General features: G+C 37.2%; 4 protein-coding genes across 4 annotated transcripts; 1 reads left to right on the top strand and 3 right to left on the bottom strand.

Annotated features, from left to right (window-relative positions):
• Positions 1–46044: 46044 nt before the first annotated feature.
• On the bottom strand, positions 46045–57998 carry ube2v2 (ubiquitin-conjugating enzyme E2 variant 2). Its single transcript, XM_084399128.1, has 4 exons — positions 57893–57998; positions 55358–55506; positions 50387–50512; positions 46045–47788 (listed from the first exon to the last, which is right to left on the bottom strand). Exons 1-4 carry the CDS (start codon positions 57906–57908, stop codon positions 47642–47644), a joined length of 438 nt encoding a protein of 145 aa, XP_084255254.1. The 5' UTR covers positions 57909–57998; the 3' UTR covers positions 46045–47641.
• Positions 57999–58434: 436 nt separating this feature from the next.
• mcm4 (minichromosome maintenance complex component 4) lies at positions 58435–68408 on the bottom strand. The gene is made up of 18 exons (XM_084398698.1): positions 68133–68408; positions 67457–67555; positions 66497–66554; positions 66252–66386; positions 65992–66155; positions 64905–65015; positions 64701–64796; positions 64473–64568; positions 63532–63670; positions 63228–63448; positions 62804–62924; positions 61415–61674; positions 60963–61328; positions 60756–60883; positions 60116–60323; positions 59794–60022; positions 58845–58978; positions 58435–58750 (listed from the first exon to the last, which is right to left on the bottom strand). The coding sequence occupies exons 3-18, from the start codon at positions 66540–66542 to the stop codon at positions 58658–58660; spliced, it is 2547 nt and encodes an 848-aa protein (XP_084254824.1). The 5' UTR covers positions 66543–66554; positions 67457–67555; positions 68133–68408; the 3' UTR covers positions 58435–58657.
• A 106-nt stretch (positions 68409–68514) lies between these two features.
• cebpd (CCAAT enhancer binding protein delta) lies at positions 68515–69904 on the top strand. The gene has a single exon (XM_084399583.1). It carries the CDS (start codon positions 68736–68738, stop codon positions 69612–69614), a length of 879 nt encoding a protein of 292 aa, XP_084255709.1. The 5' UTR covers positions 68515–68735; the 3' UTR covers positions 69615–69904.
• Positions 69905–70626: 722 nt separating this feature from the next.
• On the bottom strand, positions 70627–102406 carry LOC311284006 (DNA repair-scaffolding protein-like; the record flags this gene model as incomplete). The annotated part of the gene is made up of 14 exons (XM_084398807.1): positions 70627–71148; positions 71242–71292; positions 72171–72285; positions 73532–73622; positions 76562–76693; positions 77441–77642; positions 78525–78584; positions 80605–80736; positions 81526–81613; positions 86689–86847; positions 94776–94984; positions 96166–96376; positions 101040–101253; positions 102283–102406. 14 exons carry the CDS (start codon positions 102404–102406, stop codon positions 71026–71028), a joined length of 1911 nt encoding a protein of 636 aa, XP_084254933.1. The 3' UTR covers positions 70627–71025.
• Positions 102407–102779: the final 373 nt, after the last annotated feature.

Below are 102779 nucleotides of genomic sequence, written 5' to 3'. Positions count from 1 at the left end.
CGTCTGTTTTGCAATACACCATCATGCATCTGATTATAGTTTATTTGGAGTTTGACTTCTTTGGTTACATTACAGCAGAGGCAGCATATGGAGATATGAGTGAATGTACAACTATAATTAACACAGTCACAGATGCTAGTTATGTATGTGTCATGGGGAATCATACAGAATGAAAGAAAAGTCCTAATTCAGTCTACACTGAAAGGTTTGAATCCAAATGACATCCAACATTTCTCAACTTGTTTCTCTATTAAAGGGATAGTTCACCCAAAAAGGACATTCTGTCATCATTTACTCACCCTCATGTCTTTCCAAACCAAGACTTTCGTTCATCTTCGGAACACAAATGAAGATTTTTGATGAAATCTGAGAGCTTTCTGTCCCTCCATTGACAGCTACGCAACTACCCACTTTGACGCTTCAAAAAGTTCATAAAGAGATGGTAAAACTAATCCATGTGAACTGAGCGGTTTAGTCCAAATTTTCTGAAGAGACTCGATCGGTTTATATGATGAACAGATTTAATTTAGGCTTTTATTCACATATAAACATTTATCAACGCACACATCAGTCGTGGTAAGCGAAAGCTCAAGCATGTTCGCTTAACATGCGAGAACCAATGAGGTTCATTCTCGTGTTACGCATCATGTTTGAGCTTCAGCAAGAAGAACCAATGAGGTTAGTTCTTCATGTCAAGCAGGTTCGGTTGAGCTTCTGTTTATGATCAATGTTTCTATGTGAATAAAAAGCCTAAATTCAATCTGTTCATCTTATAAAGCGATCGTGTCTCTTCAGAACATTACGACTAAAACATTAATTTCATATGGATTAGTTTTACCATCTCTTTATTAACTTTTTGAAGCGTCAAAGTGGTAGTTGCGTAGCTGTCAATGGAGGGACAGAAAGCTCTCAGATTTCCTCAAAAAGATCTTCATAATGATATGAGGGTGAGTAATTAATGAAATGATTTACATTTTTGGGTGAACTATCCCTTAAATTTCTAGTAAAATGCATGACAAAAACATATACACACATATACACACACACACACACACGTATTTTTACTCTGTTTGAGAGGCACAATAATCATTTACAGTATTTAAACAATTACTATATGAAAAGGAGCATAAAGTTCAGAAAAGATTTTTTCAGAAATTTAGGTAACACTTTATTTTACAGTGACTTACAGATGTTACATGTACTTACCATAGTAATAACAGTAAATTATGCATAATTACATGCAACTAACCCTCACCCATATCCTAATCCTAACACAACCCTATAGTACATGTTGTTAATTAATATTACTCAGTACTTGTATAATAAATGTATAATTACACTGTAACAATGACACTTTAAAATAAAGTGTAACCGATCTTTATTTTACTGTCCTGCTATAGTAATTACAATACATGGGTAATAACTAGCTACTAACCCCACCCCTAAACCTAACCCGAACCCATGTAGTCAGCTCATATTAATCAGCACTGTCTTAGGTAAGTACACTGTAAGTACGCATAAGTGCATGTACCATAAAATAAAGTGCAACCAAAAATTGTGCCTCTTCTTCACCTCATACACCCTTTCACCAGAAAAGGGTGGAGTGAAGGAGGTAAGAAGCGAAGAAGAGAAAGAAAGCGTGAGGGCAGGATTTTCATCCCCTCAGGCTACAGTTATCAACCTCCACCCAGTTACACTCTGACTCAAGCACCACGCTCAGTCCAAAGCAATGCTTTGTTTTCTTCTAAAAATCTCTTCTTTTAACTCCATTATGAAGCAACATCCTACAACCCTCCCTCGCTCATGACAACCCATTTGTCAGTGTTTGTTTCAGATCATTCTCAAGAAAGTTTGCCAATCGACAGCCATTTTGCGTATGATTGCAGAGGAGCAGGTTATCTGTTGTTAGCATGCTGCCACGCGCCCTGCTGCACCTGATAGTCTTACACAGCATTCCTCACCTGAGAGACGGAAAGAACGGGCAGGTTTTAACACGAACGCCCAGACACTCATACACTTGTTCTGTGGCTGCAGGTGTAGCTCACATCGCATGTAATACTGCAGCTCCGGGCTTGTAGGTGAGCTGCATAAACTATGCGCCGGGGTTTTAAGGAGGAGGTGAGGGTAATTTGATGTTTGGAGCCACACAACGTGGGACGAGGAGTCCAAACGACTGTTTATTTGGAAGAATTAAGCTTTTCGCTCCGTGTGAAGTTGATCGCTTTGTGGATTTTCCCTCAAGTGTGGTTCAGGGCAGAGAGAGGGCACGTGAATGCATTGAAGTCCATCGCATATGTAACAGCACACCGACTTCCAGTCTCCCCAAAAATGAAAATATACAATCTGAAGTACTTCTCTGTCTGTTGCATATTTAAAATGGAGGCCTCACGGTATAACTGTCGAATTCAAAGACAAGGACCGTGTGGAGATCTCGGATAATAGTGCAGTGTTTTGCTGAACGGAGTGATTATGTTAAAGTGATCTGTGCTTGACTGTGATTATTACCTCTAACTGCCAAACACCATTTTAGAAAGTTTCCAGACTCGAATTAAACTAGGATTATTAATGGGGAATCACCATGGGAAGGATGTAGCAATAGCTTGTATTTAAATTGTGTCTAGGGATAAATCTCACAAAAACGTTCAGGAACACGTCCAAGTCAAATTTTACCATCAAAATGTGTTAGAAAAAAACGTACAAGAAATGATATGGATTACAAATAAGAAGCATAGATAATATTCTTTGCATTATGACATTACTTTCATGATAATTACGCAATTTTACACCCAAATTCTCATTAGAGTATATGCATCTGCACATTTTACTTTTAACTTTTTGTGTAATTCTCATTATTCTCGATTATATTAGATTTTTGTTACTGTAGAACAGTGATTTTGGACACAGTTCCAGATTTTTTTTTTTTTTTTTTCATTTATTTAATTCTGTATTTATATAAATCAGTGTTGTTTTGTTAACTAAAAACTAAAACTTAAAAAAAAAAGAGAGGTAATTGAAATAAAAATAAAATATAGCCTAAATATTAGGTGAAAAACTTAAACTAATAAAAATGTAAATGAAAGTCAGAGAAGTTGCCTTGGCACCTAACTGAAATAAGTTTCAGGTGAAGTACTAAAATGACTAAAACTAAAAGTGAAAAAAAAAAATATATATATGAAAGCTAAATATTACATATACAAACACATGACAAAAATTACATACAGAAATTACTAAAACTTTAACTAAAATAAAATGAAAGCTAATAAAAGTAAAAAAAATGTATATGTTAAAATATTGTAACATTCAAAATTTGTATAAAAAATAACTCTTATCTAAATATTTTATATATAAATTACATCTATATTTTAAATATAACAAATATTATTTATTTTAAACAATTATTTAAGTAATTATTATTTATTTATTTATTTATTTATTTTTGCATTATAATAATGACAGTTTGAGAGAAATGTGCAAAATTGTCATGGAAATAATGTCATCATGCACAAAAAAAAAAAAAAAAAAAAAAAATCTTAATGGTCATAAAATGACTCTTTATTTCTTTCCTGAAATGTGAGCTGGTCCTGTTCGTGAGATTCAGCTCTATGACAGCGGTTGTACGGCAGTCCGGGTGTCCAGAGGTTCTTGTTTGCACATGTGGACAGTGAGACACTTTTAGCATGGAATTCTTCTGAGCTCCACCTCCGGTTCCTTCATGCACCTCAATCATACAATTCACATTCACATCCAAGAATGTATAATTCCATGTGTGCGACAAGCTCCTTTTATTTCCTGCCTGTAAAACATTTTTGAGAGCACAAAGAGCATTTTACAAAAATCACAGAATCAGTTGTCAAAAAGGTTAACATGTAGGTTAAGGAAATCTGGTTTTGACGAGAAGAGATTGCTGAATGTGGCACGTTGAAGCTTGTTTGTGTGTGTGTGTGTGTGTGTGTGTGTGTGGGTGTGTGTGCGGCCTGTGGCAGGTGCACAGAAGAGGCAGATAAAGGGATTTCAGACCTGCTGAAATCTGTGAGGGCAAGTCAGAGCTGTGCTCCACACACACACACACACACACACACACACACACACACACACACACACACACACACACACACACACACACACACACACACACACACACACCCTCTTAAATGTTTTATCTCAAGTTAAATAGGAAAAAAGTCATTAGGACTTCATGAATAGAGTTCATGTTGTTATTTCTGGAAAACATGATTCTGATAGGGCAATCGCAGCATTCAGCAGAATAGCAGCCATCTATCTATCTATCTATCTATCTATCTATCTAGCTTTCTATCTATCTATCTATCTATCTATCTATCTATCTATCTATCTATCTATCTGTCTATCTGTCTATCTATCTATCTATCTATCTATCTGTCTGTCTGTCTGTCTGTCTATCTAATTGTCTGTCTGTCTGTCTAATCAAAAAAGACTTTTTTATGCTGGGAAAAGTTTTTTTTTTAAATCCCATCAAAGCAAAGTTTAATGACAAACTATGTTTAATGGAATGAAGGCTGTGTGTGAGCGCTGACACAAATCCCTAAACCTCACAGCTATGTAAATACGCATGTCTTGTCGTGTCCGGACAGACCCCTGTAATTATACCATCATCAGAATCACCTGTGTGAAGGTCTATCGCTGCATCACAAGAGGGCTGCGTTCGAAAGAAAAACACGCTGGGAGAATGATGCTGACACACACCAGTCGCCAGCTCAAATTCACAGACACATTTATAGACACTACAGCTGATATAGACGACAGAAGTCAAACTCTTTGCACAGGCTATATGTGAAAGCTCATTCAAAGCATAACACATCAGCTGGAGTCTTTGAAGTTGTTTAATCTGTTGATATTTGGCAGTGAATTTCAGATTTCCCAGCATCCTCTTGGTGTCAGGACAAATGAGACATGGTCTACCGCCCGCTCTTTTAAAAACAGAGCCACGCTGAAAGAAAGGGACGCCAGTGAATCCCGAGGACATGTACCTGCACGGGAGAGCTACTTGTGCAAACAAAAGACGGTAAAACACAAAAATGCACTTTTCTGATTGAGTTGAATGACATTTTCTCACCAATATTTGATCACCCCCCCAAAAGTTAAAAAATAAGGTAAACCTTCACATTACATCAAGGATTAAACTAAATATTCAATTTTAGGGAGGAGCGATCGAAGGTAAAATCTGAGGATTAGTTACTGAAACCACCAAATCACCAGTCGCCCCCTTCGATGTCCATAGTGGTTACAGCCCTGTTTAATAAAAAATAGCAATGCATAATTGTAAACTAATCCACAAAACAATGCTAAAAGGGACTAATCAATCAATCAAGGAATATTTTTCAAGCTAATTTTAAAATGGAATTTTGGAGCTGACACTGGAAGTCTTAACGCACTAGAGGAGACAACCGTTCTTATCTCTCCAGCATCAGCAGATCACCTGGAGCTATCCGAGAAAATGTCACTCGCAGCCGGGAGTGAAAAGAGGTGGCTTGTTTTGTCCGGAATCACTTAAGTCTCTCAACCTGAAAACAAGGGATCACGGGGATAATCCAACTCCACTCCAAACTGGGATACGAACGGCAGACACAGCTCTCCCAAACCATTCCCGCTGCTCTTACAGTGCAACATACATCATCAAAATATCTTTATGAGTGCAATGCATAATGCAAAAACATTTCAACTATGCATGTTCACATTCTTGTAATTTGATAGTAGACTGACCTAAGTGCACTAAGTTGTATATCTTACACACTGTAGTGACGGCAGCAGAAAACACATCCTGTGCTCTGACCTCACCATCCCCCAACACCCACACCCACACACACACACACACACACACTGAATGTGAGTCTAATGCATGCTGACATGACTGTGCACTTCCCACTGCCCCTGCCAAAAGACAACGAAAGAAAGTTTTTCCTGAAGTATTAGTAAGTTCTCTAAGCCTCACAGTGTTCCTGTAGCTCAAGCTGGCTCTTTCCCACACAGTGACAGTTCATTAATGGTGACCACATCAGTAGAGCTCAAAAAACATACACCATAAAAATAGTTCACGCAACTCCTTTGCAAGTAGTGCAACTAGTTCATGTGCTATATTTTAAATATTCTCAAGTCATAAAATAGCTTTGTCTGAGGAAATAACTAAAATGGGTCATTATTCGCTGAAACTCTTCCCTCAAAATTCATTATTAAAGCGATAGTTCACCCAAAAATGAAAATTCTGTCATCATTTACTCACCCTCATGTCGTTCCACAGCCATAAGACTTTGGTTATTCTTTGAAACACAAATGAAATAATCTTAAACATGGAAGCTCGCACGTGTGTGCGTGATGCATGAGTGTGTGTTGATCATTGTTTAGATGTAAATAAAAGCCTAAATTGAATCTGTTTATCATATAAATCTCTTTACAAGACTTGGATTAAAAAACTTGATTCATATGGACTTGTTTTAGGACATCTTTGTGACCTTTTTAGATCTTTTAGGCTTTGGTTACCTGGACCTCTCAGGTTTCATAAAAAAAATCTCTTACAGTTTTTCTCAGTCGCTTTGGTGCATTTCTCACATCACTATTTACATTTGCACAACAGTCAGTTCAACCTCCACAACATTTAGTCATTTGTGCACATCATATTAGCAGTTTCTCATTCCTTCCAACAAATTGCAAATGCTTTTGGACATGCATCAACTGCTTTCATACAACTCTCTGCTGTTTTATAACATTATCATTTGCTTATGTCATGTCAGTCAAAACTAACTATACTTGTGAATGCTGAATAGTCATTCCATATAAAACTAATAGTCCTCATTTCATTGCTTGAGTCATTACATACAAAAATGTTGAACTAGTTGTCAAAATCTGTCAAGCAAATTTTACAAATTTTTTTAAATCTTTTTTTTTTTTTTTTTTAATGTCTCCTAAATTTCTCTCAGGTGAAACTAGATGATGTAGGTGAATGTAGATGAAATGATGTGGCCAGACAGAGAGGAACGTCTGGATGTGCATGAATGATTACAGTACTATGTATGTTGTATGTTCAGTTCCAACATGTACTGCAATATTGTGTACAGTTGTGCACAGCTCTACCCAAAGGGAGTTTATGTTTGTTGTAAATAAGGGTATATTTTTTCTTTTGCACAATGCTGTGAACAAATTAGAATTGCAAAGAGCATATGCGGTAAAAATGTGAAACATACATATTCAGTGTCTTGTACTCAGTTACCTCATAAATACAGTAATGTGTAACTTTACTGTATTTTTCAAATGGCTGTGCAAATAGTATATAGTGCTGTCTCGAGCATGTTCAGGTGGTGTCACCAAGATCTGACTTTTATCATTGGAAAACATTTACAGAGTAAACTGTCATAATGAAAACATGACAAATCCATTTGACTATCTTGTTCATAAGCAATGGTGTCAGGACTTTTCATCTTGATGACACTGACACTTTCATTGACATGAATACTTGCTTTTGAGGAATGAGCTATCCATTTTGAGCAAGTGACACGCTTTTGCAGGTTATCAACTAGGTTTTGCAGTTTGTACTAATTGTTTTGAGAACTGCATTAACTGTTGTGCAAATGTAAATAGGGATATGAGAAATGCACCAAAGCGACTGAGAAAAACTGTAATTTGTGTTTCAAAGATTACCAAAATCTTATGGGTTTGGGACGATATGATGGTGTCATTGTAAATGACAAAAAAAAAAAAAAAAAAAAAAAAATTGTGTGAACTATCCCTTTAAATCTGCATATTCAAACTGGCGTCGCATGTTTGATTATAACACATGCGAGAATTTGTAAAACCTTTCGCAACTGCCATTTTTTTAAATCTTCAGAAAACTTGAACAATAGCCCAGAAGTCACACTGTATTTGTGCTTTTATGGGGATTTTGTCCATTTTATTAGACATGGACACTATAGCTGTGGCCAGAGGCTGCATATACGATGGCTGTCCCAGTTCGACGGCTCCTTTGAATGCAGCCTACAAATACATATTTTGTTTCCCAGGCCATGAAGGATAGAATGAGTGGATCCTTTGCAGCCTATAGCCTATCCCAAGATTCATTGCTGGTGACGACTCACGATTTTTTTTTGAGAGAACATGCCGGATTACACTAGTATTGTGTTTCAACGTACTCAAATACCTAACGATACCAATGCACACAAAAAAGCGGTTCCAAATGACATATATCTTACTAAGATGCAATTTTATAGATAGTTTATACTCTTTATTATGTACATAAATGGACCAAGGTGAACATTTAGACGGCGTTTTGTTTTCACACAGTTTAATACAACTTTCAAAAACATTACTGTCACTCATCAATGACACTCCGAAGGCTAGACCGTCCCATTTAACAACATTCGGGTCGACCTTTGCGAACTTCGAAGGCGTGTCCTTTAAAGTCCGGGTCCTTTGAAGGACGCAGCCTCTGAATTGGGACACAGCTTATGTTAAAATGTAGTTTCAAGATTCTGTCTTCCACAAAAAAAATAACAGCATGCATGTTTGAAAACGCCTTGAGTGCACTGTACCTTTAATGTAAACCTAAACCCCAGTGCCACATGGGAACAGAAGCGTCTTATATCCCCCTAAAACCTGTCTTAAGTCTCTCTCCTACGCAGTAATAATAAGATCAGGTGAATTGTTGAGTAAGCGCGTGAATAACTTGTGCCAGTGGAATTTCCCATTGTAAGAGAGCATGATGCCACAAGCGTGCAATGAATCACCACTATACAGTAATGCTCCGGCGTCTCTTCTGAGGGATCTGAGCACAGGGTGTGTATCAAACGCTCTTTAACGGGAGTCATAACATGTATGGCCAACATTGAAAGCACAAAAGCTTTGTTTATCCGATTCATCCTCCATATGGGAGACACAGGAATTATGGCTTAAGGTTTAACTTGCGGTGACAGGAAATGCATGTTTACTCTTTTTCCAGTATTTTAAATCTGCTAAATATATGCCGACATTAGCTCTGTTTCAAAGTGAGCTGCCTTGCTGTCTATCGTAATGCAGCATCCTAACAGAACCGAACTGTACTTTTACTCACAATCGATTCCAATAGTATAGCATGCACGACCATACATATGAGTATATTTACTTACGCCATCTTGGATACATTTTTTTTATCAAACTCATTGCGACGAATTCTGGGATTGCCTTATCTGTGGAAAATATTGTAACACTTTATAATAATGGTCCGTCATTAATAGGTACTAATAGGTACAACTAGGGTTGCAAAGGGGCGGAAAGTTTCCGGTAAATTTCCATGAGAAGTTAAGCTGGGGAATTTTGGAAATATTCCATATTAGAAACTTTCCATGGGAATAATGGGAATTATGGGAATTAATGGGAATTTAGGGGAACTAACTGGGAATTAATTGTAATGTAATCGATCATTGTATCATATCCAAGCATAAATATAAACAGAAGTCATAAGAAAAGATCCATGCAAAATGTTTTCAACAGATGTTTCAACAGATTTATTTGTAAGTAGAACAGAACAAGTTTTAATTATTTTGAAAAACAGCCACATGAGGTAGCTAGCATCTGCCTTATGTGGTAAATAAAGTTATGCTAGCTTATTTAATATTTAGCATCTAACTTATCAGCTTGCTATCTACTAGATGAATACATTTGTGTGTGATATTTGCAATTTAAACATTTAATAAATATATTTCCCCATAATATCATCTCAACTTACTTCATTTTGTTTAGTCCACAGGCTCAAATGTGTGCCTTCAATATAGTCTTGTGCTTTGGGCTTCTGTACATGTGATGGAGGCATGCACAGTGCCAGTAGGGGGTGTGGTCTCAATAGCCATCCAGTAAGCCCTCAACTTTGAAAATTCCCAGTTTATTCCCGTTTATTCCCATAAATTCCTGTTAATTCCCTTAAATTCCCATTAATTCCCATGGAAAATTTCCATCTTTGAAAATACCCAGAATTTTGCAACCCTAGGTACAACTAATGCAGGACAAATGAGTAGCTCTACATTATCACTTCAGCTACAAACTAATATGGAAACAAGATTAACTAATCAGAAAGCAATATCAAATTTAGGACTGAGATAGTTCCTGATTAGGTAATCAATAATTGCTGAATGAGATTAGCCTCATTAATAACTATCACCTACTAATTATACAGAATTACTAATTAATTACTAAACCACAACATTAATAATTAATTACTAAATCACAACATTAAAGTTTCTGAGATGTGAGCAATTGTCTTTGTTTTAAACTCTCAACATAGTCCATATTAGTTCTTAATGATGCCAATCTCATTCAATAGGTGGAGCTATCTCAGATTATGAAAAATAGTTAATTTGGCTTTTACATTTGACTGTAAAGTAATTCATACTTCAGAATTTTACATGAAAATGTGCTTGTTTTACAGATAGTAATTGTAAATAGTCTGGTTTGCACGGATATTAAAGTATCAGTTTAGCAGAAAATGACATTTAAAATACAGATGCATTTGTTTTTCAGATGACAAACAAACACACTGTTGATTATAGACGTGTCTAACACACACGTGTAAATCAATACAGACCTTTACGAGTTTAAAGGGCATTCATTCTCCTGCGAACACCTGACTTTAAGGTACAGATAAACACAAGACACAATCAGATCAAATAAATAGCATTTTTCAAGCAAATGTGAAAGAATACATGACATTGTATCTGTTGTGTTTTGCCTGAGCTAGACATTTTTGTCAATAGGTCAAACTAAACACACCGAAGGCTTTTCCTGACCATTGTTCCCACAAACGAGGCATTTTACCTTGAGGGACTGTCCTTGTCAGTAACAATTAACTTGAGGAACCTTTACCTTTCAGCTATTCAAACTCTCACAGAGCCTTGGGTGTGAAGCGCCGCTGACTAAGACACAACTCTATTAATCTGTGTGAACGAGCCATCATGAGTGACAGATAAACATCACTCATTGAGGTGACCAAGACTAGACTCAAAGATGTGCTATTTTAAATTGTGCAAGAAAGGGTGTAGCAATTGTTATACCTGTAGGGGGACGTTTTAACATTTAAGCCGCCCATTTACAGGAAGATAATCATCACTTTCTAAGACCCCCTTACTCTTCAAATCATTCAAAAGACCCTGCATGAAAGGACTTGGTAAACCTAGATTTTTTATAAACACAGGACTATTCTCAATATATATATATATATATATATATATATATATATATAAATTATTGAACTTAAATATACGAGCTTGATAAAAATGATCATTCTAGAAGAAAATTTCAGATGGCACTTAGAGGCTTTTGCATCTGAACTCTTCATATATATAAAGAGAGAGAGAGAGAGAGAGAGAGAGAGAGTCATAATTTAAAGTCAAATAATAATGTCAAAATTTAAAATACAGTAAGTGCAAATGCATAATACTTGACTGTAAAGAAGAACATAGTAAAGAAAGTCATATCAAAAAGGGACATTCTTATTAAACTCTTAAAGTGTAAAATCAATGCCAGACTTAACCATTTCTCTCATTTTTTATCATAAACATTATGACATTGTAATCTCAAGGAAAGACAGTATGTTAAGCATTTTCTCTCCTGAGATAGATAGATAGATAGATAGATAGATAGATAGATAGATAGATAGATAGATAGATAGATAGATAGATAGATAGATAGATTTTTAACAATGCATGGATGCATTTTGGTAAGTCGCAGGTTCACACAGGTGTAGTTTATCACATTATCTATATACATGTTCCACTAGTTTTTCACAACCAATCAGTCTCAATGTACTCATTGTTTCATTTTAAGTACTACATCTATTGCTTCATAATTGAAAGCACTTTCTGTGTGCCAAATAAATGCCATTTGGTTAGATATTTTGTTATCTGATACAATGACAAGATGTTTCATGTGTTTTTTAAATGACTCATCACTTTATGGATGCACCGAATGGAATGCAAATGTGATATATACAAAGGAGTAATAATTAGAAACAGTTATAAATGCTACAGCTACATATTAAAACCACACCCTTGCAGCAAATCTGGGGCGTTAAAAGCGACTGGCTGCAGCTCAAGAGTCTCTTCAAACTATCTGCCATGTGTTTCTCTCACACCTCAGCGCTAGAGCTCGTCTCTAATGACAGAGCAAGGCGAGGCCAGGATAACACACACACACACACACACACACACACACACACACACAAGCCCCTGCATTCCTCAGCACAGTGCACCATGCCCACCGCAAGTTAAAACACGCTGATGAGAGTCATATCTTTCTCTCCTGGCCAAAAAAACACTCCCACAAGCCACTGGGGCAGTGCCATCGCTTCAAGGCCGGGACACAGCGATCGGGCTGTTCAGGCCTGCAGGCTACAAAACACTTCTCTGTTCCAGGCAGAGATTCACGACACATGAAGACATGCACCTGTTAGATAGCTGAGAGAGAGAGAGAGAGAGAGAGAGAGAGAGAGAGAGAGAGAGAGAGAGAGAGAGAGAGAGAGAGAGAGAGAGAGAGAGAGAGAGAGAGAGAGAGAGAGAGAGAGAGAGAGAGAGAGAGAGAGAGAGAGAGAGAGAGAGAGAGAGAGAGAGAGAGAGAGAGAGAGAGAGAGAGTGTGTGTTTGAGAGAAGGAGGGAATGAATGAGAGGGTGATGGGAAGGAGAATGTCAAACACTAAGTGCGTGCATGTCAAGGTTGTCGTCTAACACTGATAAAAGTCTGTTCATTTACTTTATAGAAAATGATTATTGTTCGTGTGACCAACATTTTTTTTGTTTATTATCTATAGAAAGATATTAAAGAAACAATGTCCAACCCTAATCGGGCCGTAATCAAGATATGAATATATATCCGTGTTGTTATTGTTAAGTAAACTAATCGTTAATTGAAATAAGGCGGAAATAAAATATAAATATTAGATGAAAAACTTAAACATAAAAAAAAACCCACATAAATGATAATTAGTAATGTTGCCATGCCAACTTACTCAAATAAAAATAAGTACTAAAATGACTAAAAACGAAATAAAAAATTAAAGAACTATTAAAATAACAAATGAAAATGACAAAAGCACACAATAAAATTACAACAAAAAAAGCTGAAAAATTATATATATAACAAAATAACAAAAATAAAGAATAAATAAATAATGTTCATATTTAATTATATTAATAAATATTTTTCATAAATTATTCATTTATTATATTAATATAAAATATCAATTAGTGTATAAGTGCATTTTAAAAGTATAATATACATTAAAATATGGCAATATATAAATATAAATAAATATTATAAATGTATTATATGTATTATAAATTATATAAAATGTATCAATATATATAACTATATTTTAATATAAAAGTATATACTATTCAAATGTTATTAAATTATAAATAAGGATGAACAAAAAAGGGTGGCTGACCGCACACTGATCCACTCAAGACTGAAAAAGTCTACAATTTTTTTTTTTTTTTTTTATAAATTGCATCGTGCAAAAAGTGCAAAGTGCATGTGAGTTAAAAACAAATAGACACCAGCAAGCAAACGTTTCAGCACATCTTCAGTGCTCCTTAAATTATAAATATAAATTGTACATATATTTAAATATCTATAAAATTCATTATAATATTGAATAACATTTGTTTACATATACATATTTTGAGGGAATCAACACAGTTGTTACTGCATGGGACATTTTATTAAACAGATATAGATTTTTTTTTACTATGGTCATTCACTTTATAGAACAAATGTGCCTACGCTCTCTGTACCGCAGCTATAGGCTGACTGTTGACCAGCTGTGGTCCAAACGCCTCAGATAACTCAGCCGTCCCGGCACACACTCAGGAGATAACACCTGTCCAGACAATCCAAACCACCTGCTCTTTCAAACTCTCCATAAACACTCCCTTACACAACACATGACGTGAGAAAGATGAAAAAGAGACAGAGCGCTTGCGAGCGCGAACACACCCTAGGTAGTCACCTTACACTTGAATGTAAGAAGCTGTGTGCATTCCTCAGGTTCTAGAGATGTTCCTTACCGCCCCGGGGCTGAGATTCTGAGCATCTACTGAGAAATAACTGAGTCAATTCCAGCCACGTGAAATCATTGTGGTTTGCTTATCTTTACAAAAACATTCCTGTCCTTAACATCTAAGCGACACCTGAAACCAACCATCTTCATAGACTTTGGCCGCTGCCTGTTTTGTTTACATAGTTCCTGCTGATGGATGAAGATGTTAATTCAGATTCTAATTGCTTTAGTATAAGATTTATGATATGTTATAGCCATATATAAAACTTAACATGAATGCAAATTTCTATCTTTACATCAATATGGCAATTGTTTTTGAAGTTAGACCACATTAAATAATTTTATCTTATGCCTATAGCTTTATGTTATGTTGTGGTCACTTTACTTGACATGTGAAGAAAAGTTTGCAATCAGGTTGTAAGCATTTAAAGGGATAGTTCACCCGGAAATTAAAAATCTGTCATTAATTACTCACCCTCATGTTGTTCCAAACCCGTAAGACTTTCGTTCATCTTCGGAACACAAATTAAGATCTTTTTTATGAAATCTGAGAGCTTTCTGATTGACAGTTACGCAACTACCACTTTGACGCTTTAAAAAGTTAATAAAGAGATCGTAAAACTAATCCATATGAACTGAGCGGTTTAGTCCAAATTTTCTGAAGAGACACAATCGCATTATATGATGAACAGATTTAATTTAGGCTTTTATTCACATATAAACATTCATCAACGCACACATCAGTTGTGGTAAACGAAAGCTCAAGCATGTTCGCTTGACGTGCGAGAACCAATGAGGTTCATTCTCGTGTTACGCATCACGTTTGAGCTTCAGCAAGAACCAATGTGGTTCATTCTCGTGTTACGCATCACGTTTGAGCTTCAGCATGAACCAATGAGGTTCATTCTCGTGTTTCGCATCACGTTTGAGCTTCAGCAAGAACCAATGAGGTTCATTCTTGTGTTAAGCATCACGTTTGAGCTTCAGCGAGAACCAATGAGGTTCATTCTCGTGTTACGCATCACGTTTGAGCTTCAGCGAGAACCAATGAGGTTCATTCTCGTGTTACGCATCACGTTTGAGCTTCAGCGAGAACCAATGAGGTTCATTCTCGTGTTACGCATCACGTTTGAGCTTCAGCATGAACCAATGAGGTTCATTCTCGTGTTACGCATCACGTTTGAGCTTCAGCAAGAACCAATGAGGTTTGTTCTCACAAGCCAAGCAGGTTCGGTTGAGCTTCTGTTTATGTTCGCTTAAAAGCCTAAATTAAATCTGTTCATCATATAAAACGATCGAGTCTCTTCAGAAAACTTGGACTAAACCACTCAGTTCACATGGATTAGTTTTACGATCTCTTTATGAACTTTTTGAAAAGTCAAAGTGGTAGTTGCGTAGATGTCAATGGAGGGACAGAAAGCTCTCAGATTTCATCAAAAAGATCTTCATTTGTGTTCCGAAGATGAAAGAAAGTCTTGCGGGTTTGGAACGACATGAAGCTGAGTAATTAATGACAGATTTTTCATTTTCGGGTGAACCCCCCTCTCTGTGACAGCCAATACGAAGTGCAAACTGGTCACAAAGATAAATGCAGATGCCATTAAGTGAAAGCAAGCTGCTTATTAAACACAGATCTCTAGTTATGAAACAAGAATATAGTGCTTATATTTCCTAACATGATTATAATGTTATGCTTACAGTGTCAAACACTTAAAATAAGATTTGCACCAGAGTAGTGTGTAGTGTGTGTCTGTGTTTCTGTGTACTAAAGAAATAGTGTGCTAAATTGTGTGATCTGCATAGGTGTGTGAGATATTGTGTCTTGTTGCCACCACCTGGTGTAGAGATGTGGTGCACCTGTAAGGGAATATACCTGCCGAATGCAAGAAACTGGAAATATTATACAGTAAAAATGGTCTCTAGATATGGCTCAGATCCCTCCTTAAGTCTATGAACTTTTTCACCTGTTTTTTTTTTTTTTTCTTTGTGTTTCTTTTAATGGCTGTGTCTAAAACATTGCAGGGTTTAATACTCAAGTCTGTTCATATCACTAACCCTAAATATAAGCAATAATAATAGTGATGCTCCCTTAGCAAAAACCACAAATATGAAGCAAATCATCTAGGGATAAGTGGGACAGGACTGACAAATGGAGCCACTTGGAGAGGACACAGATAAAGGCCAGCGGAAGAGAGAAATCCACGATCAATAGCTCTCCAGACAACAGTATGAGCTGGCAGCATTTGAGCTTTAGTGGAAGACTCCAGATCACATTCCATCAGGGCTTCTGGGAGGAAGCAGGAACGACACGGCCGACACACACTTCCTCTGCCGATTCACACACACGTTAACCTCCGGCGCCCTGGATAGACGGGCCGGACTCTGCCTGCCACCACGCCAAACACACACACACACACACACACACACACACACACACACACACACACACACACACTGGTCTCTTTAAACACACCTCGTCATTTCACATGACAAAGATGATTAAACTATATCATCAGAATTTGTTTGTCCCATGTGTTTCTGATCTGGAGTCTGATGACAGTCACTGTGACCTTTAGAGTAACAGTATTGTCAAGACAAAGTATTTCCTTTTACTTATTTATCTTTGGGTTCTGCAGTCAGACTCAGAATCAGATCACAGCGATTTTGGCAATGGGTGTTTCTTCAGTGTGTAATCTTTTCTTGACCGTTTTGTTGTTTCTAACAATTTCTGGAAAACTAAACAGAAAGATGATGAACTAAACCATAACCTAAACCTTGCATGCAAAATGCCCGCAGCCAGTCACAACAAACCCCTGCGGTTAAGAAACCTCTGGTGATAATTCATTCATATCTAATCATAAGTGATGTCTTAGCCTAAGGGGTTTTATTGCAACCAGGTCTGATTTAGGCCTTGGTGATTTAGCCTGCAGTGCATATATATATATAGCAGCACAACTGTTTCGGGCATTGATAATAGTCAGAAATGTTTCTTGAGCAGCAAATCATCATATTAGAATGATTTCTGAAGGATCATGTGACACTGAAGACTGGAGTAATGATGCTTTGATCACAGGAATACTTTATATATATATATATATATATATATATATATATATATATATATATATATGCAGCCCTGGTGAGCAGAAGAGACAAAAACAAAAAAATATATTTGATAGCCAGCCCTAGTCTGGTCCATAAAACTACTCTCATCAGCTAAACCCTATTTTTAAAACATTATATTTCATTGCCCTATTTTGGACCAAACCCTTATTTACAACCAATAACGAGACGCTAGATTCCCTCACAAGAGAAAGACGCGGCCCGCGGGAGCAGTCTCCGGGAAGACTGATGGGGTTTTCTGAATGGTGTGTCTGTGCACTTCCTGTTTGGCATGATATCAGAAAGTGGGAAGTTACTGAGTCTGCAATCGGCCCTGCCAATACTGGAACAATCCAGCCGTGAGAGCGTACGAGACAGAGAGAGATTCACAGCGGAGGATATACAGACGCCTTAGAAAGCATTTGGACAGTTAAGTCACACTTAAAAATGCCATTAAAGGGACAGTAAACACGTTGTCATCATTTACTCACCCTCAAGTTGTCCCAAACCTGTATGAGTTTCTTTCTTCTGTTGAACACAAAAGAAGTCTTACTACTTTACTTTTACTAAGTTCTAGAAGAACACAAGTAGGCCTATTTTAAAGAATGTTTACAATCTAACAGATGACGGTAGCCATTGATTTCAATACCATACAGTCAAACCCAAATGTATTCAGACACCTTCAACATTTCTCACATTATCACAGTTTATTCGCTATAGCTCAGAAAATGGTAATAAAATATGTCAAGAACTCAAATCAGTTGAAATTTCAGTAGTTTTGTCTGTTAGACTGTCTCATAAATAAATTAGGTTGAAAAGCTGTCAGCTGTTACATTTAAGTGCACTATTAGATAATACCAATTTAGGTCAACCAGTTACCAAGCAATGCTTAATTTTGTCCAGTCTGTGGTGTAAAAAGGTCACATTAGCAATTAAAGAAAAAACATTAAGCAAAACATGGTCAGGTCAAAGTGTCTGAATCATTTTTGGTCCCAAATTTTTATAAATTTGACTGTATGAAGAATTTTTGGGTATAATATGTCACAGTTTACTTTATTTTGCTATCTTTACTTACATGAATGACCTATAGTGTCACTAGTAAAAAAGAATTTTTTGTTTGATTGTATATACACACACACACACACACACACACACACAAGGAGGAGTATAACTAAATGAGATTGCATTTGTTTACATGCACATTTATGGCTATATGTGTAAGTCTGTGATTTCTTTAACAAGGCACTAATGTCCCCGCCGCAGTCAGCGAGATGTATTCTCGGCTCCATTCGCAGCAATCGGTCGGTCTGTCTTGCTCTAATTGTTTCCAGATTTGTGTGGGAGGTCAAGCCCCACAGTGCGCGGCCCTGCCAAGTTTATAAACACAGCAACGTTTCCAGATGGCCAGCGGCTCCAGCCTGGCTAGCAGGTTGATTGGGTGCAGAATAATAGCAGGTGGAGAACAGACAATGAATTCCTTGACACTTTAGACCTCTCGCTCGCTCACACACTCAACGGCAGTTTTTAGAAATAACCATTAGAAGCCTCCGGCGCTTCTCACCATGGCATTTGGCGCATGGAGATTTCAGGATTTCCTTTAAGCTTCCTTTTATGACTTTTAAAGTTACTTCATAAATTGTGAATTGCATCAATACATGCTATAGATTTTATAGCATTCTTCAAATCCAAATTCAGCAAAGAATTATATTAGTTCTCAAGAAAGTTCTCCATGCTTCTCGTTAGATTAGCGTATTGGATTTCAGGTCCTTAAAAGGTGGATAATAGGATAAAAAGTTGTTTATGCAACTTTAAAAAAAAAATCTCCTAGTGAAACAGGCTGTAAAAACTTTGTTTTATAACTGAAAACTTTATTTTTAAAAGTATAAAATCAAACCTTCATTACCAGATTTTAAAAAGTCTCTAACTAATTTAAGCCTGCAGGAAATTAAAGTAGCCAATTTCTCCACCACTATTTTTTTTCCATATCTGCTGTTTGAGTGACTATAAATGCTTTAAATTAAAAACATCTAGTGTACAATTACGCAACTTTAGGTCAAGCTGAGTCATCTTTATTTGTATAGTGTTTTTAACAATCCATGTTGATTCGAAAATTCTAATTGTACTTTAATGTCTTGAAGCCCCAGTGAGCAATTCAAAGGAGAATTTAAAAAGAGACTTGAATAAAGTGTCACGTTTAATTCATGCTGTCATTTCTGGGCGTTTACTCAGAAGCACCTGGCAGCTTTAGTGACCGATGGGCAAAACCCCTTATTATCTCAGACTTTACATAGGTTTCTATAGGAAATTCTATATAGAGATACATGCCCACTGGTCATTGAAGTTCTTTATTTAAACCATCTTTACATGAAGAATATACTTAACAAATTGCACAGTATGTTCATATGAAAGACTGCGCAAATAATTCTGCATAAAATGGGATTGGGATTGGGGATTGGGGATGGGGATGGGGATGGGGATGGGGGGGTCTTTGCACATTAATGTATTAAAGAAATGCAGCTTTAAAAAATATATATATTTGGATGGACGGATGGATGGATAGATAGATTGATAGATGTTTAGTCTATCTGAAAGTGTGATATAACATCTTTCTTAAGTAGTGATTCATTGCTCAGCTCATATTTTCCATACGGTATCGCATGACAATCACATCATAACATTGTGCTTTCTGCTTTTATGTCATGCATGTCTGGACGCCTGACTCGTTTGCTACGCCGGCTGAACTAATGCGCTTTGGACTTTAAAAGGTGAGATTTTTATCAAGGGAAGCAGATTGTAGACGAGCAGTATCCTTCCACACGGCCCCGTTTCCACAAACTCCTCAGAAGAGCCGTCAGGAACGAGGGAACAGAGAGGAATGGAAATGGAAAGAGAGGTTTGGGGAGCTCCTTTCATCGACTGTGGTGTGCTACACTTGTTTTAGCCAAAGTGCCCCCCCTTCCCCCTCCACTTCCACCTTAAATCTCCTTCTCTCGCTCTAGTAGACTCCAGATGTGCCGTGGCTCCAGTGTGGCTGACATATACAGTAAATCGGCATCTGAGGGCTCGTCAATCTGCGGGACACTGAGCGAGCGTTGCAGGCCCGCCCCCCTCCTCACCACTGATGCCGCGGCCGCTGGGGATTGGGGAAACTTTGGATGATGGAGATCCCCAGAGAGAGGGTTTGTGGAGGCGGAATCAAAAACCAGGAGCCAAGGAACATTTTCAGAAGGAGTCTGAGGGAGAATTGTGTATCACAAAGCAGCAGAAATCACTCAAGCAACACAAAAGTGTCATAGTATTACAGTTGTATTTGAACAAAATAGTGCATGGATTTACAAAGTGTGCTGATTATAGGTCCTTACAATGGTAGGCTACTGTATACTATGTTACTAAACAATTACAGTATTCATGTACTATGTTGATAACATGAGCAAAAACATATTATAGGACTAACTAACAAAAACTTATTGAAATGTACCATGAAATTTGGACATTTCACTTGCAAAAAAGTACTGGAAAGTAGTTTACTATGTGAATTTTGATATATATTTGGATAAAAAATGATCGTAATTTTAACAGTAAAAGACTGTAAAAATGCTACAGTGAAAAACTGTTAATTGGTTAACAGAAAGTTTCCTTACTATATACGGTAAATAACTGTGATAGATCTAACGGTATATTTAATGTAATTTTACTGTAAAATACCGTTACATTTACAGTTTTTGGAAGTAAAAACGAACAAGTGATTGTATAATTTACAGTGAAAAAACGTAAGTTGACATTCCCACAATTCCCTGCGTGACACTTCACATTTGATGTATTTTTGTTGAAATAACTATGTTTCTTCATAGTTTTCTTAGTTTTTTATAATCAGTTATGCACATTAGGGTTTTATGTTACATTTAATGTTGTTAAATTAATGTTTATTGTATTTTTAAAATTTCATGTGTGTTACCATGATGGTGTTTAATGTTTGTGTGAATGACACTGTGCACCTTCTACATATTAATATTAACTTTCTTGTGGAAGAACTACTTGAGATTAGCTTTGATTAATCATGTGACTCTCATTATTGCTGTGATTGTTGGTTTGTCAGTGTAATACTATGGAACAAAACAGTTATTAATACTTCAACAGAATGTTGAATTCACATGTTTAAAATGTTAAATTTACATGTTACTCCGTAAGTATGTTTACGGTTTGATGTGATTTTTACAGTATTGTTTTGGTAACCACAGCTGCCAGTTTTTTTCCGTAAAAACAACGGGATTTTTTTAATTTTTTATTGTAGCCTATATTAATATTTTATTCATTCATTCATTCATTCATTCAGTACCATGATATATCAAAGCACCATGGTATTACCATTTACCACCACAGTATATTTGTAAGGGCTTATGAAGTATTAATTATTTCACATGCAATACTGTAATCAGCACATTTTATGAATGTTTGCACTAAAAAAAGTCCTATAAGTACCATGATTCACAAACAACACCAATTTAAATGAACATGGTAATTCAATACCACACCATCTAATGTTTACACTGCACTGTGACAGCCTCACAATAGAGTGTCTGTAAGGCATGCTTTAGTGCTGTGCATCATCAATATGTATATTCCTGATTTATTTCATACAAAATTTACTATGTAGCCTATGGAAAAATATTTGTACACCCTAAAAGTGTTACCAGTCAAATTGTCTAAAATCTTAGGACTTTCATCAACACAAACTCATAGACGTAAATCGGTCCTCAGCGCATGAACATTTAGAGTCTGCATCGTTCGTTCGGTAACCTCGGATCCAAATTCTGTTAACTCCTCCGCTCCAGACGAAACAAGACGAACCTCAGGGGCAGATCAGGGTGAAAGAGCGAGAGACAGAGAAAAAACAAAAACAAATGTTCTCTTTCAAACAAATGAGAGCGCTCGGATATTTCAACACATCTATAAACACACTAGAGACTTCGAATTGACCAAGAATTGGGCAATGCGTCAATGGCGGGGAGACCTGGAAAGATTGAGAAAGAATTGTGCTGATGTTAGATGAACTTTTCGAGGAGAAGGTTAAGCTAAACCTTACTCACTCGGCCGATGACGTCTGCAGAGCAGTGGACACTCAGAACATGTCCAATTCAAAGGAACGTCAGATACATTAATTGGGAGTTGAGTCAGAGTTGCAGAATTAGGATTCGGAGTGTGTGCAATGGTGTAAGTGTGTGAGAGAGTTTGTGTTCGTCTGGCTCTGCGATAAGAGCACTTACTCAGATTGACTCAAAGCCTGGGAAAATGAGTGGGCTGGAATGTATGAAGAAACAGCATCTGTGCGCATATACACACACACACACACACAGTTGGCCATACATACAGTCTACTTAGTCTACTGTATACATGCAAAGTCTCTCTGAATATTCATGCATGGAAATGTATTTTTTTATACCAGGAATGAGCTATAAATGAATCTAGCAATGGTGCGTGTGGACTGCCGCAGCTCAGAACTTGGTTGGAGAACTGTGTCGCCAATTTCCTGTGGGATCCCTGTTCTCCATCGTACATATTTGGGGCTGTGTGAGTATGTGAGTAACCGACCCAGGCGTCAGCAAGCTGATTATTTTCACTGACCCGAGTCTGTCTCCTGTGGGGCCTCTGACGGCGCGTGTGAGAGAGAGAGAGAGAGAGAGAGACAGATGGTGTGAGCAATGAGACATAAAGGGGTGAAAAGATGAAGATCAAGGAAATGCAGAGGTGAAAGGATAGAAAAGAAGAGAAAACAGAATGAATATGAAAAGGAAATAAAAAGGAAGAGGATGAAGATCCAGAAAGTGTTGAGGTGAAAAGAAAAGAAAGAGAAATGAAAAGAAAATTAATAGGCAAAGGACATGAAAACAAAAATAAGATAGAAAAGGATGAAGATCCAATGCAGAGGTGGTGAAGAAAATGAAAGGAAATGGATAGGGAAAGGAAAGGAAATAAAAGAAAATAAATATGAAATGCAAATAAAAAGTGAAAATGATGATATGGTGAAAGAAAAAGAAAACAAATGAAAAGAAAAAGAATGGAGGATATAAGAGAATGAAAACACAGAAAGTGTAGTGGTGAAATAAAATCTAAAATAAAATAATTAATAAAACAATAAAATAAAATTATAATTAATTTAAAGCCAAAAATGGAAGAAAACACAAAAAGTGTTGATGTCAAAGAAGAGTAAAGAAAAAAAAAGAAAAAAAGGAATGGAAATTATTAGGAATAGAAATGGAAGAAAAAGTCAAGGAAGATAAAAAAGGATGAAAAAGATACAGGAAAAAGGGGCATGAAAGAAAAAGGAAATTAAATGAAATTGGAATGGAAAAGACGGGACTTTGAAAGTCAAAGAAAAGTAAAGATAGTGAAAAAGGAAAAGGAAGAAAAAAAAGAAAGTATAACCACAATACATTCCTTTTCCTTGTCCTTTTCCCGGAAAGAAAGGAAATGAAAATAAGAGACTTTGAAAATGTAGCTGTAAAAGTGAGTGAAAGAGTAGAGATGTGTGTGTGTGTGTGTGTGTGTGAAAGAGCGAGCCGATGTGGCTCCAGTGCGGCGGGACACTCGGGCAGGTTTGATGAATGTCTCGAGCTCAAGCATCGCTGCCACCCAGAGCTCATGAGGGCCGGCCACAATGACTTACAGTCTCCTGGACCAAACCACCAGCCTTCCCTCTGCTCCCAAACTATCCCATACACACACCCCTCTCCCTCCAATCCACAAACACCGTGTGTCTATCCTGAGACTCTCAGGAGCGTATCTCAACACCCCGGCCCTCGTAACTCACACAAACACACTGATTCTTCCTGTTCTTCCCCTCTATATATAACACACCACAAATCTCACACACTGCTTGGAGAGGAATGTTCTTGTGTGTGGTTGCAACATGTGACTGAGTGTTTGGTAAATACTGGAAAAGTGTGTCTCAGGCAGCAGTGATGCTTGAAGCGGTTACATTTGATGATTTTCATTAATAAATCAGTTCTGCTATACGCCAATGGTGAATGAAGCAGGTGTACCACACAAAGAATGTGGAAGAAGCTGATCGCCAACCAATGAACGAGCTCTTGATGCTGGCAACCCAATCAAAGCACTCTTACATTGCCAGATCTACTTCCTATAGGCAAAACCTGCACTCTTAAAAATAAAGGTTCTTCATTGGCATAGAACCTTTAACATCCATAGAAAGACTTTGAAAACTTTGGGAAAAGTTCATTGAAAGGTTCTTTGGGAAACCCAAAATGGTTCTTCTATGGCATTTGCTCCTTAAAACCCACTTTTGGAACTTTTATTTTTAAGAGTGTAGATATAATAAATCATATCACATGTCAGAGCGGTCATTGACAATTTGGCCTGGATCTGGCTGTGATCCAGACTGGACCATGTGATGCATATTAGTAAGTGCAATAGATGATAGCAGCCATTTAAAGGGGTCATCGGATGCACTTTTATATGGTGTTTGCATATAAATGTGTCTTTGCAGTGTGTGGACAACCACCATACAACGAAGAAAATCCATTCACTCCTTTTTTTTTATCCTCAAAAAGCCGAAACACTCTCAATAATCAAGCATTTTGGATTTTCTGAGCAATACGATGTCTTATTGCTCATGCTCCACCCACGACCACTGACGGACTGTCCCGTATTAGCATATTTCTGCCTCAGCCATTTGTATACTGTCCACCAAGGCAGAACTTTACATGTCTTGTGTCGACTCCCCCCACAGAAGAGAGGGGTGTGGTGAGCAGGTGCTCATTATCATTTAAAGAGACATGCACCGAAACGGATCGCTGTGAACAAAGCTGTTTTTGAGGAGGTAAAAACGGTGTTGTTTTGCACAACCATTGAGAAATTTAACCAAAGTATGTTACAAACTTTACATGAAGACCCTAAAGAATCATACCAACTTGTGGGAAATGGGCATCCGATGACCCCTTTAAAGAAACTCAAACTGTATGCATGTATGCAGTTTGAGTTTCTAGATGACTGCTAAGGCAATTTCCAGGATTCAAGGAAGCACAGGTTTGAAAATCGCTGGATTTGCTTGCAGTTTGCAAGGTTTTTGGCATCACATCTGTGAAAGATAAGTTTGAAACAGAAGTATCAAGATATGTCCAACCATACGTTTGAACAGTCGTCCTTAGTGTGTTTTAGATGAAATGATCGCAAAGTCTACACACATTTTCCCTACCGATAATTTCTATACGCTTAATGCTAATGTTGTCTGAACCATAGATATCCATATAAAGGCTAGATGTCTTAAGGCGGAGTCACTTCCGGCATCACCGGCGGCCATCTTACCACAGGGAAGCTATGAATTTAGGTGAGTGATCAGCACGCACACAAATCCTCTTATCTCGCTGAAATCTTGACGGATTTACAAACGGTTTGGTTTCTTACAAACGTTATTAAAGTGGCTATAATTCTTTCATATGGAAGTCCATTGTTATAATTATTCATATGTATGCAGTTTCATAACTACATCTCTGATGTTTATAACAAACCAAACCGTTTGAAAATCGGTAGGAAATTGAGCAAGTTATGGTTATTTAAAAGTACATGCACCATGTTACGAGTGAGCGAGCACCCTGTGGTAAGATGGCCGCCGTGTGCGGACGTCGACCTCCATTGGCCAGCAGCGCGGACGAGACATCTAGCCTTTATTATATGATATCTATGGTCTGAACAACCTTTTGCCCCTGAAAAATACAAGAACTGAAAAAGACAGGAAAAGGATGATAGCAAAAGTGAAGATCTAGAAAGAAGCTAAATAAAAACAGAAATGGAAGGAAAATAATAATAAAGCAAAGTTAAAGTCACAAAAGAACAGAAGTAGCAACAGATCTTTTCTTCCATATATTGTGATGTACATCCGGAGTGATGTATCGAAAAAGACAAAATGTAGGGTGTGACTTGGTTCAATCCATCGGTTGTGGATTGGATGGAGGCAGATCTCAATGCGAGTTTACAAAGAAAGGACGGAAGAGGCAATGAAAAGGCAGATAAAAGAAAAAAATGAAAGGGGCATTAAAGAAAAAGGAAGGTGCATTACTTGATTGCACTACCAATTGCATGTCAGTCTGTTATTGTGGATGCTTGACTTTCATAATAAGTCACAGCTGTTAAAAAGGCTGGTCACTTTAGATGTCCGTCGGACAGTCCTTAAAGGGTAACTCTCGCCAAAATTTAACCTAGGCTCTTTTTGTTAATCTACCCGAGTCAAACTTTCGTGTAAAAGCATAATTAGAATGGAAACGCCACTTTTAAGATTGACCGGATTTTCGTTTTAGGTCAAATTGCCTTTTGAATGGGAGTGCATGGAGTCATACAAAACCTTTCTTTTTAGTAAACTTTGTGTACACAAACAATGTAGTCAATGCTCAAGTTCATGTGTAGATCCCCTGGTGATACTTGGAGCACAGTTTTATGTTGTGTCGAGCCTTCTTAGTGTTTTAAAAATAGCGATTTTGATGCTATCATAGTAGTGATACTATGTCATAGTCATAGTATCATAGCCCCATGCACTCCCATTCAAAAGGCATTTTGACCTAAAACGAAAATACGGTCAATCTTAAAAGTGGCGTTTCCATTCTAATTATGCTTTTACACTAAAGTTTGACTCGGCTAGATTAACAAAAAGAGCCTAAGTTCAATTTTGGCGAGAGTTACCCTTTAAGGCAGCTTTAAGAGACATGCTGATATTCAAAAGTCTCAAAAATCAGCTCTTTGCCTTTAGAAATTTTCTTGAATTTAGACATAAAAAAAAAAAAAAACAGTATTGAAGAATTGCCTCTACAGGCTCAAGTTATTAATGTGATGGAAACAAACACCGCAATGTTATCTTGATCTAATCTCTTTACCCATCCAGTAGATGCATCGCCTCACAATGACACTTTGTTACCACCATCCTGATCAACAGTCCCTAACAATAAACCATTCAGCATGAATAATAGCAATTACCTCCAGCTAAGGATCCAGTTATGCTCCATTAAGACGCTTATAAAACCAGACTGTAATAGCTCGAGGAAAGCAGCACTGTCATAAACCCGACTCCCTGTTGCTCGTACAAATTGTACACCTATACCGGTTATTATCCCTTGGCCATGACAATCCCGAGAATTTTTACTTCCATACGTGATCCTTAGTGCTGTGGTAATAAAACGAGCCATGCATACAGCCACTGATGAACAGGAATTCGTGCTGGACTATTTTTGGTGCCACTGTGGTGATACAGTCATGGATTCAGATCAGTACATTGATACTATGCAACTAGATGATTACCATATTCATATACCATTGTACTCCAAATATTTGAGGCCACTAACCTGAAACTTAATCTTTGGGAAATCTAGCTATTAGACTGCTTGTTGAATCAGCCCTGCATGTTGTAAAAACTATTTTCCACAACATAATCCTAAAATCCACGTAGCACCAGCCATTTACATTTATGCATTTGGCAGACACTTTTATCCAAAACAACTTGCATTGCATTTCAAGGTATACATTTACATTCTTAGAATCGAACCTGGGAATCGAACCCATGACCTTGGCGTTGCAAGCGCCAACGCTCTACTGTTTGAGCTAGAGGAAGGCTATGATATGATGGCTACAAAAGCCATTGTATGAGCAAAAAAAAAAAAAAAAAAAATGTCCAAAAATCAAGATTCTGAGTCTCTCACAAATAAGGATCCATGACACATGACTATTCGTATACAGACCAATTTCCAGATGGACTGTGGGGGGTAAATGTCTTTACACTGGGCTGATAGTGACTCATCTGACAGAACAGCGCATAAAGCTGCACTCTCTCTTGGTCTTCCCCCCTCGAAGCACATCTCCTCTGCCCTTTCTGTGACTTCTCCTCACCCCTTCACCCCCAGCACACACACATTCCACACTGCATGCTGTGAAAAGCAGGCCTGTTGTGTGGCACAGTCCTGGCGGCAGACTCTGTCACGTTTACAAGCCGTTCCGCCGGCCCCCACTGTGAGCCCGTCTCCAAGCCCCTGCTCCCAAATGACCTATAAAACACTTGCCTCTCACACCAACCTGACCTTAACAGCTCACCATGAGCTCTCTAATTGTGCCATTGAGAGCTAAATGTGCTCTTTTGTGATGGCCGGCCATTAGATCATGAGGACTAATTGGCTGAATATATCTCTTTCCACTGCGCTGGATGCAAAAATGGAAAATGCTAAATTTACTGCGCCAGTGTTTTGTATGTGGATGTCAGTGTAATTACGCAGTTTTTAATGGATTGCGTATATGTAACCGTGACGTATGTAGTGATCTACAGAGTGCTTGTGCTGTGGGCTGAGTATACTTTACAAAACAAATAGTAAGAGATTACACTGTTAGGTAACACTTCAATTTAAGGTGACGTATGTTATACATTACTACATGTATTTACTATAGTAATAACAGTAAATTATTCATAATTAAGTAACTAACCCCAAACCAAACCCTAACCGTAACTCTATAGTAAGTACATTTAGTTCATTAATATTACTCAGTACTTATTTGAGTAAGTACAATGTTACTACGTCACCTTATAATAAAGTGTAACCCATTGTTAAAACACACCTATCAAATAGTTAAAGTTAGCTTTTAAACATGATAATTGAAGATACCATTACAATGATTATTAGCATAATATGAGTAAAAAATAACCTGAGATCAAACTGATTCGTAATTCTTTGCACATTAATAAATATAGAAACATGTTTAAAAAAAGCTTTTAAAGCAGCATTCTTAGAGGTCAAAGGTTAAATGCCAAGAGCTCACTGAGATGGCAATAGGTGATCTGATCTTAACCCATGATTTGCAGCAAGTCATGACACTTTACACATTCACTCGATAATAAATAACAACTGTGGAGAGCAGTCACCAAAATAAGATCATCTTCCACTAACAGGAACAGCGTATCCATATCGAATAATGAAACAACAGTCCACAAAAAATGTGCTTCTTTACAAAAACCTTTGACGACACATCATTGAAGTTAAGGGTAACCACATAATCACATCTCGTACATTTCTAAATCGTGTACTTTAGTTGTTGGGAAACTAAAATACTAAAAATGGAATCACAAAACTTCCAAGAAAAGGTCAGTTCAACACTGCTGAGAGTGAAAACATTGAAATAGTAACTGAGTTCAAGTAGGAAAAAGGTTACATGACTCGGGATTAAAATCTCTGGCTGTGTGCATTTGCTTCTTTAGATAAGAGCTGCAAGAATATCATTCCCAGAGTGGGGAATAAAAAAATAAAACAAGTAATTGTAACAAGTTTTGGCTTGGGTATGTGTACATGACAACAATGTACTAAAAACGTTTTTCGCACACAGACAAAACGTTATCAAAACAATCCCCGTTCACACAGATCCGCGAAAACGGTTAAAAACGCTGTTATGCTGCCAGGCCAGTAGATGGCGATGTCACTGCGCGTGAACACGCATGCCGCATCACCGTTTTTACAATCTTTTTTGTAATATATACGGAGATGATAATGGTATTGGTTTCAAAAACTTGCACTTTGAAACCTGTTTTCAAAAGTTTGAGTTTTTAGACCCCCAAAACGCCGCTGTCGTGTAAATAAACAGCCAAACGCATTAAAAGTTTTCCATTTTTAGTTGAAAACGGTGTTGTCTAACACCAGTTGTGTAAATATATAGCTTTAAATTGCATGTTTGTAAGCAAACAAGCATAAATGTCAGAAAAAAAATGGATGAAAGTCATATTATTAAACTAAAACTAAAGGCAGGTCGGCTACATATAAATCAGAAAGATGAAAATTTGTTCAAGTAATTTAATAAGCCTGTTCGACCTTTTACATAAATGCTCTGAAGTAAAAGTTATTATAATGTGACTCAGCCAGAGAGAGAGAGAGAGCAAAGGGGCCACAACGTGACATAAAAATGAAGAGTAAAAGAATAAGTAATGACCACGCAAGCAGGGCTGAAATCGACTGATTCCTTTTATAGCCATCCAGCTCAGTGTCAGGTCCTCAGTCATAATAACAGGCTATTTAGATTTTTAGGTGCAACTTCAGCAAGAATTTGTGCCAAAGCTTTGTTTTGATCTGACTGAGATTGGCAGAGACAAATTTTATTTCTGTTCTGTATTCATAATTGTTCTGCTTCAGCTCCAGAAGTTCAAAACTGAAATGTGTCTTTTTCACTTACAAACCCAAATGCATATAAATTGTAACTTTGGAGATTTCTACTAATTTTCTGTTAGAAAATGCACTGTCAGTATATTGCAAGTCATATCTCAGCAAGTTCATCTAAGGGATTCAAATATTTGGTGCTAGTTTTAGATGGCAATGTCAGCATCTCTGAATTATAACATCAGTAGAGAGGTTAGTTCTCTACATCTGTGGTTTTCAATTGGTGGGTCACAGGTCTGTTAGAAAAACAACACTAAATACAAATAATAATCATAATTGAATGCAGCTAAACATATAATTGTAAAAGCTAACACTTACATATCTTGTTGTTGATGTCATGCATCTAAACAAACTCCACAGGAATCTGGTGCAAATTCATCGGTAACTTAGTTAAAGTAAGAAACATACATGGACAATGACGTGTGACACTCTCATATCCAAAGTACATGATTAAAACTACTAAACAGAACCGAAATTTTGACCCAGACTACATGCAGGTTCACTTGCAACATGAACAAACATGATTTGTGCGACCACAATATGTATGGTAAATTATTGAATGCCATGAATAAAATATATATAAAACGTTTTTTTTTTTTACAATTAAAAATAATAATAATTTATTAAAGAGAAATTTTTTATTATTTAAAAAGATATGAAAATTATTAACAAAATCCATTTCAGAAGACTATATATATATATATATATATATATATATATAAATATATATATATAAATGAGTACTATTAAATTGTTAATTTAAATGAAAATAAATACATTTATTATACTAAAATAATTAGGATGGATGGACAGACAGACAGGCAGACAGATAGATAGATAGATAGATAGATAGATAGATAGATAGATAGATAGATAGATAGATAGATAGATAGATAGATAGATAGATAGATAGATAGATAGATAGATAGATAGTACACTGTAAAAAGTGAACAGTTGGATCAACTTAAAAAAATTACTTCAATTGGTAACACCTAAAGAAATTAAGTTTTCTCAACTTAAATTATCACGTTTTATCGTGAAAAACGTGATAATTTAAGTTGAGAAAACGGAAATTCTTTAGGTGTTACCAATTGAAGTAAAGTTGATCCAACTGTTCACTTTTTACAGTGTATACCAGTCAAAAGTTTGTAATCATTAAGATTTTTCTGTTTTTGCAAAAAAGAAAGCAATAAATAATTGTGGCACTGTGTCAAGTCCCACATGACATCCAATGTATAATCAATGTCCTGAAACAAAACCTGTTGAAAAGCAACGTCATTACAGTAAATCCTATGAAGTCATAACAGGAGAGAAGTTGCTATCTCAGATTCCTGGATCTGGTTTAAAAACTTTCACAGATGGAAACCATTGGCTTTCTAAAGTGTGTCAATAGTTTTAGAATGCATCCCAAGATTCTCATACAACACCTGTAGTATTCCTTCACATCTGCCAGTACTGGCACAAGTATTCTCCTCATCGCTCCTAAAATAGATATCACATTAAAATAGAAATATCACAGTGTTAGCACAGCCATGCTAACACTCAAATGTTACGTGACTTGTAACTGGTTATTGGGCAATGTTAGCAGCTGATGGTTATAATAGAGAGACTTTCAAACATTACTAGATGTCCACTTGTCTTAGTAAGCAGCGTTTAGACTGGATGAGAACTATTGTATGAGGATTAATGGGAACCAGATGTTGCGCTTGTGTCCTCAGAATGAATGGCTCTATTGGGAAAGCAGGCAGAGTCTCATGGGACATTCCATACAGCGGCTCAACCGATTGGTTCGCATTAAAACAACAAGGCCAAGGTAAACGCTGATTTGAAGGAAGGTAGTGTGTGTGTGTATTTTGGGGGAGAATTTAGTCTTGGACGGCGGAGCCTAAAATAAATCGTTAGGGCTAAAGGAGGAGCTTAGCTCATCCTCTAAGGAAAACAGAAACTTTCGCAAATGACTGACATGCATGATGACTGTGGCGCCAGGCAAGTGCAGACTGCTGCCCACTTTCTGAGGCTTCATGGGAAACGGGGAGTATTGGGGGAGCCAAACTGTTTTTGCACTGATGTCACAGAGCGCTGCAGCATAATTTGCCTTTTTCAGCACATTGTTCTAAAACTCAGTTTCAACATCAGTGTGCCTGAATTCACTGTTACCGCACTGCGGTAAAAGACCTGCTTTTACTGGCCAGAGCTGCTGTGAGAGAACACGATATCTGAGGATACAAGCGCCACACATCCTGCAGAAACGAATGCAAGAATGATGCTGTTATTGTTCATTGAAATAAAACAAAATATAAACATTGCATTAAAAACTTTACAACATGTTGCCAGGGCAACTAACTGAATTGTGAAAGTTATATATAATTTAAAAAAAATTATTAAATATAATACAATAAAATGGATGGATGGATGGATGGATAGATAGATAGATCAAAGGCATTCTACGTGTCTGTTTAGATTTGAATTTTTGACAGTTGGAGTTTAAATAGTCAAATTTGAACATTCCGTCAATGGAAGTCAATGGGAGATTTGAGCATTTTAAACAGTTTGTCTATTTCCACCATAATTGAAATGGAACTCACTAAAGTTCTTTGTAGAATGTCTACAATTACCTATTTATTTAAATAAAAAAATTCTTAGTTATATATATATATATATATATATATATATATATATAAAAAACTCTTAGATTGCACAAATGAAGGTTTCATATAAAACTAAAATGTTTTAGGTTGAAACAGCAAAATTCCTCAGAAAGCATTCCAATAAATACAAACTACATGGAATAATAAAACACCAGACTAATAGGTCTACATAGGTCAATACCATTAATATATATCAGACCAGAGAAAGACTGTAACATCACAGCCTAAATGGGTTTGGAGCCACTCGGAATAATCTCTTTATAAATGAGGTGTGGGGCCGTCCAGACCCAGACCCGAAATGTGCCCTCAGACTGAAGACTGATGCACACGCTCCTTCTAATCTGACCTCTTGCAAGCTTCTTTCAGTCTAAATATATGCACAAAAACATTGTGTCCACAAAGAAGAGATTCTAGTCTGGCCATAATTTATATAGCACACATAAAACATGACATTATTAGAGCAGCTTGTGGGCAATTTTGCCCAGAGATTAAATAGGGTGGCCGCAAACAGTATATTTGGACATTTAAGTCACAGTTAAAAATGTATGAATGTGATTACGATACAGAACAAAATGTCAAACTATGTGGCATTATTTGGTAATACTTTACAATAAAGTAAGTAACATCAACTAACAATGAGAAATAAATTTGTTACAGTAGCCTATTTATAAATCCTTGTTAACAATCGTTAATAAAAATGCAACTGTTTACACAAATATACTTTATGTACTTAATCTTACTTTATTAAACAATGTCTTTGTTGCTGACATTCGATGATCGAATTCAACCATACTAATAAGCAAAAACGACTTTAGATAAACATGAAACATTTGTTTCATTTCTTTTTGTTTTCATTGCTGAAGAGTGTTGAACTGACTACATGCCTTCACTAAAAATCACCAAAACAGCATCTGGTTACAAGACAGAGCGAAAATTATGAAGAAAAGTGAAGAGAAAAGCTCTTTGCAAATGTGATTCATACATTTTTAAGTGGTTTAAGTGTCAAAACACTTTTTCGGGGCCTTTGTATAAGAGAAACAAAAAAACCCACATCTAGCATTCAGAGAGGAATTATTCATTTTTATTTTCAGCTGATCCTGTTGCGTAATCATCCTACATTCTGACAGTTGGCTTTCTGACTGCGCATTCACGCTAATCTGTTATTCAGAAGAGTCACAATTAGGCCCCATTGATTAGAAAGATCCGACGCTCGGAGCGCCTCTTCCGAACTCCACGTCCTGTGCCTGTCCGAGCCCCGTGAGCACAAAAGCCACGGTCTAAATCCAGCCGTGGCTCCCGGAGCAACAATAGCTGGAAAGAAGGAGTGTGACGGAGCTTTTCCTCTGACAGAGGTGCAGACGGCCCTGCTTTGTAAGCACTTCCATCCTGTGAAAGTCCCTCAGAACAGAGAAAGACCTCCACCTGCCATGAAAGTCAAAGGCGCTCGGGGCCGACCACCTTTCCAGGAAGGGACACTGATATCATTCGGCGAAAGACAAAGTACAGATCTGATCTGGGATCAGTCGCTGAGGGGAACGGACGCACACAACGCCCTCGCTTTAGGTACAGTCTCGGAGCCCGGGGCCCCTCCTCCTGTTCGACTGGCGCCAGTACTCAATGGGCCCTGCACTTTGATTATTTGTGTTAACAGTTAATTTAGCACCACAGACACATGTGCCAAAGCTGCCTTCACTTCCTCATGCATCACTAACAAATGTGACTTTTATGAGTTCTTTTGCACAAAACCAGACACCCCCACAACTTCCCCCAAGCCAGCACACACACACACACACACACACACACACGCACACCTCCTGCTTGTTGGCGTCGCTCATAACCCTCTGCCGACCGACAACTGCCTTTAACGCACATACACAAACACACAGCTAATCGCTTCCACATCTTGCGTGAGGAGTTATTTCTGGCTCCTCTGTTCCCAGTGTTTGCATTATCAGAGATACATTTCATGTCAGAGCGGAGCTGGGTTAAGCAGACGCGAAAACTTTATGATATCTTTAATCCATGTTTGCTTTCATGCAAGAATAAAATGAATAAAAACACTCCAAACATTTGCTCTGCATCAGTGCAGGGGGTAACGCATTAAAAGTAACATGAGTTTAGTAATCAGATTACTTTTTTCAAGTAACTAGTAAAGTAACGCATTGCTTTAAAATTTACTGTTACTTTTTCCAAATAAGTAACGCAAGTTACTTTGTTTTTCCATTTATTGACTGACACCTGCACTGATGTGCGGAGACGTCGTGTGCGCTGTGTAAACGTGATGTGAGCAGGCATTTACTCCTCTCACTTGCACAAAAACACATTCAGTACTCCTCAAAATGAATCAAAACAGTGAAACGCAAACGCTGAATATTACACAAACCTGCAATGATTAAAAATGTTAAATTACACAAATATACTTTATGTATTTAATCTCACTTTATTGCTGCTGACCTTCGATGATCCAATTCAACCATATTAATAAGCAAAAATGACTTTAGACTATAATAATAGTATATAAACAATACTAAAATAACACTGGCCTCAAGTCTCTGTAATATCCTGGTCCCTATACATGAATGTTTTTCCATGGCTTATTATATGATCAACAAATTTACCGAAAGGTAATACGCACTAAAGTTTAAAGCCTAACAACACCCTTTAGCCATTTTCATAATATAGCATAATATTGTACATAAGTACATAAATATAATAATAATAAATAATAGTACCTGCAATAATTAACATTTAGAATAAACTGAATGTAAAAAAAAACTATAAACTATAATTCTAATATATATATTTTTTAATAATATGGAAAAATATTAAATATAATTACAATAATATATATTAGTTAATAACATGAATACAATTAATATTATTAATAGTAAAAATTACATGATAAAATATTTAAAACTACATCTCAAGACTGCTGACTTCTTAAATATTAAATCTAAAAACAGTAGAGAGCTGTGCTAACAACAGTAAGGTCACAGGTTTGATAATCAGGCAATGCATGAACTGATTAAGTATCATATTTAATTCATTTAGCATGCAGGCACATGTATCTAAATGTTTAGCATCTTCTAAACACATACAATTGAATGAAAAAAAAGACTCTTTGCTGCATAATCTAAATAAATGTACAGCTCTCATTCATAAAACAGCTGATTATAATCATGCATATGAAATATTCTTGATAGGGTGGTATATGGGTCACCCATCATTATTCCAGTTGAAATCACTGCCCAAACAATATGTTTGACAAATATTTATCTACTAGACTAAATAAGTCAGCAAAGTGAGAGACGCAGTGAGCATGATCTGCAGGGATGACGCTGTAGTTGGACATGGACAGTGCTGAGAAAGACCTACAGTAACTGACCACACACACATGAGCTCATGCCAGAGCAATGCTGCGTCTCAAGGCCACAGGAGCCTCTGCAACATCCTGACTCCACTCACACTCCGTCTCTCGTCTGGCGGTGGAGAGGAACGTCATCCAAAACCTCAGAGGAAACACCACTGCGGCCATTTCTTCTGCTTTTCAAAACAGAGAAAACTGACATGCTTTAATTAGTCTTTCAAAAGTCAACAGAGAGATGAATGATGAATGAAATCTAATATAGTTAATGATACACACAGCCAAGATGTACCAATAAAAAACACAAATTTGATCAATCTCCATCATTTGAAGGCCCCGTTAGAAAGATTCACCTGTTGTGGATGTTTATGAGGCAAAGTGTTCAACTCAGGCCTGAACAACAGAGCGCTGCAGTCATGACTTATTTGTAGGCCAACCCGGAAGTTAGCATCACCCTGGCTGGTTCCCTTTACAATTATGGATTATTGCAAAAAATATGCTCTGTGGTCAACAAAAGTTTACGATTCTTAAACGTTTTGTTCATCATGATAATCTTCACAAATAAGAATTTCGAAGCCTAAACACAATCACCAAAAATAAAGGCTAAATGTAGGCTTCCAATGAACTACATCCCAGTCACACCAAGCGTCTGACAACTCAGTTTTTATTTAATAAACATTTGCCCTGAAAGTTTGAGTTACCAGTTTGCAAGAGCGCGACTCTAAACACAACAAGTGACTAGAAGAGTTTACCTGTTCGGCTGATTAAGTTTAATGTCCCTGACAACCTCTTAGTCTCATTAGCCACTTGCTAACAACCGCCTTTTTCGAGACACAAAACCAGTAAGGTACTTCTCTAGCCTGGGAAAACCCAGACAACTTCCGGCAAATTCAGATTTGCTCTGCAAGTAGTCTGGCAAAGAGCTCATTCAAGCCCATTTTTAATCCATCGAAATCGCGGCACCAATCAGAAACGTTGGGGCGAGCTTTACACGATGACGATCGCTCTGATTGGTTTTAGGTCTATCCAATTGCGCCAGAGGCATTTGAGCGACGTCCGTTGGTGAAGCGCACCAACTTTTAAATGCATTATTATATTGCAAACACATGAGGACAGTCTTCATGAAAGACCCACTGGCACTGGCAGATGAACGTGCTACTACATTTCTCTCCGAAACGGTAGGAAATTAAATTAGATTTAATAGAGGATTTTAACTGTGACAAGATGATTGACAGGGCAGTTTACGTGACAGGACGAACGCGACAGATCCGTCCGATAAAGATGACGAAGTAGTATGTCCCAAAGCTTGCCTACTTTTTTGCTACACATTCAAAAGTAAATACCTTTTCTTCACAAAAAGAGTACATACTTTTATGGCGTAGTGTAACTTAGGCGAATTGGGACGCAGCATATGGTTTTACACGATGACGATCGCTCTGACTGGTTTTAGGTCTATCCAATTGCGCCCAGAGGCGGCCGTTGGTGACGCCCGTTTGGAAATGAGTTATTAATAAAGCTTTGCCAGACCATAACTCAGTTACTACTGAGAATGGTCTGGTTTTAACCAGGCTAGTACTTCTCAGCAGTTCAGCAAGAACTTCTACTGATGTATTTTATGTTGCAGAATAAAACGTGAAAAAAAACTTGAGCTTGTGTTAACCACAGACCTTATTTCAGGCATTTAACCAAAAACTCATTCAAAAAACCCACTGACTGCTAGAATGCTAATGCGTTTCTGGGTTTTGACCTACAAAAATCACTGCAGTACTCTGTACTTCCTGCAAACAAACTTGCGAATACTCGACTTGTACGTAATTTGTGCTCTTGCATCGTAATAAACCCCAGTAGACAAGGGCTAACTCAAACAGTAGTAGGGTTGTGAAATTAACTAATCAATTTATGGACCAAGGTGGAATGCCAATATCTGTTAAATTAGTTTGAATTGTAATTCAGTAAATTCCACTGTAGAGCGTGGCACCAGCAACCACCAAGGACACCGTTTTGATTCCCAGGGAATGCATGAACTAATAAAATACCTTGAATGCAAGCTTTGGATATAAACATCTGCCAAATGCATAAATGTATAAAATGTTATTAAACTCGATATCTCTTCAGGTAGCTATAAAAATGCCAACTTTAACCTACTTAGCAAGAACTTCTAAACTGTTGTTTCACAATAATGGCTGTGGAAGGAGATGGTAATGCTACTTTCTACTATAGCGACTTAAAATATATTGCGTACTTGTTGGTCAGACACATTTCGGAACGCAAACATTTTGACTTTTGCCACTTTACAGGCAAACAATACAAGGACACTAAAGTTAAGAAGGTGTTTGCTTCTTAAAGGAAGCGGAATGCATTCAGTGAAGCTCTAATGCTCAAGTCATCCAAAGGGAAACTGTCCATATCGGAGCTTCACAGGTTGGCAGGTTCACGTCCCGTATTCTCCCTGCCTCCTCTTTCCTTCCCAGTATTGTCCTGCATCCTGTGGACTAGTTCTGCAGCCTGTGCCACAACAGCACCAACAGGGACCAACTGTCTTTACAGCCACTCTGTCACCACAACATTTGTCCGCTAGTCCGACCTGCAGGTTTACGGCTGGGTTCTGTTGTTGTTGAGGCACAGGAAATCCCATTCTGGACTCCAATGTGGTTGATTCAACAACATTTGGGTATAGGCATACTATTAAACCTTAATTAGAAACTACAACCAGGAAAATTTATGCTTCAGGCATCAAGTGTGCTAAAATGTTTATCTTCCACAAGGGGCACTAACTCTCTTCTTCTATGATCAGTTTTCTCTTTCAGGTCATGATTACTGTCATGATGCAGGGTTTGAAGAGAATCTTACTGTGCAATTAAGTTAAGGCCACCCCAAAAATAACAATTCCGGGTTACACTTTATTTTAAGGTGTCATTGTTACAGTGTAATTATATATTTAAGTACTGAGTAATATTAAGCAACTACATGTACTTACTATAGGGTTAAGGTAGGATTTGGTTGAGGGTTATTTGCATGTAATTATGCATTATTTACTGTTATTGCTATGGGAAGTACATGTAACATATGTAACAAGGACACTGTAAAATAAAGTGTTACCCAATTCTGTCATCATTAAGTCACCTTCATGTCGTTACAAAAAAAGATATTCTGAAAAATGTGTTAGTGTTTTTTTCATCCATATAAAAGTCAATGGGGTCCAATGTTGTTTGGGTCGCCAATGTTCCTCAAAATATCTTCTATTGTGTTTCACCACATGAGGGTGATTAAATGACGACAGATATTTAATTTTTGGGTGAACTATCTCTTTAAAGTTCGTTAAAATATTAAGTAAAAAAACCTTTAATTTAAGGGCACAATCATTCTTAAAGGGACAGTTCACCAAAAATGAAAATTCTGTCATTATTTAGCCTACTCACCCTCATGCCATCCCTGATATATATGACTTTCTTTCCTAAGATAAACAAACTAAATTTTAAGGAAAATAATCCATCTCTGTGAGATAATGCAAGAGTGCCAGTTGTTTGGTAGCCTACTTAAAAAACCACACGACCACTTGATGAACTATCCTTTAACTCCATCGTACTCTTGAGATATTTGTTACCATCACTGTAATGCAAGAGTATACGTTTAGTGTACAAATATGTTTCTGTTCATGCACACTACATAGTGAGCCTAGTGACTTTCACGACTCGCGACAGCAAATTTCTGCAATCTTACTTTTGCCAAAAGCACAGGACAACATCATTTGATGGCTCAGTATAGCCTTGAGTTTCATCAAAAGCATTTGAACTGGCTTGACGTGCTGGTCCATTTGTCTGTCACGCCTCACAAAAGACAAACTGCTGATATCGACACCAAAAATGTTTCATATCCTAATAGCGAACAATGTGAAAAATGTGTCAGTGTTTTTTTCATCCATATAAAAGTCAATGGGGTCCAATGTTTTTTGGGTCGCCAATGTTCTTCAAAATATCTTCTATTGTGTTTTACCACATGAGGGTGATAAAATGACGACAGATATTTAATTTTTGGGTGACCTAAAATATTAAGTAAAAAAAAAACACATTTAATTTAAGGGCACAATCATTCTTAAAGGGACAGTTCACCAAAAATGAAAATTCTGTCATTATTTAGCCTACTCACCCTCACGCAATCCCCGATGAATATGACTTTCTTTCCTCACATAAACACAAACTAAATTTTAAGGAAAATAATCCATCTCTGTGAAATAATGCAAGAACGGGTGCCGGTTGTTTGGTAGCCTACTTAAAAAACCACACGACCACTTTTTCATTTTTTGATGAACTATCCTTTAACTCCATCATACTCTTGAGATATTTGTTACCATCACTGTAATGCAAGAGTACACGTTAAGTATGTACAAGTATGTTTCTGTTCATGCACACTACATAGTGAGCCTAGTGACTTTCACGACTCGCGACAGCAAATTTCTGCAATCTTACTTTTGCCAAAAGCACAGGACATCATTTGATGGCTCAGTATAGCCTTGAGTTTCATCAAAAGCATTTGAACTGGCTTGACGTGCTGGTCCATTTGTCTGTCACGCCTCACAAAAGACAAACTGCTGATATCGACACCAAAAATGTTTCATATCCTAATAGCGAACAAGCGATTTACTGACTCTCTTTGCTTTAAAGGGCCCTGTGTGTAAAATAAGGTCAAACAAACTTTAAGTAGCCGGGTTTGCTCTGTTTGATTCGACATACACCGCTCCAGAAAATATATGGCACCAGATTTGAGGTTTTAAAAGAGACATTAACAGCAATTCTACTGGCGACAAGTGCTATTACTGATGGCACCGGCGCAGGAGACGGATTACAGCCTGCAGGGCCAGTGAGAGGGACGCTTTGCGGCCGTACATCTGGGATTGCGTTTAAGTCTCCTTAAACAGTATGCAAGAAGCCAAAACTCTTTTAATTTAAGAGCAATTAAGTGGATCAGAGCCCCGTTCCCACCCCGTCCCGTTTTCCTTGCTTCCCTTTCTCTCCCTCACTCCGTTTTCACCCTTGTTTTATTAGCTATTTCCTCCCTTCCACCAGCGGCGTGAACGCTCACTTTTCCCTAAAAAAGAGCACACTTTCTAACGCTTACATTACATAAACACACATACACAAACACACACACAGGAAGACCACCGGGACGAGGAGGGACCAGGCCGCCCCGCAGAACTGAAGACAGGGGCTGAAGCGTTTCGAGTGCGCCGTGTTGCTCCATTTATGGGCGGTAATTAAAAACATCCAGCGGTAATTTAATAGCGCTCACAAGCCAGAGACACAAAGTCTGCTGGCTTTGCCCTCTGAATAAATAACTTGGAATGGGATCCGTATACAGCTTATTTGTTCTTCTCCTTTCTCTTCAACATGAACATATATATTCTTTGCCTTGTTGCCTTTCCTGACAAAGACAAACTTTAGTATTAAGACATCATGCATGGCTTAACAGACCAATTCATTAAAAAAAATAAGTCAATTATACATATAAAATGCAATTTTTTTTACACCTTAGGTTTGTAAGTTTGACAAATTATATATATACATATAAAACTAAGAGTTTTTTTTATTTAAATAAATAGGTAAATGTGAACTTGTAGACATTCTACAAAGAACTTTAGTGAGTTCCATTTCAATTATGGTGGAACTAGACAAACTGTTTAAAATGCTCAAATCTCCCATTGACTTCCATTGACGGAATGTTCAAATTTGACTATTTAAACTCCAACTGTCAAAAATTCAAATCTAAACAGACACGTAGAATGCCTTTGATCCATCCATCCATCCATCCATCCATCCATCCATCTTGTTTTAAAAAATATATTCCAAGGCACTCACGTAGTTAAGCGTAAAAAGCCTTTAATGAACTGGGCTAAGTCATTAAGATCTGGTTTCACAGACAGGGCTTAGATTAAGCCAGGATTAGTTCAATTCAGAGCATTTAAGAAGATTTTATAAACGCGCCATAGGAAAGAACATTACTGATGTGCATCTTGAGATAAAACAATGGCACTGACATATTTTAAGATATGTCAGCGTAAGTTGCTTTCAGTTAAAACAGATCAAACATGCATGTTAGTCTGAGACTACTTAAACCTGGTCTGTGAAACCTGGGGTAAAAGTGTTTCGGTTTAACACAGCCGTCTTCAGGATTGATTATTTGTTAATCAATCAATCTTCTAATGCTACTAACTTTACGGCGTGGTGCTTTATTGTTCTTCTATAAGCATTACGCCTGCAGCATCATATGGATTACAGCGTGACGTCACAGATTTGATGTCATAGTTTACTTTGCAGCTCGGCAGAGCATTGAGTAAACACACCATCAGACTGTCTCCAGCAGATATTTACAACTGCATCTCATCAGTGGAGAGTGAGAACAGACGACAGGGGGAGATTACAACAGCCACACATGATTTCAATCTAACAGAGGTTCTCACACTCAGGAAAGACCTCATGCATATTAAGTGCAAACTTTTGATACTGTGCAAGTTTTCCTGCTGTCGGCTTGGCGCTGAACAACGACTTTCATTAAGCTATTAAAAACATTATAATGCAATCATGCGGTACATGCTCAAAACTCGTGGTAGTACCAATGAAGACTATTTGTATTGTTCTAAAAATGATTAGCCTATAATCTTTGAAGTATTTACAATGTAAATACCATTTTTATACATTTAAGAGTCTTTCACACTGGCTGACAAAATTGCTCGCACCAATATAAATGAATTACACTGACACATGACTTGTTGGTCACACTTGCCTTGCAAGCTTAATGACAGAGCAATTCAGTTAACATCCGACACACATAAGGTTCTTTCTTTAATAAGGGACTTTTCCTCTCTCAGAAGTGGTTAATTCAGGATGAAAGGTCCCCTTGGACAGAGACAAACCGCTTACAAGTGTCGAGGATAATGCTCCAATTATACACAGCCTGAGACACAAAGACACCATAACATGGCCAAGAGACGACTGCTCTGGTTCCCGCTCTGTCAATGGCTTTCCCTTTGGCAAGGTCAATAAAGCATGTCGCTTTTGGAAACATAAAAATAATGCATTGCTGCACCACTGGGTTACGGATGCAGAGTCAATGCAGTGCGCTCTAGTGATTACAGTCGATATTGCACGCCGAGGATCTTCTGAGAAGAATTTGCAAGGGATGAATGAACCTCATGGCTGAGCATATAGCGCCTCCTAGTGACATACTTAAAATGACAAGTAAAAGCTCAGGTTTGATCATTATAATTCCTGCAGGGGTTTAGCATTGAGCAAGGGTATGATGATGTGACAGTATGTCAACCTCGGTTAATGCAGGAACAGATCAAAGAACACAAACATATTTCTCTTGAAAGACAGATCAATACAACTCTTCAAGATTAAAATGCACTAGCAGCATTCCTGCAGCATGATACTTCACTAAAGTCATCATTCAGATCAGGCTGCTTTTGCTCTGGCATTACTTTACACTCTCTCTCTAGATGTCATTCTGTCCTCAGGTCACACTCACATATCTATAATAGCCTTCATCAGACATTCCTTATCAACCACAGCGACCCCAAAAAGCATTTGGATGCTTAAATCACATTTAAAAGTAGGCTATCTAGGGAGAAAAATGTAACTGGAATGGATAGCAAACATATCAAACCAAGTGGCATTTGTCTTCAAACGCAGCAGGAGCTTTTCACAGATATAAATCCCCTTTTCTGGGACATTTTGCTTTTGCAATACTAGTAGTCACTTTTGACAAACAGAAAGTGTCTAAGCACTTTAAATGTCTGGTAACTGGTACTTTTTATGATTTCAAACCTAGCAAACTTTTTTTTTTTGTGAAATGGTTTCCTTGAAATGTGTGCTTGTGCTGTTTGTCTATAATATGAAATATAAAACCAATCTGAATTTATCTAATGCAATGACATTTGTAATGTGGCTTAAAGGTATAGTGGAGGATTTTCTTTTTCCGGGTGGATCATCAAGACTATTGGTCCTCCTAGTTGTCAATCATTCTGGTGATATGTTTACGTAAGGCCGTCGTACGTGCTCGTCCCTAGGTAGTTTTCGCTTTCTGCGCATGCGCACTTTCAGGTGTATATGTGTGGTGAGCTACGGTTTCAGCCATTCATTGAAGCTCGCCCGTTCTCACCGGGTTTTTTCAAAATGTCTGAGGGTCGCAAGAGAAAAAGTGTCTACGAATTGTATGACAAGAAGAGAAAGGCCTCTGAAGAAAGAAACAAGACCAGAGTGTTTTTGGGATAATATTTCACACGCTGGCGTGCGCTAAAAGCACAGGTTAGGCTTCCCACTGATGCCTCAGTCGCGAAGTTTCTACTCGACAGGTGAAGTTTGGCATGCTATTTGGAGAAATCCATTTAAAATCACTGCTAGTAAAAGTTAATGTAAGCTATGATTAGCGATGCTAGCTCTGGCACAAGTCACGCACTAGGCTCGTGCATGCTCTCTCGTGCACACGTTTAATAGGCGTTACCTCTCGGGAGCAGGTAGAGTGTTGCGCATGTGCATTTTTTCAAGTGGAGAGGGCAGATCTTTTCTAAAATTTGGGAAAATCCTCCACTATACCTTTAAGTTCCTAAATACTTTGTGATTTGATGTTGTGAGGCATGTGCTTATATCTCAATGCACAATAACTTGTATGAAATGTATTTAAAACCACTTGGATTCAAACATTATCCAGCTAAATCTGAAGAACGGAGTATCTTGGATCCAGTGGAAAGAGACTCAGTTTAAGCTCTCTTCTGTCACGTCTAATGATGGACCACCTAAGGCCTAAAACCAAAAGGACAAAACTTATTTCGACAGCAGGACAATGATTGAGAAACATTGCTATGGCATGTAACCATTTATACAAATGTTGTTTCATACAATGACTGAAATATTGCCCCAGCCAAGACATTCAAGCCATTTTACTTACGTAATGTGATGCACTTCTCAGTGAAACACTGAGCAATATTCAACTAGAAAACGTATGTAGGCCAGGACTTGAATTTATCCATATTGATTAGATCATAAAAAGTGTCTCTATATGAAAGGTGGATGAATATGAGAGGGCTTGCTGACATAAGATAAAAAGGAATTTCAGACCGCTAAAAAAAATATAATTTTTGGAATAAAATGCACTAATGAATTGTTCACAAAAACATGCATTGAGAAAGAGAAAGGGTTAAATTTTGTTGTCTTTCTTAATGTTGACTTCAAACAACAAGACATTTTCATTATAATCTCAATCTATCACAACTAAGTGTAGTCAACTACATCTAACAAGCAAACAAAAGTACATTTACTGAAACTGAAAGATAAATATACACTTCCAAGATACACCTTTGTACTTTATCTTCCTCTAAAGGGTGTATATTTGTACTTAAAGTCCTGGTTTCACAAAAAGTTTTAGATTTTTAGATTCTATTTTTAGATTTTAGATCTTTAGATTTTTTTAAATGTTCTTCAGAAACTGGTTCTTTTAAGAACTTTTTACTGAAAGTTTTTTTGGGGGGAAATCCAGAAGTTCTTCTATGGCATCGTTGTGAAAACCCCCCTCTGGAACCAGTGAATGCACAAGCTAAATGTGGTGTGGTAAATAAAACAATTATTTCAACGCATCTTTTTAATATTACTTCCACAAATACTTCAACAAGACATCCTGCAAAAAATGACCAGAGTAAGAACCAAGTGTGTTCCACAATGTTTGTTTTATTATTCTGAACATATCCCCGGTGTCACATATTCAACTTAATTTGATTATACGTCTTTAAAAAAAAGAAAAAAAAGAAAGAAAAACATGAAGAGGGAGAAAAAAAAAAAAAAAATTCCTTAGATGCATTACAGGGTGATTTCATTTGTGGCTCTGAAAATGTAGAGACCGTAAGAAAATTGCCACTACATATATTAATTAGCACGATAACTGCCTATTAGTTTTTGCTAATGAAGACTTCAATAAAAAGGTCGTAGCCAACTGAAGCATAAATGAACAACAGCACAACAAACCCCCACCATTCACTGGAATTACAATTTAATTCAATGATTAACTCTGTTAGAGTACCTAAGGATTACAGCAGTGCTTCTAACGTTATAATTACTGAAGTGCTAGTTGGTGTCGTAATGAAAGCTACAGAACAGCATGCCGTTTGCAGTTACAGGTGTGGAGTCGTAAAGCACTGTGGTTAAGCGAGGGCAAGCGTACAGCAAATCTTATCATTAACACACAAATCAGTGATTCCTAATGAAGACACCCTACCTTCAAACTCACTTGTAAATGATTTTCACAGTACGTCACCTTACGAAGTGTGTAAAACGTTCAAACGCATCCGATAAACTTGTGATGAGCAATTCAAATGTTACGTATCACAACACACACTTACGTTTAGTTACCTTGCAGTGATATGAGGTCAATGGGAGCTAGGTTTGCTGTATAAAATTAATCTATCACTGTAAAAATAAGGCTGCGTCATTCAAAACGATGCAAAACAGCGAGTCGGACACTCTCCGTATCCCGTCCCTGAATGGCAAGGGTTTGCTGCTTTATTCGTACAGTAACATCTCAGCGTATATTTCCGCAGCGTGTGATGGACTCGTGTACAAACAGAGTCTGACAGCGGGTTGGAGAGTCACACTTTAATGCACCCGACAGATCCCTGCGCACGGCTTGATTTCAGAACAAGAACAGAGCATCCGTTTACAACACGCTGAAACAAACTGCGATTGTGTCAAATACAGACATTAAAAATAAAAACCGAACAGAAGAGAAAGTCTACTAGAAGACTACAGGCACACTTTTAGGACCCTTAACGTTTTTGTCAGTGAGGGGTTCAGATTCACACACAAAAAAGTTCTTTAAACGTTAACTTACAACTTACTCAGTTTCTTTTTTTTTTTTTTAAATAAGCATGCCATCGTTTATGCATCCTAATTTTGGTGTCCCATTACTTTAACTTAAAAATGAACAGATCTGTATAAACCTCACCTAGCATGCCTTCTTTCTGCGTCTATGCTGACAGGATTCGGTTCATCAACATAAAGCTTGTGGTCGATGTAAATGTAACTGGAAGAGAGAGATTTGTGCACTCTTGATTTCAAAACAGAACTGAACATGGTGCCACACAATATAAGCATTTTCTTTTCCTTTGCTTCTCAAGCTAAACTATTCGAAATGTCCAATTGTGCTCCTGCAGCGGAGACTGTTTTGAGTGTGGAGTGAGCAATAGATTTGTTTTTTTTCTTTTTCTAAGAGAGTAAGGTTTAAGACAGAGGGTCATAACAATCATTTACAATTAATTGCTGTACGTCTGTCCTTCCGGCGGTTGAGGAAGCTTCATATTCTCTTTGGACATCATAAGACGCCTTAGCTCTTGAAGAACGACTTTAATGCTATATGAGTTTTGCCATTTTGCTAGAATTGGTATGCTACGTGCATCCACCTGAAACAAAAAGAGACAGAAAGAAAGGGAGGGGGACATGCAGAAATGAGTTAGATGATTTAAGATTCAAGAGTCAATTTGCATTGCACAAATCATGTCACAAAATTAAATAAAAAATAAACAGGATGTATTAAAGAAATGTTTTTTGGGGGGGTTTAATACAAGTTCAAATCTGTCAACAGCATTTGTGACAATTTCAATTTGTTCCTCAGTTATAAAAAAGAAAGAACGGTGGTTATAGTAACCCACAATAAAAATACTCGAGTCGGACGGTAAACATTGAATAAAATACGCAGTTTTAAAAGCCGTAAGATTTAAACATTGTACTTGTTGGTAGGAAACTCATTATTATATTGGTAGCACAATCAAAAGTTCATTTGGCGAGAAAAAAAGTCCCATCTGAACTAAAAAAGACCAGTTTCACATTTCTGTTTTCAGACTAACCTGGTTAACTTATATATAGGGTTACTGTAAGTGTGATATTTGCATAAAAAAAACTGAAGGATGAGACAAAACTATTGTGAGTGCTAATCAAAATATGCCACAAATGCAATCGATACAGCTCAACTCCAACTATGGTCTTAGAAGAGATTTTCTTGAAAAGAAAATTTACCAACAAGCTAAAAAGGAAAAAATAGTAACAGTTTAAAGGGATACTCCACTTTTTTTGGAAATAGGCTCATTTTACAACTCCCCCAGAGTTAAACAGTTGAGTTTTACCGTTTTCGAATCCATTCAGCCGATCTCCGGGTCTGGCGGTACCACTTTTAGCGTAGCTTAGCATAGATCATTGAATCGGACAGGACCATTAGCATTTCTCTCAAAAAAATGACCAAAGAGTTTCGATATTTTTCCTATTTAAAACTTGACTCTTCTGTAGTTACATCGTGTACTAAGACCGACGGAAAATGTAAAGTTGCGATTTTCTAGGCTGATATGACTAGGAACTATACTCTCATTCCCGCGTAATAATCAAGAAACTTTTCCGTCGGTCTTAATACACGATGTAACTACAGAAGAGTCAAGTTTTAAATAGGAAAAATATCGAAACTCTTCGGTCATTTTTTTGAGAGAGATGCTAATGGTCTTGTCCGATTCAATGATCTATGCTAAGCTACGCTAAAAGTGGTACCGTCAGACCCGGAGATCGGCTGAATGGATTCGAAAACGGTAAAGCTCAACTGTTTAACTCTGGGGGAGTTGTAAAATGAGCCTATTTCCAAAAAAAGTGGAGTATCCCTTTAAACTAGAAAAGTAAAGTGGTTGAAGTCATTGTAATGACATGCAAAAAAAATCTAACTCTTCCTATATCCAGGGATCTTACACATTTTCCATTTCAAAAGGCTCAAATTTCCAAACCTCTCTGTAGATTTTTCAGACCATATTTAACATAAATGGTTCTTACAGCATTATATTTGGTATATAGTACAGTGATCTGTAAATATTTTTTATTGGTTGTCTCAAAGTGATACCATGCTCTTATATCTAAAACGTTTTGATCTGACACATCGGTTTGATGCTGTAAATGTGGTTTGATGTGGCATGATCACCAAACAGCCTGAGTGAAGTTCAAAAGAGACTCACGAAAAAGACAGTTTTGGGAAATGAAAATGTGCGCCTTGAATTCAGTCATGTTCGACAATCCCTAAATGATCACTAAACTTTTGCCATTTAAACACGGAGCTTGAATGATAAACGTATTTTTAGAAATACATAATTTCTAAAAATTCTTAATTGTAGAAGCCTTTATTTTTTTCCATACTTATCCAGACCTGGAAATTACTCATCAAGTTGCATACTTTTCCAAACTGCGTAGGAACCCTGCGTAACACTTCTCCACTTAAGGGATCGGAGTGACGCTAATCAAAATGACCAATAAAAAAAATGATCAAACAGGCCTAAATCTCCTGATGTGCCAGATGATTACGTTTGATCATGACTATAAAGTTTAGGGTAGCTTGGGGTAAGATGTGTCACTCGATGAAACTATTTCCAATGCTTCCTTCTCATTTCAGTTGAAAACAGGCATCCTTATATAATTAGCTGTATGTGTTTGTTTTACTTTTATTTAATTTTTTACTTGCCTAGAGGTATATTTATGTGACAGAGCTGTTTGTTTCAACCAATTAGCTTGCAAAATGACAGCATTTTGGTCTGGGATTTAGTTCATCTTACACCAATATACCCTCCACTTGGGCAAACAGCACAAAGATCTTAATTCTACATCCAACAGACTATCGCATATTTGGACCGATCATTAAGAAAAACACACAGAAGAGAATTAAAAAAAATATATCAATCCTCTGTGGTGCAATAAACCGTTTAATTTTCTGTGGCTCCTTTTGTAGTCGGTCTCCAGCTGAATCTCATTAGACATGTTTGAGATACATTATTGGTTCTGCTTAGGCAGGCACAGTGAGAAACGTCCCTCCTCTGCAGTACTGATGTGACTCGAGTGACTCTTTTCTGCATCCGTGTGAAAATAACTGCAGCGTCACATTTCTCTAGTTTGCAGTAAAATGATCTCAAACGTAACAGACAACACGCAGGGTACAATAACACTCAAAACAGTCAGTTATAAAAAATGATTCAACTTACCATCCCATTGGAATTATTTATTCCATTCATGCTAATTTTTGTAACAAATCTAACATTCGGTGGTAATTCGGGATATTTAGGTCCGCACTCCACTTTCAGGCTGTATATCCTGTTTTCGTAATTAGTCTGAGAAATAAGGAAAAAGTCAAAGGTTAAAGCCGAAATGGCAAACGGAACATGAAAGTGAGAGGATAACAAACACATCGACTCATCAAAGAGAATAGACCTACACAACTCGAAGAAAAAAAATACCACACTTCACATGCTGACGTAATGTTTTTCAGTATTCTACACGATGATGGACTACAGACGGAAACACATCTCACTTAACTTTCAGTTTTAAATGATGGTCTATCAAGCAGAAAGGAATTTACCAATTTTATCCACTCAAAATTACCTTGTATTTTCATGCTAGCTGAATAGTTTTGATGCAAAAGAAATCTGAACCAATTCTGTTTAGCAAAATACAAGGCTATATGTCTTTATCTAAAAAATTGTCTGTTTGATAACACTATTATTATGGAGAATCTTAATGAGTAGTTCATATTCCACCTCAAAATCAACACCGATTAAATTTAATTATATGAATAAAGATTATTTGCACAGTGACATTATTTTCATAACAATTCCGCTTAAAGGGATACTCCACTTTTTTCGGAAATAAGCTCATTTTACATCTCCCCCAGAGTTAAACAGTTGAGTTTTACCGTTTTAGAATCCATTCAGCCGAACTCCGGTTCTGACGGTACCACTTTTAGCATAGCTTAGCACAGATCATTGATTCTGATTAGTCCAGTAGCATTTCTTTCAAAATGACCAAAAAGTTTCAATATTTTTCCTATTTAAAACTTGACTCTTCTGTAGTTAAAACGTGTACTAAGATCGACGGAAAATGAAAAGTTGCGATTTTCTAGGCTGATATGGCTAGGAACTACTCTCATTCCAGCGTAATAATCAAGGAACTGTGTGTCTGTACCATGGGTGCAGCAGGCGTAATGATATGACGCAGCGCCTGAAAATAGTCCCCAGCTCGGTAACTTCTTCCAACGTGACCGGGACTAAGTTTGTCTAACCTATTAGACCTATTTTCAGGCGCTGCGTCATATCACTACGCCTGCTGCACTCATGGTACAGCCGCACAGTTCCTTGATTATTACGCTGGAATGAGAGTAGTTCCTAGTCATATAGGCTTAGAAAATCGCAACTTTTCATTTTCCGTCGATCTTAGTACACGGTTTAACTACAGAAGAGTCAAGTTTTAAATAGGAAAAATATTTAAACTCTTTGGTCATTTTGAAAGAAATGCTACTGGACTAATCAGAATCAATGATCTGTGCTAAGCTATGCTAAAAGTGGTACCGTCAGACCCGGAGTTCGGCTGAATGGATTCTAAAACGGTAAAACTCAACTGTTTAACTCTGGGGGAGATGTAAAATGAGCTTATTTCCGAAAAAAGTGGAGTATCCCTTTAAAGGTATAGTGGAGGATTTTTTTACTTCCGGGTGGATCACCTATACTATTGGTCCTCCTATTTGTCAATCATTCTGGTGAATCAATCAAACTTTTCAAAAAGTGGAGAGGGCGGGTCTTATCTAAAATTTGGAAAGATCCTCCACTATACCTTTAATTCTCATTACTGTAGAGTAGGGCTGGGCGATACAGGGCAAAAAAAATTATCACGATAATTTTTTTATATCATTCGATATCGATAATTATCACGCTAAATGTCAAATCTTTATTTATTTCAAGTTTAAAGGCAGATTTGTGCTCCTAAGCGAAAGCTGTAGAAACCAGAGCGTTAATTGTGGTTTTAAACGACTCTTTATGGTCAGAACATATCATGACAAACACTTGCCAAACAGGTGAACATTTCACAAATCTGAGGTAGAACATTCAAACATTTGTCATTTTTTCTTAAAAAAATAAATAGCTTGACAGAAAAATGTATTTCTTAGTTTCTGCATGTGCTAATTTTTACTTGAAAAATGTAATATTCTGACTGTTTGAGTTTTATTAAAATGAACCACAAACAGTCATCCAGTATCATGCATTTAGATCATGATAACCACAGATAAAACCAGGCATAGCCTGTAGCACCTCACTATCATGGCAAAATGTAACTTTATGGTTTCTATGCTATTTGTATAAAAAAAACAGTAGCCTAAATACATTATTAAATACTGTAATTATATCCCATTAGTCCTTTAATACAATTTCTACATTAATAATATAATACTATTCAATATGTATATCCCACATTTCATGGTTCAGTTAATATTACTAGGCTAACGTTACAGTAACGTTAAATCCATGGTAAATGATGGCAATTTGTAGACGGAAAAGCCTTCTGCGCACAGTGTTTCTCCTGTTTGTCAGCGCTGTTTCATCTGCCTTTAAACTGGTTTAAATCACGGAGACATTTGTGTACTTCACTGAATTCAAGCGCTTCTCACTGGATCTCGTGACCGAGACCGATCAGAGTAAACGCATCTGCTGTAGCAGAGAACGTCTAATGAGGGGAGAAGTGCCACTCAATAAACTTCCGGTTGCAGTTCCACTCTTGTTCCATATGAGGGCGCTCACATGACGAGTGCAGAATGAATGGAGGTCTATGGAGCTATACCGCTCAAAATCCACTTTTCTTAGGATATAATTTTTTGTCTAGTAATTTGAATGTTGTTTTCGAAAGGGGATGCAAAGAAATTACACATTGCTGGGTGTTAGATTTTTTAGAGTCACTTATTTGCTTTAAAAAGTCTTTCAAAATGTCATTAGCAGAATGCTAGCGTGTTATGGGCAACAACAACTCAACCTGTAAGAAATCGAAAAGAAATAAGTAGTCGTTCATTCAACTTTCGACCTAAAACCCATGTTGAACTTGCAAAACCTACAATCAAATCTGAGATTTCTCAACGGCAATCGGGTGAGGGAGACAAATTTAGCCGTCTAGCCCCATTGACTCCCAGTCATTTTGCACTCATGGCGAGCGCCCCCCAGTGGAACTCTGATTGGAACTACAACCAATAGGACTTAATAGGGCGTTGGAGTGAACAGGCTTTCCGTGGACGGGCTTTGGGCTGTAGTGAGCTCGCGCTGCCGTTTGGACTTTGAGCCGAGCGGATAAATGGTCCGTGTGGCACGCGGTTCAAATGAGTTTAGTTTAGGGCTGCACGATTTGGGGAAAATGTCATATTGCGATAATAGAGGTCAATATTGCGATTGCGATATGCGATATAATAAACAAATGGTTTCATGAGTCAACTTGCTTGGTTCTCAAGGAAAATAAATGCACACAAAGATTAGTGATAATCTGCCTAAAGAAAAAAGTTCTTTAGTCTTTATTTTGTATTATTTATTTAATATTGATTAAATATGGAAAAAGCAATAACATTGGACGAACCAGGTGCATTGTTTAAAGTGTTATAGCACATGTGCTAATTTTCAACACCTGTCCATAGGGGGCTTTTAAAAGTCAATTTCAAAATACTAAAATTTTCAAAAGTAAAAAGCTTGTGCTTTTGTATGATATCACAATGATGCCATCTCGGTTTCTTGTCAAATATCTTAATTGCCTGTTTATATAGAGAAGTGACTGGTTTCAGAGTGTACGCTGATGTTTGTGACAAGAGCAGTGAGTGTTTTTCTCTGTTCCTTGTTTTTCCTTGATTAACTGTAGCGACAGATATAATTAGTAGCTACTGTGTACTGTCCCTTTAAGACCAGCTGCTGTCAGAGACGCGGATCTCATACGCTCCTCATTCTCTCGCGAGTCAGAACTCTTAACGTTCATCATAAGACTAATCTTATGTTATGAAGATACTCGACAAAAAGACATTTTGGCATAATTGTGTGTGTTATTGTTCGTTCAAGCTCGAAAGAGAACTGTATTCTGGCATGCTGTTTTGTGCGCACGCACAATATTATTGCGAGTCTTTCTGTGTGTCACAGGCAGCGCGTTCATTTTGGCATAGGCTACATGTGTGTTGTTCGTTCTACCGCGAAAGAGAACTTGATACTGGCGCGCGTCTATCAGTGGGTCGTGTGTGTGTGTGTGTGTGTGTGTCAGGAGGACATTCACTGACTGACAGCGCATTCTTTTTTGTCTTATCGCGCATGAATGGTTTAAAAGCATTTGCATGAATAAGAGCGGGACCAAAGGATGCCAAAAATTAACAGATGCTGCATTTATAGGCTTATTTGTTTATTTAATATAAAATCGCAGCATTTTGCGTCATATAATCGCGTAGGCTTGACATTGCGATTGCGATACGATTAATCGTGCAGCACTAGTTTAGTTACGCTTTGGCGCATAAACATTATCGAACATTTATCGAACTCTTGATATCGTTTTATCGAGAAAAAATATATTGCGATAATTATCGTTATCGTTTTATCGCCCAGCCCTACTGAAGAGTGAAAACAATTATTTTATTAAAATCAGCATAAATTTAATTTATAACAAAAGTGCTTCATTGTCATGAAAGTAATGTCATTGCAAATGGTGCTAAAATATGAATTATTATCTTTATCCAAAATGTATATTCTCTATAATTTTCAGGTGAAATGTGACCTAGACAGGTTTCATTAAGCAAATTAAACAAAAGCACAGTATACCACGTAGCCAGAAGCAGGCCATATTTCCAGCCCAATAAATAATGCTGCCAGTTTGAACAAATATATAAACCACTAAAGAAGGTTTCTGCTGCTTTTCATGGCATGCATCTTTATCTTTAATCTACACCGTCAGCTGTCATGCGTCAGGCTGGATAGTATGAAGGCGTGCTGTTTACTACTGTCCAAGATTTCAGTCACGCTATAAAATAGTTTGACAGCGGAAACGCAAAAAAAAAAAAAGAGAAGCAGCCTGATTTCTCAACACGACATTTGAAGAATGTAATAATTTTGTCAGACGAGTCATCCGTATCATTGTCATTTAACTGCTACATAAACATGGTTAAACAGCGGACATACTCGTGCAGGTCCGATGATCATGCCCGTCCACCGTGTGAGAGTCATATCCTCATCATCCTCCAGACCCCAGCTCACTGTCCCATCACCGACACCCTTCTGTCCTTCCTCAAGCTCTTCCAACAAACGAAAATTGCGAGGGACTTTAACTCCTGCAAGAACACAAAGACAATTCATTAAAGGCAGTGCCTCTCGGACTAGTCGGTGAAACTCTGTGTCTGCAGCTGGGTGGAGATTTTTTGACATGTTTAAAATATTTTCGATGAAGAATACAAGAGTTGGAAAAATGTATTATAATTACACATGCAGTTTTTAAGAGCTCGTATTAAAGGTGCTCTAAGCGATGTTGGGTGACGTCACTTCTTGTTGACGTTCGAAGTATCGTCAGACAAAACGGAGGCTAGCTCGACCCTCCCTCCCTCCTCCTCCTCATCCCGTCCGTGCTTTTCCGATGTAAATTCGGGATTTCCCGCGTTCCTTCCCCTTTTTCCCTCTTCTTTGCTATTTGTTCATCGGATCGTCGTCTCATTGGTCGTGTGTCGGCCATATCAAAATTCAAGAGAATATAATTCTAACGTTAGTCGTTGTTAGGACATCTCTCCTCTAGCTAACTTCCCTCTTCTCCACTCCCCACACCCCCCTTCATGTGCACGCGCACTAACCCCCCAACCCCCACCCCCAAATCATTCTTGTCGGTTATTGGCTGAAACACTGTTTGTTATGTTTCGTGGTCCAGGCTGGGCCAGTTTGTTTTTGTTGCCGTTTGTGGAGCCTGTGGTGTCTACAGAGACTGCGTTTTTTTACAGTGTGTTCAGGGGATAGACAGCTAGCGGATAGTGAGGAGATGTTTGCTGTATGTGACAAAAAATGTTTCGGCCTCAAAAACACGTGACATCGCTTATAGCACCTTTAATTATAAAATTCCCTAACATTTTTAAAAGTAAAAACAGAATTGAACGAGGCAGGATAGTAAGGTGAATCTTTACTTTAATTTCACAGTTTTTTGTATATTTTTACAAACATTTCAGACAGTTGCGTTTTCATTTAATATGAAACCAACATATGTTTTCCTTTATTCGTGGATGAGCAAAACCTCTTATTTGAGGTACATCTGATGTGTATTTGATGCACTGGCTGGGAAAACAATTTGATTAAATTCTTTTTCAAACAAAACAATGACTGTATGAGGGATCTCACTGTCTTCTTCAATCCTCATAAACAGAATAAAACAGAACCGGCTGATCAGCCAGAGACAAAAAAACTAATTATGTAACTAAGCACATTTAAGTGCATGTCACACAAAATCTGTGCAGTTTCAAATATAACATGTTAATAAACTGCATTTCAACACTGATTAGCGTACTTCATAGATACTCCAGCGTTGACAAAGTGGATGTAGGAGATTTGCAAGTTCAGGTGAGAGTCTAAAGGAAAGACTAAATCACTCATCCGTGAATGATTCAGGAAATGACACCCATTCTCTCTCATGGTTTCTCACTTCCTCAAAATCTCAAGGCCAAGACGAATAACTCAATATATTTCTGACAAAAGATCGCCTGATGCATCTGACCTTAAAATAATGTGAACATACACATTTTAAACTTCATTTACATGCATCTTATTCTGTGTCAAGATGTGCAACTGTGTGCAAATGCGTGCAAATGCAATGCAATCTTCTCGAAAGATCCAAGTTAACATTTTAAATACATGTTTAAGATGTGCTGTGCTTTCCATATAAACTCTAAAAATGTAATTTGAAATTAATAAATGAGATCTGCTCTAATTTGCAGCTACATTCAATAGTAAACAATTGAATTTCTCAAATTATCTGAGATTTAATGCGTTTAAAGGTCTCCTTGAGTTTATATGTATAAATCAGCCCCTCATAAACTCTAAACGTCATGTATATTATTATGAAATGGCTTTACACGAGAGTGTAAATGAGTGTGTTTATATATATATATATATATATATATATATATATATATTACACAATCATTACGCACTTTTCCATATACTTATTATCTTTAAAAGGTTTAAATGACTATGTGAAGCTGGTTTAACCTGCTCAGGTTCTGGTTTGACACATAATTAAACATCAGTTAAAGGCCCGTTTTGTCACGGCACTGGACGGAACCAGCAGCAGCACGCGCGTCAATGCTCCGCCTCGCCTCACATTTGCACCGATACACCCGCCCAACTGCAACATACAGCATTTTATCAATGCCTCGGTACCCTATAAATACACAGTTATTCTCGATGTGTGCCTATATTATTCATTAGCTGAGAACATAAAATAAATCTGATGTTATTTTTAAACTACAAGTCTGTTTGTGGGCCGTTAGCTCGATGCTAACACACACACACACACACAGTTCAAACTGCACACAGGTCTGTTAAGTGAAGTAAATAAAGGCATTTGAGCACGGGAAACCTCTCGGATAATGCATATGGGATTGTGAAGCATGTGCTTGGCGCTTCAGGTTTTAAAAAACGGCCGCGGAGGACCGCGAGGGTTGAGGAGATTGTGAGACTAACCTGAGGAGGCCGCCATCTTCTTCTGCCCGAATCCAAAAGCATACGCAAGCGTGACGTCGACGGGTCATGTGACTAATGCGCGCAGTGCTGTAGTAAGATGAGGGGTGTGGCTCCACTGCGAAGATTTTTTTAAATATATAATTTATATGACAGAATTATATCACCGTGTAACATTTAAAGCCATTTAAGTTAAGTTTAAGTAATTTAACTATTATGTCTTTAACATGTTGTCATGTTTTAGGTGGAGAAAATGCTTTAATTGGTAACGTGGTAATTTGTTAATCTCAGTCTCAAATACTTAATGTACACATTATATACATTTCATAAGATGGTTAAGTTGACACCATTTATTTTCATCCTGCTATGTATCCGGTCAATTTTACTGCCATTGTATAAATAATCCAGCTATATTTGATACCTATTCAATGCTTGACTTCCTGTGTGTCTATTTGTCTCACTATACATTGTAAGCTGTTTAGGTTTTGCAGCTTGTTTAAACCATTCTTTGAGGGTTTTAACTTTATAAACACCAGTGGAAAGTCAATGCGACTGATTTAGGTCAGTGAATTGATGCTTTGCATGTTTATGTAAATAACAGCTATAAACCACACTATTTACAAAATCTTCTCTTGAACAACAAAACTCATTTATTGCATCCAGAAAGGCTCCATACACATGACTATTAACAATAATTGCTCTATAGAAAAAGAAAACAGGACAAAGCAAGTAACAAAAGAGGAAGCAGCAGCCAAACATAGTAAGCGTTCACAGAAGCCGAACAGTCTTTCCTGTGACGGTCAGATAATCTTCATCAGCGAGTGCTCGGAGGGCCTCATCAAACATGTCCTTAGTAATGGCCTGAAATTGGAGGAAAACATTTTAAGATGAGATTTATAGTTGGATTATCTTATACGTTATTAGCATTATTAAAATAATAATAAGAAAAGCATACCGCTTCTGACTGGCCACGAAGATCATCAAACAACTGTTGGTACTTCATAGCTGGTGTTTTGCCCTTTGATTGGATGAGCTTCTTCAGGGCCTGAGCCACTTCCTCCTTGCGCTTGCGTGCTGTAGCACTCATACCTGTACAGAAACAACCAAATCAAAACCATCAGACTCTCTAATTTGCATGACATTCACAGGTACTAGTTAAGAGATGATTGGTCAAACTGAGGAACAGCGCTGATTATCTTAGTTTTTTTTACAGAATGTTGCAGAGTTTATTATAAATTATTTATCCATGCACATCATTATTATATGCTGTGTTCTTTTCATGACGTGTCTCGGAGGAAAGTGGGACTAAACATCATCCACAACTGACTGCAAACTTGCACTTTACTTTTTTTTCTCCTCATTCCAGAAGCCGTTTTACTCGGATATACATCACAATAGAAAAGACTATTGCAACTTCCATTTCATGCAGATTTTAAAAGGGTAATAATTATTATTATTATTAGGGCTGTTAATTTAATGGGTTAAATAACTTACGAAAAAAATTACGTTAAAATTACTTATGCATTTACTGCCCCAGACCTACGTACGCATCTAAGTTTGTGTGTAATAAATGTTGAATCAAATAAAACTTTTTTTTCTCTAAAGCTACTTTTTGTAATGTCTTTTTGATGCTTTTCTCATTTAACACAATAATGACTTTGATTTATCTTTTGGTCAGCCAAAATTAAAACATTTTAAAGTGGTGGTATAATGCCCTTTTCACAAGATGTAAAATAAATCTCTGATGTCCCCAGAGTGTGTATGTGAAGTTTTAGCTCAAAATACCCCACAGATATTTTTATGTAGCATGTTTTGTGTGTCTGTCCCTTTAAATGCAAATGAGCTGCTGCTCCCGGCATGTGACTCAACAACCTGACCAGTCCAGACAGTTGTCTAACTCGTACCTGTGGTGAGGATGGAGATATCCACGAATCCTGTCCTGGGATCAGTGGCGGACTGTTTCAGGGCCTCTCTGTGTAGTCTCTTGGCTTCCTCCACGTCGATGGTTTCGACTTTGCTTGAGAAACGTACTTTAGCGTGCGCTTCAGACAGTCTGATGAGAGACTCCAGCTGACGGGGGTACGCGGACACCATACCTCTACCGCTGCCGATCTTGCGCATGTCTACATAGGCCTGCAAGGGTCAAAATTCAAAATTGCAAACATTAAATATTACATGTAATACTACACTACTGCAGGTGCCTTGACCTATATTGTGTTTATATACCTCAATAAGGGCCTGACTAGCTTCCTCGTTGAGTCGGGGATGCACAGATGTACGAGCAAAGGCGATGTAGTCTTTCAGCACGGCCATGTCCAGATGCTCCTCTTCAATCTGCTCTTCACTCTGATAATACAGAGACACGAGATGGTGGGCGAGACGTCGGTCATACGCCTCGTCCTGAGGGTCCAGCATTAGGAAGATCAAATCAAACCTAAGAACAAGAGATTTTTCAGAGAAATACTTGGATGAGGTTTCAACATTGATAATATTAAGAAATGTTCCTTGAGCAGCAAATCATCATATTAAGAATGATTTCTGAAGGATCATGTGACACTGAAGACTCGAGTAATGATGCTGAAAATTCAGCTTTGATCACAGGAATAAATCACATTTCAAAAATAAGTAACTTTTAATTGCAAAAATATCAGAATATTAGTGTTTTTACTGTATTTTTGATTAAATAAATGCAGCCTTGGTGAGCAGAAGAGACTTATTTTGAATGTAGCTCACAATCAAATCTAATCTTGATGGATAAAACATTTCTCTCCCTATCTTACATCCCACTCAATTGTCGGAAATTTATGGAAAAACATAACATTATGGACATTACCTGTTGTAAATACTGTTATGTTTTATTATTTACCTGGACAGAAGTGTGTGAGGCAGCTGGATGTTTTCTATAGTCGTCTTTTTGGGGTTCCACTGAGACTCCACCGGATTGGCTGCGGCGAGGACGGAGGTCCGAGCATTAAGCTGGCAAATGATCCCAGCCTATGACACACAAAAACTTTATTATCCGTCCTAACAAAATCATTCACTCAAATCACAAGTTATTGTTTAAGCATCTCACCTTGGCAATAGAGAGCGTTTGCTGCTCCATGACTTCATGCAGCACAGATCTCGTGCTGTCGCTCATCTTATCAAACTCGTCGATGCAGCAGATGCCGTTGTCACTGAGCACGAGCGCTCCGGTCTGCAGACCCAGCTGCCGGGTTTCCGGGTCCTTCATCACATAGGCTGTGAGGCCGACGGCGCTGGATCCTTTCCCGGACGTGTACTGCCCGCGAGGAACGAGGTTAAACACGTACTGGAGCAGCTGGGATTTACTGGTACCCGGATCGCCACAAAGCAGGATGTTGATCTCTGCGCGGAAGTTCCCGCGGCCCGTCTGACTGAAGTCCTTACGGGTCCCACCAAATAACTGCAACAGGATGCCCTGAAAAAGAAATGCATACCATCAACTCACATCCTGAGAAACGTTTAATTGTTAAACAGGCTTAACCAGTAACAATTAAAACGCACTTTCTTGATGTCCTCGTGTTCGTAGATGCTGGGTGCCAGGGCAGAGGACAGGCGCTCGTAGACGTCCGGTTTTGCGGCTAGTTCTTTGAGCATGGCGACTCTGTCTTTAGTGAAGAGTTTCTGGTCACCGTCCTCGTCCACTCCATGAAGACGCTTCTCATCTGTCTTGCGGAAGTGAATGGCGTCGATGTGGGTTTTGTACACAGACTTCACCTGGCTCTGTCGTGGGTTCAGACGCATAGGGGCGGCTCTGTAAATGCCTGAGGAGAACATGATGACAGACATGATGGTTAGTCTTTACAAAATACCAGTTCTCTCATAATACAAAAGGACTGGTTGAACTTTTTTTTTTTAACATTTAAGAAAAATAAACTTTAAGCCTAAAAAAAAAAACAAGCTCGCTCTCTCTCTTTATATATATAGTGCATGGAGCATATTAGAATGATCTCTGAATGATCATGTGACACTGAAGACTGGAGTAATGGCTGATGAAAATTCAGCTTTGCATCACAGAAATAAAATGAAGTATATTAAAATCGAAAAACATTATTTTAAATAGTAATAATATTTCATAAAATGAGTGTTTTTTCTGTATTTTTGTTCTGATAAATGCAGTCTTGGTGAGCAGAAGAGACTTCTTTCAAAAACATCATTTACTCATCTGCTAACAACATTAAAGGAATAGTTCACCCAAAAATGAAAATGCTGTCATTTACTCACCCTCGCGTTGTTCCAAACCTGTATGAGTTTCAGTCTTCTGTTGAACACAAATCATATTTTAAAGAATGTTGGTAACCAGACATTTGACGGCACCAGTTGTCTTCCATAGACACTTTTTCCTAGCCTGGCAAGCCAGACCTACATCAAGATGTTAGGTCTGGCAACTCACCATTGGCACGGCTCAATCCGAGGGGCGGGATAAACGGTTGTCTCTCAAAATCCCTCTGCACGCAATAGGATAGCGCTACAACCAATCAGAGCAACGAAGAAGGCTAGTTGGTATATTCAACTTTTGCTGTATCCAGTCGGCAAAACTCCGAACACATCTTCCTTTTTTATAAATGACTTAAGCGCCGTTCTTTGCTCTTTTCTCAATGAAAAGCTTTACTCCAAGTCCTCCAGAGTCGCCAAATTTTGCTGCCGCTAGGGTGCGTCTAGATTTCTAGGTTAACTTTTTCCTACTATGGAAGTCAATGGCTACCATCAACTGTATGGTTACCAACATTCTTTAAAATATCATTGTTTGTGTTCAACAGAAGAAAGAAACTCATACAGGTTTAGAACAACTTGAAGGAAAGTGATGACAACATTTAAATTTTTGGGAGAACGATATTTTATCACTACTGTTATACAAGACCACATAAAGCTTAAATGGCAACAGGACGGTACCAGTTATGTTTATTCTGTCTCCAGGTTGTACTTTGTCCACCAGGTCATTGTGAGCATAGACGACTGTGGTGTGGGGCGTCTGACCGGCTGGCATGTCCTCTGGAGATTCCTGCAGTTTTATCTATCAGACACAAAAAAACAAAGTCCCCATTAATGCTTGCCTTCATAATTGGTCTCAATTTTTGTTTTGGTCAACTAGTAAACAAATGCCATTACAGAAGAAACCCTTTCTTAACCAGCATGATATGTGCAAAAAACACACAACCTCAACAGCACTATTAAGTTAAGTTGATAAATGAAAACAGAACAGGACTGCCAGTACTGGTCAGGTTGAGTCACATGGTCTCATTTATAATGTAATACTTGTGGAGACCACTAGTATGAAAAAATACAATAAACACCAACAACAACAACAACTACTCACCATTTGTTTGTCGGAAAAGGCCGAGCGGTTGTGCACCAGAGCCATGCTGTGTGTGGTGTTGCAGTTGCGGCAGACGGCAGGTTCAGCGATGCGTCCGCGGTCCACCTCCACACGCGTGTTAAACGCACACACCTGACAGCGGAAAAACGCCTCCTGCATCTCAGGGATCAGCTGAGAGGTGCGGATCACCATCCCACTGATAGTGATGAGCTGGTCAATGTCTGAACGGAAACCAGAGACGATGATGATGTGACGGGCGCTCTCATTTATCAGTAAACATCGTCCGGCTAGCTGGGTTTCTTACCTTCAGGGTTGAGCGCGCGCATGTTTCTGGTTTTCACGGCGCTGTAGGGACGCACCTGGATCTGATGCTCCAACACAGAGTCTGGGAAACGCTCAAAGAAGAGCTCATTGACGGCCATATCGAAAGTGGGGATGACTTCCTGTGAGGATAAGAGTGAAAGACTTTCAATAGTCAAAGAGACAATATAATAAACTAGAGGTTTATGTTTTTAAAGAAATCTCTTCTGCTCGCCAAGGCTGTATTCATTTCATAAAAAATTCAGTAAAAACTGTAATATTGTGAAATGTTATGTTTTTTATTTTAATATTTTAGAATATACTTATTCCTGTGATGCAAAGCTCCAGTCTACAGTGTCACATGATCCTTCAGAAATCATTCTAATATGCTGATTTGCTGCTCAAGAAACATTTGTGCTGCTTCATATTTTTGTGGAAACCATATTTTTTCAGGATTCTTTGATAAACAGAAAGTCCAAATCTTTTGTAACATTATATAAATGTCTTTACTGTCACTTTTGATCAATTTAATGAATCCTTGTGGAATAGAACTACTAATTTCTTTAAAAAATATATATATATATATATATTAGTGCGTGTTCAGACCTGCAGAATATGTGCTTTATTCAGAAACAGGGATTTAAATTGTCACAATGTTGGAATTTCTTCTTGGTTCGGTTCACTTACACAAGGCAACAGACCGACAGCCTGGTTCGTGGGTCAGATTGTGTTCTCTCCACCTGGTTCAGGTGATCTTGGACCAATTGTTTTGGTGTGAATCTGAGCGTGATTTTAGCGTGTTCATATATGCCTAAATGAACTGAACTAATGCAGAAATGTGGGAACGCTCCAAATGAGTCAGGTGTGAAATCACACTTACTTTGAACGGTAGTGTTAATTAGTGTATATTGGGCTGATTTCACCTGACGCTGCGGTTGGTCTTACCTGCGGATAACAGATCAGCTGGCGGTAGAGATCAGCGTCAAAAGTCTGAATGTGACTGCAGTTCACATTCAACACCGGCTCTCCAACAACACTGATCTGAGAACACAAACAAATCTTCAATATTATTACACAACAACTGGATATTAAGGATTTTGCATGACCAAACATGAACTACTTCATATCCAAGCGACCCTTTTGAGCCTTTCTAATGAGCACTGCACTTCTCACCTCATCCAGTTTCTGCATATAGAGAGGCTCATTCAGATCCAGACCAGCATTCTCATCCTCTTTGGAGTTGGGGTCTGTGAAATGCTGAAGGAAGCGCTGAAAAAAACAATACAGATTCTCAACAAAAGGTAATTTAGCCATGGACAAGACAAGCTCTTGTCAGCCATCTGTGGATGGGTGTAGTTACTCAGACTTCAGCCACACCTGAAACTTCTCCTTGCAGGTTCCCACATTGACATCAGTCCCCCAGATCACCAGCCTCTGTCCCGCGGCTCCTGTCCCCTGTTCACTGCCGGCCGCTGCGTCTCCAGACGGCTGAAAATCACCAGATACACACACACACGCAAATTATACATATTGATTTTTATGGATATGATTGTTCTGTATTTATATGGATTAGTGTTATTTTAGCATAATATATGCTATTGCAGTTAATTTCTGTATACTATCTATACACTATTATATTTATTCATATTGTAAATTAGCTTTATATTTTCAGTGTTTAAGTAATTTTGTTATGACGTAATTTTTTTATTCAGTTTTTATTTCCAGTTTCATTTATATTTTACTTGAGCTTTTTTTTTCCAATGAACAAAAATGTTTTAGGTTAAAGATAAGCCAAATATGGATTTCTGCATTTTTCAACCTTAAATATGACCCAGTACAATAGTATTTTTTGCAATGATATATTTCTTTAATAATCTGTTTAATTTTTGTTTTTTAATTTGTTTAATTTTTAGAATTTAAATAATAAAATTATCATTTTGAATAATACCAACCACCGTTATTTTTATGCTCGTATAGTCATATTGAATGGGAAAAAGAGTGGTCTTTGATCACACCCTGATTGAAGCTCATGAACAAACCACAAAAATAAGTCCATACACTTAAAACACAGTAAAATATTAACACTTATAAGAAAAAGAAATAGGAAAAAAGATATATATATATACACCAAAAAAATTATATATAATTAACCCAAAAATATATTTTGAAAAATGTTAATAATAATTCAATAATAATTCATTACATTTATATAGCGCTTTTCATGGAAGGGGTGAATCTTTTCAACTATTTGAGAAAAAAAAACGTTTCCAACCATTTCCTACAACAGAAGACTAAAACTCACACAGGTTTGGAACAATTTGAGGGCGAGTAAAAGACAAAATTTTCATTTTTGGGTGAACTATCCCTTTAACAAATGACATTTATTAAAAACTCACCCAGGGAGTGAAAAATGAAAAGATTCAACTCTAAAACTAAATGACAAATAATCAGGACTTTCCCTCACCGGCTCCGAGTGCATGTCGACCTGCGGAGCTTTCCGCACAGATCCCAGGTCGGGCCGCTGCCGGGCCGGTGTCCCGCGGATGCCGCTGCGGGGCGTTCCTTCCACCCTGGAGCTGGGAGTGCCGTACATCAGCGGAGAACTGGCGTCGATCTCACTCTGCAGGACTGGAGGAAACAAATCCTGATGTTTAGAGACCTTCCCCCAAATTCAAATACATGAGCAATTCATTTCAATGCAAATATGATGTTGAGTTTGAGTACCAGAGCGTGGAGCCATAGGGCTGGAGAACAGCGAGGCGTCCATGGCTGGAGATGTGGGCATGGGCTGAAGCTCTGTGGACGTGTCATGGGCTCTGGAGCGCTGAGACGGCGGGGAGAGGGGGTCCTCGCTCGCGGCTGCAAACACACAAACCTGGTTAGCAACTGTCAGAGACAAACCTCATGAGAAAACACTAAGAATTAAAAACCACATGCATGCCGGCATATAGTGAACGGCGTGGACTCACGGGTCGGAGGGTCTCTCTTACGGCTCTGAGATGATGGTGAAGACATCTTGACTCAAAACTGAAAAGTTAAAACTCAAAATTAGTGAACTGGAACCAAAATCCATTTAATTACATTATATAAACAATTTAATTTAAACTTAATTTCAGTTCATAAAAATTCTCATAGTTACATGTTTAAGTAACACTTTATTTTACAGTGTCCTTGTTGCATGTACTTACCATGGTAATAACAGTAAATTATGCATAATTACATGCAACTAACCCTCAACCAAACCTAATTCTAAACCCATAGTACATACATGTTAATTAATATTACTCAGTACTTAAATATATAATTGCACAGTGACACCTTAAAATACAGTTTAGCATATAAAAGATATATGACTTATGACTTTTATGGTTATTATAAACTGTCAATATTTTTGTATTGACAACAGGCCTATGATTTTTTTTCCCCAAAAATTAAACAAATTAGATCATTATCACATCACTGTGATACCTTTAAGAAAAATGTTAATGCATCACAAAAAAAAAATTTGATAAAAACCAAATGATCAAAAACTCATTTTGCCAACAGACTCTAAAATAATTCTAATGTTTGCATGAGATTCACAGGGAATAAACCAGACACAGACTTCATATTTAAACTACGTGTAAATCAATACAAAAGAACATAACTAAGATTAATTATGTAAACATCTGGGAAAGTAATATGTGGGTTTTAATAAGAAGGTAAGAAGGATGAATAGTAACTTTGTAACAGTGAATGCCAACAGCAGCAGCACGCTGCACCTCATACAATGACATTACCGAGTCTTCAAACTAGAAAACAAAATAAACATTATTTTAACCCATAACACACGATATTAACGCCCGGTTGATCAAGATCTTTATCAGGTCCTCGTGATTACATTTACTTTTTAAAAATACGGTTAGTTTATAACACAACAGAGCACTTACCGTTCGCACTGTTTCCCTTCCGATGTGAACGGTGGCGCGAAACTGTCCGTGACGTAAATTTCGCGGGGAAATTTTGACCAACCAAGAACAGGCTCCTCACTATCAGTCGAGAGGGGGAGAGAAGTGCGAGACGTGGGTACATAAGTCATATAAAAATCGTTATTTCTTAAATTACGCAATAAAATTGCAATTATGTAGGTTTAAAATGAAAGTAAACTCTTTTTCAAACGTTCTTAATTGCAGACCGACAATTATAGAACGGGTGACATAAACGAATCCCATCACCTGTTTGGTATAGTCCGACGTTTTCGCGGGAAAGAACATCAACACAGAGTAAATAGAGGCAATTCCTCTGACATCCACTAGATGTCTATGTGGTTGACAAGATAAAGTGCCTCAAAATGTACTAGAATGTGATTGTAGCATGTGACAATGTTGTATGTAGAACTGTTCGTCCCTTAGAAAACGATTTTCTTTTGATTCCCTTTGCTTTAATCTGACTCTTGTTCCTCTGTTGTATTTTGTAATATTATTTTTATTGTGAATTTGTACGTTCAATGTGCTACTAAAATAAAAAAACACCCAGATGAAAAGAACAGATGTAGTGTAACAGCTCACATCAGACACTACTACAGTTAATAATAACAATAATAATAAACCAAAAATCAATTTTTACTTATTTAGGTAACGTTATGCTGGTAATGGCGCATTAAATTAGTTTTCTCTCACCGATCCTTCCTTGTACACACACATACGCAATTCAAACATGTCCTGCAACAAAAAGTTTGTAAAGTTCGTTTTTCAATGCTTTCATTCGTATTTATTTATATATGTTGGTTTAGTGGCGCATTAAATGACTTTCTCTTTCACACATTCACACGCATTCAAACATGTCCTGCAACAACACCAAGTTCTGACAGTTCTTGAAGTGTCTCTTCTCGTGTGCTGGTAGGCGTTCATGCACACCCGACTCTCCTCAAATAGGAGCCCGGGCGGAACACGTGACTGCCTCTGGACATTCACTGGCTTCTGGAAGGGGGCGTTGATGCTGTGACGCGAGCCGCGCGCTAGTACTTATTCACGAGGACGGCAGAGTTTCGATAGAGAGCTACGAGGACTTTAACACCTGTGCGAGAGACAGCCAGACTTTTGGAGATACGCGCTGGTTGCGCGAAACAGGGTGCGATTGCTCGAGACACTTTTGGGTTTTTTAAACTGCCAGGGGACTCGGAAGGGATCTGTTGATTTTGGTACCATCTGAGTGAGTTTCGCTACGTCCATGTCTGACATATACAACCTGGACTCGCAGTGCGTAACGCCACCATGCAACATGAGCTGGGCCATGGAGCCTGCCAATTTCTATGATAATAAAGTGATGCCAGGGGATGCAAAACCCGGGGGCGAGCATGGCATGCCCCAGGACAATAATAACAACAACAACAACAGCAGCAGCAGCAGCAGCAACAGCATGATGGAGCTCAGTAATGCTCCTGCCATCTACGACGACGAGAGCGCGATCGACTTCAGCACCTACATCGAGTCCATGTCCACGGTCCCGCTGGAGATCTGCAACGACGAGCTCTTTGCAGACTTGTTCAACAGCACCATGAAGCAAGAAAAGCCTGACTTTTACGCGGAGGGCATCGCTGGCTTTGCGCAAAAGAGCTCGGAGAGGCTCCAGCACCAGGACGGGGGGTTTGGCAAGGGCGCGTTTTGCGCACCGATCAAGAGGGAGTCGGACTGGAGCGACAGCGACCAATCCTCATTCTTACCATCTCAGATCGAGACGTGCGCGCAGACGTCCGTGAGCCTCATGCACACGGGACAACCCACCCCTCCCACCACACCTGAGCCAGAACCCCTTAGCCACAGGAGGCCGGGGAAGGAAAAGGGCAAAAAGTCTGTCGACAGGCACAGCAATGAGTATCGGCAGCGGCGCGAGAGGAACAACATCGCCGTGCGTAAAAGCAGGGACAAGGCGAAGCAGCGCAACATGGAGATGCAGCATAAGATGATCGAGCTGAACGCGGAGAACGAACGCCTGCACAAAACGATAGATCAGCTGTCGCGAGAACTAGGCAGCCTCAGAAACTTCTTCAAACAGAGACCCGAACTTTCGTTTGGGACGGCGGCACGCGCGGCTGTTGACAGTCGGTGATGCGCGTCAGAAAACCTGCCAAAACATACCTCAGTGAACTTGAATTACTATGTTCTTCTGTAGCAGACGTGCATTAAGTTACGCATTGGATGATGGACTTTGGCACCGCACGGTGTCGTGATTATTTTTGTGAATGTTTTTGTATTCTAAATTATTACAGAAAAAAGCTTCATATATGTTTTTATGGTACTTGTTTTATAATTCCCCAAAACTTCGTATTAATGCGAGAGCATGTTTGAAATTGTACAGTGTGTACAGATGTATAATAAAACGACGTCAAATTTCAAAAAGATCCATGTGAACGCGCATGTGTGCAAGGGGGTGGGTCTGAGGGGGCGTGGTCCTTTGAAAGGTCCAGCTGTCAATCAGTTCAACGATTGTCATATGGCGATTATGGATTTATGGGTCAAGCAATGATTGCTGTAAACATAAGAGAGACACATTCATGTTGTGTTCTATGCTGTCAGACATCAAAGGCACATTTCGAAGCTGTTGTTTATGCTTTTAAAAAGAAGTTGGTAAAAAAAAGAAAAAAAAAGGTTACAACTACCACAAATGTGGAGTTTAAGTGCTTGATGAATTGAACAGCAATTTACATAAAACAAAAACAAAAAAAACAATGATATTCACAGGTGAAACTTAATGTATTTATTGCTGACAATATCTATAAATGTTCTTTTACTTTAAAATCATTTGTTGTCGAGTGGAAAAGGTGTAGCATTTTATACTAGTTTACAGTCAGACATGGCCCTAGATTCATTAATGTGACCACTTAAGAATCAATTCACTGGCATAAATAATGATAATCATTAACCATAGTACAAATGTCCATAGAGCATATGTGATATACAAATGCCCATAGATCATTGTTGTAGTGTAATGACTATCAATGAGTCAAGAAGAATAAAATTATCAGTCAAAATAATCAGTTATTAGTCATTTAAAAATTATCTATTGAAATGGTTGTGAAAAAAAAAACCCATTTTGGTTGATCTTTAATGAAAATGACCAGTTATTTGGAGGCATACCACTTTTTATTTATAGTGAATGTAGGTATTCAACTGTCATAGAGAGCAATACATCAATAAGGCAGATCAGAGCTTGTTTAAACTTTCTATTTGTTCAAATAATTTAACTTAAACCATCATAATGTGGCTAGAAGCAACTTTTGCCAATTGATTGACAACAACAAATACATTTTATCAGCTTATACCGGGCATCACATGAGCATCTTTCATACGAATATTAACGAGATTGTGGTTTCAAAACCACAGGGTCCAGAATGATCGTTCACAAAGTAATTTGGTTCAGGTGGTAGAGTTATTCTGGCACTATGCCCATTTCTCCTTTTGTTTATTTACATATATTTGGAAGTAAGGCAGGGCACAATATTAACAGGTGAGTGTGCTAGTCAGCGCAGGTCAAAGGATAACTCCTCCAAGCCCATCCAAACTGTGTGACTTCTGTTCACCACATGGACCAAGGCGCTGAGAGGACCGATCTCCGACCCAAGAACATTTTCCACACTGTAACCCTGTCAAACAAACAGATCACACAAAACAAACAAACAATTAACTCTCAATCAAAACCAGAAACAGAGTGACTTCTGTCTGGGCCAGAATCTTACCTCAAGACACCTTGTCGAGTTCAAGAGAGAATGAATGGTCTTTTGCTGCAACTGAAACATGCACATGAATGCATTAATATCATAATTTGATTCACACAATGTGACAGGAATACTATATGAAACATTAATATTTTCTGTTAACCTACATACACAGACTGAAATCAACCCTGTCTGACCTCGTCTAATCAAGCATTTTGAGAAATTTGCACTTGACAGCCCTTAGCGTTAGACAAGATCATCCAAAGGCTTTATTTATGTGAATGCACTGCTTCTTTTACACGAGGATAGTTGTATCAATCAAATGCATAAAAAAAAAAATAGCTTAGTCGGTATTAATTTAGACTTTATAAGACAATCAGTCTTGGTGCTTCTTGAAGAAACAAGTGAAAAAAACATAAAAAAAAAAACAATCTGACATTTAAGAGCAGAATATATAAACTTTCCCTTTCATGCATCAGTTACTCAGTGGTCCAAAATAGTAGTGTGCTTCATAAGTTTATTCGAGTTCTGTGGGTGTGAAACACATTTCTGATAACATACGAGAGGTATCTTGTTAAATCTGTTCCCTCCGCTATCGCTGAAATTTCCAGGAAACAAAACAGAGAGAAGATAAACTCTCGATGACTAGTTTCTGCACGAGTGATTAAATCATGCTAGCTTCACTTTCTTGAGTGCTTATGTTCATCCTTCTAACGTAATTTGAGATGCAGATACAGATGTCTTAGAGTTTGTTTTCAAGGAGAGAAACTCACGATCTTGAAGAGGTCGGCGGCAAAAAGAGAAGAAAAATAATTTGACATAAAATGCACTACTGATTTTTTGACCCAATTAAAACACCCCATTCCCATTACTAACACATAACGTGAAAATATCTCAGAGTTATGCGAATACAATAAGTTTCCTACATAACGCAGGTGAAAGCATCTCACCTTGACTTTGACGGTACAGTGGCTCAGTGAGGAGCAGCTCAGAAACACCTCCAGCTGCATCTTTATGGTCGCTTCATCCATCACTTCTCCACATACTAAACAGAGGAATCCTTTTCTAGAAACCAGCAAACCAACACAGATGCAACTTTTATTGCTGTTATTCAAATGTTTGAGTCTTTTTTAGTTCGAGGGCTCAAAGGCGCCATGATTTATCACTTCGGCTTTACTATTACACTGGAATGTGAAAACAGTTTAGTCCGTGCAGTGGGTTGTGATTAAACTCACACTAATGGAGGCATCTAACACATTAACTCTGAACAGACACGGGTCAACAGCCTTATGGGCCGTATAAGACGAACACATGCATCCGGCATTCCATGAAGTCCACATGCAACAGTGTTCACGTCCTGTTTTACTTCCATAATCCGACATGTTTCTGAGTGAAACAAGACATTTCATGTGTGGGATTTGAAGAGTTATTTCACATGCACATAAATTAGCCAATTACAACCAATCATAATAGTTGAATACACTTAAATACAGAAGTTGTAAAAGCACACTATAAGAAATGTGTTTAAAATTCCATTATTCTTATGGAATATTGCAGTATTTATCATAAATGATTTATCCATGCACATAATTTTTTGTTTAATTCATGTGCCTTATAATCTTTAATCAAAGTAACTTCCTCTCCCTCTTGCAGCGACATTGCTTTTCTCCAATGACGCGTTTACTGACGCGAGGGCGGGGCTACCTGTCACTCACATGAGATCCACCAATAGCAAACCACAACCATTCCTACCAGCCAATCAAAATCCACATGGGCAAATTTTCTTGGTTGAGAAGCCAATTCACTACGATATATGGAAGAAAAGACTCGCAACTTCCGTTTCATAACGACTTTAATCTTAAGGCTAAAAGAGAGGGGAGAAAAATGGTCATGTCAAACTAAATCATAAGTGTTTTTTGTGGCTTCAGGAACAAAACAAAATGCCACAAACATGTCCCCTAAAATGCACTTTGGGAAAATTAAATTTCCTAACTTAGCAAAGAAAGCATTTGGGACTCAATAAACACTTCATTTTATAAGATGGCACAAGAAGAAATTTGCAGCTGTAATAATGTCTGCACAACATTGGTATTATTTACAGTGCTTAACACTTTAAGAGAACACTTTTTATTTCTTATTGTGAACAACATTTCACGAATCTAAAGAACCTTTTGTGTAATGGAAAGGTTCTATGGATGTTACATGTTCTTTATGGAACTGTAGATACCAATAAAGAACCTTTATTTCTAAATCTGTCCGCATATCACTGGTTTGGACTTAGAACCGGTCTAGCACAGAACTTTGGACTTACTGTTGTTCTCGAGTCTCTAAACGGCAGCTCTCGCACCGGCTGCAGGTGGGCCAGGAGAACGCTGTGCTTTCGTCCACTGCGACAATCACACCTGCACATTAACATATGCAAATCACACATTCATTACAATTATTTCATTGATATGATTGACTGATAATCACTTTGCTGGAAGATTGCAGGATAAACCGTGCATTGTGTTAGTATCTAACAAAGTTATATGTAATAATAAATAGTTTACTAGTTTCCATTTGCTTCTTATGAATAAGCCCATTCTGTTATTTTTACTACTTACTGAGTAAATTAGCAAATTACTGCTATTTTTACACTTCTGATTGAACCTCAAAGCCAATACTACTGTGAAATTATGAAATGCTATACCCAAAGGAATCTTGGCACATCAACATAAATAGTTTGTTTCTTCAAACTTCTGAGAACGTTCAAATTTAGGACATTTTCTGGCAAATAACATCATACAAGCAGTAACACGCGGCACACAAGGACACATCTATGTTAGATAATACACAACAGGCAGAGTGATAAGACCCCTGCATGAACCTCTGCTCTCCGGAGAATCCTCCGGCACGCGGCCAGGAGCTGAAGTTGCTGACCACTGCAGAAGATTATTTGTGCTTGTTACACTTTCGAGTCAGATGATTTGTCTTATCTACAGGGTGAAAGAGATTCAAAGTCTAACATGGAGTGTCAAATATCGCATTTCTGTTCTTCAACAGAACATGGAACAACCTGAACATAATGCCTGCATGAAACCTGTGAGAGCGTCAGTGTGGAGGACCATAACAACATGACATAACATAACATGATATAACATAACATAACATATAACATAACATGACATAACATAACATGTGGGGTGGTGTGGCGCAATGGATAAGACACATGCCTTTGGTGTGAGAGACCTGGGTTCGAATCCACTGTGAGACACCAATGTGTCCCTGAGCAAGACACTTAACCCCTAGTTGCTCCAGAGGCGTGCGACCTCTGACATATATAGCAAATGTAAGTCGCTTTGGATAAAAGCGTCAGCTAAATGAATAAATGTAAATGTAAATGTAAAAACATAACATGACATAACATAACATATAACATAACAACACATAAAACAACATATAACACAACACAACACAACACATAACACAACATATAACACAACACAACACAAAACATAACATATAACATAACACAACACAACACAACATATAACATAACATAACATACAACACAAAACATAACACAACACAACACAACATAACACATAACACAACACATAACACAACACAACATATAACATAACACAACACAACATAACATATAACATAACACAACACAAAACATAACATGGAACATAACATAACAACATAACATAACACATAACATAACATACAACACAACATAACACATAACATAACACATAACATAACACATAAAATAACACAACACAACACAACACAACATAACACATAACATAACATACAACACAACATAACACATAACATAACACATAACATAACACAACACAACACAACACATAACACAACACAACACAACACAACACAACACAACACATAACATATAACACAACACAACACATAACACAACATATAACACAACACAACACAACACAACACAAAACATAACATATAACACAACACAACACATAACACAACATATAACACAACACAACACAACACAAAACATAACATATAACATAACACAACACAACACAACATATAACATAACATAACATACAACACAAAACATAACACAACACAACACAACATAACACAACACATAACACAACACAACATATAACATAACACAACACAACATAACATATAACATAACACAACACAACACATAACACAACATGGAACATAACATAACAACATAACATAACACATAACATAACATACAACACAACATAACACATAACATAACACATAACATAACACATAAAATAACACAACACAACACAACACAACACAACATAACACACAACATAACACATAACATAACACATAACATAACACAACACAACACAACACAACACATAACACAACACAACATAACACAACACAACACAACACAACACAACACAACACAACACATAACACAACATATAACACAACACAACACAACACAACACAAAACATAACATATAACACAACACAACACATAACACAACATATAACATAACATAACAACATAACATAACACATAACATAACATACAACACAACATAACATAACACATAACATAACATACAACACAACATAACATAACACAACACAACACAACACATAACATAACATAACACACAACACAACACAAAACATAACATAAAATAACATAACATATAACATCACATAACACAACATATAACATAACATAACACTTAACATAACATAACACACAACACAACACAGCACAACATATAACATAACATAACACTTAACATAACATAACACAACACAGCACAACATAACATAACATAACATAACATAACACAACACAACACAACACAGCACAGCACAACATAACATAACATAACATAACATAACATAACATAACATAACAGATTGGTTTTAGTGATTATGCTTATTCTGATTTCGGAAAGGCGGTGAAACTAATTATTGGCAAAAATTATCCATAATTGGGGATCATTTACAGAATGAAAAACAATACAGTGAGATTGCATCACTTTGCATGAGTTAAAATAATATAAGAGAATGAACAGAGCACTTTGTAACAAAATGAGACTTTTATATCTCAAAACTGGGCAAAAAGACAACTTTCCTTCAATGTGGGGGAGAAAGATCTTTAAAAAGGAAAAGCACATGACAAACCACAAGAAGGTCCCTAACAAAGCATCAAGAACAAAGCCTGAGCCAACAAACAACTGGTTTCGTTTAAATGGACAAACATGTTGTATCCCCCGGAGATCTGGTTCTGTCAGGCTGGACCGCACCAACTCCTCAAAAACAGGGGAGGCTATGGGGGGAATATACCAACCTGTGACAGAGCAGAGAGAGTATGGGAGGGTTTCTGGACCCAGGTGATCCAGTATTATGGGCTGTGGCATGGAGAAAGACGGGTCCTCTGGTTCCAGTTGGATTACTGTCTGATCCCAGCAGAATATCTGACCTGGTTTAGTGAAAGGAGCATAATGTCACAGAATGTTCTATGTGTGGTTTTAAGGAAAGACAACATGAAGATTTATGTAGGACACCTCTAAAATCTCAAAATAGTTCAGATATGAAGAAGCAGAACCAGAGAGATGGATTCCATTCAGAAATGCTGAACTTTCCTTAAAAAAACAACAAACTGAACTTTTCATGCATTAAAATCTCATGAAAACATGTCCAGGTCATATTTCAACCCCCCCCCCCAAAAAAAATCAAAAGGGGAAACAACATTGCATAAACCAAATGAAGCCTATTTTTTGGACCATTAAGATTTTGTGACATTATTTAAAATTAAGCACATTTTGCATTTATTTTAAATAATTAAATGACTTACCTAAATAAATACTACAATGACGCATAAATATATGTATTATAATTTATAAACTTGATAAAGTTTTTCATGAAAATGTCAATGCAAAGAAATCTTAACGGTCCAAAAGTTCTAATAATAATAATAATGCATTTTATTTAATGGCGCCTTCTCATAACACCCAAGGTCACCTCACAAGCAATATACAGGTCACTGCATAAGACAATACACACAACAAACAAGCCGCATATACAAATAAAGTGCATTAAAAAGACTCAATACAATATATATAATACTATCATTGTGATTGAATGAACCAGCAATTAGCAAGTCACAATAAAAAAAGCTGTGCACGAGACACGTGATGCATTCCTGTATGTCTGTGTGATGAAATACCGTGCTCCTTCACTGCATCTCTGAACTTCAGAACGGGCTGTTGCTGCAGGGCGTCCAGGGCTTGTGTTACTGAGCCCCGGATCAGGCAGGACGGGCTCAGACACACGGCTACGGTTCTCCCGTTTCCCTCTGTGTTTGGCTCCGCTTGGAGACTGGGATCTGTCACAAACAGCAGCATCTCCATTTCGCCTGCATTTGAGCTCTGCAAGACCGAGATGCATGCGGCAATCAGTGCATTTTATTGAATAAATGAATATGAACCGACTGGAGGGTTTGAGCTTAGCACTGGAATATACAGTAAGACTTTTAATGCGTAATGGACATTTTCTCTTCTCAAATATTTGGAGATAATTGATGCACATAAATACTGCAAAATTGTGTAAAAGTTTGAGTATAGACATTCAAGGATAAAACAATCATATTTCAATATGAAAAAATTATTTCTATATTAGATTATACTATAATATTTATTATAGTATTTTTCTTTAATAAATTACATGGATATTGGCCCTTAACTACGTTATTTTAACATTCATATGTAAATAAAACTGTTGTTTGCATCACATAAATCTGTCATTATTACAGGAATAATGCGTTTCCCTGGGAATTTTCCCCAGACAGACTGTTCATTCATACACCTACGCAGATGTGCAATGCAGAGCAAATAAAAACAAAACACATTAATCTACTGTTTATCTACGGTCCACATTAGTATGCAAGCATGACCCTTAACCTCAAATCAAATAAATCCCAGGTTATCAAAGTCCAAAGTCAAAGGATTTGCAAGATCAATCACGTAGATTGTCACAGGATGATGTCACTTACGGTAAGCTAACGTTAAACAGTGCGTACAGTTTTCCAAAAGCTTTTCCAAAGGTGTACAGTTTGGAAGCTTCCCTGAAGGGATTTGGCAAATGTGCTGGGAAAACAGCTATGGCGGGTTCTTAAGAAAAGACAATCCAAAGGCAAAGCTAAGGCATTAACCAAGGTGGCATGCCAAGGTGCTCCATAAAGATATGGCTATGATGAGAATGATTATCTGATTTATGCCTTTATTGCTAAAAATAGTTTAAGAAAGCATTACCAATATATGTTTATGGACCACAGTGGCCCGAAAGCTGCAACGAAATCTCAAAGATTCATCCTAAAAAACAAAGACAGAACAAGTCATTAGTAAATCAACTTAGATTAAAAGAACATCATTTCATGGTTTGCACAAAAGTCTTCTTGTTGTTAACTAAAAACAAAACTAAATCTATTAAAAAAATGTAAAGCTGATATAGAATTTAAATACTAGATGAAAAATGAAAATTAGAAAAGTTGAAGTGCTAAAATTATTAAAACTGAAATAAAAATAAAGCTATATAGTAAAATAGCTAAAAAAAAATTACTAAACACCTAAACTAAAATGAAAGTGAAAAGTAAAAATATAAAAATAAAAGCTCATTCAAAATATTAATAAAAACTATAATTTTTGACCAATTCCAGTTAAAAAAAAATGATTTAACATTACTGGATAAAGATTTGTTTTATTATCATTCATTTATAAAGACTGCACTCACAAAGACTAATTTCCAGCCAATTCAATATTTTAGTGCTGAGCATTATAAAAAAAAATATATATATATTTACTGTAAAAATCTTTAAAGAAAATCTCATGTCTGGAAATGGAAATTCTTTGAAGAGGCCATTTTATGCCCTTTTTTGGGCTCTATCCCACTCAGTAATAGTAATAGTCAGTAATGCTCTGTTTAGTTCCTGTCTCTATGAAGCCCCTCCCTCTGAAAAGAAATCATTTTAATTTATACAAATTATACGTTTTAACCACTTGGTGGAATTGGCAGACGTTCCCTTAGGGATCATGTGCCGTGGTAGCGCGTCAAAGCATTCTAGACTAGAATATAAATATGCAGCTATAATACACGTCGGTGATTTTGAATTAATAAATGTCGATATACAATGGTTAGCTATATACTATTGCCTCGGGACTACAGGTGAAAATTAGCATTTATGCTATAATCTGGCTCATTTACAGTCTGCGCAGAAGTGTGAGATTGTTCATTAATGTGAACTGTCCCGAATAAATAAATAAATTAAAACTAATTGTGGTATTGATATATTAAAGGCAGGGTAGGCAGGTTTTTTCTAAAAAAAACTTTTCCCAAAATTTGTTTAAACTGTCTTTATATACCAATACATAATTAAAATGTAAGTACTCTGAAAAGGAGAGTATAAAAATCGAGTGTCTGTAGTCCTCTCAGGGCTGCAATAAACACAGCTACTTATTCCATTCGGAACGAATGAAATGATTGGTGGGCGACTGTCACTCTCCCTCGCTGCTACAGGAGCTGCCCACATTCAGTCAGACGAGTCAATATAGTGTAGTCCTCATCAGAGCCAACAGTGCTTTCATCGTGGAAGCTCTTACATGCAAAACACCGTATATGTTATGAATCTTACACGAAATTCACCTCCATCACAGTGTAACTGATGGTAATGGGAAAACGTGTATCAATGCAACCTGTTTTTAGCTTTGCCTTATGTTACTAGCTCGTTACCGAATCAAACTCAATATATTTTAAACTTTACCAGTATCGATATGCTAGCTTGATAGTGAGTACTAACAGCCATGTTAGTTGTTTATATTCATAATGATAAAGTTAGGTATTTTACGCGTCCTGGCAAACTCCTCCAGCTGAGCGGTCGGCATTCATGTGTTTTGGGGGCGTGGCTTTGGAAGGAGCCCAGAAGGGAGGGGGTGGGAGTGAATGGAATAAGTAGCTGTGTTTATTGCAGCCCTGAGAGGACTACAGACACTCGATTTTTATACTCTCTTTTTCAGAGTACTTACATTTTAATTATGTACTGGTATATAAAGACAATTTAAACAAATTTGGGAAAAAGTTTTTTAGAAAAAACCTGCCTACCCTGCCTTTAAGACTGCTGACTCTATAGAACAATGACAAGGAAAACTAACTCTGTCATTTCCGTTGTGTTGCGGCTTTATTTCGTTGTGTTGTACATTTTCCGTTGTGTTGTGGATTCATTTTGTTGTGTTGTGAACTTATGTTTGCTTTTTAAATTTCGTTGTGTTGTGCACACCATAGATAAAAGACGTTTCTGCCAATCCGTTAGTAAGGATGACATAATTCTGAGTGCTGTACCTGAAGGATCTCTCTTAGCGTCTGAAGCACAGGTGGTCGGTACAGTGGAGATTCAGCCTGTCTTGATACCGGAACCATGTGACCCTGCTGGATGCTCAGCCTATAGCAGAAACTGGGTGGCGGGACTCGGTCCTGGAATGCACAGAATGCCCTGATTATTTAAAAATCTAAGTAGATAGTGCAGAGGGGTCATTTAATGGAAATAAATATCATTTACTTGTTTCACTCAACGTAGTTACCTTCAACTCAGATTTTATTTAAAGAAAATAAACAGAAAAAGGCGCTCATGAAGAAACCTCTATAAGCTCATTAACATATGCCTGCCCACATTTGCATAATCCCGCTCTGGAATAAAAGCAGTGCAACCAAGCATCACTAACAGTGAAAGTTCAAAAGAAGTGTCTTTCAAGATATAAAATACTACGAATAGTATAAAACAGTCCATTTAAATATGCTTAAAAGTGCTGCTTTTTTTAAACCCAAGGTAGAAAAGAAACAGTTTTAGGCCTAATAAAAGATTAAACTTCTACTTATCTGTCACTAGCAACACAATATGTACAAAACAACCAGATCTTCTAGGGGAAATTTGAAGATGCAGTTAACATTTATGATATTCTGATCTCTAGGTCAGTGTAAAAGTCTATGGGATTTGTTGCCCATGTTATCACCAGCTAGGTGAATTACTAACTGTTAGTAAGAGAAACTGCAGTAATGTTTGTCTAAGCAACCACCCTTAATAAGTAATTTTGTATCTTTGAGCTATGAAGGTTTATTTATATGTACTTTGGTTAAGTATTTAGCGTGGTGGTTGTTTTGACATGATGAGCCACTGCCCAAGTGGAATCTTCCAGAAGCAGGAGGTATGTGCGATAAATATGAAGTAAACACGGCTGTGATTTATGATGTGATCTGAAGACCTACGCTGGGAGACTGTGGCAGATCGTCATGAGATTTTGGACCAATCGGAGGAGGCCACAAACTGTCAATCATACTGAAGAGCAAAGAACATCTGCAAAGAGAACAGAGGGGTGGGGGACAAAGTTTCAATCTCTGAACGTTCATATTCACGGATCCTTCCAGAAACAGGGGAGCTAAAGGTGGAGTGTTTACAATGTCAGTCTCATTAGCTTCGGTTAGACTGACGTGCTGCCAAGTTGAGCTTCTATTGCAGATGAACAGTGTCTGCTGACAGGAACGAGATCAGTTACACTAGCAGGCTGAGGCTTGTTCACACACACACACACACACACACACACACACACACACACACACACACACACACACACACACACACACACACACACGCACGTGCACGCACACACACACCACAGAGGTAAACAGTCTGTCATTAAAACATTCCAGAATTAAATTACTTCTATTGAAAATGGTGATCATTTAATGTTTGGTAGGCTAGCTGTTATGTTAACACTCAATTACGAGTTTATGTGTCTAAAATAACATTTCAGACGGACTGACATACAGATAAAAGGACAGAGATCAGCTTCGTCTGTGTTCGATTTAAAAGATTGGCAGATAAACATTCCCACAATCCCACAATTATAACGGATATGGCATAAGTAGATAACAGGGTTATTATCATTAACTAAATTATAAAAAAAAAAAAAAATTTCATTGGAATGAAGCTGAAATAAAATAAAGTATTAACATTAGATGGAAAAACTAAACGAAAATTTGAAATATTGCCTTGGCAAATCACTGAAATTAGTTTGATTTATTCTAAAGCAAAAATTTTAAGTTAAAGTTAAATCACTAACTGCAAATAAAAACAGACTAACACTGAAATAAAAATTAATTCAACCGAAATAGTAATATAATCCTAATATAAATGACAAAAGCACAACTAAACTGAAAACATACAAATAAATAAAAATAAAACCTAATTCAAAATATGAATAAAAACTATAAACAGTACTAAAATAACACTGGTAGGTACAAAGCTCATTTAGCTATGCTTTAGCTCATGTGGGCTTCAAAGGTTCTAGAAATTTAGTTAAGAATAAAAATGGGTAACACTATTTCAATGGTCCACTTTAGACATTCTACTAACTATTAGTAACTTTGCAACTACACGTCAACTTATTCTACTAACCCGAACCCTAAACTAACAATCTTCTGCAGTCTACTAATACTCTAATGAGACTTAGTTAACATGTAGTTGACAATTTACTGTATAAAATGTGGCTAAAATGTGTTCAAATGAAGGGTCAGGTTCATTTTAGCAATAAGATCCTCCTTGCTGTAGGGTTCTCGAGTCGCTATATCAGAAGTTCTTGATGTTTCATAACAGGTTCTTCAGTTCAGCATAACGATTCTTGATTCTTAAAAGCTCCCATACTGTACATAGTGGAGCTTAAAAACCGTTTTTGAACCCGGTGTGTGCGCCTCAGTGCTGTATGATCTGATCATTCACAACCAGTTCCACAGCTGTCTTAATCACAGTCTAGCTCTCCTCTTCCTGTGACCCGCTCAACCGCCCTATCCAGTCCAGCGGGGCGAGAAACACGGCCGCATACGCTCAACAGAGAAGCAGACTGAAATTAAGCTAGACATTTGAATGCTAGACAATCGTACTGTTCCTTTCTGGAGAAAGTCCTGAGCATTAACTCTAAAAACACTCACCTTTTCAACCCGAGAACATAGATTTTCTTGAAACAACATTCAGAAGTAAACAGACAAGATGAAACAAAGAGAAAATGAGCAAGATGACTGTCAGAATGTGTTACGCAGAGACATGTTAAACAGATCCAAACATGTACAAAATGATTTATTTGTTGTTCACCACAAATAAAATAAATAAATACAATTCTGCCATCATTTACTCACTGTCATGTCTCTCCAAACAGGGTTATTACCGTTAACACAAACCAAAACTATTTAAAAAAAAAATTGTTAACTGAAATTATGCTGAAATAAAATATAAATATTAAAAGAAATATTAATAAGAAATATATTAAGAAAAAACGTAAACAATACAAAAGTATTAGAAATAAGTTGAAGCACTAAAATTACTGATTGGAAATAAATGAAAACTAAAACTAAAACTGTAATAGAAAATAAATTAAGCCTAAATAATGACGTATTATATATACAGTACCAGTCAAAAGTTTGGAAACATTACTATTTTTAATGTTTTTAAAAGAAGTCTCTTATGCTCATCAAGCCTGCAGTTAAAAACAAAACAAAACAAAAAAACAGTAATATTATGAAATATTATTACAATTTAAAATAATGGTTCTCTTTTTTAATATACTTTAAAATGTAATTTATTTTTGTGATGCAAAGCTGAATTTTCATCAGCAAGTACTCCAGTCTTTGGTGTCTTATGATCCTTCAGAAATCATTCTAATATGATGATTTATGATCAATGTTGGAAACAGTTGTGCTGCTTAATATTTTTTTTATAACCTGAGATACTTTTTCCAGGATTATTTGATGAATAAAAAGTTAAAAAGAACTGTATTTATTTAGAATAGAAATCTTTTGTAACAATATACACTACCGTTCAAAAGTTTGGGAACAATAACTAAATTTTTTTTAAGAAATTAGTACTTTAATTCAACAAGGATGCGTTAAATTGATAAAAGGTGATGGTAACGATTTATATTGTTAGAAATGTTTTTATTTTGAATAAATGCTGTTTTTATGAATAAATGCTGTTAACGTTTTACTCATCAATGAATCCTGAAAAAAGTATTCCAAAAAAATATATTAAACAGCACAACTGTTTCCATCATTGATAATAACTGAGTATCAAATCATCATATTAGAATGATTTCTGAAGGATCATAAGACACCAAAGACTGGAGTACTTGCTGATGAAAATTCAGCTTTGCATCACAAAAATAAATTACATTTTAAAGCATATTAAAAAAGAGAACCATTATTTTAAATTGTAATAATATTTCATAATATTACTGTTTTTTTTTTTTAACTGCAGGCTTGATGAGCATAAGAGACTTCTTTCAAAAACATTAAAAATAGTAATGTTTCCAAACTTTTGACTGGTACTGTATATATATAAAAAAACTAATAAATATGACAAAAGTACAAAACAAAATTACTAAAAATGTATTATAATAGTATATAAATAATACTAACACTGGTTTCAAAGATGTTTCTTCTATGGAAGACAACAGGAGATCTTTTCCATATAATGAAAGTGGATAGGGACTCAAAAAAAATTATAAGATTAGCAAGAAAGTAGTTTATATGTGACATATGTACTAAATTCCAAAGGTTCTAGAGCTGTTCGCTAGCTTTATGTGAGGAAAAGACCAGAAGTTAAGATGTTATCCACTGAAAATCTTCTGGATTTGATTGTTTTAAACAGAATATGACAGGTACAGGGGCGGAGGGGAATATTATTAGTAAATAATGACTTAAAAAGCATACTTTTCGTCACAAAATGCTATCATATGGCTTTAGAAGCCGTATTTAATGTGTTTAGTGTCTTTTTGGAGCTTGGCAGTCCCAGTACCCATTCACATTCGTTTTATGGAAAAAAGCAGCATGAATTTTCTATTCAAGCTATGTTTCTCTTTTTGGGTTCCATGGGAAAAAAAGCACATCGTTTTGGAGTTTTGAAATGCATAAGGGCAAGTAAATGATTATAGAATTTCCATAAATGTTTAAAATCTCCATTCACCATATAGCCATATATAAACCATGTTGATCCCACATAAGCTGTGCATGTAGAAAAGCATCTTGAGCATTCGTGTACACGGCTCATGTTCAGATCCGTGGAAACACGTCACCAGAATTCCCATCACATGCCATCTTTAACTTAAACAACATGGATGTTAAAGGAGCGACCACGCAGACAATCTTGAGTTAGCGGACACATGTAGCCAGATGCCAGAAATGCTTCTTGTGCTGCAGACACTCTGACACTGTGAGCTGCTAATCTGAGCCAGCGAGGGTGGAAACAGTAGCTCATATTAACTTTCAGTTCAATGGAGTGCAGTAAAGCTCACTAATGATTTACAAATAGTCCAGAAAACAGGGTGTTAGGTGAGACAAAATACGAAGAAGGTAGAAACTGTTAGAAATACTAAAGAAATAGACAAAATATTTTTTATTTCTGACCTTATTTGCTTTTTAATAGTTTTATTTATATTCTAAAAATACATATTACTATTCTATAAATAAATATTGCTTCATTCATAAACTTGATTTATACAATTCAATATTTATTTATATATATATGTTTTTAACTTTTTAATAGTTTTATTAATATTCTAAAAATACATATTATTATTCTATAAATGAATATTCCTTTATTCATAAACTTGTATTATACAATTCAATATTTATTTATATAAATAATATTTATATAATTAATGATACATACATATGAAATATTTATGTGCAAAATCTGTATTAATTATGTCAAAATATATATTAATAAATTATATATATATATATATGCATAATTAATTTGTATTTCTGTCAATATTTGCTTTTTAATTTTATTACTCTAATTTTTTAATTACTATTATATGAAATGAATTGAATACTGTGAAAATATATATTATACATATAATAAATAATATAGTGATTTTATATATTATATTGTGTGTGTATGTATATAAATAATTTATGCATTATATACATATATAGACAATATATGACAAAATTATCTCTATATGTATTTGTTTTTATGTTTTTATATATATGTAAATAAATATATGTAAATATATATATATATATATATATAGCTATATAATTCATTTATATAAATAAATATTGCTTTATATAATATAAAGTTATGAATAAAAAATATTGTCAGAAATAACAATTATTTATTTATTTATTGCTGTTTTTTCCACCTAAATCCAACTATTTCTTTAGTAGTCTATCCATTCCCTAATATCTAGATGCATACTAACTGCTAAGCTGTGGCTCCAAGAAAAGAAGAAAAGAAAAAGGGTGGCTTTAAGGAAGAGGAAATTAACTTGGGTGCGTTCTTCTGGACAGACTTCAATTAATACTCATTAAATGAAAATGATGTTTTTCAGATCAGCAGGATGTTTTTAGTGTCATGTGACTTCATCACGGACTCACTTGTCACGTGTGAGACGCTGGACGACCCTCAGGGCCTGGAGGAGGCACACACAACCCTCCAGATGCTCAGAGTTCAGCTGGATCGCTGACTCAGTGGACACACACTGCAGAAGAACCTCACCGAACATCCCGTAACTGTCCTGAACGAGAGCACACAACCTGACACACAAAAAGAGAAGGACAACAATCATTTAACAGCCAGTAGTAAATTATTCCTGACTCATTTGCTTTGCTTTGCTGCTATTCTGTTTACTTTATATTACTTGTTTACTCTATTTGCACCGCTGTTATTTGACTTCTTTTGAACAATTTCTCCTTGATTTTGCAATGCAAATGTTTAGTCTTTTTGTTATGCCAATAATAAAGCATGCTAAACTTAAATTAAAATGGCAAGAAAGACAGTGGTTGAAGAAAGACTGAAGTTTCCAGCAGGCATTTGAGTATATTTGGACAAACTCTTAATGACAAACTGTACTCATAAGTAGACCTGCAAATGAGAGTCTCTGAAGCTTCATCCCAACAACAAACACTCACATAGATACAGATATCGTCTACAGATTAAATGTTGACTTTGGCACCAGACAGGGACTAACTAATAACTTGATCTACGGCCTGACTCGTAGCGGTCACATGGCGGTGTTTCTATACTCAAAATGATATTTTTGCAGGTATTAATAGTCTCTACAGATAGTCACTTCACAGAGACTGGCGACTTTTTTGGAGCCAGTAAACCACGGGACTAAACAAACAGGCTGGGATTTAAATATATTTTCACATGCTAGACAGTGATTTGATTGCACAGTAGAGATAACTATAGTGGAATACAAAAATAAACACCGTTGATTCGTACATTCTTCACACTGATTTAGGTGAAGACGTGTTTAGTTGAAAAACTGCTTGCAAGGCAACTCCTCAAAATAATCTACATTTACTATTTTTCTTCTTCACATTTTCTGCAACTAATTCAGCTGAAACCACTTAATGTGCAGCAGACCGTTAACAAACATTGTTCAGTTTAGAACAAGGGTTCACAAACTTTTTGTCAGCGGAAACCATGACCTAAAATATTTACTTCAAGTACTCTCTGAGATTTTAGGTTCATATTTCAATAATTTTCAATAAACTTTTGGCCCCTAGTGGTTAAAAACAAGACTGCGTGTATTTTGCGTAAGAACATTGTTTTGGTTGTGCTTCGGCTCTGCGTAACTGTGCGGATGAATATGACGAGTATGACGAGACACGCACGGGTGAGTTGACGCGTGTATGCAATATCCCGCCACATCTAAAATATAAACATGTACTAAGTAATAGTACACGTTACCATAGTGAATCAGGGTAAGACAAGAAAAAAAAATCTTTTGGAAGTATTCATGTATTTGGGAAACCAAAAGATCGCACAACCAACACTAAAGGCCCTTTTACACCAAGGATGATAACGATAACGATATTGTTCTAAAAATCGTTCTAAATATTAAAGAAAAGCAAAGTCAGTCCACAGCACAACTATAACAATAATGGAACAGAGAAACAATATCGTTGGAATCACTTTCAGAATGAATTTTTTTTTCAGCTGATAAACGATAAAAACATTGACAGCCAATCAGAATCCAGCATTTAAAGCGGCAGACGACAAAACCGCAGCGTTACTGTCTGCTGGTGTGGACACTAATAGTTATCGGTTTTGGTGTGAACAGACTTAACTCGATCTAGTTTATATAAAATGTGAAATAAAAATGAATAATGATATTTTCTCATCTATTTTTTTCAAGCTTTGCTGTATAACATTACAAAAGGCAACACTGAAGTTGAGTTAGCCTATGTGTCGATTCACACGCAGAACCGACAGAAAACTTCTTTTTATTTGAATTCAGTCGGGTTCGAATTTCTTCTCGGATTGGGTCAGTTTCACTTTTATGACAGTCATTTAATACTCATACTGTCCAAGAAAAACTCTCAAAAAAGCGCTTTGTCCTTTACAAGACATTGTGTCCAACTCGGGCCAGATCGGGATAAAACTATGTTGTTTCATGTTTCACTAATAAATGTCCAAAAGCAAATCTGCTTTCAGAATAGATTAAAAGCCTGTATAACGCAAATAATTTGACTATGTTAAAGCTAATGATGTTGGTGCGATGTGAGATGACCTTTGATGAACCATGACTGGCATATCGGGATTCGGGAATCATCCTGAACTGTGGTTACCCTGTTGTAGCACTGCTAAAGAACACGGGGTTAAGTAAGTGTGGTTGTGAACACTGAGGCTTGTTTAGACCCGTGTGTCTATGAAACCAAAGAACAGGAGGGGTGACTGGGCAGTAGCACTTTGTGGTATATGGCCAGGTTGATATGAACAACCCCCTTCTTTATTCGCTTTCCATTTGAGGCGCTTCCTCTAACGGAGCAGGACAGAGGGCCGATGTCCCCACCGGGTTTCTGTCATTGGTCAGAGGCAGTCACTAGCTACTTTCAGGAATCTGTTATTGTGAGTGTTCGCAGGAATTCGCAGCAACTTGGAGGCGCTTCCAGGAACTGGGATCCATTGAGCTTGTCCAAACACTCACACAAGCGGCGCACAAACACATACACATACACACACACACACAAGCCTACTCGATGTAGGTACCCCACTACCCCTCCATTTCCTTCACACATGCACACAGACTTCTCTGGCAGCTGATTGGTTAAGGCACAGTGGGCGGGATTCCTTCCGACACGGTGCCGGCCAATGGGAGCAGAGCTTTTGATAAACAGGTCTGTAATTTGACACGTAAAGCACATTGTGTTCCACTTCTTCTTGAAAACATCCAACCCCTCCTGTCTGAGCAAAGAGAACTTCTTCAGCCTGTTTATACTGCTCTGAGTTTTTACTGGAACAACATATCTTCTTGGACCAAAAGTTAAATGCTAATTATTGTCTGGAAACTGGCCACAAAAACGAGGAGGAGGAGGAGGAGGGGAAAGAAAATGTATACAAAAAAAAAAGTTTAAAGAGAGGGAGAGCAAGAGAGAGAGAGAGAGAGAGAGAGAGAGAGAGAGAGAGAGAGAGAGAGAGAGAGAGAGAGAGAGAGAGAGAGAGAGAGAGAGAGAGAGAGAGAGAGAGAAAGAAACTGCAACGTAACTGCAAACTAACAGTTGTAATGAAATGGGTGGCCTTGTTGAAGCACACCACACGTGAAAAAAACAGATATTGTCAACATCTACGCTGCATGCTGGAGGCTATAAACAGGGAAAATGAGTTTCAAACATATGCTTATAATCTTATTTTAAACCTGTGTTAGTGAAATTATAAACAGAGCCAGGACAGCTTGGAAATAAGGAACAATACGTCCATTTTGCTAGTGCTGTTACTGTTAACTAAAACTAAAAACAGTGTTTGTTAATTGAAATAAAGCTGAAATAAAATGAAATCTAAATGTTAAATAAAATTATTTAAAAAAAAACAAACGAAAATTTGAAAAGTTGCCTTGGCAACTAACTGAAATAAATTGAAGGTTGAACTAAAACTGAAATAAAAATAAATTAAAAGCTAAAAAGAAATATAATTAAAATAACCTAATAAAAATGATAAAAGCAAATAGTACAATTACTAAAACTTAAATGAAATTAAAATGAAGTGAGTGAGTGTGCGCGCGTTGTGAACCCACCTATAGGCGCACATTACTAACGCGCTCGTTAAATATCACACAAAAAATATTGCAGTCTATTTCTGTTGCCTCAAAATAGCAACGCGACAACACTGCGCCAGAACACAGCTCGTTTTCAGACCAGCACGCCCATGGGCGCACAAATGCATTTGCTATTTAAACAATGTGGCGCAGGACGTGAAAATGATAACTGCGTCGGGCTGAAACTAGCAAAAAACACTTGTGTCGCGCCGGGTGTAAGATAGGGCCCTTAATGTCTCATCTGAAGGAAGGTGCTTGTTACAGTATAGTGTCCCCATCACTATACTGGGGTGTTAGGACCCACACAGACCACGGGGTAAGCACCCCCTACTGGCCTCACTAACACCTCTTCCAGCAGCAACCAGGTTTTCCCAGGAGTCTCCCATCCAGGTACTGACCAGGCTCAGTCCTGCTTAGCTTGAGTGGGCACCAGACTTGGGCTACAGGGTGATATGGCTGCTGGTTATGGATGGCATAATCAACTGATGCTGTAAAGAGTGACATGCATAACACTGTATATTCACAATAGTGTTGAAAGTAACTTACTTTATGTAAGGGATAATGTAGAGCGAGGCGGTTGTTATAGCGAATACAACCCCGACAGGCTGATCAGGACCCTGACGCGAAGCGGAGCCTGAAGGGGTTGTATTCGCTATAACAACCGCCTTGCTCTACATTATCCCGCTTATTACATGGCTACCCACCAAATAAATCAATAATTTGACACAAAATATTTATTTAAAAAGGAGTTTATTGATTTAAAAACAATTGTATTGCTTCCGCTAAAGAAAATAGTCCGTTCCGTCTCTACGGTTAGAATCCTGCGTCCATAGCAACGCTCTGTTTTTCATGGCAACGGTGTGTTATCAAGAAATAACAGACCGCATTCTACATTGGAATTCAACCAAGCCATGTAATAAAAATAATTAATACATAATACACAATAAATGACAAACAATAATATTTTTACTATTAAACAATTTAGGAAAAGCAGTATTTTCCTAAATTCCAGTGAAAAGGAAACAATATCTTCATTTTTATAATTATTATAAATAATTAATAATAATAAATAATGTAAACATTAATTATATGAATATTAATAATATTTATAGAAAATATTTATTTTTAGCAACAACAACAATAAATGTATGTTTTTTCTGTTTAATGATTATTCATTATACTTATTAAAAAACTGGTTCTGAGACATTTGCACATAAAAAAAAAAATACAATATTGGTCTAACTGTATTAAAAGGAATGTAAACATCCCCCTTTTATTCTCTGAGATCATGAGGCCTGTCCAAAGGAAGAGAATTTAGGAGCATGTGAGGTTGCGAATGGCAGCTATCATGTGCTGGGGTCTGCTTAAAATTCTGTGCATTAAGTGTGTGTGTATGTGTTTGCTTCATCTTTGTCAGTGGCCTCACTCACACCAGGTTTGGTCCAGTCAGGATTTCCCGGTCAACACACACTCCAGACCACAGTGTCTCGTCTTCCTGTGTTTCAGTGTTTACGGCATGCAGCAGCAGCGTCTGATGGGGATCCAGTTACCGACAGTCAAATGACTCTTTTTTTCCAATCACCCTTCATCAACACAGCACCACGTGCATTTCTGACAACAAATCAATGTGTCTCGGGAGCGGGGCAGAGATCAGAGCGTGAGGGAGGCGCATGCTCTTTACAAATGTATGACAACATGCTACAAAAAACTCAGAACTCCATAGCAACATGCAAAAAATTCATACAACCTAAGCAACTGAACATCAATGTGCTAAAACCCCTCTGAACACCTTAGCAACTACATAGCAACATACTTAAAAACAGCTTATCAACTAAGGGAACATGCAAAAAGCCACTCAGAAAACCTCAGCAACTGCTAGAGCTGCAGGATTCTGGATACACTGAGAAATCAAATTTTTTTCCTTATGAATAAAAAAAAGAAAAAAAAGATTGAATGAATGATTCAATGACTCACTCATGAATACTTCACTTGTTTCATTACGGGATGAATCAGTGTTTTTGAAAGAATCTCTTGAATGAATGATTCAATGACAAATAAATGTTTTACTTGTCACTTGTCGCCACCTACTGGTGTAACAATGTAATGATACAATATTTATTTGAAGTAGACTGTAGACTATCCAAACTATAAACTCATATCCCAGAACTTTCTGTGATAATTTGAATTATTGTACCACAGAAATAATGATACTGTGTGGTTGAAAAGAGGGCATTTCATACATGACAACTGCTCTCTCTGGCTCAGCGGCAGCGAAGACGCAGATGTGATTGTTCCGCTGTGATCGTACTCGTAAAGGTTTAATAGACATGAAGCTTTAGCAAATTTACAGCAACGTTCTACAAAACACCTCAGAAGACTATAGAGTGCAAAAACTCCATTGATTTTCTCCATAAGGACAATGATTTTGAACGATAACTTGTAAACCTTTAAAGACAGACCTACTGTGAGCAAGGTTGTTAATCCATGGTATTCGCTTTTGCTGAAGCCGTTAGCCCACATTATTTCATCTTATTTTTTAAAATAATTGTGTTTAACAGTGCAATTCCTGGTGGAAAAACTACATTACCCATGATGCTGTACAGTCAAAACAGCACTTTAGCTCCGCACACTCCCATGAAGCACTGTGAATGATGTAAACAAGTCGATCTCTCCACACTCTTAAAATACTTAAATGTTTGTATATATTATACTTCATGGGATTGTAGTTCTTTTCCTTGCTAAAGCCGTTAAGTACACCATCTCGTACCTTTGTCTTTTTGTCCGATTTTCAAAAACTTTTTTGCTTCAAAAGTTTGTAATGCTGTGATTCACCTCGTAGCTCATTTGCTTGGTTCATGGCTTATAACTCTTTAACGAAGAATTTGTAAAAATCACTATGGGAAAAATTTCGGAACCAGTGCCGCTGAAAAAGTGGGCGTGCACTGTTGCACTCTATAGCAACTACATAGCAACACCCTGGCAACCACTCATGGCGATGAGTTTGCACAGGCAAACAGGTTTTCTTCAGCTGTAGTTTTTTTCCTTGCAAGGCAAATTCTCACTTTCTGTCCTTTATTTTCCTTTTTTTCTAGATCTGGTTATGGATCACTGACATTGCTGGGCTTAATTAGAGATGTTTGTAGAGCTTTACCATGTGGTGCAAATAACTGTGTGAGACTAGAGAGAGAGGGAGAGAGAGAGAGAGAGCGAGAGCGAGAGTACTCTATGTACTGGGAGGGGTTGTTTGGTTAGTCATTGACAGAATATGGAGCAAAGTTGTGCTCTCTCACCATTTATCACTCCATGAGGAGATTGACCTCTTGGAGCTTCAGCATTGGAGTTTAGAACAGACAATGGCCTAATTATACCACACTGGAACACTGAGTGCACGTCCACACAGAACAAACACACAATCTGACGACGTATTGCATTCAAGAGATATCTCGTAAAACTACTATACACGCACAGATCACCTGATAAACGCATACTAGATCTACTGATATTCATGCTGTGTGATTTGAAACAGTAATAATCAATGAATGTATTTTATCATGTCCCCAAGCACATTCCCAATCAATTCAAATACATTTTATTAGAAGCAAATGTTTTGAGATGTAACTGGTTTGCTAAACTGGTTTGGCTGGTTACTGGGGAAGGAGAGTTGCTGATAAACTGCACGTCGTATTAACTTACATAGATCTCAAGCCTCTGTGATGCTAACAGCTCTAAACTGTGCTTAAATCCCAATCATTTGTTATTGCTTTTAACAATAGCAAAGCAGAAGTGTAAAAGAAAAAAAAAGGAAGAGAATGAAAAAATATTTATGTCAATTCTCTTTTTGCTGTTTGAATAAATCTTTAACAGTAAAATGTCATGCACATTATTTATCTGTATTCATATATAGACCATCATTCAAAAATTTGGGGTCAGTAAGATGTAAAAAAATTTTTTTTAACACTTTTTTTCAGCAAGAATGCATAAAATGCATCAACATTGTTGTTTCCACAAAAATATTGAGCAGCACAACTGTTTTCAACATTGATAATAATCAGAAATGTTTCTTGAGCAGCAAGTTAGAATGATTTCTGAAGGATCATGTGACACTGAAGACTGGAGTAACGATGCTGAACATTCAGCTTTGATCAAAATATACAATTGATCAAATAAATGCAGCCTTGGTGAACATGAGAGACTTCTTTCAGAAACATTAAAAAATCTTACCAACCCCAAACTGAACAGTACTACATTTTTTAAGTATTTTTATTAAACAACACCCATTTCTTCAATCATTTTAGAAGGTCTTTGACCAAAATGAGAGTTTTATTTATAAGATGAAACAGTGTGCAGGACTTTTTACATTTTCCCCTCAAAGTAACAGTGCTATCCAAAACCGAGAGCAACTGAAACCCAGAGGTCCCGTACCTGCCGATGTGCTGCGGTGCCACTGGTTCTGCTGGTTTGCTCAGTGCTCTGTGCTGGAGAGAAGCTCTGTGAAGGGATTGGGTGATGGGGATGCAGTACACCCTCTGAACGACCACCTCAACAGGACCGCTCTGAGAGCCCGACGACCCACAATCCTCCACTGCGTCCAGTAGAGACATCCGAATGTCACGTCTGTTCAACTCGCCGACCTGAGGATGGAAAATTGGAAAAGTTTAAAAATCAGTTCAAACGTTTTTCAAACCACACAAGTCAAAATTTCACGACTTTCACGTAATATGGACAAATGACACCCATGTCACCCCAAACCAGCATCTCTCACTGAAAATAAAAGACTTCCGGTCTCTTTGTCACTGCAAATCACTGCAAACATGAACGCTCTGGGGTCAAGTGTCTTGCTCTCAACGCTGATGGCCTTTGAAGGACCACACCAAACTCCCAGATCAAAACAGCACCCTTTTGGTTACCAACTCTAAGCCTTAACCACAACATCACAACAATAACTAGTGGAATTTAACTGTAAAAAAAACTATTACTATAACTATTATTCAGCAAGGATGTATTAAATTGATCAAAAGTGATAGTAAAGACATTTATAATGTTACAAAATGCTGTTCTATTTATCAAAGAATTCGGGGAAAACAATTACTGCTACAAAAATATTACGCAGCACAACTGTTCAATATTGATAATATTTCTTGAGAAGCAAATCATCATATTAGAATGATTTCTGAAGGATCATGTGACGAAAGACTGGGATTAAATTATGTTTTAAAATATGAAAACATTTAACAAATACAATTTTTACTGTATTTTTGTCAAATAAATGCAGCCTTGGTGAGCATTAGCGATTTTTGACAAAAACATTAAAATATCTTACTGACATTTTGAATAGTAGTTTAAGTGTTGATGACAGTATGAGTATGCACATTTAAATTGATTCTCCACCCAAAAATGATCATATTTAAAATATATTTGAAAGAATGTTGAGAACCAAACAACACTGGATCCCACTGACCAATAGTTACATTATACTTTTAAACCTGTGGTGTGTTTACAACCAACATAAAGTTTTTATAGACAACACTGCACTTTGGTTATTTTGAGTCGTAGACGTTGCATCATGAATTTGTTACACCGGGGGTCTTGTCATGTAGGAAAATTTGGTTTTATTTTCACACTTAAGCGAATATTCATGCATAAAAACACCACTCATTAATCATTCGCACACAGTGTCACACAGGAAATGGCAGCTGTCTCCATTCCAACAGCACGGCAGTACATTCACACTGAATTTGAAATCTAGACGGTCCCTTTTCTGGGAATTTCTGTTTTCTTCCCGTGATCACATGAGAGGGAACAGCTGACGAACCTGTTTACAGGGAATGGATTTCTCTGTTGACACTTGGCTTGTCCCTGCCCGCCACAGGCTCCTGGTTAACGGCGGAGGTCTGCATTTCTCCACGGCGACCGCATCTCTCGGCCCGCCTGCGTTATCCTGCTTAATCTCCACGCAGATTTTCTGACTGAAGTGGGTGTTGAGAATTATGGGATAGCGTTCCCCTTCCACAACCAGATTCTGCCTGGAGGGAGACAAAAATGGAGTTCTGCTGGTTTTAATGTGTTGTTTTTGGAAAATTACTTACAGTACGAAAACATCCCACCTTCCTTTATACAGCTTGACACTTTACAACATTTTCACAAAACTCGACAACATTGATTGACAGCGGACTCACTGAGCAAAACCACCTCCACACTTCACACACACACACATAAAAGAGTCTCGAAATATTCTCAGGTACACACAAAAGCTCAAGCCCTTCCCTCCCTGGGTGGAAAACGACTGTTGGTGATAAAGAGCGACTGACTGATCAACAAAGATGATGTTTTCCATTTCACAGGCAGTCTGAAAACGCTGATTTTAAGTCGACATAAGTTCTTTGTACTTGGCATCTAACAGATCAACCGCGAAACACGCTGTGCTCTTTGGTGTGCCTTAGTAAGAGACCAAGATGTTGTTTGCTAAAAGAAAGAGGTGACTTTGGCCCTTTGCTATGATTCTTCTTTAAAGAGTGTGGCATCTAAACATGGCTCGTTCTGAAGCACTATTCATCTCGTCTTTTCAAATGGATAAAAATGAGCTGAAAAGTGGGCCAGACTTTATGCTGATGGTTAAAAGTGACCAAGGCTGTGGTTCTCAAAAGCATCATGAGTGAAGTTGATATTAGAGACCATTGGTTCTATGATCTACTTAGCCTGTTCACACCAAGAACGAAACCTATAAAGATAACTATAACAATAACTAACTATAATGTTAGCGACCATACCCGTAGACAATGTCATTCTGTTTATTCTAAGCGCCTCTGTCGCTTTAAATGTTTGAGCTCTTTAAAGTCATGTGGATTCTGATTGGTTGTCAATGTTTTTATTGCTCATCAGCTGGAAAAAAAATCATTCTGAAAGTGATTCCAACGATATGACATTTTTGTTATAGCTGTGGTGTGGACTGACTGACTGCTATTCTTTTACATTTAGAACGATTTTCTTTATTGTTATCATTATAGTTATCGTCCTTGGTGTGAACGGGCTTTCGAGAAACACAGTCCTGGCAAAGATCCTGGGTAAATCAATCATTTAAGAGAAATAATATAATAATTTTTTACATTACAATCATAAAATTACAACACTAATATTAATTTCTTCATTTTTTAAAATTAATTTCTTCAAGTTTTAATCTGACGGAAAACCGCAGGAAGCCTTTAAAGCTTCTCTTTAAAAAGTACTTCTCATTAAAAGTATGGGAAGATGGTTGGTACATGTTGTGTTCACAAAAGCACATTAAAGTGCTGTTTCATTTTGATTAATCATGCAGCCCAACAAAGACCTATGATCAGTTTCGTTATTACGAAAAGATCTACACTTCTAGGCAGGAGTCACTGGAACGGAACATGTACAGGAAAGGGTTTTACATCTAGTTATTGATTAGAAGCACATGGGGACAAAAGCCTGCAAATTATATACACACTTTTGTGAAAACATCTACAAGTTGGTAAGCACATACATAATACCCGCTGTCAAATGTACCATTCGCAGGGCTTCAGAAGTAGGTTACAAACAGCCTGATCAATCTTTGCACTGGATGTATGGTAATTTGTCACAGATCTGTTCCAAACAAACGTGTCTTCAATAAGCGGAGACCTCCACTCCACTACAAGCCGGGGCCTGCAGAGCTCATGTCATGAGACGTAGTATGTACGTCAGCATTTAAATCATCCTGCCCTGAGAGAGAATTGAGCAGGTGCCAGCAGAGGCAAGTAATCTCACTGAACCGCATGAACTTCAGCCAACAGCTCCAGGGCAGCCAGCGAAGACAAGTTTACACAGGAGAGGGGGGGGGGGTCCTCCACCCTAATGCAAACAGGCGCTTTTTCAACATGCTGTCAGCCTAAGAAGAATAGGAAAGAAATTTCCAGTCTTTGACAATCCAAGAGTGACAGGTTAAAAAAAAAAAAAAAAAAAAAAAAACTAATAATGCATCAAATATTTTTAATATTACAATTTATAATCAACATTTTATGTGATTTTGAAATATTGTGTATTTGCTCGTCTGTCACGCCAAGCGGAGTGATACAAAGAGCGAAACGGTTCCAGTGCTGATACAGGGGATATCGCACGGCTGGAAAAGGCTCTCAGCCAATCAGATTCGAGAACCAGAAAGAACTGATGAATAAATAAATATATTACAGCTCTCAACTAACTTCTGTAATATATATACACACACAAACAAGATATTGGTTTAATATTTTTTGGTCTCTACATACTTTATACTTCCATTAGTTTTGCTGACTTTATTATTCTAAAATGTACATAAATATTAATTATAAAATCATATATTAAATGATAAACTATATCATATTATGAACAATTTCAATAAATAAAAAGTAAATAAAAAATAAGTACTCCCGGAACAACATACAGTGGTGGTCAAAATTGATGGCACCCCTGATAAATATGATAAAAAATAAAAAATAAATCTGCATTGTTTATCCTTTTGATCTTTCCTTCAAAAAATTCGCAAAAATCTAACCTTTCACTGAAGTAAAAGAATTGAAATTGGGGGGTAAATCACATTATGAAATAAATGTTTTTCTCCAAAACACGCTTAGATTTTTGTGCATTTTTTGAATGAAAGATCAAAAGGATAAACAATGCAGATTTATTTTTTACAGCCATTTTTTATCATGTTTATCAGGGGTGCCATCAATTTTGACCACCACTGTAAATGTAATTTCTTACAAAAAAAAAAAAAGAAGAAATATCCTTTCTCATAAATGATATACAAATAAAAATGCAAAGTCTTAGAGATCAGTTGCACAGGAAACAAAGTCTTAAGAGAGATTCGGTAATCTCACTGCAAATAGTGTCACATGCCGATCGGGACATACGTATGAATGCATTTCCGGTGGTTTGGAGAAGGAAGTTATGTACAAACTTAAGAGTTTGCTGACGTCAGAGCTGACACAAACAGGTGAGGGTGCGGCACAGGTGTAATCACAACCTAGTGATGACAGGTATTTCCTTCATAGCTGAACCATGAATGAGCTGGGAACAACGTGTATATGTGTGTGTGTGTGTGTGTGTGTGTGTGTGTTCTTGTGTGCGACGGAATTGGTCATCAGAAATACACCAATACAGGCTGTACATAATTAACCAAACTGCTTTGGATTTTCAATTTTTTACTAATGTATGTCAAATCTAAGACGGTAGTTCTCAAATGGTGGTATGCAAAATGCAAAATATAAACTGAGACTAACTATATATGCAGAGTTAGGGGAGCCAAATAAGCATTTTTAAAATAACAATGGGGTTATCAGTTTGGAGAAGAAAATGCTTCACATATCTTTTTGTTGTCATTGTTGACAGCCATGCATCCAATCAAGATTACAGCATTTTGGTACAAATTCCCCTGTCACTTGGACAGGTTAGAAAGCACATTTGATTTTAAGGACATTCTTGTTTACTTTCGTACGATGAATCTTGATATCCAATGTAAAATCAGAGTCCTGAAGCAAAACCAGTTGAGAACCACCATAATAATCGAAACTATGATCAAATTGATGGGAATTCTAAAAGTACAAAACTTTCAAGGTTCGTCTGTGATTTAATTCTCGATGGCCTTTCTAAGAGTTTGAGCATTTAAAAGTGGTAGATGACAAATCTGCAGCACGCACTTATAATAAACAGAACATTATCGTGCATTGATAGACACTAATATAGTAATCTTTATTGTTTTTGGTGTGACCCGGTCTTAACAGTCATTTTTAATTAAAAAGGTTTGTCAAAACAAACTTGTTTGAAATTAAGTTGTGTCACCATTAGCTATTTTTAAATAATATTATATATTATACGATATAAAATATATATTATAAATAAATACATACATTTATAATATAAAAAAACATATTATATTATAAAATATATTATAATATTTTATATTATATAACATTTTAATGGAAATTAAAGCCATTGCCTTTTGGATTACTCTGAATCATTTAATTCCAATTGAACTTCCTGAGGGGTGTGGACAAATCAATTAAAATTCCAACTGATGAAATGAACGGAAGACAATTCTTACTTTTGGAATTTTGCCCAACACTGTGTCACACTTGCACTCACACTTGCACAGGTATTTCATTGAACTGAAAAAAGCACACACACACACACACACACACAAAAAAAAGAGAGACTAAAAATCTCTTTCGAGTTTTTAAAAATAATTCTACATTACTCAACTACAAGGTTTTTAAATATATTTGACGATACATGAAGTGTTATCATCTGCCGCCCATTTTCTGCAAACTATGGGGGCCGAATTGGAGTCAATCTGGTGGACTTTCCAGGGTAAAATGAACTCTTGGACTTTCCAGGGTCAACTATGCCTGCCCTTAAAGCAAACACTCCGCAGAGGGAGAGAGAAAAAAAAAGAGAGCAAATGAGACAAGAGGAGAAACTGTGCCAGCAGCACACTGTGCTGCATGTGTTTTCTATTCAGCTCTCTGGCCTCTGTCACAGTTATTGTGATCCGCAGCCTAACGCTCCTCACAAAAAAAAAAAAAAAAAACCCAGAGAAAGAAAAAGGCGAGGGAAGAAAAAGGATCCAGCTATGTTTTTTCCCAGCTTGCTGGAAATGAGCTCAGAGCTGCCAGGAAGAGGTATGCAGGCCATTCCCTGGAGCTGAGGAATGACGTGGGAGCTACGCTACATGGGGGCGATACGGGGGAGAGAGTGAGAGGGGCGGGACCCTGGCTTCCGGCGAGTCCTGATCCGGGGATCTGTGGTCCTCCCACACAGATGGAGACTGGCTCGTCTGTCTCTGTCACCTTCAGCCCCACAGGCCTCTCGCTCTTATCAGCTCTGTGCAAAACACACGGCTGCACACGGCAAGACCGTTCCTGCCAACCTGCGGCTTAACAGTGATTCATCACTAATTATCACAGAAGAAATAGGGAAATGTGCATCAATGCTACGTAATACAAGTAATCTTGGAAAAAAAAAATCCAGCTGGCAAAACAAAGCAGAAAATTAATTAGAAATGAAGCTTTGAAAACCAAAAAAAAAAATATAAAAAATTAAACTAACTATATGAAATATTAATAAAATAAAATAAACAAGTTGTTTGCATTAGAAAAATATCCAAGAATACTGTCGCCAATAGTTGGGGACACTTAATGTTCAGCAATATTATTAATCTTGACTGCACTGACACTAATGGATGAGAACTGAGCTGGATGATGACATCACTGTTTTCTACAGAACTGCTATATAGATGAAATTAACTCATTTAACAATTGATGATCTTCACAATGGAAATGAATAAACACTGAACTGACTTCAGCTGAACAATGGCACTGTTTTCTTTTAGAGCCGAACTGAAAAATGAACTTTGTTTGCATCACTGAGTCATTTTCCTGTTATCACTGTAAAGCTGCTTTGAAACAATATTGCATAAAGCGCTATATAAATAAAGGTGACTTGACTTGAATAGAAATATGTTTAATACAACTATATTGATTATAATCAAAGTATTTAATAAGGAAAAAAATGTGTTCTGTGTGATTACTCGGAGTTGAAAGTGTATTTTTGTGCCAATTATATAGATTTCTGGTTGAAAATTAAAAGTCCAATCACAAGAGTAAATATTACACCTTTCTTCAACAATCCACACAATCTGAAGCATCATGCATGTCCGTAGTACAAGTTTGATAATTTTATGGTTAAAGTTTGTTCAAATGCTTGACCAAGCACTACAAATAATGCACAAAATTTAAAAATACATATGTATTTTTACAAGTGTATTATGTCAGTAATCCATAAATTACCTAAGATTGTTTGAACAAAAAAAATAACAGTAACGACTATAATTGTCAGAGATAATAAACGAATGCTATTTCTGATATTTTATGGTGAAATGTTAAGGAACGGAACTGACCATGGTGGGTAGATGTGGACGATGTCTCCGGGCACAGGGTGTAGCTGGGCGGCCGCGTGGCTTTGTTGAAAAGAGCCACACACCTTTCCCCCTCCGGCAGCCTGTCACACACCGTGGCCTGCATGCCACATTCCTCTCGAACTCCCCAGAATCCTCAGCGTCAGGACACCTGGCCTGTCAGCTTGGGTCAAACAAATGTAATGTATGAAACTGTACATCTGTATATTTGTCCATGTTACAATTTAAGTTATAGCATATAAGTAAGCTTTACATTTTCTTAAATGATCAGCATCTGCAAGACCGTTTCCTTCTCAAAGTCATTAAGTTTTGCAAAACAACACAGATACGATACAGGCCCAGTAAATTAATAACAGCAGCAGGATATTTTGGGGTTATGCTGTGAAAACTCACACTGGCGCGGGTCTCAACTTTTTCATTTCAGTCAGTTCTGAGGAAATGAAACAAAATCCAGCTCTCTGACGGGATATATTCCCATG

Source organism: Rutilus rutilus, assembly GCF_951802725.1.
Source record: "Rutilus rutilus genome assembly, chromosome: 24".
Taxonomy (NCBI): domain Eukaryota; kingdom Metazoa; phylum Chordata; class Actinopteri; order Cypriniformes; family Leuciscidae; genus Rutilus; species Rutilus rutilus.
Note: the sequence above shows the minus strand (reverse complement) of the source record. Positions and strands in the feature narration are given on the sequence as shown.

Excerpts from the sequence above, each read along its gene's own strand:
- mcm4 (XM_084398698.1), bottom strand. The coding sequence starts at position 66,542 with ATGTCTTCACCATCATCTCAGAGCCGTAAGAGAGACCCTCCGACCC. Across the intron at positions 62,925-63,227 it reads CCTTTTCCGACAAACAAATG|ATAAAACTGCAGGAATCTCC; the intron begins GTGAGTAGTTGT and ends TGTGTCTGATAG. Across the intron at positions 61,329-61,414 it reads AACACGAGGACATCAAGAAA|GGCATCCTGTTGCAGTTATT; the intron begins GTGCGTTTTAAT and ends TTTCTTTTTCAG.
- ube2v2 (XM_084399128.1), bottom strand. Across the intron at positions 50,513-55,357 it reads TGATCATCGGACCTGCACGA|ACTAATTACGAAAACAGGAT; the intron begins GTATGTCCGCTG and ends CTTATTTCTCAG. Across the intron at positions 47,789-50,386 it reads TAAATAATTCCAATGGGATG|GTGGATGCACGTAGCATACC; the intron begins GTAAGTTGAATC and ends TTTTTGTTTCAG.
- cebpd (XM_084399583.1), top strand. The coding sequence starts at position 68,736 with ATGTCTGACATATACAACCTGGACTCGCAGTGCGTAACGCCACCATGC.